General features: G+C 46.3%; 2 protein-coding genes and 1 pseudogene across 3 annotated transcripts; 1 reads left to right on the forward strand and 2 right to left on the reverse strand.

Annotated features, from left to right (window-relative positions):
- Positions 1-642: 642 nt before the first annotated feature.
- Positions 643-56838, reverse strand: USP7 (ubiquitin specific peptidase 7; the record flags this gene model as incomplete). Its single annotated transcript, XM_079719372.1, has 31 exons — positions 643-1226; positions 1539-1629; positions 1757-1828; positions 1980-2099; positions 3528-3627; positions 4401-4501; positions 5223-5300; positions 5395-5503; positions 5989-6056; positions 6676-6829; positions 7684-7784; positions 8115-8182; positions 8272-8364; positions 9146-9251; positions 9432-9533; positions 9913-10047; positions 10957-11087; positions 11373-11517; positions 12297-12453; positions 13775-13884; positions 15759-15841; positions 18105-18195; positions 18296-18376; positions 19400-19454; positions 19914-20044; positions 20888-20996; positions 22836-22924; positions 23581-23719; positions 25915-26113; positions 31168-31272; positions 56760-56838. 31 exons carry the CDS (start codon positions 56836-56838, stop codon positions 1120-1122), a joined length of 3309 nt encoding a protein of 1102 aa, XP_079575498.1. The 3' UTR covers positions 643-1119.
- Positions 56839-71294: 14456 nt separating this feature from the next.
- LOC307063507 (barrier-to-autointegration factor-like) lies at positions 71295-71564 on the forward strand (the record flags this gene model as incomplete). Its single annotated transcript, XM_079719695.1, has 1 exon — positions 71295-71564. One exon carries the CDS (start codon positions 71295-71297, stop codon positions 71562-71564), a length of 270 nt encoding a protein of 89 aa, XP_079575821.1.
- Positions 71565-127998: 56434 nt separating this feature from the next.
- LOC307063955 (small ribosomal subunit protein uS11-like) lies at positions 127999-128454 on the reverse strand (annotated as a pseudogene). Its single transcript has one exon. The product of its transcript is annotated as a small ribosomal subunit protein uS11-like (transcript).
- Between the last annotated feature and the right edge of the window lie 15725 nt (positions 128455-144179).

Below are 144179 nucleotides of genomic sequence, written 5' to 3' on the forward strand. Positions count from 1 at the left end.
TGCTGCTACAGAAACAAACAAAAAATACTGGAAAAGGATGAAAAATAAGTGTGATCTGCTGATTCTATTTTACTGCACTCAAAACTAGACACGCAGCTGGTGTCAGCTCCAAAGGAAAAGGCCGAACTGAAAGAAAACTACACACAATGAATATCAACATCAGTGAAAGTCACTTAGATTCACCCGACAAAATGCCACCTCCTCCCAGTGGTAAATTGTACATGTTCATTCATTAAATATACAATTTCAATTTTCCTTTTTTTTTCTTTTTTATTTAGCTTTTTTATACAAAGTCAACAGCTTCCTAACACCAGTGGGCATGCCCTCGTTGCTAAAAGGCCCTCCTTTCTTGGTTCCGCCTGTTCCGTTTTAAGGAGACAAGTCTATTTATAATTTTTTCACCTGCTCGAATGAACTCTTGAGATCGTTAGGTTTGCCGAGAGGCAGCATAGTACACCTTAATTGTATTGAACAGCGTTTTCAATTTAATAAAAAGACCCCCGAAGTGTCTGTCAGGCCTGTATTCAGTGCATCCACTCTGCAAACGGGGTGCAGGACAGCGGTGGCTGACGGAAGGGAGACGAGTTTATTAAAAAGACCCAGGCAGCTGGGGAGACCGAGGAAGGGGCGACAATACACGAGTGAAGGAAAGAGCGCTATTTATTAGGTTGTGAGTTTCTGTTTCGCCTTTACAGATGCACAAAAGGTCATTGAAAGTATAATTGAGGGAAAGACGTCAGACGAGCCTAAACAGAAGACTTACTAGCTGTGGGGCTGGCGGCCAGGCCCCGGGGCGGGGACAGCCGAGCCTGTCCAGCGCCGCACCGCGCCGCGCCCGCCGGCTGCTCCCCGACACGCTGACAGCGCCTTGCATCGTGGTTACCATAAAATAACTCTCATTGGCATCCAAGCTTTATAAAAACACCTTCATTTTGCTCAAAATGGGCAATCAATAGATACAGAGAAGCCAAACTGAACAGCCTCAACAAAATAAAATTAACACCAGCAGCAAATCCTCTTGCTGAAGACTTGGGACAGTGCTCGCGCACCAGAGTTCTTGGCTGTTGTTAAAGGGCACACCCACCGCGGTCCGCCTCGCCCGCCCGCCAGGGGAGGAAGTCAGTTATGGATTTTAATGGCCTTTTCCAGGTATGTGTAACGACTCCTCTTTGGGGCTTTGTTGAAGTGGTCGAGCCCTAGCCAAGGCCGAGGATGAGACATGTTACCTGGCGGGGAGAGAAAGCAACTGAGACCAGAGCCAGGCTTGGGCCCCCGGCGCGAGCTCACCCGCACCCCCAACCGAGGTCTCGGGGCTCCCAAGGGCGGCACTGTCTCCCCTAGGACCTTAGTTTTTTCGGCCATTGTGTGATGCCTGCCAAGTTCATCAGTTACAGGCTGCTGTTCCTCCCTGTTCTACAGATGAGGAAAACAAGGCCGAATCTCCCAGCTGGAGAAATACAAGGGCCGCCACTCGAACCCAGGGCTGCCGGCCTCCCGGCCACTTACTACTTGCTTCTTCACTGTGGGAGGGCTCTTACCAGGCTGAGGTTCAAAGTCTTTCAAGTTTACTTCATACTCATCTTCATTTATGTACTGGTGTCGGCCCATCATCACAATGGCAAATTTAAACTGAGAGACAAAAATCGAAAATGCCCTTAATTCCAAGTACTAGCAAAACTCACACCTCTGGCAAAAGAAGTCAAGACTTTAGCACCCCGCCCAACAAATTACTCTCAAGTATCCAAGAAGCGCGTACCTTTTCAAACTCCTTTTCCTGGATGTCTAGCAGACTCTGAATCCGCTTCATCACTTCTCTGAAATGCTCGCCCTGCGAACGACAAAGGGCGCACGTGCTCACACAGCTCATGCCCTCCTGTGCCGCCGCCTCGGGGAAGGAGCCCAACTGAGCAACACTAACCCAGAGCGCGAGGGCCCAGGTCCCGACCCGAGACACTCCGTCTCTGAGCAGGACGCCTCACCTGGTGTATCCTCAGCAAGAACGGGATCCCGAACGTCCCAAACACCTCTTTGTGGAAATGTGCCACTGTGATCAGCATCTCATTTTCCTTATCTATGTCTACCTGGTCCAAAGGTATTTCCTGGGGACACACATTTTTAACACAAGGGGTTGAGAAATTCAGTTAATGCAAACACAGCGCCACATTTTAATTCTTAATTCTGACTCGCTCCTCCAACAAGGGAAGCTACGTCAGATTTTTGCCAAAATGTCATGTTTGGGGCTTCTTAGAGTAATTAGAGTTTAGAGCCAGGAGAAATACCTAAGTTTAAAAGAAAACTCTGGGGATTTCCCTGGTGGCACAGTGGTTAAAGAATCCACCTGCCAATGCAGGGGACACCGGTTAGAGCCCTGGCCCGGGAAGATCCCACATGCCACAGAGCAACTAAGCCCGCGTGCCACAACTACTGAAGCCTGCGCGCCTAGAGCCCATGCTCTGCAACAAGAGAAGCCACCGCAATGAGAAGCCCGCGCACCGCAATGAAGAGTAGCCCCCACTCGCTGCAACCAGAGAAAGCCTGCACGCAACAAAGACCCAATGTAGCCAAAATAAATAAATAAATAAATTTATATATTTAAAAAAAAAAAAAAAAAAAAAAAAATCCGCCTGCCCATGCAGGCAGGGGACATGGGTTCTATCCCTGGTCCAGGAAGATCCCACATGCTGTGGAGCAACCAAGCCTGTGAGCCACAACTACTGAGCCTGCACTCTAGAGCCCATGAGCCACAACTACTGAGCCTGAGCGCCCAGAGCCCGTGCTCCACAACAAGAGAAGCCACCGCGCTAAGAAGCCCACACACCGCAACAAGACCCAACGCGGCCAAAAATAAATAAATAAATTTTTTAAAAAAGAAAACTTTTTAAAAAATGTATTTATTTATTTGGCTACATTAGGTTTTTGTTGCATCACGTGGGATCCTTAGTTGCGGCATGTGGGATCTAGTTTCCTGACCAGGGATCGAACCCGGGCCCCCTGCATTGGGAAGGCGCACCCTTAGCCACTGGACCACCAGGAGAGTCCCAAAACTCTGGGTTTTCAGAGACCAGATAATGAGTTGTTCCAGTTACTGTGGAAATCTCAGCAGTTTCAACAGGGACCCAGTTTCCGACTAGATGTGCTTGATGATCCATACTTAAAATTAATTTCTAAGGACAAATAAGTGAGATATCTGGAGCAGTAGAGAGTAGAAGGGTGGCTGCCGGAAGCTGGGGCGAGAGTCTCAGCGGAGCAGATGGGTGGCGGTGAGGACTGTCCAACAACATGAATGTGCTCACACTACTGAACAGGACATTTTAGGTTAGGTCTATTTTATCACAATAAAACATTCAATTTTTCAAAATCTGGCAGAATTAAATTAACCTCAGGGGCCGCTTCATCTACCGGCACACAAACAAAACGATAGCCACCGCCAGGAGCTGCCGTGCTGCCTGAATAAGCTGCGGGTGGCCGCCCCACCTGCCGGGGGGCTCAGGAGACCTCCTCTCTGGTGCAGTCAGAGGGACGCTCACCTCTATTCGAAACGTTCGACTTGTCGCAGGAGATAAACATTCTAGGAGTTCGTCTTCTTGATGCACACCAATAATTTTGTAGCTTACGATTTCTAGCAGCCTGTGCAAAACAAGGAAGAACGTGAACTATATACATTCACGTAAAAAAAACTTTCTAGAAAACTATTCGTCAGTCATTTTGTTACAAAGCTATGAAGATTCGCGTCTTCTTATGAAGATTTGAAATGTCAAAAGCAGGTATCCTTGGGGAGCAGAAAGAACACTGGCCGGGGACCCCCTCGGAGCGTGTGTAAACCTTTCTTGCTGTGGTTCCAAACTGGGCAGGGCTTGTGAAATGTTTCTCACTCTTTAGATAACAAAGGCCTCATTCTTTTATTAATTTTGTAAAGAAAACATTCTGGGAACCAAGTAGCCCCAAAGGCTGTTCCATCCTACGAGCTGACTGTAAGACAAGGTGATAAGATTAGCACCCGACTCTCTGAAATAAAAACTGAACATCAAATCTGGGGCTTCTTTCTGCAGCTTGAACACTTGCGTAAACAGATGAGAAGTGACCAGATTTCTCAGACACAATCAAGGCCCACGTTTTCCAGCTTCAGCTGATCAGTCTGCTTGAATCACTCTTCCTCTGCTTGGCTTTTCTACCTGAATCTCCCTTTTGCACTACTGCTAATTAATATCCGGAGACACAGGGAGGGAAGACGGGCAAAAAAAAAAAAGGATTAAATGTGAAGTATTTATATAAAGTGTTGCAAAGTATGGGCTGAAAGATGAGCATGGCAACTACTGCGGGGGGGCGGGGGGCACTGCGCAAGCACAGGGCTGGGCCAGGGCTGCCCCTGCCTCCACCTTCAGGATTTGGGAAATACTCGCCTAAGTTTCCCTGATGCCTTCTCGCCGAGTTCCACAGCCTTTTTACATTCCTCTAACAGGTCCCGGACACACCCGTGCTTGTCTGGATATAGTGTTATTTCCTAAGAAACAACAAGATAAAGGCTATACAGGAAACAGGACACACGCGGGGCCTGCTCGGGCCCCTCCCCGCCGACCATCACTCAGACCACCTGCCCAAGCCTGGCAGCCACCCCACACCACGGGGAGTCTAAGGAAATGCCATTTTGAGGCAAAAAGCTCGCCATTCACAGGACAGCTTCTCAGGAATTTCTCCCCCCGAAAGGTCACTAAGAGGCTGTCCAATTCTCAGCATGGTGAGACAGAGGACAAGGACCAGGGTGGACTGTGTCATTTCAGCCTGACAGCTGCACACGGGTGACAACATGGATGGCACATGTCCCAGATTTCCTCTCAATACCAGTAGAGCTAGAAAGGTGAACGCCTTGCGTGTCTGAGTAGGTACAGACTTTCCAGAAGAACCACTTAATGCGAGGCTGTGTCGTCTGCAAAGGGCCCAGCGGAGCTGCCACCGGCTCCAAGGCCAAGCAGCAAGGTCCCAATCAGTCGGAAAGGGTCTCCCTGACACTGTCATTCTGCCTGAAGCCTCAGAGGTGGCGGCGAGGGCCGGGTGGACAGAGCTCCTCCCCCCACCGGGGTTCTCAAACTCTCGAGCCGAGCCACTAACACACGCTACCACTTAGGGAGCTTTCTTTGGTGGTTTTAGTTTTCAGGGTCTGGGGAGAGAGATACAATATACAAGATGCAATAAAAATAAACACTCATACCATAGAAAAAACTCACCTCTTCCCTAAATTGGCTGTTTAACCATATACACTTAAAACTTCGCCTGTTCTCAAAGTCTGTGATTTTCATCTTAAGCTATTAAGAAAAGAGAGACTCATTTTAGATATGCTTCCACAGAAACCCGAGCCTTCTCCTTATTACCCACGGTTACATTAATTTGGACTCATACCTGCTGATAGTAAAGTTTCTTAGGTTGTCTAGGCTTGAAGAACTGTAGAAGATCTCTTAAAGTACCTTCATAATTATGTCTAAGAGGATTACCTGGGCCATCCCTATAACTACACAAGAAAACAGCATATAAATAAAAGACTTGTTTATTTGCCTAAAACAAATATCCGTGAGTGAGCATAAAAGCAAACCTCTGGTCTGACACCTAGACTTGAAATTTGGACTCTGACTACTCCTGTCCCCAGGTCCTAAGTCCCTGCGTCTGTCACACCTGAACACTCTCTGCAAGGGTGACATGGCACACAGAAGCCAGGCCGGGCCGGGCCAGGCCCAGCCGGACACACATGGGAGGGAGGTGTGTGGATGAGGTCTCTAAAGTAAGCCTGGCTTTAGATGAGGCTGCCAATTATTTTGACATCTTGGAGTAGCGTGGTCAAGATGTGAGTGGTGACAATTCTATATCTGAAACTAAGCAAGAAATGGCATGTCAGGTGAGGTGGCCGGCTACTTATTACATTAGTTCGGAGATGTGTGGATGAACTATGGAACACATGCAGTCAAGACCAAACACTGGGCATCTGTGAGTGTGGCTCACCCTTGAGACTTGAAGAACTGGAGCAGCATCGGGTCGGTGTTGAGCCTCTGAGCAACTGTCTTTGCCACCTGGGGAGGGAGGGCCAGAGTCAGAGAGCAAGGTTCACATCCGGTGAACAAACTGAAACTTGCTGATACACTTTATCACTGATTATTTGCTTAGTGCTCTTAAAGAAACCTGTTATAAGCAGCCTGAATTTAAATGCCCCGGAAAGTTACCATCTAACAGGAATAAACTATATTCCTTAGTATATCACCACAGGAGCAGCGTATCTGAGGAAGAAAACCTTTTAAAGTGTTTTTCACTTTCACTGGGGAGGTCTGTCTGTAGATTTACTTCCTGAAGACTGTTTTTTTAAATGGTTCACACTTGGCATGTTACAACTGAAGCAAAGTTGCTGTTAAAACTATGATCTCTGAAACCAACTTATGCCAGGGGTCAAGAGGATTTCGAAGGGCAAGAAGACACGGCAGTGGGTGGGGGTAGTGGAGTGAGGGGAAAAGAGCTTCCGATCCCCTGGCAACATCAACACCAACCCACTTGCATCAAGAACTTCCTCAGACAGTGGACTGCAACCCCTCCTCCAGAACCAAATCCATTACACAGCCTCATCCGCAAGCTTTTTAAAAAAAGAACTTGGTCTTTCTGGTGTGGAATCTGAAGGGAAAAGGGCATTTTATCAAATACCTGAAAATAATTCATCCTATTTGATAATGTAACCACAAATCCAGGATCATTGGGGATTGTTTTATCACAGAAAATCACATCGACACGGTGGTAGAGATCTCTGAAATATTCCTTTGCAGTGGGTAATTCACTGTTATCATTTTCAGGGTCATCCCTGCGGGGAAACACACAGACAATCAAAGTCCAGACCAGGGTTCGGGCATCATCGCCCAAGTAACAGTGATGCTGAGCAGTGTGGATCTAACTCAAGCTAGCATTTCCCGATGCTGGGAGCCTGCCCGGCTACCAGGCAAAGGCGATCGTGGACAGAAGGTGTGCGCTGAGCCACGCACAGGGCTGGCTGCTTTCCGTTCCCGATCTTGCTCCTGAAACAGAATAGTGCCCTCTCGTTCCGCAGACAAGGGAAAGGACTCAGGATGCACTGCGGGGCCCACCCTGCTGGCCCTGCTGAGTCTACTCCCCAACCGGGACTTGGCAGGTTATCACTTTCCTGCGAAGGCTGCAGGACCGGGTCGTCACTAAACCTAAAATGTTTACTGCCTGGCCCTTAAACGAGAGGTCTGCCACCCCTGCTCTTGGCCACCGGGCCCTGCAGTGTTCAGGACTGCCCTGCCCTGGCAAGATGGCTTCAAGAGCAAGGAAAAGGCCGAGTGCATCATCAGGCTGCCTTCAGACTGCACACCTGCTGGCTTCCATGCAGACAGATTACAGTGATTACCCAAGGAGGTGCATTCTAAGAATTTCATGTTTTCAAGGAAAGAAAACAATCTTGCTCTTCCCTAAAGACCTCTGCCCTCCTGCTAAAAGCTGTCATGCTCGCTGTAGACATTTTTGGGAAATAAAAGCATTCAATGAGGAAAATGCTTGCCGCCACCCCTAATTCCAAAGCCCAGAGAAGGCCAACTGCTGTCAACGTCAAACAAAACGTGACTCAGGGTCTAGAGAATCATTTCCTGGTTCTAGGGCTTCTGATTTTAGTACAAAGAGATAACTTCAAAAAGTACGTACTTCTGAAACACTATAATGTCACCATCCATTAGCTCATCGAGGGCTTTATCAAGAGACACGTCATAGTCCTGAATTCTCTCTGTTAAATTCGGTTTAACTTCCTACAGTAAAAGAAAGGACATGGTTACAACGCAACATCTGTCCAGTGTTTAATACGGCCACACACTGTATGTATTTTCTCTATACCCAATTCCATCAGCCCTACAATTCTGAATAAATAGTAGGAAATACTAGTAATAAGGATATAATAATCACTAACCCTAAAGAGGGAAACATCAGAAATGTACAGAGAGGATCCTGACTCAAGATCATCCGAGGCCCCATTTAGCTGTGGTCTTGACACAACAAATGCAGGGCTAGCAAAACATGGAGAAGAAGTCCTCCCCAAACCACTAACCACGTGCTGATTACAGAAAAATAAGGATCCAAACCTCATAGAGGATAAGACTAGTATCTTGGATAAATCCTGCTCTGTCACACATAACTGGCAGCAAGTCACCTAGGTTCAAGAAAAATGAAGAATTCAAAGCTGTGACGCACCGAGACTTCGGCAAAATCAACTCAGAAGGTGAGTGCTGCCAGACTTACGTATTTTACAGGATATTGGTGTGTAGATATGCCCACAGTAATTCAAGCTCCGTGTTTTGGGATCGTACATCTTCAAAAATAACATCACATCATCTACAAGGTTAATAAACAGGCTTTGTTAGGATCTTCTGGTCTGTGCAATGTTAACGAATAGCAACTGAAATGACAACTTAGGGCACCTAAAAGTTACTGTGTGCAATGAAGTTTGTTAAGAGGCTGATCCTAGGTCTGAGGCATCATTTCAAACCTCAAACCCGTGGGAAACACTGTATTTGAAGCAGGAAAGATGAGAATGAGTGCACAGAATTTAGGAAACCTAGTTTTAAGAGCTGGTACTTGCTAGCAGAGTGTTTTACCATGGAAGTATCTGTTAAAGGTTGTGTCTGAGTCTTTGCCGGAGAAGTGACCACTTGAAGTAATACAAATAAGCAATCTTGGACCCACCTGTTTTGTAAATAAAGTTGCGCTGGAAGACAGTTCTTTTACCTAATCTCTGTAGCCGCTTAGTAGCTACAATAGCAGACAGGGGCGGTATGGCCCACAAAGCATGAAATATTCACTATCTGGCCCTTGACAGCAACCCCTGCTCTACACCATCTGTCAAGTATATACAAGACCAGCGTGATGAGCAAAATGTGGAACGTGCTGGACTCCACGCGGCTGCCACCTTCTCACCTGCCAGGACGCTACAACCCACAGTCGGTCTGATTTGACTTCATCAAAAAGCCTTGAACACGGTGGATGTTTCACGAGCATTTTGGGGATTAACAAGATTTCTTTGCAAGGGAAGAACACTTAACCCTGTGTGTTTAGAACGACACTCCGGGAATAAAACTCCACTCTCTGGAGGTGCTGGGCTGGGGGAGGCACTCACGATCTTTATCAAACTTGGGTAACGTTGCTCCACTAGCAGCCAGCTCCGGATCAACTGTTTCCAGGAATATTGTCCAAGGGTTTTCATTATCACTGAGTTCAATCATCTATTCCCAAAAGAGATGCTGGGCTTAGAAGGTTTTAATGGCTAAGTGAGAGTGAAAAACTATATTCAAGTACCGAAGACAAGATCCAACTCTATGCAACTGGACCGAGGGGAAGACCGCAGGGCACGCGGTGCCCGCCGTGCACACCCAGACCGGACTGGACCGGACCGCCACACTCACCGTCTTGCTGCCGTCGGCCTCGTTATCCAGCATGGCCGGCCGTTTGGTGCCATTGCTCCTCGCCTGCATGGGCCACAGTCGAATTTGATCTTGAGGAAATCCCTGGAAATAATTACAGTTGAATTAATTGAAGCAAAATTAGCTTATATTTTCATTCAACATCAAGGTAATGATTCTATGATTATAAGGGGAAAAAAATCACGATTACAGCTCTCCCTGCTGGTGTGGGCAATAGTGACCTGGCCTTCGGGATCTCTGGTGTCCCAGAACTTCAAGCCCATCTTACCAAGGGGGAGGCGGGGGGGAGGAGGGGGAGATGAGGGGAGATGCCAGAGGGCACAACCCAGAAGGGAAGGAACTCTGGTCCCAAGCTCACTCTCAGGTGGCGCCTGGACACAGTGCCTGCCTCCAAGGGCAGGATCCTCCAGGGTCCAGTTATGAAAAAGGAGAGAGAACTATCAACAGGAGGACAGGTGCTCACCATGGTCTGAGAGAGGTTCTGGACAAACTCAGCAAGCGAGGAGTTTTTCAACACTTTGAACACAGTGTATTTCACTTTTTCTTCATCGTACATATCATTTCCTTGATGGCCACAAAACTGGTCCTCTGCAACAATCTGCAAATAGGCATGAAAATGCAGTTTACACCACTAACACACAAAGGAGAACCAGGTCAGGCTGATCGAAACCAAGGTTCAAATGCTAAAAATAAAAACAACTAGTCTTGGGCTTCCCTGGTGGCGCAGTGGTTGAGAGTCCTCCTGCTGATGCAGGGGACACGGGTTCGTGCCCCGGTCCGGGAGGATCCCACGTGCCGCGGAGCGGCTGGGCCCGTGAGCCAGGGCCGCTGAGCCTGCGCGTCCGGAGCCTGTGCTCCGCAACGGGAGAGGCCGCAACAGTGAGAGGCCCGCGTACCGCAAAAACAAACAAACAAACAAACAAAAAAAACCCACAACTAGTCTTTTGCTTTGATGAACCTTCTACAGAAGACCCAAGCAGAAAAGCACCAAAATGACCAAGAACTAAATCAGCTACGAATACTTGGAAACCTACCTATTTCCATGCAGCCATTCTAAACTCATCCATAAACATCAACTAGAAATCCATCTGGATGGTGATCCCCAAATATTATAAAGCTAGGATGCACATGGACCTTTTTTTCCAGGTAGTCAGTCAACTTGTTAAAACAAATGCCTGTTTCCTAAGCGCAACTAAATCATGAACCAAAACCACCTGGCAGTTCACCCCCCACGCCTCCAGCTGCCAGAGCTCTCCCTGCCAGGCCTCACCCGGGTTCTGCTTGCCCTTCCTTCTCTGGTACCCTGCATGTTTTATAAACACTAAGACACCGCTGCTCTGGCAGCCTGAGTACCTCTCAGATCTAAGCCCATACCCTGAACTGGAAAGAACATTCCCAATGGTCAGGGAACTGGCCTGCAGTTCCTCAGTCACACGCTCAGGGGGCCGCCCAGACCCGTGGCCGACGCCCTGGCCCGTGGCAGCTTCGCGCCTGCCCGCAGGCTGACCTGCACTTGCATGTAGAGGTGGGCTTCCTGCCGCTCCTTCCGCTTCTGAGCCTCGATCCTTTTCTCTTCTTGTAATCGTTCCACCAACTGCTGAGGGATATCATGGTCGGTGACAGCTTGTAAAACCTCACCTGCAGGACAAACGCATCTTCCTTCACCTCTGTGCGCTACGTCATCACAAATAAAGCCACCCTTTAAAGTAAAATTACTTGGCACCCTGGGTCCTCATCCAAACCCACAAGTCCAATCCGGCTGCTTCTAGACGATGCTGTAAGGCAGCAGAAGCAGGAAAGTGTCTGCACAGGTGGCTCTAGCTTAGGTCCACTGTACGTGGTATAAAATGCCCCAGCGGGCGAGACTCAGGGCCCAGCCGCGAGCTCGGCCCAGCCAGGGCACGACACACCCGCTCCACTCACTGAGCTTCGACTCCCGGATGTAAACCAGCATGTAGGCGTTGGTGCAGTGCCGCACGGAGAGGTCGTCGTCGTGGCCCCCGTAGTTGTGCTCGATGGCCTCCTCTTTCGTACACCTGGACACCACGTCATCGTCAAACTTACACCACTGCAACGGGGAGCAGCAGAGATATGGCGCTTTGAGGAGCACACGAAGTGAAAGGCAGCGTTCTCCGAGAACACACGGCTGCCCCAGGTGACCCTCACAAAACTCGCCAGCATTTCTGCCGCCCTCACCCCACATTCTGGAGAAATTGCTAATATCCGTCCATGGGCAATTTCTGTAATGTACTCAAACATCCTAAGCTTCAGCTTAGGCTCCATCTCTGTCCACTGTGGATGGAGTCGTTTTAGATGGCACTAACCCTACAGTTACAGGTTCCGCATCTGGTGCCATGAGGGTCCCGCCTCCAAATCCCCTCAGCATGAGCTGGGCGGGCTCCACCTTGGCTCTGTTCCTCACTGGCCCTGTGGCCCTGGACACAGACCCCGAGACCCTCATCTGCTCCTCCTGGTGAAGATCACGTGATGGGATCCACGTGAACCAGGCAAAGACCGCGCATTACATCGCGTGTGTAATGGGGCACGTGCAGTAACACGCGACCAATGCGGGCCCATGAGTGCGGGCCACAGATGATTATTCTAAGTGGAAACTAAGTGCCTCATGTTAGATGTAAAGGGATCCTATAAGGTCCAACGTTCAATACTAATAACGAGATGTATATATCAAGTACAATCATAATTTACTATCCACCTTTAAAAGTATCAGGAACATACAGATACAGAGGCCAAGAAGGGATCCTTCACTATCAAGGCCAAGTCTGAAGCTGAGTGTCACTGAATCCCCTACACAGCATCACGTCCACCCTACCTCCTCCCAGCACTTACTTTGCCATCCCCTTTGGGGTTTAGATAAACCACATAATGTCCACCATGATTATCTCCACTATGAACCAGGACTGCATGAAGAATATAATTTGCAGGGTCTTTAGGATCCGTTTTTTGCAAAAATTCATCAAGTGGTAGCTGTTCGGGGAACTCAAACCTATTTAAAATAAAAACATTTTAAGAGAAATCCAGGTTTAATTTACTTGTAAAATATTTCACCTTTAGGCTTTATTCCTTGCTAGACCTTCTAATTCATTGGCTCCTCTTTACTTGGAAAGGGCAGCTCCTACTCATCACAACAAATTATTCACACGTCAACAAAATCTGAAGCTTGATTTGAGAAAAATACCTATAAAGCACTGACACACCTCATGAAATTTTAAATTCCAGGATATTACATAACTGTCAGTCTTGTGACAAAAACACACTGACTTTTCTAGGATATGGATATTTCCAAATGTTGTCATGAACGGGGGTGGGGGGGAACCTTGAGAGGCAGGAAGAGCGGGAGGTGGGTGCACGAGGACCGTGGTGCCGAGCAGAGCACGAGCCTGGGCACAGAGGGGCAGCTGCCACCCGGCACGGCGCTTGGGAACTCAGGCCTGGCACTGCCAAGTGTTCTGAATACCAGATGTCAGAAATCTGGACTTTTATGTGAAATCTCACGATCTGAAAAAACGCTGGCAACTAATTCCAATAAAAACAGAAAGAAAACCAAGGTGAGGACCCAACAAAGCACACCAGCAGGTTGGGCCTAGCTTGCAGGCTGCTGGTCTGTGAGGTCTGCTGTCTCAAGAGACACCACAGAAAAGGGCAAGAACAGATGAGCAGGCCCGGCTGGTGGCAGGTGATATGATCGAGTCACACTCTCCGCCGAGTTTGAGGGGTGACTGACCAACCTCTAGGAGGCTGGTTATTGTCAGGCTGTACCCCCTGGCCACGGAGTACCAAGTTACTGCTCCAACTAATCAGGGGGCAAGTTCTGTCTCCTGAACCAGACAAAGCAGTGTGTGGCAGCAACCTTTTAACTGGTACTTTAAGGATCTAGAAAACACCTGGAATGGGGGACACACCCACCTACGCCAGCATTCCTGAGGATTCTAGCACATTCTATAAGCCTATGCCAACTGAGAGGTAACAACATATTGGAGAATCCTATGTAAACCAAGAGAGTAATAATAGCAAATGCCACTTCTGGGGAAAGCAAAGCCTGTGCAGCAGAAAGCACCCCCTCCCCGCCCACAGACTTCAGTCTGCCACAGTGTAGACAGAGGGGCTCCCTGAGGAGGAGATACGGAGGAAGCAGCCCCTGAAATTATCCCTTTAAAAGCACAGTTCTTGGGACACCTCGGCAGAGAGGAAACCTACATAAATCAGAGATGAGACCGAAAACAGAAAAACTAAACAAAGCACTGAGACTAACCCCCTAAATCAGGATGATGGGTAAATCTTAACTCTCACATCCCACTCTAGATTACCTATCGTTGATCTTGATATTTTGGTCCGTCTGAGGGTCATACATAAATCGCATCAGTTGTAGGTGTAACACTGGTGGCAATGTTAGGAATTTCACACCTTTCTCTGCTTCCTGAACATTGAAAAAGAAGCACAGGTTTAGTTTACCTCTACTTATTTCTCGAAGCAACAAAAGCAACAGCATTTCACAGCAAGGGTGGAACACGGTGGGAACTTCTGGTGGGGAGACGGGCACAGGGTGCCTTTAGATGTTTTGTGTGTGGGATTTCCTCTTAGTTTGCATTACACGCTATCTTGATGTCCAGCGACAGGGGAACAGTGAAGTAAATTACGGCTCAGTCACTTGTTGCCCTATTAACACAGTCATTAAACACTACGAAAATTCTGGAGAAACACGGGAAAATCAAATGGAAAAGCAGAGGATTATGATTATGTGAATGAGGTGTGCCTATGGACACCGGAACAGAATAAGACGAGCACGGTCTGGGTTGGGAGAACTGCCCGTGACCGCCATCCTTCCCCGTGAGCACGGTCAGTGCTGACTGTTCACTCCTGCTTCTGAAGACCCCTCCGACTCGGTATCAGCAAGGCCCTCTGACCACCGCCACAGCCTCTGCCCAGGCGTCACCAGCCTCTGGACCAAAGGACGGCCCCCAGCAAGGCCTCTGGGGGAGAGGCCCAGCCTCACTCCCCCCCCCAACCTCAGCCAGCTGAGTCCTCACTCAGATAAGCCTTCGCCAAAGCCAGTCACTGTCAGGCCATCGGCGGCCCTCAGCACGGCTGTATTTCCTGTCTGGCCCTTCCTTCGGACCTGTAAAACTTATTTCCAACACTGGCTAGAACACACCCACCTGAAGGAACTGGTGTCCTAGGTGGCAATGTTCTCTGTTGTACATTAGCATGGTTAAGGGAACTGGATAGTTGTGGGAAGAAAAACAAAAACCCAGGAACCTACTGCCACACAAAGGAATGGCATGGTTTTAGTACAACTTGAAAGAATAATAGAAGAATCCTGTTTCTTAGCCACTGTCCATTGACAGTCTAATTCTAAAATACATTTTGTTCACCCAGAGCCCAAAATACCCAGTGTGGATAAGGGCAATCCTGTGAGTTGACAAGTGTGTCCTAAGCAAATCCAGTGGCATGTTTGCAAGTAACTTACTGATCTACAAATCAGTGGCCTGACCAAGCAGGAGGACAGCAGGTCTGTGACCCACGGCAAAATGGGCTCACCAGCACCGTGAATTATAAATGTGTGAGCTTGGTAAACCCAGGATGGTCCGAAAAACATCATAAATTAGTTGAGCCAGTGAGTCAAGGTTATGAGGCTGCAACACAGACCTGGAGGGCTGGACCCGTGAGGATGCTGCTGACCCACCAAGCAGCCTGGCCAGGCCACAGTCCGGGCCCCTCTATCTGACCATGCACTGCCGCTTGTTTACAACACTCACTGTTCTGCCAGAGTTCCTGCGGGGCCATGTGGAAAACAAGCAGGGACACCGAGTGTGGAACAAATAACAGAAAATGCACTCCTTGTTCTGGAAGTCAGGATCCTCAGAAAACTAACTGACACTCCACTGGGGCGGCGGGGGAGCAAACCACCACCACCAGCCAAAACCAGAGTCCCAGTGACTAAGCAGTTCTATCTGTGACTAGGAGAAACTGAGGGAAGCTCTGGCACAGACACCAGTGAAGTAAGGGGCAGAGTCATGGATGGAATTGCGGGGGGGCACACGTGTCGGGTGATGGTTCTGCCTCTGGTAGCCAGGAGGCACAACACCTTCCCCACCCCTGCCTGTCTACACCAGCGACACGATCGGAGCTCTCTAACACAACGTCCAGACTGAGAAATAAAATCCTTTTGCGTTCTAAACACCAGTGGCATGTGAAAAGATGCAAGTGAATGTTTCGTTCACAGTTAAGCAAAAGATGTGAAAACAAAGTGGAAAGATACAGCAGGACACTAGCACACAATCTCCAAGTTACCTGCAAGCCATGCTCCCCGGCATCGTATTTATTGTCACCGTCTAGTTGTTCTACTGCCACGTAATCCACAAATGATTCAAATACTTTCAAGAGAGAAAGAGAAAAAAGTTAGCCGAAGTTATCACTAAAGCTTTGATTATAACATAGTCAATCAATCAATTCGGGCACGCCAGGGAGGAATGTAAATAACTGTAGCTGTGAGCACAGGTCTGCAATTTCACTGATCCAGCAAAAGGTGTGAACTCTTAAGGCCACTGAGGGTGTTACATGATAACATGGAGTCAACGTTTTAATAACCTTAAGTAATGTTAAAGTACAAATTTTAACCCAAACACTTATTCTAAAGTCGGTGCAGAAAGAAAGCAGGCATGTGGGAGGCTGGGGTGGGGGAAGAGGGGGAGTTTGGAAGGGGACACGGGCTTCTGCTGTGAGACGGAGTAAGAGCGGAGGCTCCTGTGCACAGCACGGGGACACGGCTGATAACGCTGCCACGTGTAAGTCAAGTTCATTGACCAGAAGGCAGTCATCCTGTCACAACACCTGAGCGTACCAAATAACCATGATGAACACTTTAAACACCTTACGACCCTGTCACTTAAACCACAATAAAGCTGAAAAGGAAGAAGGAAGAATCCATCCAAGGATGATAGCCAACGGACCAGGAGGTAGAGTCTAGAAAGAGGTCTACCCAGATGCGAAGGGCTCACTACTGACAAAGGGGCAGCAGAGCACCTTTGGTCCACTCGGACCATAAGCAGAAAGAAACTATTCTGGGTGGACTGTAAATAAACAGAAAAGAGAAAACAGTAACAGATAAGAGAATTATCTTATGACTTCAGGGCAGGTGTTCTCAGACACAAAAAGCAAAGACTGATACCCTGGATTTCACTACAGTTATGACATTCTGTTAACCAAATGGGCACACTGCAAGAGTGAAAAGGCAAGCCCCACGCTGGCAGAGAGCCCGAAACCCAGGTGAGCAGCAGCGACCACAGCCCGTGAGTTCCGTGCTGTGGCCCTGAGGGAGTAACAGGAAGCGCACTTGTAATGGGCTCCATTACGAGGCCAACAACCGTGTTCACACACGGGACAACAGGCAGGACAGGACGTGGCCGCTGAGAGCCCCGCAAAGTGCCAGCTCACTGCCTGCACCTTCCAGGCCACAGCGCAGGGCAGAGAAACCCCAACGGGCCCCAGAGTCTCCCTGAGACAGGGTGGGGATTTCAGGGGCCCGAGGCAGCAGCCACGCGCAGGACAGAGGGCCCTGGGGAGAGCCGCGCGGGAGAGCCCCGGCGACGTGCAGAGGCTCCTCTTGGTCTCGAAGGAATCAGCTATCTCCAAATACTGAAATGTACCCCGGAACAAAGGTTAAGAATATCCAATACCCAACAGGATAAAAATCACAACAGCTGGCATCCAATAAAAGATGACCAGACAGGCAAAGAAGCTGGAACTCACAGCCAGAGATGGAAAGTGAATCGATGGAAACAGATCCAGAAATCACGGAATTATAGGACCAGAACATCAAGTTATTACGAACTACATTCCATATGTTCAGGAAGACACCCAAATTGCCAATAAGCATTCGAAAAGGTGAAATCTCCCCGACTTCCAGGGCAATGCAAATTGAACTCAAGATAGCACCATTTTCCCACCAAAACGCCAGTCTGACGACTGACGGCTCTGGAGTGGATGTGGAACAACGGCTCGCACCCTACTGGTGGAGCAGGAATGGATAAACTGCTGTATCTGCTAAGCTCGACATATACACGCAGGCCCTACGAGCCAGCATTCCACTCACCGTAAATGCACCAGGGGTGGACACAAGACCGGCCAACAAGCCTCACACCTACCAGCCTCACACTGAAAACAACCCAAACACCCATCAAGGAAAGAATGGTTTCCAAACATTTGTGTTATATTCCTAAAGTGGAATACCTTTTAAAGCAATGAAAATGACCAATTACTGCTCTCAATATAAGGATGAAGTACATGGAGGCAACGCTGAGAAAAAGAAAAGAGAGAACTAGACACATATCCTACATGATCCCATCTATGTAAATATCACAAAACACGCAAAAGTAACCTAGGAAAGAATGTTAGCAGGCCAAACAGTGGTTTCCTGTGAGGAGGGGGAGGCAGTGACCAGGAAGGGCCACCATCTTGCTTTGCAAATGTTCTGTTTCTTGACCTGGGTGGGGTCACCAGACTGTGTTCACTCAGTACCTTCATCATTTGGGCAATTTTCTCTACACTATATTTCAATAAAAACCGCTGTGTCAATGAAGCATTATACCAAAACAAATTATGAAAAGGTGGTGGTGCCATTATGTACACAGAACTTACTATTTTTCTTTCCTTTTATACTTAGCTGGATATCATAATAATCTTCTCTTCTATCAGATCGGTAGTCTACTTCTTTACACTGGATATATGACTACAAATAAGGAAAATAAGATGAGTTAAGCATTAACCGTCAAAATATTAGCATGTTTAAAATCTTTAAAAATCACTCTTTAAAACTGGTTATCACATACCACCATCTTGCCTCTGAATAATTTAGGTATGGTGCCTTCTACACACGTGCCTTTCATCTTATTTTCCACATTATCAAGCAACTGGAAGAGAAAGTTTTGGCTTTCAGGAAAATGTTATGCTTAATTAACATACAGTAATTTGAAACGTGACTAGGAAATTTCAATGGTCAAAGAAATTCTAGACTATAAATATCATGACCTTTAGCATGCAATTATCAAAAACGTACAAAAATCTTCTTCCTTGGTTGGATATTTACAAAAATATCTACATGCAACAGTTGAGATTAACCCTCTATACAGCCTTTGGAATGAATTAGTAATCTGTAGTGCCTTTAGAAGCATTTTTTATATTCATTTTACCTCTGTGGAAAAGCATGTAAATTGAGCACTAAACTTAACTCGTATTGGTCCACACCAAGAGATTAATGAGGTTGAGCCTGTCAACAGGATTGACTGGTTTGTCCATGGATATTTAATGAACTGGATTCAATCCAGCTAGTGCTGCAAAAAAGAAAACACACCTTGCCCAGCCAATCACCTTGAATAGCCATTTCATGTTGTGAGTGTGAGTGTGTGTGTGTGTGTGTGTGTGTGTGCGTGTATTTCTTTCATCACAACTGGAAAAGTGGGCGTCTGCTCGTGACTAGAGATGGTGTGGGGGAAGATCACCCACACAGAGGTCTGCCTCAACCAGAAGTTCTGTGCCAAGGAGGGGTCTGGGGCTTGTGCTACAGAGTAAGAACGGAAGTCACTATTCTAAAGTGAAGTGGGATCATCAGGACAGCTACTCAAGCCAATCTGTTGTTTCTTGGATTAGTAACTCTGGTAATTATGCCAATTTAACAAATTCAAAGTACACTACCTATACTATTCACATTTACATTTTCCCTCACACTTCCCTATCAAATAATTTTTCAGTCTTTCTGGTTTTAAACTAGATACATGTTGTCTTTTCTTTCTAGCCTAGTTCTGGTCCTGAACAAAGATGGGCATAACTGGAATGATAGTGACGGAAGTAGGTCTGAGGTTTTACTTGGTAACCACTTCTGACAGTGCTTCAAAATATGAAATGTAAGTAGTAAACAACTGCGGCTGAGAACTCACCACTCGACAGAGCTCTTGAACATCATGTTGCATGAAGCTATCTAACGTTTCCCACCTTAGAGAGATAAAATGAATTTATATTTAAACTTCCAGATTTCAAACAAGAGTAAATTAACAAGCAACTCAGACTAAAAAACCGAACCATGTAATTAGTCATTATTCTTACATTTTTAAGACGATTATAATTCAAAGACAAACTGAATTTTATCCAGACACCAAAACGTTCACAACTTTATATTGTTCTGAACATCTTACTGCAAGGAGGGGGGATCATGTTTGCAAGTAAATGTACAGAAACTTGGAGACGATATGTATCCTTTCCTTGACAGGTAAACCTAAGTGGTGAACTGCTTCTCAAGCAAAATTCTAAAAGCCTCCATTTCCAAAGAGGTCAAACAAAGGACACTGATAAAATGTCCTGACATAATCAAGTGCCTGAGCTCTGCTCTCAACCCTTCCCCGTCCACTAACTCGGCCCTCGAGCAGCAGAATGGACAGGTCTCCCAACACGTACCCGAACGACTTGGTCAGCTTCTTTGTTCCTACGGGCTTATCGCTGTGCTGTAATTCATAGAACACTCTTTGCAATGCTAAAGGGACGCTTTTGGATGAATCATCGCCCTCTGTTGGCATCATGTACACAGCCTAAAAGAATTGATTCAGAAATAAAAATGGAATTTTATGTGAAAGTATCATTTCTAACACCACAATGACAAAGGCAGTTGGGGAGGGCTTTTAACTATCCCCCCCAAAGGGTCAAAAGGTCTTTCAAAAATCAAGACAGTGAAAAAAGAATTTTAAAAATTACTTGGGGCTCACCATCCAATGAGAACCACTTCTACCTCATACTTCTTAGAGCAGAGCAACGTTTTTTAACGTAACATGACTTTGAACAAAAGCGCTGACGAAACGTCAATGCTACTGCAGTTAACCACACTCAACTATCCCCAAGATATCATCCTATCTTGGTAATGAACGCTGCCTGGAAGAATGGTGTGAAAAGGACACGCCAGCAGACCAGCCAATGGTCCCCCAACACCAGGAGTGTGTGCTGCCTGCGCTGCTCCCCTGCTTGCACGACATTCCTGAAGTGCAAGTAACTATCCTCCGTTAGATTTTACATTTTTTAGAAGTTTTAGCTACAGTAAGTGAAAAATTAAGATTCCTGACCAGGAGTTTTTCAACTAATCAATTTTAATATAAAACTTTTCAAATGTTGCTGCTAATGACTTTCATATTTTTTTAAAAAGCTTTATTATTTCTAGCCCAATAAAGTTAGGTTTGTCGGCTGTGGTAAACTTTTCATCACCTAAGTTAGCTTCACAAGTGTCCGAACACTGAGGAATAGAGCTATGTATAAGCGTAAAGCAGGGGCCTCCCTGGAGACGCGGCAAGAGACAAGTCTGGCGACGGGGCGTTGCTTACCCCCTAATACTTGAGAGAAAAGGGTGGGTGGAAGGTTGAGGGAGAGAAACACCATCCATTTACCTTTCGTAGTTGGTTTGTGAAAAATAAAGTCTGCAGCAGGCTGTTCATGTAACAAGTCGCTCCCTGATTCTTTAAACCGACATAGCCCGTGTGCTTCTTTGAATCCCACCTATAAGATCAGTTTGAGGTTGAGGGAAAACTGCACAGGACACCTCCTTGCTTCTGCAACGTGTGTGGGCGAGGGGACTGGGGGCCGGCACCTCACTGCTCTGCACCACCGCCTCCTTCCCACCATCCTGACACGGGGTGACGACGTCCGAGCACCCGCCTCCAAGTGAATAACTCGTTGCCAGGCTGGCAGTTATCACACGACTCCCTCCGGCAGTCACCAGTTTTGTCTGCTCAAGCACGTGGGCCAGTGCGAACTCAGCCCGGCACCGGAGAGGCAGCCTCCGCGCTGTCTGCTGACAGCAGCAGTGCCATCATTTACCCAGAGCAGCACTGTCAGAGAGGAGTTCAAGTCTACTTCTATCAAACTGAGTCCCAGGGTGGCTCCCTCACACACACGTCGGGTCACACATGTAGTCAGCACAAGGCGGGACGGGAACAGCAGAAACCCCTCTTTTCTGTAGCGTCCCGTACGCAGGGAAGGACAGGCATGCACACCAGCAGGTTCAGACCTCAACTCCAAGAGCCGTCTCCCTTTACTCTGTTATACAGGTGGTTGGTTAGGAGAGAGAACAGTCTGCACCGCCTTGCCCCCAACAGTTAACAGGAAGCAGAACAGCCCTCCCCAGCGCCATCCCCTCCCCCTCTGTGCACGGTGCAAATGTGTGACCAGTGCTAGACATTTACTGTGAGTTCAGGCCAGCAGGACTCTGATGCCGGGGGTAAGAGGTGTTTGTTAAGACTGAACCAAGACACCTGTTTTGATCGGTAAGTCTGAAAAACCCAATCTACTTTCTTAGTCAAAAGATGTATCATAAGCATAGGGGGAATGTTTTCTAAAGGACGGGGAAAAAACCCACAAAAAGTTTAAAGAAATACCATCTTTTTGCCCCCCACTGCTGGTATCTGAATACAATTCAAGGGTATGTTTCAAAAAGGCTACTCAAGAAAAGCCTGACTCCTCTGATATCAGCCCAATGAATATGAAAACTAATAAATCTTACCTGTTTTAAAATTTCCCAGGGCCACATGCAGGCCACCTTAGCCAGGACCTGGACTGAATGACCGCCCTTCTGGGCTGCCGGCCACCCAGCCCACCCGGGTCAGCCTACGCACTCGTGCCAGAGGAGGGCCACGTGGGAAGAGGAGAAACAGGGAGAGACAGGGGCGCCTACCCCCGACTCCTTCCCACCTGGACTGCACTTTATTCCTTCGCTCCTCGGCCTTAAGAGTCCTGCCCGTCTATAACCTGATCCCAAGGCACCATCTCAGCCCTCTTCACACCCTCCGAGTGCCCCGCCCACCCCAAACTTCCCTGCCGGTGTCCTTACTCACGCCCTTCTCCCCAGGTGTCCTTACTCACGCCCTTCTCCCCACCTCCAATTCCCCCGTCATTCCTTATCAATCAAGGACATCCGACACGTTCTTTAAGGCCGACACTGTGCTCTTGCCCACAGACCGCCTGGACCCAGGGACGGAACCCTCTCCTCCCAGCGCCACCCACACCACAAAATCACAAGCACATCTGCGGCTGCAGTTACTGTGGTCAGCTCCTCCGCCCAAGTGGTCTTGGAGGTTCTTTGAGGACAGAAAACCATGGCTGCCTTGTTCAACATAATTATATTCCTAGAGCCCAGCAGAGTGTTCGGCACATAGAAACTGCTCAATAAATCCGCTACACAAAGGCATGAGCGCGCAGCTGGCACACGTCCGTTGATCTGGTCTACGTGCCAAGGGGTGAGCACACAGAGGGGGCGTATCTGCTGTATGTATGCACCTCTGCTCCTTTCACTAGAACTCACAACGTCTCTTAATAGCATCCAATTAAAGGAAAACTTACGCAACTCCATGGGGGGCATCCGCCTGTACAAAGACTTCAAAAGCAACTTTGTCATCATCTATAAATCCTTTCTCAGGATCAGTCACTTCCTATAAAAAAAAATAAGAATATCCAACTTGCATAAGAACCCACAAATGCTCACTTCATTCCAAACAATTACCCTGTACTTAATCGATTAAAATACTACTTTTTCAAAACACCTAAATTGTGCTTCTAGTTTTGCAGTGCTTTGGCTTGTTTTAAACAATGTTCTCTGAATGAAAACAGCAAAAGCTTGGATGCCTCCCGGAGGAACGGGAGGTGTCAAGGGCTCAGCGTCCACTCAGCAGGCAGGGTCTGGGGAGGCTGCCGAGAACCCACACTAGAGAGCTGAGCAGGGTGTTCCTAAGTCCTACTGGCTTCCACCTCTGCAAAAGCAGCCCAAACGAGCTGACTTGAGAATTCACTGGTTACAGGAAACCACCCCACACTATGCCTGCCTCCGTATTATTTCTTTTAAAGGACACCTAGCCTATCAGGAAAGCTATAAACTACCTTACAATGTCTGAACAAAGCACTGAGATGAAGTCCTGTTGGCTGCTAAAAACCTGACGTAGGAAACTGGAGAAAACACGTTTTCAGTTACCTATCCAACTTATAAAGCAAACATTTTGATCCTAAAATGAATAGATGGATGTGAAGAATGGAGAATTAGGGAACAAAGAACAATGCTCAGATTACGCAGTCTGAGTACATTGTTACTTACACTCCAGGCCATGAAATTGGAAAATCCCCAATCGTTCTCTTTATGGAAGAACAAATGACTGATACGCCGGCTGAACGACTTCTCATCATCTCTGTAATTTATGATCTTCAGCACCGCTTGTGCGTGACAGGACCAAGACCTGTTCAGGGAGGACAATCTAAGCCTCAGTAGACAGATTTACCTGTTGACTTTTACACAATTTTTAAAACAGCATACAAAACCTCCCATATTTTCTCCTTCTATTTTTTTAGATGGAATAAGGGGACACACATTATCTTTAATGGAGAAAAAAGTGAAGAGGGTCTGGGGGTGCCCTTGTGTGGTCTGGAGTGATTTAACTCAATGCTTTATGTCTTTTTTTTTAATTTTTAAAATTTTATTTATTTTTGGCTGTGTTGGGTCTTCGTTGCTGCGTGTGGGCTTTCTCTGGTTGCGGTGCGCGGGCTTCTCATTGCGGTGGCTTCTCTTGTTGCTGAGCACAGGCTCTAGGCGTGCGGGCTTCAGTAGTTGTGGCACACGGGCTCTAAGTGTGCGGGTTTCAGTAGTTGCGGCACACGGGCTCTAGAGCTCAGGCTCAGTAGTTGTGGCGCCCGGGCTTAGCTGCTCCGCGGCATGTGGGATCTTCCCAGGCCAGGGATCAAATCTGTGTCCGCTGCATTGGCAGGCGGATTACTATTCACTGTGCCACCAGGGAAGCCCCTATGTCTTTTTTTTTTTTTTTTTTTTTTGCATTACGTGGGCTTCTCACTGCTGTGGCCTCTCCCGTTGCGGAGCACAGGCTCTGGACGCGCAGGCCCAGCAGCCATGGCTCACGGGCCTAGCCGCTCCGCGGCATGTGGGATCTTCCCAGACCGGGGCACGAACCCGTGTCCCCTGCATCGGCAGGCGGACTCTCAACCACTGCGCCACCAGGGAAGCCCCCCTATGTCTTTTTAATTTCTAATTTAATTTCTAAACCTTTAATTTAAAGGTTTCAAGTTTTTTACTGGTATCTATAAAATACAAGTGTTTGAACTTTAAATACTGTTCTTAGATTTTACAAGAGATGATAGCTTTTTGGTCAGATAATAGTTCTAGTACCTAATACGGCTATTACTTGAATAGAAGAATGATGATAAAGCTATTTTTTTAGGTGAACAGACCTAAAGCTGTAGGCTCTACTAATAAGTGTCACTCCTGCCCCCCTCAGGTGCTGTGAGGCTTCCAGGCCGGGCTGTATAGGGGGCTCGGAGCAAGGATGCCACCACCCGAGAATAACTGCAGGTGCGATTGCTTGGGGCAGACCCCAAAAGGGCCCCTGAATCAACGTGTAAGATGTTTAAAAACCAACTTAAAGTGGAGCTTTTATAAAGGAAGGTTTTGACTGAACTCATTCGACTGAGCTTTTTATAAAGGAATGTTTCGACTGCAGACTCATCAGAACAAGGGCAAGGGCAGTGCTGTTCCCGCGGGGATGCCGCTCGCTCGGGATGCCATCGCTGGACGTGGGCTGCTGGATGTTTCCCAAACTACCGTTCAGGCTCAAGTTGTCTGTCAGACTAATAAAACCAATCCAGCCTCAACGCTCATCAGATCAGATCATAATGTGAACTGAACACAAGAAGTAAAAATTTGGCCAAGGCCCTGACTGCCCATAAAACTGGCCTCTTAAACACTCAAGTAAAGAGGAGAATGAAAGCTTTGGCGGAACAGCTGGAACCGGTGCCCTTTGGGGAACATCTTCATCAAGGGCGCCAAGGGCCACAATTGGGGTGGCAGGGAGACGTGGTCAAGGAAGCAGCTTTCCCGTGGGCTCATGGATGTGGAATGAGAAACGGTGACAAAGTGATCTGGGATCCAGCCCTTCAAACAATCTCTCAACTGTGCTTCTGATAAACGTTGAACAGCGACACTTTGCTTTTTAATTTTAACTTTCTGAATAACCCATAGAAATTGGTTAGCATACAGTGAGGATGTCTGCCTGAAGAATTTTCCTTAACTACAATTTTCCCCCCTGGCAGTTACTGGTAGAATAAGAAATACACCTGGTAATCCAGCAGTCAGCTAGTCCAGATAGGCCCTGATTCCATGTTCCACGGGCAGGTAGATTCTAACACACAAAGTTCAGTTTTTTATTTGAAAGAAAAATATACACCTTTTCTAGTTTGGATATAGTACCTACCAGTGAGTTTTAAAGAGGGAATTGTATTTAATATAACTTAAAAATCAAATGACTATGTAAAGGCAGAAAGGAAATTCAAAGAGAAATCCAAAATTCAAAGAGGCCAATTTGGCTTCCAATAACGTACTAGAACCATTTGCGGATTTGTAATTGCATCATTTAAACTGTCTTACGTGGAATCAGATTCAGCATTGCACTGGAGAAAGAATCCTACGCTTTTTTGGTGTGGTCTGTCTGGATAAAAGCGTGGCATCACCATAATCTTCCATGGCAGATTTCGCACAAAACACGGAGGGCTAAGGACCGACTCACTCAGTCTGCTGAAGCGCTCGACAGTGAACTGAAAGGTTGCCTCGGAGCGCCAACTCGTATCTGCAAGAAAACGCTTTGTCAATCACCAAGCCCGGCATTGTCAGAAAACACTGAAAGCAGCACAAGCCTGGGTTAACCATTCTATATTCAACTGCTAAAATCTAACCCTTTGGGGAAAGGGTAGCATCATTTCCAATTCAGTAACAATCTAAAACTGTGAGATGACATTTAGTTTGTGTAAATGAAATCCCGAACGCAGAGGGCTAGCAACACACACCTGCATTCCCCACCAGACGAGCTCAGTGTGATTAAAAATGTCTATTCTACTCTGTCTTAATTCCCAAGTAATCCGCAGTGAGTGGAGAGACTGGAGAATAGGAGTAAAACTTCTCATGTCACATCTGTTCAAAGACAGGACTTGAGAAGGAAAAGAAAAGGGCTTGAGGCTTGGGCTGAGTGTGGAGAAGAAACATGAATTTGCAGGCAAACAAGAACTTCCGAGGAGTGGGCGACAGCCATTCCTGGGAAGCGCAGCACTGTTTAGAGATAAGAAGACTCCTAAGAAGTTAGCTAAAAATAAATGTTAACTTCATTAGTTCACAATTTTGGTGAAATATCACGCTAGATTCTCTAAGGGGAATTATTTGAAAAAAAGAACGAAGAAACTGGCATTCCTTTTGACGTGAACTGTTAAATTTACTCAGCAAGACCAAAGGCCAATTTAAGAAATCAAGATTTCCTCCAGTAAAATGCAAAGCACTTATAAGAATTCAACTAAAAGTCACACTTGGAATTCCAGCTTTTTCTGTTGCTGACTATTCCTTTCACGTGACCCAGGCTGTGGATTAGCTTTGACAAACCCACCAGTGTCCATGCTTCTCCAGCTCTCCCCGTGAGGGGAGCAGCTGTCCCAAGGCCACCCGCCAACCTGTTACCGGCCAGCACTTTTATAAAACATAATAAAACTGCCGCAGGAAGGCCAAATTGCTATACAAGTTTCTAAGGGCTTCCTCTCTCTGTGCTTATCTCGTGGCAGACTGGGGACAGTTCACAGGCACAGGGGCCAAGGGCCACACTTGGTCTATAGAATAACAGGAAGGCCTTCTCTGGCTGAGAAGCAGGTGCTACTTTGACATCCCTGACCCCACGCACAAAGTGGGGTTTGCAAGTCTATGCCCTCAGCCCATCTCTACACTTCACTCAGGTCACTGCGGTGCAGACTTCTCCACACATAGAACTGCCTCCGCTGTGACTGAATTTGTTCTTACGAAAACATGTCCATCAGTCCTCATGAGAGGGTAGTATTCTTTACCAAAGAAATAAAACCCAAAAGGATGTGTTAACAGCACTTTTATCTTCGTTTAAAGGCTCTCCGTCCCCACCTTTTTTTTTTTTTTTATTACCCGTAACCTGGCTCAGCTGTTAGCAGAGAGGCCCTCAAAGGAAGAGCAGCTGGACGGGGGCGTTTTGCATTCGAGCCTCCTCAAGGGGCAGGTATTACCCTCATCCCTTGCACAGATGAGAGTCCACGGAAAAGACAAGAAACTTGTTCCAGAGAATGAGGTCCAGAAAGGCTGAGGAGAAGAGTGGGCCACTCCTCCACAGCCACACAAATCATATTTGAGAAGCATCTAAACCCCACAAGGTAGGCAAGGGCAGGTGTTACTTAATTCCCACTTTACAGATGAAGAAACCGAGGCTTGCTGAGGTTAAGTGGCTTATCTCATCCAAGGTGTTACGAAGTGAGCACAGGGGGTCTTAGTACCCAAGATCTGGACACTGAGCACAGTGACCTACCTCTGGTTTGTAAACTGCCATCCTAGAGTTTAGGTGACCAAACGCAGAGCCCAATAAAACCGGCCTGCTGTACAGTGATGGCAGGACACACTCATGGGACCTAAGGACATCATGTCACAAGGCCCTCCCTCTCTCCTAACTCACCTACTTGACTGTCAGTTACCATTCAGGTCTTTGTAGGATTACCGTTTTATACAGACAAAAAAATGATACACATTATAAATGGCTTTTTGCTCTTCCTCCCAACACTTTAGTCAAATTCCTCAATTAATCTTAAATATTAAATAGGACCACACGATGGTGAGCTCAGCATAGCATGCAACCAGGAGCGGGCCAGCCCTTCAAGGCCAAGGTTCTGGGTCTTGAGCCTGGCGCCACCCTGGCCCCCATGTGCAGTTCACACTTGCTGAATCACACACTAGATGTGAGATTCTGCCTCATGTTCAAGGCACAGGATTATCTTCCAAAGTATGCTAATTAGGAAGTTTAACATGAGATTTCATGTGAATAAAAATGTCACCACCCCATAGCTCCAAGCTCTTCATACTGTGTGGCGTTGGTGGTACAGAGGTGAGCACAGCTGCCTTCCAAACTCTTCATACTAACTGAATAACTGAAAAGCTGTATTAAATACCAGGTCAAGACAGGAGGGTCTACAAAAGAGAAGAAGACATGAAACTCATCTCTGGCAGATAGGGCCGGCCTTGTTACCCTCCCCTAAGGGAGCTACATGAAAAAATGGAAGGAAGGTACGCGGGACTCCATGTACTATTTGTGCAGCTTCCTCTGTATCTATAATTGCTTCAAAACAAAACTTTTTTTTTTTTTGGTAAAAGTAGTATACTTGGGATTATGAAGGATACCCGGTATCCTGCAGGATTAGTGTTTCATCCAAACAGAGACTCTAACCTGCCTGAACACCACAGAGCACTGACTTACCTACTCCAGCATCTTATCGTAAATGACAGGATGGCAAGCTCGTGCTACCTGCTGCCCTCACACATTTTGTCAGAAATCTCGATAACCCACCACTTTAGGTCTTTTAAAAAGAAAGGTGGCCCTGAGGTTTCCCCAAATGGCGCTCTTGCAGTAACTGTATCAAACATCAATTATTCATTCTAATACAAGTCTTTGCAAATCCTAGTTAATTCCCAGAAATAAGTTTTTTTTCCACGGGTACCAACAATCTAGATCTACAACAATCACTCTCTACCTCTACTAAACATTTTTCCAACCTGTGTTGTTAGCCACTCAACTACTGTGTAAGAAACTCCCCCTACTAAGAAGGCCTCTCTGTACAAATCGGATTCTAACCCAGTGTTTCCCATACTGTGTGCCCTCCAGAGATGTTAAAAGGAGATTCAGCAAAAACAGATTCTAACGTTCAGAGGCTTGGGGAATCATTAACAAAAAAAGTCTTTCGGAGAAAGATGTTAGGAGGCTGACGGCTTAGTTGTACTTTAAGAAACATGCTTAAGCCAGCACTCCTCAGACTTCCTAGATTTCTGATCACTTTTCACAATGCACATATCCTGCCATTAAGTGTTTCAAAACACCTATCACTGCTGGGAAAACGCTGCTGTAAACAAAGGCTTCTACTCCTAGAAAGAGAACCACCTCCCTCCCGCCCCCCTTGCCATAGATACGATCTTTCTCTCTCCTGACCCTGGGCCTTTCGAAAGGCCAGGAACAAAGCGTTACTGAAGATCACTTCTACTCTCTCCTGTAATGTGCTTTTCCCGTCTGGTAATTCGCAGTAGAAGCATTTCTACTTTTAGGTTCTATAGCACCATTATTTACTACTAATAATTTAGTAAAATTTGCCTCAAAAGGGATTTTATGTACATTATGATCTCCTTATTGATTCTCATATGAGGCAATCTGGGGCCCCCAGGAGACTTCTAGCCATGTTTAGAGACATTTTCGGTTATCACGACTGCATGGGGGGGATGGGGGGATGGGGGGGTGACGGGTGACACTGCCATCCTACAAGGCACAGGACAGTCCCTTCCAACAAAGAAGGATCCACCAAAAAAGGCATCAGAGGCCAACAGAACCTGCCCTTTTATCCACATCTGTCTCCTCCCAAGCCCTCCCCGTAAAAACACCTGGGGAAAAATGAGAATGAAATTGCTCTGTGGAAACCAGACCGGGAGGGCTCTGATTGGATTGGACCGCTCACTGCTCCAGGAGAGACTACAATCGATTCCTGACTCACGCCTGGTACATCAGACCTGGTCATGCCTTCCCAACTGCACTCTCTGAACCTCTTTTGGCATCTCCGGGGTCTGAAATAAAACCAAGAGCCCAGCAACCAAGAGACCACACCCACACCGTTGCCCTCATCTGCGGTGGAAAGTGCACTCCACAGGTAACAAAGCAGCGGGTCAGACCACGCCTCTTTACCTTCCTCAGATATTGCCTCAGCCAGCTGCCAGGGGTAAACCGCACTGTGAGAGAACTCTCAACTACGGCTGCAGTTTCTCATGGAGGCTGAACTTTTGGCAGGAGGTCTGAACAGCAGTCCTTCTGGTGGTGCAGCCCGTGACTGACGGTTTCTTTCAACTGCCCCGTTACACCCCTGGGAAGGACACAACCCTCATGAGGATTGATGGACATGCTTTTGACAGAACATGGTTTCATATTACACTGCAAGATTCCAGGGGCTGCATAAAGTGATTACTGGCTGCTACCTTCTCATGATTTCGACCTGGCAAATGCACAGGTCACACAGTCTGATAAATTATAGCGAAGAAATAGCCTCGAAAGAAAGGTTTTCCTAGGCACAAAATGTCCATGCATGTACAAATGCATACACTTTACACAGAGAAGATAAAGACCAAAACTCAGCCTGGGGGACAAAGCCCAAAGCTCGATTCTCGTTTCACACCTAACCGGAGTGGGGAGGGATTATTAGCTACAAACAACTGATATACTTGCTACAATAAGAATGCAATGGAAAGCCACGTTCCAGTGTCTAGAAGTATCGTGCTGCAGACGAGAAGGAAAGGACAGTAAGATATACTTGTGTTCTGAATACTAGGAGTGGCTGGAAAATTAACTGCAGGCCTGAGCAAATACCCATCTATTACAAACTCCTGTATTTCAACCTTCTCTCCTAGGCTGGGGAAAATCAACTTACCTTGAAATTTGTAGGCAACCTTGAAATTTGAAACCAAAACAGGCTCCTAAATTTTCCTCAGATACCACCTCCTGAAAACTAGCTACTCTTGAGAAACTCAGAAGTACTCAAGGAAGAAATGTCTGTTTCCGACAGTTTTTTGCCCGATGCGCGTTAACAAAGCCCAGGCACTTACCGTCCTCCATGTCTTCCTCTGTGTTGTTGTGTCCATCACTCATGGCTACATTCCCGTTGATAACAGGGTTTTGAGTAATTCTTGGTGGGTCATCTGTATCTCCAGCTTTAAAGAAAACAAAGAAATTCCATGATTTTTACCTTCATGGCTTAGATTAGATTAAAAATTTGTACTTTGACAATTTCCAGTCACTATTAAGTTCCAATTGTGCCCAAATAATTGCACTTTAACCCAAAAGGTATTTACTAGTATGTTTACTAAATATAAACTTTTGTTTCTTTCAAAATGCTAAATGGGACTTGAAAACACATTACACCTCACAATGATCAGCTCCATTTGCAATGACCTTTATTTTGACATAGGTCCACGGTTTAAAAGAAGAATTTTAAAAAGCCTTTGGCGGGATTTAGGATTTAAACAGCCTCTACTGCCCATACTTCACATTTAAATCCTGTCCTTCCAGCATGTCAGAATAGCTCACTGCAACTAATGCTGTTCTGTTTGCCTGTACAGTCAGCTTTCCTTGGCAAATCAGACACTCCAACAGAAATTAAGTGTCTCAACTACAAACAGGAGATGCGGTTTTTTAAACAGCTGCATAGTTGTGTCCTTGGACTCCAATACTCAGAGCCTTTACACCATTAGGATCAGCAGTCAGTCTGATTCAGCACCATGGAGAGCATCCTCCCCTTTCCCCTCTAGACAAACTCCAAACTCCAATTGTCAGGTTACTTTTCTCAAGTAATTCCTGAATATAAACCATCTATTTTTCCTTCTTAAGCATCTCAAGACACACGTTAGAAATCCTTGGAAGCTAAGAAACAGGTATTACTACTCAAATTTAGACCACTGCCACTCCTGATACTTTTGTTTTACTAAATATCAATATATACACTTAATTAGCAATTGTGCTAAAAGCTGTCTATGAAAACATAAATTTTTAAACTGACCCCTCAACCATGACATCCTGACAGAAAAACTGAGGGAGGGAAGTAGGGAAAGGAGAAATTCCTTTTCCTGTTGCTTAACTAGCTTGAACTCTAAAACTTATATGCTTAAAAAGCAAAATGAAACATTGGGTGCTTTGACAGAATTTCTACATTTACCCTCCTAAATTAACCATTTCAGGGAATTCCCTGGCGATCCAGTGGTTAGGACTCTGCACTTTCACTGCCGAGGGCCCAAGTTCAATCCCCGGTCAGGGAACTAAGATATCCTGCAGGCCTCGCGGTGTGGCACCAAAAATAAATAAATAAATATTAATATATATGTGCACATATATATTAACCACCTCAAACCATCATACAAAATATTTTATGAGGAAAAACCCTATGAAGGCCTTTGAAATAAACAGCACATTCCACCAATGGAATATTATGCAACAGCTTTTTTTTAAGGTTCTCAGTGTACCTATATGAAATGTTCTGAGTATAAAAGTTTTTAAAAATTAAGGTACCAAGCAATATATATCATCATATGCAACGCTTGCTATAAAAGAGAGAGACTACGTTGGAATAAGAGTGTGTACATTCTTATTTCCCTTTATACCAATAAGCAAACACTGGGAGAACACAAACTAGTAAGAGATTCTGTAGAAGCAGCAGTAGAGTGATTCTTCACTGCAGACACACACACACATCACATGAATGCACTATAAATCTTAAAGTAATTTGCTTGACGTATGCCTGTTACTTTTAATTTAGTTCCTCAGTTCAAATCCAGCCTACGGCAAGAGCTTTAAAACAAGGTCTATAACGCACGAATGCAAAAATGACAAAGGTTTCTCTGCAGGTGGCTCCTAAAAGGCAAGGCAGGTAGGGTTCTGCAGCTGAACCAGGTGCTCCTGAGCAATGTCCCATCTTTTACACATGATGGGTACACATTCCTGCTGGGCTGACCAACTTTCCACCCTTCACAGGCCTGGAGACGGTGGTCCAGGCTGGTGGCTGTGAAAATGCAAAAAGCTCCTGGTTGGCCCAGCATGTACATGAGGAACCTGTCCAGCAACAGGCCCTCCCAACCAACTGCCACGGGACCCTTGGAGAAAAGGTTGGCGACTCAAGTCTAGCTCCTAAGGGACTGAATATCCAGTTAAAAAAAGCTTCTCATAAAAATGAGTTAGTTCAACAAGAGGATTAAAAATTTAATTAAGACACGGTAAGTCCCTGGACCAGAATTAAATGATGAAAGCGCCTGATACCACAATCTGTATTAAGCTTCCAGAAATATCCTAAATGATAAGGCTGTCTTTATCATCAAGGAAGAAGTGCAAGATTGGCACGTACATACATTTATCACTTTATATAAAGTGATCCTGTTCCTGAATTTTATATCCTGCTTAGTTGGAATTTTCCCAATGTATTAACTCTCATTTGGCCAAATATGAACTACAACACTAATTTTTTTGACACACAACAGTTGCAAATACCAATGACAATATGATATGCCTCAAACACATAGACAAAAAGGTCCCTGATATACTTAAATGTCAAGGAGGGGAGGAGAGCAATTATCATTCCGAAATATATACACGACACCCAGAAAATACAAAAGGAGATCATTTCCATTACTCATGACTGGTAAGCCTTTTGACAACAACCTTGTGATAAGTACCAGCGGCATATTTTAATATATATGTGGCACAAAATACCTTTTTTAAAAAGTGACTTTAGAAACACAAAAGGCTCCCTTGTTTAGTTACAAAGCCTATATTTCCTCCTCTTTTACTGAGGATGTCTGTGCTTACATCCAGCTTTTCTCCCCACAGACTTCCGTTTGTGATGTCACAACCCAGAGCTACTGACCCCAGAGAACACTGGCCAATTGCTATGGAAATGATGTGGTGCTGATTTAGCACCTGAATCTCACTCCTGGATGAGAAAAATAGAAAATTCCAAATTGTTGGCCTTGACATTTTCTATCACTTCACAAAGATTTCTCAAACCTCTCTCCAAAAGGCTGGGTAGAGGGAACAAAACAACCCCATTAAACCCACCTCACGGTCTTCCAACTAAGAGTCTATACGCTGCCACCAGGAGGTACCTGGGCAACGAAGATCCAGCCATGCCCCAGAGTCACTCTCCACTCAGCCCTCCAGATTTCTCCTCAAAAGTCCCAACTAGTGATACAACCCAGTGAGCAAAACCACGGCTCAGTTAAAAGGGCAGAACACATGGATTACCACAGAGGCCATGGGCCAACACTCAGTCCCTGAATTGGTCAAGCAGAGCCTAACCAGCACATCTTACACCCCAGTCTACCAGTTTACCCTGACTTCCAAGTCAAAACCCCCAGACTTCTGCTTGGTCCTCCTCCTCTCCTCTCTCCTAGCACTGAATCCATTTTAAAGAATATTACATAAAATAGGGGTTATCAAGGTAAATTAGAACACTGATATCTTTCTGCAAGTCCAAATATACTGCAGGACTGTTCAGAAATGGCATATTGGTTCTGAAAATCCATTAGTGGCGTAAGGCCCCCACTCTGAGCTCCTGAGTCACCTTCTGGTCCAAGCCCATGGTTCCCTGCCATGTCTGCATGGCTCTGCAGCAGAATCTTCTGGGGGAGGGGGAGGGTTCTCTCAGCCACATCAGAGTGACTGCACAGAATCTCCAGGAGCTCTCCCTCAGAATTCTTTTTTTTTTTTTTTTTAAAGCTCCCCACAAAATTAGGGCCAGAAGCATATTCAAACAACCTCATCAATTTACACGATCACCTTCAAAACAAAGAGTATCAGTGCGGGGGAAAGAAATCTGGAGTTACTAGTTCCCCCAGGTGTTGATGTAAGTTGCTGGTGGGGGAAACCAGGTGAGGGGTCCATGGGAACACACTCTACTAACTTTCCTGTACATCTAAAATTAACCTAAAATTTCAAGTTTATTTTTAAAAAGAGAACATAAGAAACCCTCAAGCCTAAGAGGTAAGGAATATAGCTGATATTAAACTTATATAGGAAAATTTTCAGCATGAAGCATCCATACAAACATGTCTGAAATTCTCACATAATTAAAGGTAGAGAGAAAGGCAGCTTAGAGCTGCGATACGAAAGAAAGTCTCCCACACAGACACTGGGTGGGTGCACAGAGCATAGCTCTTCAGGAGGGGCCGGCCTGGGAGGGAGGGCTGGTGTCTATGCTGGGGCAGGAGCAGCAGAGGAAACACTGGGCACATGAGAAGGATCTAACGTCTGCTCCAAGGATTTCACAAATAAGTAACTCCCAAGTACTGGTCCCTATTGTGTGCTGGGCGCTGTATAAACATTCTCAGGCAGTGATCATAGCCTGGGATCAGGCAGAGTGGGGTGTTTACAGATGGACCCAGGGTCCCGGCTGGACCGTGAGGGATGTTGCCCTGGGCCTGTAAGCTGTGGAGCGGCTACTCTCTTTGCTTTTCCTCCATGAGACAGGAGTGGCCCTTCCCTAAGGAGGACTGCTCACCCTGAGATAAAGTATGTTAGATGGAGCTCCTGAATGGAGCCAGAGGCACCAGTCAGGAAAAAATAAAGAAGGAAGTCCTGAGCAAAGAGGCACAATGCTGTGAAAAGTTCTTTAGCCACAAATACTTTAAAAATGCCTACTCTCACCATTTTGCAAAATTTTAGTGCAATATCACAACTGGGAGGGCGACAGTATACTGACCCTCCTCCTATTCACTTGCATGCATTTCATGATGTGAGGTCTGTGTGTTCCCCACACTCAAGATACTGAGCAGCCCAGCACAAGGACCCTCAGGTGGTGCTTTTATGGCCACACCCACCTCCGTTCTGTGCCCGCCCCAAACCCCTGGCAATGGCCAATCTTCTCCATATCCACAGTCTGCCATTTCAAGAATGGACACAGGGTGTGTAAGTAAGCTTATGGAGCATCTTCTGACACTCAGCACAATTCCCTTCAGACTCACGCCGACAGTGCATTCCTTTATCCTGCTGAGAGGGTTCTGTGGCAAGGACATGCCACTACCTGCTCACTCAGATAGCGGCAACATCCAGGTTGCTTCCAGTCTGGAGGCATTATGAATAAAGCAGCTGTAAACATTTTTGTACAGGTCCTGAGCAAAGAGACAGGTATTTTTACTTCAGGATTTTACAGAATGAATGAAATGCTCACAGAAGCAAGGCAAGGGGTGCAGCGATGAATAAAGGGAAACAGTGATCTCCTTGCCTCTGAGTCTAAGTAGAAGGAAGGCATTCCCAATGTTCATGTACATACACGTGCACAAGGTACAAGCACTTTTACTATTCACAATACGTGGATCCTAATTCAGGATCCATACAGATATGCATACATGGATTTGATTTTGAATAGCACCATACCATTATGTCACGATCTACTCACCCATTCCCCTACAGATGACTCTTCCCAGCCACCACCACCATCTTTTGGCCATCTGAGTGACACTACAAGCAAACAACTGTACAACGACTTTGTCCTGCGGCACGCCGTGTAACTGTGTGGCCATCCGTCAGGGTCATCCTTCTCACACACTGATGAGCTCCACAAGCAGTGCTCTTTCCCAGTGGCAAAGATCAACACATCCAAAGCCACTACCAAGTGGCCCTGCACAGCCTCCTGCACCAAGTTCTCATGCTGCTCAGGAGAACTCTTCTAGAGCCATCGCTTATTTTCAAGAATTCAGATATAATCGATTTCCCAATGTTCTGATCCTAAAAAAACCTGGCTGTAAGCTCAAAGAAGCAAAGAGACATCTGATAACCTGAAGGTGAGAGACAGAAGATGTACCACTCCTACTAAGCCCAGCTGAGAAGCTGAGCTGATTAGAGGGAGGGGGGGTGGGGGACTGGGAAGGCTTCCACAAAAGCAAGCACCCACAGGTGTCAGCTATCACGCTCCCCAAGAAACCAGAACCTCCCAGGTGCTGGGAAACAGCTCTGGGCGCCCCCAGAAAACCTACAATTCTGTGGGAGAACTCAACGGCTCTGCGTCAACTCCAGTCCCCTGTGGGGGAATTCTCAGGCAAAGCCAGGCCTCGCACAGACTGGGGAACAGATCCAGATCCAGTCCTTGGGCAGAACCTGGAGGTAACCAAGGATACAAAGGTATGGAGCAAAGTCGCAGGTCTGAGCTGTCTCTGCTCTCGCCCAGGTTTAGCAGTCCTGGCAGCCACTGGGTGGAAAGGAGTAGGTGCTGACCAGGTAGCAGGGTCCATTAGCCAACAAGCTCACCCCCGCCCCCCAGCCAGACAAGGACCACAGTGCCCGTGGGCCGTGAGGAAGTGCCCAAGTGCTTTCCAGCCCTCAATCCCTCTGTGAAACCTCTTAGAAGTGGAAAACTGCAACTATGCTTCAAAAACATCATTCCTAATCCACTACTGCATTACAAGGATTTCATTCCCCCACCCCCACCCCGGGCACACCCTATTTGCCTGCAATTACAGTAACGAGGGCGATGTTCTAATGACTGTTTTCCTAACACTGGTCTTCTCCACACACGAGTAACTTGGGAGGTAGAGGCTGAGGCTGGGTGCCCTCTTCTCACAGGAGTCAGTCCCCCTACTTGCCAAGTGTCTTGATGTGTCAAGAGCAGGCTGCGCCCTGGGTTTCAGGAGGGAACAGATAAGCAGCCCTCACACAAGAGGGCTAATGCGACAGAGGGGAAAACAGAGCCACAGGCCTTGGACATCCAGGCCAGGACCAGAGAGTGAAGGGAGCCGGCTGGGCAGAGATCCTGAAGAAGCACCTTCCACACGGTTCCAGAGTGACCAGGAGCAAGGCAATGGGCAAGGGAGGAGGTGGGAGATGAGGCTCAGGTAGAGGGGTGGGCAGGGCCTTGAAAATCTCCGAATGTTCACGTCAAGCCTATGTCCCACCAAATGAAGAGGAAACCACCGGTGGCCCTGAAAGCACTGTGACACTCAAAACCAGGTGGGTCAGAACTGAGATGGTGCCGGTGCTTGGACCCTGGGTGCCAGCCCCAGGCAGCCATCTGATCAAGCCTGTCCTCATCATCACAGGCAGCAGAGCCCCATCAGAAGTGCCTCTGCTGCCCTGTGGAGAATGTGCGTGAGGTGTGGTTTTGGGCTATCTTGCCCCTGCCAAGTTGGCAGGGCTGCCTCCAGTGACTCTCTGAATTCCTTCGGTCATATTAACAATGAAACCGTCCGTGGCTTAATCAATACCACAACGGTGTTCTGGTTTTATTTTGATTTTTATATGAATTGGCTCCGTGCCTGCCCCATGAAGGGAGCTGAAAGCCCACTTGCGGGTGGTGGTCCTGCCCTGCTAAACCAGGACTTCTCGGGTCCTGCCCTGGGGAGAGTCTGAGGATTCAAAGTAGACTCTGTATTGAAACCCGACAGTTAGCTCTATACTCTTAAATAATCCTGATTTAAATTAGTTTTATGAAAATAAAGCCCCAAAGGAGGACACGTATAAGTCTGTGTTCCTTAAATAAAACTATTTGTTTGGGGTCTTCAGTTTGGCTTCATTATGTAAAAATCATCTGTTTTTAGAGGATCATATGCTAACTGCCATCACGTCTGTCCCACAAACCATGACTGATGACTGAGTGGACACTGGCCGGGCATGGAGAGGGGTGTACACCCCGCTCGACTGAGGAGCTTATAATTATGTCCGTGCTGCTCGCTTACACATCTGGTCTTATCTGCTATATTGGGTAGGGCAGTCCACTTGTGGAAAGGGAAAACAAGTCGCAGCAAGCCCAGCACAGACGGAGCTGCACAGAAGCTACAGGATGAAGGCAGAAAGTATCAGCAACCCACAGGAGCCAAAGGATCAATATGCAGAACACGCAGAGATCCTAAAATCAAGAAGAGACAATGCAACTACAAGGAGAAATTCTTAAGAAATACAAATAACAAATCTGCTCAACTTTCCTAATTAACACAATACCACTTTTCATCTACCAGATTAACAGTGAAAAATATCGGAAATGCCCATAGATATTGAGGGTCTCGCATCACAAAATGGGTGGTGTCAAATGGCTAAAGTCTAAATTTATAGTCAAATTATTCTCCCCAAAGGCAGTATTTATTAAAACCAAAGTCAAATATTCTTTCACTCAAAACGCCATTTCTAGATATCCATTCCAAGGAAACTAGCATACATGCCCAAAGATATATACAAGCATATTTCTTACACTGAAGCACCATTTTTTACAGAGAAAAACTTAAAACATAAATGCCCATTAATTCTAAGGGCCATATATTGTATGGCGCCATTTATTCATATAAAGTGTCCAGAACAAGCACACACACAAAGACAAAAGGCAGATCAGTGTTTGCCTAGAGCTGGGAGGGAGAGTGGAAGGGTGATGGCTAAGGAGTGCAGGAGTCTCTTTTTGGCATGATAACTTGACTGTAGTGATGGGTGAATATATTTATTAAAACCCATTGAACTGTATGAGTGAATTGCAGGATATATAAAATCTCAATAAGGCTGTATTGGGGGCGGGGGGAAGACAAGAACTGGACAGAAACGGGCTATTTTGAGTGGGAACAAATAGTTCCACAAATCACAGCTGTTTGAGGGCCCGGCATAGTGAATGATGTGTACACTGAACAACTGAATCAGGTGTAAGTGTTCCATTTTCTGCAGTATTTCTCTAAAAATATTAAACATTTTTGGTGTTTGAAAAACCCCTTTATCTACAAAATTTATTTATGTACATAAATTCACTCTACATTCATGTAGTTTTAAGGAAAGTACAACTATATTACAGGACAATATCCACCAGGAGACGAATCAATCAGCAGGATGTCCTTACAGAATGAAGGAGGATGTACACGTGGACGGGGTGAAAAACAGGACAACGTCCGCCGTACATTAAGTACATATGTTCACCGAGGGATGGAGTCTTTCTTGCCTTCTTGCTTCCATGTTGTTTTAATGTCTCCATGAATATGTACTGCCTTTATAATAAAGGTAAAACCACCCACACACGTGAAGCAAAGCACGATGCAGAAAGGCACAACCAAAGTACTGCCTAAGGCCTGACACCACCTCAAGCAGCCCATAAAGGCTGTACCAGTGGGGACTTCCCTAGCAGTCCAGTGGTTGAGACTTCGCCTTCCAATGCAGGGGGTACAGGTTCCATCCCTGGGGAGCTGGGATCCCACATGCCGAGACCAAAAAACCAAAAGAGAACAGAAGCAATATTTTAACAAATTCAATAAAGACTTAAAAAAAAAAAAAAGGTTATATCAGAGAAAGAAAAGGGTACAGCAGCTGCCCATTTGGGGGCAGGAGGGAGTGGGAACAAAAGGATCCCAGAACAAAGGGATTACCTAGATTATTTGTGACTTTGAAGGTCCTTTTACACCTGGGCAAATGGCAGCATCCTCTCTTAAATGCCTGGATTTTCTTTAGAACTACTTAAAAAGACAAGGAAATTTGGGGGTTGAGGATTGGGGTCAGAAGTAGATGAGAGATTTTAAACATACTGTGATTGTGCTAACTAAAACTTTTAAAAACTAGTCAAGCACAGCCAATTTCAAATGAGTTCCTTTATTTGTATAAAGCCACAAACAGAATAGCCTAGGACAGAGGACCAAGCTGTTTCTGGTTTTTTTTCCCACGTTGGTGTCAGCAGACCACCACTCAGACCTTACCCTCCTTTTGAGGGGACCCACCCGGACTGTCAAGGAACACCTAACTTTCAAGACCTTCTAAAAAACTAGTGGCCAAAGAAAGTGTTTAAAAGTTCCTGGGAGGGGGCTTCCCTGGTGGTGCAGTGGTTGAGAGTCCGCCTGCCGATGCAGGGGACACGGGTTCGTGCCCCGGACCAGGAGGATCCACAAGTCGCGGAGCAGCTGGGCCCGTGAGCCATGGCCGCTGAGCCTGTGCGTCCGGAGCCTGTGCTCCGCAATGCGAGAGGCCACAACAGTGAGAGGCCCGCGTACCGCAAAAAAAAAGTTCCTGGGAGGAAGACTAGTTCCCCAGGTAAAGTCACGGGAGCAGAAGACATATGGTGTTCAAGGGCTGGAAGGCATAGCGAAGGTGTCAGCTTTCCTGAAATTAATCGGTATATTTGAACACAATTCCAATCACAATCCAGCAGAGTGAAACAATTTTGAAAAGAACACAGTTTGAGGAATTACACTACCCGATTTTGAGACTCACTATATAAAGCTTCAGTAATCAAGATGGTGCTGTGTTATGTAGACACAGATCAACGGGACAGGAGAGTCCGCAAATAGGCCCATGTAAACATTACTACTTGATTTGTGACAAAGGTGTAAGTAATTCAATGGAAAGGGACAGCAGTCTTTTCAACAGTTGGACATCCATAGGCAAAAATAAAAACAGAACTCCAACCTCACACCTTATACAAATACTAACTGATAACGGACCATAGATGAACACAGATTTAAACTTTGGAAGTAATCACGTGAGACATGGCAAAGAATTCTTAGACATAACACCAAAAGCAAGATCCATAGAAAAAAAGTTTGATAAGCTGGACTTCTCTGGAAAGACACTGTTAAGAGAATAAACAGACATGCTACAGACTGGGAGAAAATATTTGCAAATCACCTATCTGACAAAGGACTTATATCAAATACATAAAGAGCTCTCCAAACTTGACAGAAAAAACAAAACAAAAAAACCCCAAATACTTGAACAGACACTTTATAGAGGGTATAGGGATGGCAAATAAATACATAAAAAGATGTGTGACTATGAGCTATTAGACATCTCCAAATTAAAACCACTACCCACCTACCGGGATGACTAAAGTGAAAAATGCTGACACTCGAGTGCTGGCGAGGATGAAGATCAATGGGACATGGTGAGAGGGCACGGGCATGGGCACCTGGGAAGCAGGTGGCAGTTTCTCACGAAGCATACCTCACACAACAACTCTACACCTTCCGCTAGAGAAACGAAAACTCACGTTCACACAAAAACCTGAACACGGGTATTTATAATGGCTTCATTTGTAACTGCCAAAAACTGGAGACAACCCAGGTGTCCCTCCATGGAACAGAACGGAAGCAGCAATAAAAAGCACTACTGATTAGGTTACATGCTGTGTGATTCCATTTTCTCGACATCTGCAAAATGACAAACCTGTATGGGATGGGTAGCATGGCTATGGTGGAGACACGACCAGCACAGCGTGAGGGGAGGTTCTGGGTTACGCAGACCTACACCTGTGCTGAAACTCAGAGCCATTCACCCCAAAGGCAAAAGAAAAACAACGAAAGAAAAACAAAGGAAAAAAACACCTGGAAGGCAGGGAGAATAAGAAATGATTTACTGACTCTTTAAATAAGCACTGCCTCGGGATATGGGTTCAGATCTTTAACCATTTGGGAAAAGAGAACTGAGAGAGCATAAAAGATATACAGGTCTGAGTCTTTTTGCCTCAGGACCTTTGTTCGGGTGGTCTTGTACACAAATGTGTGCATCACAGCTCCTGTTCTTTGAGGAGAGAGGGAGTCAAAAACGTCAAAAAGCCAGGAAAATGGGAGGTCAGACACACCCTTTGCTCCAGTAAACTCACATACATAAATAAGGTGTGCTACTTCATAAGCTACGTTTAAATTCAGACCAATTGGGCTTCCCTGGTGGCGCAGTGGTTGAGCATCCGCCTGCCAACGCAAAGGACACGGGTTCGTGCCCCGGTCCGGGAAGATCCCACATGCCGCGGAGCAGCTGGGCCTGTGAGCCATGGCCGCTGAGCCTGCGCGTCCGCAGCCTGTGCTCCGCAGCGGCAGAGGCCACAACAGTGAGAGGCCCGCGTACCGCCAAAAAAAAAAAAAAGCAGACCGATTCCCAAAGAGTTCCAACTGTTTCACACAAGCTACTGGAAAATGGAGAAAATGGGGGGAAAGACGCAAACAATAAACAAGTGGAATGCTGGCCATGATGGAGGAATAGAAAGCAAAATAATCAAAATCACAATTACCTCTGGTTTAAGCACGCTCTCCTTGAATTCTCACAAAATATCTGTTACTCATCTTAACAGGACCATCTTACATACACCTTTAAGTGTGAGGGGGACCAGAGGACAATTTCCCATTGCAGGAGACCACCCAACACTGCCTGCTGCCCGTCCCCACGGCGTCAGCTGCTGCGGACAACTAGGCTGCCACTAGCTAATTATCATCCAACCATCTTCATCCTCTGCCAGACAGTAGTAAGACTCTTACATACAGGACAAAAGTCACTGCTCTCTTTGTGCCAGTGAGGTTTCTGGAGTTATAACTACAGCCCTGTACCTAGTTAGGTAGGCTGTTACACACATGAATGTGGTATTTTAAGGACTTTTTAATGTAACTGTATAATGAAATATGCCAACATTTAAAAGATCTGTATAACTCTGAATCAGTATTTTCCAAATGACCAATGAATGGTATTAGAAATGCTCCATTCAAAGTACAAGACAAACCAATAAATTTTAATGTAATAGAGCACAATAAGTTAATCATAGGGTTTCAAACTGCATGCTGTAATCAACCTTAAGAAGCTACCAAATTTTGATGTAGTATGAAAGAATTGCCACAGTTACCTGAAAAGGCTATACCTCTGTAAGACTGGGTTTGCTTTATATTTCCAGTAAAATTTACATTGCAACTGACAGCACCAGATATATGAGAATCCAGCTGTCTTCTATCAAGCCAGATAATAAAGAAATCTGCAAAACGTATGAACAATGCCATTCCTCATTCAATTTTTGTTTTAGAAAATATTTCCTATAAAAAGCATGTTAGGGATTCCCTGGTGGCGCAGTGGTTGAGAGTCCGCCTGCCGATGCAGGGGACATGGGTTCGTGCCCCGGTCTGGGAAGATCCCACATGCCGCGGAGCGGCTGGGCCCGTGAGCCATGGCCGCTGGGCCTGTGCGTCCGGAGCCTGTGCTCCGCAACGGGAGAGGCCACAACAGTGAGAGGCCCACAAACCGCAAAAAAAAAAAAAGCATGTTAAATGTGGGAATTCCCTGGCGGTCCAGTGGTTAAGACTCAGTGTTTTCACTGCTGGGGACACGGGTTCAATCTTTGGTCGGGAAACTAAGATCCTGCAAGCTGCACAGCGTGGCCAAAAAAAACCCCAAAACAAGCAGTATGTTAAATGTGTTACTATGTACTGGCTTATTATTTTTAAATGAATAACTAAGACTTTTAATTTCTAATTTGGCAAATAATGATAGCTATAACCCACCTACCCAGAAGCTCTTTGGGGTTCTCACCAATTTTAAAACTGTCCCAGGATCCTAACAACCAGAAGTGTAATAGGGGCTTCCCTGGTCACGCAGTGGTTAAGAATCCTCCTGCCAATGCAGGGGACATGGGCTCGATCCCTGGTCCGGGGAGATCCCACATGCCGCGGGGCAACTAAGCCCACGTGCCATAACTACTGAGCCCACATGCCTCAAGGAAAGATCCTGTGTGCCGTGACTAAGACCTGATGCAGCCAAAAATAAACTTTTTTTTAGAAAAAATAAATAATAAATACAAATAAAATTCATGGTGACTACTAACATTTTTCCACAAAGACTTATAGGAGGGCAGGTGCACATCTAACCCTTTATAATGGTTACCAAAGTAGGTAAAATTAAGGTTATTTGGCATTGAACATGGTGGCATGTTCCAGTCCTACTGAAACTAAAATATAAAAATGCAGTGCGTTCAATTATCTGGTAGAAACGGCTGTTCAAGGTATAGAGAATAGAATGCTCCCCGGCCTCCAAGTCTAAAGGGGAAAAGAGCAAAGAAACACAGTACATTACAATCCATGCACATGGGCAGCAATCAGAGAGGGGCCTCCATTTTCATCTACCCAAAGGCCTTACCTCTGCCATTCTCACCTCCAAGCCCCCAGAACTCCAATCCTAACCACCCCCTCCGGCCACGGCCAGTACTACTCAGGAGCCTTCCTGCTCCCCGGCCCCCAGACATAACTGCTCTCCCCCACTTCCAGAGCCCTCTCTCTGCACCTCTCGTGGCATTCATCGCTTTCTATCCTGCATTAATTACATGTTCACGTGACCCATCTATAGCCTGCTAACTCTCCCTCTGCAAAGACACCTATCACCTCTTCATCTCTGTAAACCACCCCCCAGAGCCCAGGGCCTGAAGCAGCGATCTGAGGCGAAGGGCCAAGTATGCGCTGTGCTGAGCCAGTTTGGGGAACCTTCTTCCCAGGTTTTCACAGAAGAAAATGCCTGGTTTTCTGTTCTTCTAAACAATCCTCTCCAGGGCAGTCTTCTAGAAAGGCAAAGCTAAACCCAGTTCACAGGCTGGGTCTGGAGCAGCGACTTGCCGCTAGAACTTTCTGTGATGATGGAGAAGGTCTACAGCTGCGCTGCCCAATACGGAAGCCACGAGCCACAGGTGGCTATGGAGCCCCTGAAATAGCGCTAGTGAGACGTAGGACTTGAGGGTTTACTTAATTTTACTTAAATCACTTCAAGCCCCCAGAGACACGGTTTCTTGGCCCGTGGAGTAGCGGGGTAGAACAGTCGCTTTCTGCTCTAAAACAAAATTATGTGACCAAGAGCTCTCTGATAACATACCCAAAATGAAACCAGTATTTTAAGAACAAAAGGCCTTAAAAAGTATAGGACTTTTAACTTCATCAAAATAGAAATTTCAAATAATAGCCTCTGATTCCCAACGAAATACTGGCTATAACAGAAAACTTTAAGATTTGTAGCACTAATTTTCCCTCTTCCCCGTAGTCCTCAAGGTAATTAATGACCAACTTGAGAATAATTCTGAAGACTTCTGACAGCTCCCAGGGACCATGCCTGTAACATCACAATCCCCACGACCTGGGCATCCTGCAGGAGCCCACAACCATCACAGCCACCACCAGCCGCCTGTCCTTACCGTGCATGGCAGTGTGTGAATCTGTGTGGCTGGCCGCCGCACATCTTGAAGCCGAACCAGTCATCTCTATGGATCATTTGCATTCTGGGTCGTCCCCCCTACTAGGATGCCCAAGAGTTACCTCGCTTATTTGCATCTTCTCCAGACACCCCAAATCCACTGGCTTGAGGGTCTCAATTTCGCCAACCCAGCGATGAATGCATTAGCAGTTTGTTAAAGTTGTATGTATGAATCTATCTCATGTTTTAAAACTCACTGTCAGGGAAAGAGGCCCAGAAGGAAGATATTCTGCATGTGCCACAGAAACACCACCACGCAACTAGCTGGAAGTCAGTGAAGCAAGGAGACTGGCTGGCCTCTTAGGACCTCCTTTCTTTCAACCCCTGCCCAGCTGAGCAATCCCGGGCTCTGGCACCTCCGACCCTGTTTTCCTTCCACCTTGTGAAAGCTGCTGTCTTAAGAAAGAAACAGACGATTTAGGCGACAGGGAGGAGAGGAATGCAGCTGGTCAGGACTTCAAGACACAGCAGGGGGTACAGTCAGGTTGGTGCCATCTGTGTGGCTTGGAGGACTCAGTTTGCTCATGTGCAGATGCAGGGTCATGGGGGTGAGGTGACAGGAGGACCTGAGTGGACAAGGTGCCTTGAGGTCTGACCCTGTAGCTCCACAGAACTTGGGCCTCTGAAATGCAGTACGCTTTCGCCCTGAGCCCTGGCAGATGAGGCTCGAGCCTTCTCAAGTTTAAATCTCTCCATATGCCCAGAGCCCTGAATGGTTTGCTTTAGGGATGATTCATTTCAGCTTAGGATCGCATTACTGAATACCTGATTCTCAAAGAAGGGAGGCATCTACCTTTAAAAACACATCTATTTTGCTTCTGCCACCATATTCCACTTGCTGAAGTGTAAGGTGGCCCCGGCTGATTTCGGCAGTGAGCTACTTTCTATATTCAAAGCATGTGGTGAGCCACACAAAAATCTTCAGACTGAGGAGCCCAACTGCAGCTTTGCCACTTGGGGTGGTGAGATAAGAAACGCGGGAGAAGGCAGCGGTTTAAATTAAAAAGCAGTAACAACGTCTTCAGGACAAACAGTGTCCACTGACTATGATGAGACGCAAATTTCTGTGAAGCCACATGGCTTGGGTTCAAATCCCACCATGGCCACCAACCCTGGGTAGGTTATTTAACTTGCTCAGCGCCTTGTTTCACTCAGCTATAAAATGGGGATGATGCTGCATCTACTTCAGAGTTGTGGTAAGGAGCCAATGAGTTGATACAGACACAGCCCTCACATCCAGGGGCCTGGCCCAGGGAGGGGTAGCTGCCAAGCTCTCCCAGCCTCTACGCAGCTCTCTAAGGTTCAAGGCTAGTTTACTGGACACCCACCTACTGCTTCTTACCCACCTTCTTGAATCCTTATTAGTTTTGTTGGCTGCTGAACAAATTACTACAAACTTACTGGCTTAAACACCACACACTTATTCTTTTATAGTTTTGGAGGTCACAAGTCCAAAATGGGCCTCACTGGGCTAAAATCAATGTGTCAGCACGGCTGGCTCCTTTTGGAGGTTCAAGGGGAGAATCTGCTTCCTGGCCTTTTCCAGCTTCATCTTCAATGCCAGCAATGGCCTTCTCACGTCACGCCACTCCAACCTCCCTCTTTCACGGGTAAAGGAGCCTGAGATTACACTGGGTCCACCTGAGTAACACTGCATAATCTCCCTATCTAGGGATCCTGAATTTAATCACACCTGCCAAGTCCCCTGCCAGGTAAGTAACATAGTCACGGCTTCCAGGGGATCAGGACAGACATCTCTGTGGACCATTACTCTGGGGACCACAGATCCTCTCCCTCTAGATCCCAAGCCCATGGTGCTGTTCTACACCTCCTGCCTCTGAGCACACCACCCCTCCCTCTTTTCAAACTTAGCTGTGTCCCCTCCTCTGTGAAGCCTCCGATGACCCACCCCTTCCCCACCGTAGGTCAGCACCCACCCCCCATGACAGCCCTCCCTGACACATGTTTACCAAGAGCCTTCACTCAAGCGCTGGGGGCAGCCAGCCCTGTACCTGCCAGTCGGGAGGGTTTGCATGAATGTCTATCTCGTGAGCAGAAGCCCTGCACCAGGCTCTGCGAGTGCACAGCAAGTACAGCTCTGCTGCTACAAGGGTACAGTGGAGTCAGAAGCAAGCCATGAGGCCTGGTGCTTGGGGACATCCAGACGAGAAAGCAGGGGGTGGGGGTGGCAAAGCCCAAGGTGCCTGCACACAGCCTGCGAGCAGGTGCCCTCCGCGGACCTCACCGAAACAGAGCAAGCGGGGAGACTTTGCAGCAACCTGACTTCCTGCAACATCCTAGCCTGGGCCAGTGGGTGCGCTGTCAAACTGGAGTGTGGTGTCACGTGTCCCACGGGACCCCATTACAGTTTGTAAGAGTTTAGGGTTAGCTGGTTAACTGCAACCCAAGTCAATAGGACCCAGAACCCATTTCTTTCAATGAAACATAATTTAGATGTTAGTTTATAGGATAGAGTTGGAGCTGTTTATGGATACAGTTTGGAAAACTGCTGGAAGATGGCTCCCAATCTCAGGCGTACACCTCCGCAGCACTGGACTCACTTGCATATTAGTAAAACGAACATTGAAATGACTTGGATCAACATTCTCTATGAGGAGCAGGGATGCCATCCATCCAAGCAGGAAGCGAGATTATTTAAAAACTAGTGTGCAAATAAAGTTTAATACGGAGAATTGCTATTTCACACAAAACTGTTCAGTTACCATGGTGGAATGACAAAGTTACAAGTGCAATAGCACGTTCCCTCATATTAATGGCCTATACACGCTTGCAATGAACACGTACAGTTTCTGCAAATCCTCCCTGCGTGTTTGTTCTAAGCAATAACTGTTGAAATGTGACTTTAATAACAACCTGGGGCTTGCATTGTGTATGTGTATTTTATTTCAAACAATTTGTTTACACTGCATGTCTACAAAATACAGAAAGAAATTGTCCACAACAGACTGGAAATTAAAAAAAAAAAACTGGTTCTTCACCACAAATAACCGAAGAAAGCCTGCTCTGTAGCGTTTGCCCAGGAACTATTTATTCACTCATTTTAATTTAGCTTTTCCAGGACACACTGTATCTTTCCAACATCCAATGTGACACTAATGCTACCAGAAACACCCTCTAGCTAAGGATCCAACCAGACTGTTTCGGTGAACTCTGGCCACTAACACTGTCTGCCCTGTCGGACGTGTGCTGTACCTGCTTGTCCAATGTGGTGGCCACTGGCTACAGGTGGCGACTGAATACTTGAAACGTGGCTAGTCAGTTAAGGAATGTGATTGCCACCATGTGGCTGGTGGCTACCTTACTGCACACTGCAGGGTGAACCCGTATCATCCTCCTACCCCACAGGTCTTCTCCTCTGCCCCCATAAGAAAGAGCTGGCATTCTCAAGCAATCCAGGTCTCAGTAGGAAAACAGACTCAGTTTGTCCTCATGGGTAGCAGCAGGAGACCTGGAGTGCTTTAGAGAAGGGAGGAGTCCCCTGGCTAGCACAGGCAGGATATCACACCGATCAGAAGCCGCCCCTTGGCCACCACTGGGAGCTGGGTTAGGGTTAAAGCTCAGCAACTTCACTCCACCAGCTACTTCTGTGGACTTTCTGCAGGTCAGGCATTCCAGCCCCTATCTGTTCTCCCTCTTGTCCTTACAAGCTAAAGACAGAAGAGGAAAAGGCTGAGACTCTTGGGGGAGTATTCTTCCATGCCCATCTATGACGGTTATAAAACAGCAATAGGGATTGAGGAATGTTTTTAACCAATTCACACACACTGTTTGACTGAATAATTTCTCCTCCTAGCTGACATAAACTACCAACTCTAAGAATCAAGCACTTCAAGATCACCTACCCATCAACTATACTTCAATAAAAAAAAAAATTACCTGCCCTACATTATTTACGAGGAGGAGCTGGACTCTAACCATGCAAACAGGCTAAGGAGCATTACATGTCCTTACTTGAAAACAGCAATTGCACAGGGTCAATTAAGGGCCTTGAAATGTAATTTATTCCCCAAAGTCATATTGACGGAATGCACTTGCAACTCCAGGTGAGTAAGGTTAGTTTTCTCAGCCTGTACCCTAGAGAAAAGCCCCCTCAACTCTTTCTGAAGTACCATGAAGGGGTGGGGGCAGGAGGGAGCCAAGAAGTCAGATCACTACCCAGACACCGGTGGCCACACCCTGGGTGTGATCACACTCTGCATTACAGGTCACCCCAACAATCTCACACAGTCCCTTTCCAAAGCAGAGGCCAGCTCAACAACATATTGCAAGAGCTAGACCTTCCTCTGGTCAATATTCTGGGGGCTGGTACCTCGTACAGGACACTGCCCTCCCAGTATCAGGATGTCAGGGAAACCATTAGTCACTAGCATGGAATCAGAACCCAGGGAGGGCCTGGGTTTCGAACATTCTATGCCAGGCAGGAAAATCACGTGGAACTGTTGTGGTCACAGAAGGGAACCTCCTTCTCTTTATCTTGCAGATTCTCAAATGACCCAAAAAGAAGGGGGGACCACCACCTTGAGACTCTGATACAGCACTCACATTTGTTAAGATAAACCCCAGGTCGATCAGATGACTTGGGCTCCTTGGAAGGACACCTGGGCATCTCTGAGAATACTAACAGCTGTGCCCGCACAACAGTGGTCCCAGCCGAGCTGGTGACAACGCAGCACGTGCTCAGCCCAGTGAGGGCCCAGCCACACAGTCAATGAGCCCTCCAGTCTCGTCACCCCCTGGAGCGCTCTGCTCTGTCCAACACCGAAGACAGTGACACTACTCCCCAAGGCGTACCCCCCCGGAGGCCCCTCCCCCTCCCTGGCTCTTGCTAGCTCACACTAGTGTCATCATTAAGTTCTGGAAGCATTCCCTCTAGTCCAGGTCGGTGTATTTCCCTACACAACAAACTTTCTAATTACCTCCATGTCCAACTTCCAAGTTTAAGTCACCAACGCTCAGAAGTAGGCCTGCTTCTCTTCAAGAGAATTTCAACACATCTGACTTCTCATTGGCCGAGCCATGTGTTAAGTTACTACCAAAATGGCATAACTTGACTTTCTTGCCTACGCAAGACACTTAAAAATCCTGCTTCCTCCAACTTGCCTAAGTCCAAATTAGTTCAGAACAAGAAGTTTCTGAAGCAGGTGACATTTTAACATTTAACCGTCACAGTACATGTCAAGAAATACCCTGTTACAACTCGGTCCCCAGAGTAAAATTCCTTTGCCTTGGAAATCAAGCAGAAGTACCCAGGCTACATACTACCCATGCAAAAAAACAGAAACAATAACAAATTTTAAAATACTCAACAGAAAACTTCAGTAAGGTCCATCAATACCCTTGTCTGGAAAATGAGCTTTTCCTTGCAAAAGGATCAAAAATGCCACTTGAAGCAACTTACGTTAAAGGCAATAAAACTGAATTAGCAGCTATCAAAGCAATATTGGTTTATGGCTTTGGCATTCTCTTTCACACACCACCCTGCCAGCCAGCCATCTCCTGCACTACTGTTTTGCCTTAAAATTGCTGTTTCCTGAATGAGTGTCTCCCACAAACACATTTAACAAAAAAGGAACATAAGATGGGTCTCTTCAGCACAAACAGTCCAGCGGTGAGGAGGATGAGTACACAAGGGCAGCCCCACAAGCAGCTCACGGGGCACGACACGGCTCTTATGCAAGGCAAGTGGCTGAGACGACCAGAAAAGTTGAGGGAAAAGGTGGCATCTGAATCACTTTCCTGGGGTCTCTTGTCCTGTCTGCATTCAAGGAGAGAAGCAGACACTACCTGTGCAAGTACAGGGCCCAAAAGCCAGAGCTGCCCCCCATGCAGTGCAAGTGTGTGTGCACTCAGAGCCTGAAGCACAAAGCAGGCTGACTGAGGATCCCGATGGCAGAGGCCGGGCTGTGCAACTACCCGTCTACCTGCATGAGGAAGGCAGCACACCTGAGCCCTTCTAATAAGCAGGGCAGTGAAAAGGCAGCTGTGTGGGGTCCAGGAAGAGTGGAAGCAAAGACCAGTAAGAAGGCTATTGCAAAGTTCCAGCAAGAGGCAACAGGGGCCGCCTGGTTTAGGGTGGTGGATGGAAAACCAAAAGGGCTCTTGGTAACAGGATGTGGGATTTAGAGACAAGAATTCAGGGCCGAGGTTCGTGTAACCTGGCTTCCCTGCTACAACCTGACTGGCAACCTCATGAAATTCATTACTAGATGCTCTAACACTAGTGCAAGAGCAAGAATACTCTCATCACGAAGGCCACTGAGCTAACCAGGCTTCGGCAGCAGTGTAACAACGCACCAAATCCACTATCAACTCCTCTATCATCCACTACATTTTTCTTTAAATATTATACCATTAACCTTATACATCTATTTAGGCACATCAAGCCTAGGATTTCATAAACAATGCTGCTTAGATTGAGGCTGGTCAGTTTTCTTCCTAATCCACGTCAGGATATAATTACCGTAGAACCACGAAAGTCAACTTGCCCCACCTGTGTGCGCCATGCTTGATTAACCTGTGCCCAGGGACTTCCCTGGTGGCGCAGTGGTTGAGAGTCCGCCTGCCAATGCAGGGGACACGGGTTCGTGCCCCGGTCCGGGAAGATCCCACATGCCGCGGAGCGGCTAGGCCCGTGAGCCATGGCCGCTGAGCCTGCGCATCCGGAGCCTGTGCTCCGCAACAGGAGAGGCCCGCGTACCGCAAAAAAAAAAAAAAAAAACCCTGTGCCCATCCCTGCCTCAGGTGCAACCCTTTTACCATCACAACACCATGAGTGAACACTGATGCTCCTATCTCTATGCCCAGCACATGCAGGATACGACAGACCTCCTTTTCAAGGATGCAGAAACTGAGGCACTGAGAGCTTAAGCAACGTGCATGAGGTCACACAACCATTAAATGGCGAAGTCCACGTTCAGACCCAGGCCTGGCGCTAAGCCTGTACCCTCTCACCACACTGCCCCACTGTGAGTTGTTAACTCAATGGCTTCTTTCCTCCTTTCCACAAAACTGATCCCCCCCCACCCCCCAAAAAACAAGCTGAAGGTATACACTTTTTTCCAATATGTGCTGTTAACAATCTTTTGTTTACAGATAGTCAAAATCAGCAGCCTGGAAGAATCAGGAGGGCGGATGCCTTTGGAAAGTAACTTCCAGTCCCATCAAAACCTGACAGGCTCACATCAGTCAGATGTTTCTAGGTTTGGCCTAATTTCTTCTGTGTGTCTCTATCTTTTCTGGGTTCTCCAAGTTGATGCTCACTTTGTAGAGTTCTTTTATCAACCAAAGCTAATGTGAGAGGAAAATCAATATTCTCATATTATTTGATTTTTGTCTTGTTACGGCGCTATTTGAAAAGCAAACATGTTTTAGATATAATAAAATGCCCGAGTGTAGTTAATTTGGGCACACGTGTACAAGAGAACTCACTTTCCACTCCCAAACCTGCTTTAGCAGAAAAGTAACTTGAAACTCCATCTACCCACACAAGTTGGAAAGAAAAAGAAATCCACCACTGCTGCCCCCCAGACAAAAACCACAAAAGTCAGTGATCAATTCTTTTCAGAAACTGCAGCGGACTCATTGATTTGCTCCCAGCTTGGTGTCCTGATAGCAGTGGTCTGAGTGTTGTACAAAAGTCAACCAAAACTGTCTGTGCCCATTAGTCTCAAAGATTACACTCTGAAACAGAGACTGCTCACACGGGCGGCAGAACCACACCAGGGAACAAACGTGAAGGTATTGACATTTGTGCCAGCCCGCCTATGCAGAAGCCAGGCCTTGGGAAAACTTCCTGTTGATTCGGAGGGGGCGTAACAGACCAGATTATCACCTCTCAAGTACCCGAGAGGGCAGAGGCCACTGCAGGTCCCTCCTGCAGCCCCTCGGCCTGCACAGCCTCTGAGTTAGAGAGTGAATAAACTGTGGAGCACATTCATTCCTGGCCAGGCCGACAAAGGCCACCACCTCCATGGTGCTTTTTGCCTCCCAACCTGAAAACCTGCACGGGCCTCACAGGAAGGAAGCATGTGGTCTCAACCCCACTGAACTGCCACCATACCCCACGCCCCCCCCCCCATCTTTTCCCTCTCTGCCCTTCACCCTTCATAACTTTCCTAACGGCTCAAAACAAGACATTTTTAAAATAACTCATCCTGAGCACTGTTATTCTCCAGCAGATGTGCAAGGGCTGTGCAGGGACCAGTCAAAAGCAAATGTGACCCCTATAAAGCAGAGCAGGAGAGCAAACTAACACCAGACCCGTCGGTAGGAAAAAACCGCCAACCAAACCAGTCTCCCTGGCTCCTTCAAAACTGCCCTGCCCAGGAGGGACGGGCAAATGCTCCGCATCCACAAAGCTTCCCTTCCTCAAGCTGATCAGAGGGAGCCCTGACAGCTTCCAGCTGCTGAGTCCACAGGAACCAAGGCGAACACCAAGCAGGTGCGAGTCACTCACAGAGCCTGGCAGAAGAAGCCAAGCAGAGCTGAGGGTCACTAAATCCCACCCTTCTCGCTTTTTAATAGGAAGGATTTTCAAACTTTCTGGTCCTAAACTACAATGTATAAACCTAACGCCACATTTTCGGAGTGGGAAGGCTAAGAAAGGCTGAAAGAGACTGCCTAAGACACGGGCACCTCTTTAAACTGCACACCTGTGGCTGCTCACAGGGTGCTGACGACCATAAGCCCTACAAAGACAAGGTACCCTCTGGATAATGAATCTGAGGCCCACTCAAAAGAAGACTGAAGTTTACGGAATCAGCAATAATAAACTACAACCTTTGCCATCCAGTTTGAGACGCCAGTAAATTTGCAGCTTAATGATTTTACGGGCGACTTTTCCAACGAAAACTTGGATATGAGAACAAAACTCCTTGAGAAAAAAAAGTAGTCTTGAAAGCACGCATGACTTCTGAAAACTCTTCCTCCACTCAACACTCTCTAGTCTTATAGAAAAGCCCTTGAAACCTGTGGACATGACTATTTCCCCTGACACCCAGTTCTGTACCAGAAATACACTATGCACTGGGGTCCATGCTGATCAGCTCTCACCTGTGTTCAAACCGCTTTAAAAGTGCTAAGACAACATAAGTGGGACACGGATATGCTAGCATTAGTGGATTTTTGTCTCGACTGGGGGATAACTTGAAAAGGAAACTGAACAGCAATCCCTTTTTACGAGGCATTAAAAGGAATATACATAATTCTCTCAGCAATGTATTCCTTCAGCTAATTGTTTAATGACACGTGACAAAAACACTACGAAGTTACTGCCTTTCTGGAGCCAAGTGAGACGGACAGCCTGGTCCTTGGCATGGACTGGGTTCTCCTGACCCCATTATTGGCCACTGAAGTACCAGCAGGAAGTGCCTTCCACAGGCATCTCCACCACTTCGCCTTTTGCCACCTTGCAGGCCATTTTTTTCAGAGCACATCCAATTGTTGGCAGTACGTTACTCACAGGGGAGTACCAGTCATGGTAAGACTTCCCACCAACCAGGGTGCAGCACCCCACAGGTGCAGCCACCCCACAGGACAAATGCTGCTTCACCTGAGCTTCCTTAGCACCCCCATTCATTTCCACACCCCAAGATCTCTGGCTAAAAGCAAAACAAGAACAGAACATTCAATGCCCCGTTCATTCAGGGGCACTCTTTTGACTCCTGCCTGTCCGTCCCCCTCGAAATAGGTAAGGACTCTCTTTTAAGACTCCTTAGACTTTGCCCTTTTAAGTACTTGGGGCCACGAGAAATAAAAGATGCCTTCCAACCACCAAGTCCTCTTGAGGTATGCAAGCCCAAGACCCTTCCGCGTCCAGTGCCTCTGCATCAAACCTCTATTACCATGGCCTTGTATCTCAAAGCAGGATACCCTGGAAAACTGCTGGCACATGGGCAGAAAATTAACTTACCTCTGGAGTCAGGGTGGATTTAGAGATAGGTAGTCGGGCGGGGGTGGGGGGAGGCGGCGGCTTTCACGTAGTTTCAAACACACACCTGGCCGGAGGCTGACTGCACCGCACACAGCCAAACTCCCCGAAATACAGCTAACTCAGAAACGAAGAGAGCCTGACTCCGAACTCTGGGCCCGTCCAAAGGCTGAGAACATCTGCGCCCCTTGCAGGTGTTTCCAAATGAAGCCCGACGCCAGCAAGTGCTGTTATGGAGCGATCTGGGGGTCCGTTCGAAGCCCCGGTGGGCTCTGCCGGGGAGCGCGCGGGAGCAGGTGCGGGCAAGCCCCGAGCCCAAGGAGGTCTCCGGTTCCCCGACATTACCGGCCAGAGCCAGGCCCCCGAGACGCCTCAACGGGGAGACGGTCCCCGGAGCCCGGCTCCCCAACCCGGGCGCGCAGCGGCCACCAGCAGTCCGCAAACGCCCTCATCCCTCCGCGGCCGGAGCGCTCTAATTTACAACTCCGGGCTCCGGGCGCTTTGTGCCGGCGAGGCCGCCCGGGTCCCGCGGGCCGGACAATGCGCCGGGCGGGGGGCCACCGGCCGCCCCCAGCCCGCGGGCCCGGCATGACTGTGCAGCCTCGCCCGGCCCGGGCCGGCCGAGTCGGGCCGGCCAGGCGGAGGCCCGCGGCCGCCCGGGGCCGCCCGGGGCCTGGTTAAAGATGGCGAGCCCCTCGCGTGGCTCCCGCGGCTCCCCCCGGCCACAATGGAAGGCGCCCCCCGGCCCCGCCGCGGCCAGCCCCCGGGCCTCACCTTCCATCTCCATGTCCTCGGGCTCGCTCAGCTGCTGCTCGCCCGCTTTCTGCTGCTGCTGCTGCTGCTGGTGGTTCATGTCGGCCGCGGCCTGGGCCTCGCCTGCGGCCGGGGGCCGGGGCTGCAGGCCCGGCGGGCGGGCGGCGGCGGCAAGCCGGGGCGGCGGCGGCGGCGGCGGCGGCGGGGCGGCCTCCTCCTCCTCCTCCCGCGCGTCGTCGGCGGCGGCGGCCCCGGGGCGGCCCGCGGCGGGCGGCGGCGGCAGGGAGACGCGCACGTACTTGCTCGCGATTCGCCCAATCTCGGCGCCGAGGCGGGCGGGCGGCCGGCGGGCCGGGCCGGGCGGCCTCGTCGCTCGCTGCGGCCGCCGCCGCCGCCGCCGCCGCCGCGGGGCCCGCCTCCCGCCGCCGGGGCCGGGGCTGCGGGGCCGCGGGCCGGCCGGGGGCGGAGGGCGGCCGGGCGGGGGCCGCGGAGTCAGCCCCGCCTCGGGCCGGGCGCGGCGGGCGGGAGGCCTGACCGGCCGCGGCGGGCCTGCAGGGCCTGGGGCCGACGGGAGCGGCGGCGGCGCGGGCGGGCGACGGGCCGGCCGCGCTCCAGGCGCTGCGGCCTCCGCCTCCTCGGCGTCGTCGTCGGGGCTCCGACAGCGGACGCGGCGCCCGGCGGCTCGGCTCAGCTCGCTCTCAAAATGGCGGCGGCGTGAAATGTCACATCCGCATGGGGGGCCCGAGAGCGAGCGAGCAAGCGAGGAGAGCGGGCGGGCGGCGCAGGGAGCGGGCGGGCAGGCGCCGAGCCGGAGGGCGGGGCGGGAGCGGGAGGGCGGAGCCGGGAGGCGGAGCAGGGAGCGCCCCGCCCGCCACCGCCGCCACCACCGCCACCGCCGCCGACGCCGACGCCGACGCCGCCTCCTGGGTCGGTCCGCCCGCCCGCCCGCAGCGCCGCGCCCCTCGTGCCCCTCGCCTGGCCCGCCTCGGCCTCTCGCCGGGTGCCCGTCCTCGGTGCCCGCCCGGAGCCTCGCGGCCGGGCCCGGGGGCGCTCCGATGTGAGCGACTGGGTGCCCCAGCCCTAGGGGGCGAGTGGCCCGGCAAATGCCCCATCCCTGGCATTTGGTCACCCAGAAAGCCCCTGCGGCCGTCGGTGGTAGGGGCAGAAACCCTGCCCGCAGACGGGTGACCTCGGGCCGGTAGCTGATATCGCCCGTGGAATCCGGAGAAGAGGGCCCGGATCGGAGCGAGCGGCCAGCGCGGATCAGCACTTGCTGGCACTGTTATTTACCCCCTTTAATAGATCAGTAATTTATTCACCCAGTACCTCGCGTACGAGAACTTCTTTTCTCACTATAGCCCAAACCAGAAACCAGGTTTTGGTCCCTCAAAACCAACCCAAATAGCTCTTCCTTTGGCATTAATTTATCCCCTTCATATCAGCCCAGTCTGGCTAAGATCCTTCACCCAGGGCCTCCCTCATTCCCGATTCTTGAGAGACCGGTGATTGGGGTCTCAACTTTTTGATGAGAACCAAGGCAATGTGGATAAAGAGAATGGAAGAAAAGGATACACATCTCTACATAGGTGCATCTCTAAGTGACCGTCTCAAGGGAGAATATAATTTTGCCCCCAAATGACCAAGAAATTGTGATTCCTGTCCCACTTTCTATCTCCCTATCTCCTGTCCCTGCATTTTTCTCCAGTTTTCTCCACTTTATTCACTGTCCGTCTCACCACTCAGAAAAGAATGTTTTGTGCACTGTGGTATCCCAAATGCCTGGGACATAGCAAGTACTCAACACATATTTGTCGAATGAATGTATGATTCAAATGTGACTATGATTCCGCTCTCTTCCGCCCCCCCAGCATTTCATACACTTAAATGTTTCCCACCAGTGAATTTCTTGCTGGACCAAAGCAGTGAGCAGACAAGAGAGAAGGAGCTACTTCACCAGGAATCAATCCCAGCCCCTGGGTCACCCCCAGATTCTGAAGAGGTGTTGTTATTCACACAGATTCTCACAAATGCTAATGAACAGTTCTCAGATGCAAAGGAATCCTTCTCTCCAGCTCTCTAGAGACTTGGGGGAGGGCAGAAAGGACTGCTCTGGCAGGGGAAGGGGTGGCAGGGAGTGATAAAGGTGCCTATCGGGTTCCACACTGGCCAACCTCATCTTCATCATTGGGTTCAAAACCAACCAGGGAATTAAAAAGAATAAGAGTAAAAGAATACCTCGCACTATGGATAAACTAAATGTTGTACACCTAATACAATAAAATACTGTTTGGCAATGAAGAATGGATGAGGCTTGAAAACACCGTGCTGAGTGAAAGAAGCCAGACAGAAAAGATCTTATAGTGTATGATTCCAATTACATGAAATGTCCAGAGCAGGAAAATCAACCTATAGAGATGTGAGATAGATTAAGGACTGGACGGTTAGGGTTTGGGAGTGACTGCTAGTAAGTACAGGATTTCTTTTGAGGGTGATGAAAATATCCTAAATCTGATTCTGGTGATGGTTGCACAACTCTGTGAATATACTAAAAACTATTGAACTGTGCACTTTAAATGGGTAAATTATGTGGTATGTGTCAGATCTCAATACAATTAATTTGTTTTGTTTTGCTTTTTTATAAATTATTAATTTATTTATTTTTGGCTGCATTGGGTCTTCATTGTTGTGCGCGGGCTTTCTCTAGTTGTGGCCAGTGGGGGGACTACTCTTCACTGCGGTGGGCAGGGTTCTCATTGCAGTGGCTTCTCTTGTTGTGGAGCAGGGCTCTAGGGGTGCAGGCTTCAGTACTTCTGGCACGCGGGCTCAGCAGTTGTGGCGTGCAGGCCCTGGAGCGCAGGTTCAGTAGTTGTGGTGCAGGGGCTTAGTTGCTCCGTGGCATGTGGGATCTTCCCGGACCAGGGCTCGAACCCGTGTGCCCTGCAATGGCAGGCGGGTTCTTAACCACTGCGCCACCAGGGAAGTCCCCAGCTAATTCTTTTTAAAAGATGAGAATGAGTGAGGAAGACCAGAGTGAAAGCTGTTCATAGTCTAGATGAGAGTTGGAGATGGACTGGGGGTGGGGTTGGGGGTGGAGATGGAGGAAACCGGTTAGTATGTAGGCAGGTCAAATTGCTGAAAGCCTGGAACTGAGTGGGAGGGAAGAGAGAAGAATCAAGCATCGCTCTCAGATTTCTGGCTTGAGCAACTGGGTGAATGATGGTGCCAGTTACTAACATGGGGGAGAAGTCTGGGGAGGCACAGGTTTGGAAGTAAAATGAAGAGAAAGTTTATTTTGGCTTCATTTTGGGGAGTTTGGAGGGGTTTGTTGTTTTTATTTGTATTTTTGCTTTTTTTGGACTGTATTACATTTGAGATGCCTGTTAGACATTATCCATACGGAGGTGGTAAGGAGTTCAACAGGAGTCTGGGCTAGAGGTAAAGATGTGTGGAGATGGTATGAGAGCCTGGAGGCCACCTAGGGAGGTGGGGATAGAGCAGATTTGGGCCATAGTCAGAGGCTGATACAAAGAGGGACCAGCAAAGCAGACTGTCTCAAGTATAGGCCCCTCATCCATCCACCCAGTCACTCCATCCTGGGACCTGGTTTACTTTTTCGTAGTACTTACCAGCATTTTCTTTCCCTTTCGTTTCGTTTCTTTTCTTTCTTTCTTTCTTTCTTCTTTCTCTCTCTCTCTCTCTCTCTTTCTTTCTCTCTCTCTGTGCAGCTTGTGGGATCTCAGTTCCCGGACTAGGGATCAAACCTCGGCCCTCGGCAGTGAAAGTCCCGAGTCCTAACCACTGGACCACATTTTTTTGTTTGTTTGTTTTTGTTTTTGCAGTACGCGGGCCTCTCACTGTTGTGGCCTCTCCTGTTGTGGAGCACAGGCTCCGGATGCGCAGGCTCAGCAGCCATGGCTCACAGGCCCAGCCGCTCCACAGCATGTGGGATCTTCCCGGACTGGGACACAAACCCGTGTCCCCTGCATCGGCAGGCGGACTCTCTATAACTGCGCCACCAGGGAAGCCCTGGACCGCATTTTGAATAACTTTTGAATAACTGTTTACATAGCATAGTATGCAGAGTTCTACAAGGGACCTTCAACCTAGATGCTACTCCTAGGATTGCATCCTGTTACACTGATGAAATTAAGGTTGCTAATCAGTCGAGTTTAAGTAGAGAGACCATCTGGTTTGGCCCAACCTAATCATATTGGTCTTTTAATAGCAGAGTTTTCTCTGGTGGCAGAAGAGGAAGGCAGAGATGTGACAGATGAGAGGAGGTTCTCTGTTATTGAGATGTAGGGAGCCACGTGGAAGGATCTGAGAGTAGCCCCTGCAGGCTAAGGGGGCATCCCCAGCCACCAGCCTGAAAACGGTGGCCTCGAAACTAAATTCTGCCAGTCTGAATGAGGTGGCCCTTCCCCGGAGCTGTCAGAGAGCCCACCTCTTGGCTTTGGCCTGGTGAAGCCCAAGAGGAGAGCCCATTGGAGCTGGCCTGGTCTTCTGATCTACAAAACTATGAGATCATACATGGGTGCTGTTTTCCACCTCTAAGTTTGTGATAACTTATTGCACAGCAATAAAAAATGAATACCCATAACTAATGTGTCCCCTCCTACAAGCATCTTGATGAGAGAAACTGTCTTTCTCACAGTTCCGTCCTCAGCACCTAGCACAGGGCCTGACACATAGCAGGTGCTCAATAAAGGTTGAATGAAGGCTTTCACCTCAGCTGATGCTAACTGCTTGCTAGGAGCTAGGGGCTGTCTGGGATACAAAGGTAGAAAAGAGTGCCTGCATGCTTTAAAGGCTTCTCAGATAGATTTTCATAGGGATTCAATAACAGCACTTATTTTCTCTTTTCCTGCCTTGCCCATCTTTCATGGAGGAGTGGATGACAGGTGGAGAAGTTATTCCTAGGCCACCATGGCTACGAGAAAAGCAAGACCAGGAATCCCCTGGTGGTCCAGTGGTTGTGACTCCGCACTTTCACTGGCGAGGGTCCGGGGTTCAATCCCTGGTGGGGGAACTAGGATCCCTCAAGCCGGGTGGCCAGAAAAAAAGGCAAGACCAGTGTACTTTGAGGCCTACCAAGAAGGCCCAGAATCAATTATTCCAGAGGGCTGGGCTAGCCTGTTTTCTTCTTCCCCTGGTGGAATTATAAAACCCATTTGTGGGCTTCCCTGCTGGCGCAGTGGTTAAGAATCCGCCTGCCAATGCAGGGGACATGGGTTCGAGCCCTGGTCTGGGAAGATCCCACATGCCCCGGAGCAAATAAGCCCGCGCAACACAACTACAGAGCCTGCGCTCTAGAGCCCGCGAGCCACAACTACTGAAGCCTATGCGCCTAGAGCCCATGCTTTGCAACAAGAGAAGCCACTGCAATAAGAAGCCTGTGCACCGCCACAAAGAGTAGCCCACGCTTGACGCAACTAAAAAAAGCCCGTGTGCAGCAACAAAGACCCAATGCTGCCAAAATTAATTAATTAATTTAAAAAAAAATTTGCGCACAGAAGGGGTATTTGGGGAAGAACTCCGCAGAAGTGTATCAGCTGTATAATGCCTACTTCCTGGGAGGTTTAATGCCAAGATGCCTCAAAGGATCTGTTAGAGAACTCCAAAGGGCAAGAGGGTTTAGGGCACTATTTCTTTTTTAATATAAATTTATTTGTTTATTTTGGGCTGCATTGGGTCTTCGTTGCTTTGCGCAGGCTTCTCATTGTGGTGGCTTCTCTTGTTGCGGAGCATGGGCTCTAGGCACGCGGGCTTCAATAGTTGTGGCTCGCAGGCCCTAGAGCACAGGCTCAGTAGTTGTGGTGCACGGGCCTAGTTGCTCCGCAGCATGTGGGATCTTCCCACACCAGGGCTCGAACCCGTGTCCCCTGCATTGGCAGGCAGACTCTCAACCACTGCGCCATCAGGGGAGTCCCTAGGGCACTATTTCTGATCACTGCTAATTTTTAGAAATTTCACAACCCCTACACTGGTTCCAAAACCAGTGACCAGAGGAAGAGACAGAAAACTGGGGAGACGAGAACCGCTGGACCATCTGCCTTGTCATTAGGTAGAGCCAAGTAGGGAGGGGCGCCACCCTATCATTACTCTCTGAGCAAAACATATTTTGCTGCTCCCAGGGCTCATGCCATGACTCGGCATAAACAGCCGGTTCATTTTTCTTCTTGAGACCCAAAATATTTATCTACCTGGAAGCTATGTTTTGGTCAGGGTCTAAAATAACTTAATGGAAATGCGAATCAGAGGCACTTTTTTTTTCCAGTATAACTAAGTTATAATCCATACCTGGAAAGACAACCTAATCCCCCAACCACAAGGTTAGTGAGGTTGTGGGCTTAGAGATAAGGCATTTGGCCAAGGTCATGCCGCTGTAAGCAGTTTGGGAGGGTAAGGGGCTTTAGGATGCAAACCAGATGATCCAGGTTCCATAGAGGGGTCCTGCAAACTCGAACTTGGGAAATCAACTTTTAACCTCTTTGAACTCAACATTCTTATCAGGGAAATGGCGAGGGCAGTTTCTACCTAAAGTGGCTGTTAAGGAACTACTTTCCCATCCAGAAATTGTGAGATGGTTCTTGTAAGAGAGAGAATGAGATGAGACCCCAGCCCTTCCCCATTTCTGACCCACCATCCTTTCACTCAAAATGATTCCTAGGGGCTTCCCTGGTGGCGCAGTGGTTGAGAGTCCGCCTGCCGATGCAGGGGACACGGGTTCGTGCCCCGGACCAGGAAGATCCCACATGCCGCAGAGCGGCTAGGCCCGTGAGCCATGGCCGCTGAGCCTGCGCGTCCGGAGCCTGTGCCCCACAACGGGAGAAGCCACAACAGTGAGAGGCCCGCATACCGCAAAAAAACAAACAAACAAAAACAAAACGATTCCTAGGCTGAGCACCCACTATGTGCCCGGGACAGGGACAGGGCTGCCTGAGGTTAAACAAATGGCAAAAATGACCACAGGGGTGGCTGATTAGGTCGAGTGGCCAACATTCTTCTGGGCTGTGAGCCGGCAAAACCTTAATGCCTTTAAAGCAAGGTCTTTTCTAGAATGACTGCTCATGGTTAGCCAGTGCTGTAGATACTGGGGTCCTGTTTACTTTTTTAAAAAACATCTCAGGGACTTCCCTGGTGGCACAGTGGTTAAGAATCCGCCTGCCATGCAGGGGACACGGGTTCGAGCTCTGGTCTGGGAAGATCCCACATGCCGCAGAGCAACTAAGCCCGTGCGCCACAATTACTGAGCCTGCGCTCTAGAGCCCATGTGCCACAACTACTGAGCCTGCGTGCCACAACTACTGAAACCTGCGCGCCTAGAGCCCGTGCTCCACAACAAAGAGAAGCCACTGCAGTGAGAAGCCCGCGCACCGCAACGAAGAGTAGCCCCTGCTCGCCGCAACTAGAGAAAGCCCACGTGCAGCAATGAAGACCCAACGCAGCCAAAAATAAATAAATACATAAATTTAAAGGGCAATGAACTCTGTGTTTGGCTAATATCAGGCTAGAAGCTTGTCACATAGTGCACATTCTTGACAAAATTTTCTTAGCATGAATTGTAAACCAAATAATAAGCACTCCTCAAAGAGCCAGGTAACATGCTTTATGTTGAGTATCTGAATCCCCACAACCAGGTAAGAGCAGTAGTCATTGCTCGTGTTTACTGAGCGCTTCCCTGTGGCAGGCACGGGGCCAAGGGCGTACAGCAACTCATTTGTTTAATCCTCTCAACTGCCCTGTGATCTAAAACTGTCATGCACCCCTCTTTACAGGGGAGGATACCAAGGCGCAAAGAGGGCAGGTGCACAAAGTCTCAGCGGTAATAAAAACAAGGGAAGGGTTTCTTAATATAGGTTAAGCATAGACTTAGCAGACGAGTGACCCAGCTATGTACCCAACAGAATGGAAAACAGGTTCTCAAAAGCTTGTACACAAATGTTCATAACAGCACAAAGCACAATAGCTAAAAGGTGGAAACAACTCAGATGTCCATGGACAGATGAATAGGTTAACCAAAGGTGGTATATCCTACAATGGAATATTACACAGCCACTAAAAAGGAAGCACTGATACCTGCTATGAAATGAATAAACCTTGAAAACATTAACACTGAGTTAAAGAAGCCAGCCACAAAAGGCCACATGTTGTATGATTCCATTTATATGAAATATGCAGAATGGTCAAACCCAGAGACAGAAAACAGATTAGTGGTTGCCAGGGGCTGGTTATGGGGGTAGAGAGAGTGGCTACTTAATGGATACGGGGTTTTGGGGAGTGGGGTAATGAAAATATTCTGGAAATAGTGGTGATGATTGCATAACATGGTGAATGGATGACATGTCATCAATGTTAAATTTTATTTTATATACTTTACTATAATAAAAAGAATAACAAGGTAAAGATTTGAGCCAGAGTATCCTCTCATCCCATAGCATATGCCTCTAACCACTATGCCATGCTTTACATTCTGTTAGAAGGTATTATTGTTCTCATTTTACAGATGGGGAAACTGAGGCATGGCGAGGAGATGGTGAAAATGGGATTCACACTTTGCTCTGCCTGTCTCAGAAGTCAAGCCTAAGAGCTGCCTCCCAAGGACAGGGAGCTCCTGGCTTTGGATGGGTTCAGCACCCCTGCCATTTAGGGCTGTCCTGTGCACTGTAGGATGTTTAGCTGCATCCCTGGTCTACCCACTGGATTCCTATAGCAACTGTGACAAACAAAAATGCCTCCAGAACTGGCACTGGGTTGCTCAATGACTCAACTTACTTTTATTTATTTATTTATTTATTTGGCACGCGGGCCTCTCACTGCTGTGGCCTCTCCCGCCGCGGAGCACAGGCTCTGGACGTGCAGGCTCAGCGGCCATGGCTCACAGGCCTAGCTGCTCCATGGCATGTGGGATCCTCCCGGACCAGGGCACGAACCCGTGTCCCCTGCATCGGCAGGCGGACTCTCAACCACTGCGCCACCAGGGAAGCCCTCAACTTACTTTTCTACTAATAAGCCTGAAAATAAACTGCTGACTTGGAAAATTATTTTCAAAGACATTTGAAAATGAGGGTGGAGAATATCTATGTGTTAAAAGTAAAATTTATTTAACCTCACACTTAGTCATTCATTCTTTCAACAAATATCGGCCAAACGCCTTTCCTGGCCCCCGTACTCGAGGTCTGGATGGAGGCAGAAAAAATGAAATCTTGCTTTAGGGCAGTAATCTGGGTCCCCTGGCTGATGAGGCTGGCTCATCCTTCCAGCTGGAAATGCCCTTTCTCAGAACCCCTCTCTCTCATCTCTTAGGACACTTAGACACAGAGCACAGCTAAGCTACTGGGCTCTGCGGCCGGTCAGGAAGTAGTTCTTTCCTTCCATAGCCCTTGCTCAGGAAATATTTTTGATTGAATCAACGAATACACATGGCAATAGGCAGATTTCTTGCACCACTGTTAGGAGTGCAGTAACTGTTGCAAGCAGCAACTGGATTTCATCTGCCAGATGGGAACTCAGGGAATTTAAATTAATTAAAATAATGGCATTTGATATCAAGGTTGATAGGGAAAGAGTCTCAGGTTCTGAGGGCAACAAACCAGCTTAAGAACACCAAGGTCCCTTTCGTATTAAAGAAAATTACACACAAAAAAGGGACAACGTTTATTAAGCATTTACTACATGCCAGGCACCCTGGTGAGTGTTCTCTTTTTTTTCTTTAAATAGTCCAGAACCTCCAAAGACTTAATACAGAAAGATATCCTATATTAATAATTACCATATTTCTTTAGAAAGTAGTTTTTATTCACAAATAATCTCTGCTTCTCCCCAGCATGTCTACCAAAGTAAAGCAGAAAGGGAATTCTTTTTTTTAAATAAATTATTTATTTATTTATTTATTTATTTTTGGCTGCGTTGGGTCTTTGTTGCTGTGCATGCGCTTTCTCTAGTTGAGGTGAGTGGGGGCTACTCTTTGTTGCAGTGCAGGGCTTCTCATTGCGGTGGCTTCTCTTGTTGCAGAGCACAGCTCTAGCACGTGAGCTTCAGTAGTTGTGGCACACGGGCTCAGCAGTTGTGGCTTGCGGGCTCTAGAGAGCAGGCTCAGTAGCTGTGGCGCACGGGCTTAGTTGCTCTGTGGCATGTGAGATCTTCCCGGACCAGGGCTCGAATCGTGTCCCCTGCATTGGCAGGCGGATTCTTAACCATACGCCACCAGGGAAGCCCCTGGGAATTCTTGTCTATACTTCAAGTATCTACATTTTGAGAGAGCCTTTTGAATTTCTTTAAACATCAACAATAGTATTTTTAAGTGGCAAAGAACAATGTGTTTCAGGATTTGGTGTTACTGAGATATTTTTTCTCACAATAAGAAAAATCAAGGCCTAGAGAAAAAGTGACCTTTTACCCGAGTCCTAATTTAACCACTTTGTACTTGTTTTGTTTTGTTTTGTTTTTTTGTGGTACGTGGGCCTCTTACTGTTGTGGCCTCTCGCGCAGGCTCAGCAGCCACGGCTCACGGGCCCAGCCACTCTGCAGCATGTGGGATCCTCCCGGACCAGGGTACGAACCCGTGTCCCCTGCATCGGCGGGCAGACTCTCAACCACTGTGCCACCAGGGAAGCCCTGTACTTGTTTTTTATTTATTATTATTCAGAGGTTAATTCTGCTATTGACTTGAAGGAACTTCCCAAGAAAATGAGTGCAGGAGGGCAGTGATAAAATACAACTAAGACAGAATTAAATTCTTAGATACTCTAAGAGTAGAAATTCAAAAGAAGAGGGCAGAGAAAACAAATCTTCAATTAATAAATCTACATGATTGCTATAGCCCTGCTTCAAATGTTGCATTTAATTAACTGGGCCAAATTGAAATTGAACTGCCCTGATTCTCTAGGAGAATGACTGTCATTCCGGAGTTGTGTTTTTTTTTTTTTTTTAATCAAACGATGCCACAAACATTTCTGGAACACCTACTAAGTTGGTCATTACCCTAAACATAGGAGCCATTTATGTTAGATCATTTCTATTGTTACTTATCGATTCTGATTTGCTTTATCAATTCAAAAACAAATATGTTTGTATCTCTGTTACATTCAAGGCATCGAAGAGGGTGGAAAGTGGTCTGGGTTTTTTTGGTTTCACTTAAACTTATGATGTTACCTAGCTTGTTTTATTTCGCCTTCATGTAACAACTTGACTTTTGTGCTTTTAGCCACAATACTGTGCACAAGAAAATTAACAGTGGTTTCCTTGGAGGAAGTGGGGGGGGATTCTGTGTCTACTTTTTACTTTACTTTTCCACAGGAATTAGTAAACTATGGCCCGTGGACCAAATATAGAAGCACTTGTTTGTAAAAATGACTTTTATTGCAGGGGGTAAGGTAGGGGAGGGATAAATTGGGAGATTGGGATTGACATATACACAGTACTGTATATAAAATAGATAACTAGTAAGGACCTACTGTATAGCACAGGGAACTCTACTCAATACTCTGTAATGGCCTATAAGAGAAAAGAATCTAAAAAAGAGTGGATATATGTATATGTGTAACTGATTTACTTTGCTGTCACCTGAAACTAACACAACATTGTAGATCAACTGTATGCCAATAATTTTTTTTAATTTTCCATATTAAAAAAGATAAGTTTTATTGGAACACAGTCATTCATGTATGTATTGTCTATGGCTGCTTTCACCCTACAAAGGCAGGATTAGAAGCTGCAATAAAGACCAGAGGTCATACGGCCCGCAAAGCCGAAAGTACTTACTTTCCGGCCCTTAATGGAAAGTGTGTCGATTCCTGCTGTGCTGTTTGAATTTTTTTTGAATCATGTGCATATAATACTGTAATAATAACATTTGGAGGAAATACACATCAAAACTATATAGCATTTGAGCAGAGCTACAGGGAATCTCTGAGATGAGAAGGCTGAGACCCCAGGGCTCAGGAGCGGGTCGGTGGTAGGGAGTCCAGGTGGCCCTTATCTGAGACTTCCACCCTTGTACCATTTTTCTTGGTTGTTTCATCTGATACAATGGGTTCCCAGGTTCAGCCAGAGCTGGCGCCATGGAACACCTCCTCTGTCCTCTTTCCCCCCGCAGGGTCACCAGAACTTCTCTAGCACTTTCTGATCCACATTATACAAGTCACCCCAAAGCAGTTTCTCAGCGCATGTCCCAGGACCTTCAGCATCACCATCCAGGAAAGGCTTGTTAAACATCTTGCCTGGGACTTCCCTGAGAGTCCAGTGGTTAAGACTCTCCACTTCTACTGCAGGGGGCGCGGGTTCAATCCCTGGTTGGGAACATAAGGTCCCTCATGCCTCGTAGTGTGGCCAAAAAAACATCCTGTACCAGGAAAACTCTTTCAAGTAGGTTTAGGGTGAGACTGGGGCTGGGCGTTTTTACGTGCCCCACCGGCAGTGCTGACTCACACCCCTGGCAGCCTGTTGTGCTTTGCTGGTGTCCAGCATCCCCACCCTCACCCCACAGTGGACAAAGCCCAGTCTGATAGTTACAACAGCTCTGATGTGATGGGCACTCACGTGCCAGGCTCCTGAGTGCCAGGCTCCATCCTGAGTGATTCCCATGCATTCATTTACATGTCCTGACAACCCCAGGAGCGGAGCCATGCTTGTAGTTGTCCAGTGTGTGTATCGTACAAAGCGTGGGGCAGCAGGTCAGTGTCAGGAAGGGGCAGGGAGAAGGAGGAGTCAACTACGGGGCTGGGGGGATGTGGAGGAATTTTTAAGGTGTTCATTTTGATAGTGGGGGAGGGGGATACATGACGCTATGCATCTGCAAAACTGAAAGAACCTCACCAAGAGTGAACTTTATTGGGGCTTCCCTGGTGGTGCAGTGGTTAAGAATCGGCCTGCCAATGCAGGGGACACGGGTTTGAGCCCTGGTCCGGGAAGATCCCACATGCCACGGAGCAGCTAAGCCTGTGCACCACAACTACTAAGCCTGCACTCTAGAGCCCGCGAGCCACAACTACTGAGCTCACGTGCTACAACTACTGAAGCCCGCGCGCCTAGGGCCCGTGCTCCACAACAAGAGAAGCCACCACAATGAGAAGCCTACGCACCTCAACAAAGAGTAGCCCCCGCTCGCTGCAACTAGAGAAAGCCCGCGCGCAGCAACAAAGACCCAAGGCAGCCAAAAATAAATAAATAAAATAAATTTATAAAAAAAGAAAAAAGAGTGAACTCTACTGTACACAAATTTTTTTAAAAATCAAGAGGGATATTGGGGGATCCTAGGATGGAATGCAGACAGTAACAAGTGAATCTATATTGCAAGTGTTTGACATAACCTCATTGAAGGGGGTGGGAGAAAACAGGAGCTGACACATGACTTTGGAAAATGGTATTTTTAATGGAAAATATAAAGCTAAAATCAAAGCACTGGGGACTTCCCTGGTGGCACAGTGGTTAAGAATCCGCCTGCCAATGCAGGGGACACGGGTTTGAGCCCTGGTCTGGGAAGATCCCAAATGCCGTGAAGCAACTAAGCCCGTTCACCACAACTACTGAGCCTGTGCTCTAGAGCCCACAAGCCACAACTACTGAGCCCTCGTGCCTCAACTAACTAAGCCCACGTGCCACAACTACTGAAGCCTGCGCACCTAGAGCCCATGCTCCACAATGAAGAGTAACCCCCACTCGCCACAACTAGAGAAAGTTCCCACACAGCAACAAAGACCCAACACAGCCAAAACTAATAAATAAATAAATAAATAAATAAATTAATTAAAGCACTCTACGTTAAAAAACAAAACAAAACACTGGGCTGAAATCCAGGCTAGGAACCCCTGGCCAAATTTGCTTCTGGCAACAAAGGCTCCCCTGCCCTGGGATGAGACGGGTGTCTGTCAAGAGAGGCAATTCTTAATTCGAGCAAAGGGCCTGTGTAGGCTACTCCTGGCCCTGCCTGTGATTGGGAGCTATTACCCCATTTTACAGATGAGGAGGCCAAGACAGGAGGTTAACTGGCCCAAGAACTAGTCCAATAAAGTGTCATTTCACCTCTGGAAACAACTCAAAATGTCCATCAACTGATGAATGGATAAATAAAAGTGGCATATCCTACCATGGAATATTATTCAGCCATTAAAAGGAGTTACACACTGACACACGCTATCTTAATGAACCTTGAAAACAATATGTTGAGTGAAAGAAGCCAGACACAAAAGGCCACATATTGTCTGATTCCATTTATATGAAATGGCCAGAATAGGTCACTCCATAGAGACAGAAAACAGTTTAGTGGTTGCCAGCAGCTGTGGGGACAGGGAATAGGGACTGTTAGTGGGTATGGGATTTGGGGGGAGAAATGAAAATGTTCAAAATTGGCCATGGTGGTGGCTGCACAACTCTCTACACTACAAACCCCTGAATTAATTATACACCTAGGAGAGTTGTATAGTATGTGAATTCTATCTCACTAAAGCTATTGTTACTTCAACAAAACAAGACAAAACACTAGTGGGTTGAGGGATCGGTGGGAGAAGCCGTTACGGGAACCAGAGCTACAGGATTCCCAGATTAAGCCTGATCAAGATGACAACCTCCCAAAAGCACAGAGACTTCATGGCAGAGCCCATGCGGGAAAAGCCAGCTGGAAGCCTGGCCGGGATTGGCAAAGTCCTGGGCAAGAAGCTGGAGGAAAGGGGCTTTGACAAGGCCTATGTGGTCCTTGGTCAGTTTCTGGTGCTAAAGAAAGATGAAGATCTTTTCTGGGAATGGCTGAAGGACACATGCGGCGCCAACACCAAGCAGTCGCGGGATTGCTTCGGGCGCCTTCGAGAGTGGTGCGACGTGTTCTTGTGATGCTCTCTGGGGAGCCCCCCACCCTGAGCCTCAGCATTAAGTCTCCAGAGTTTGCAGCCAAGTGAGGACTCCTCCCCCGTCCTCTACAAAGGAAAAGATTGCTGTTGTCGTGCGCAGCTCCCATGTACTCCAGGGTCTTTTGGGAGTTCTCTCCCCTCACCATTTCAGCATTTTTGGAATTCTTACCCTTGCATGCATCTCCCTTAGCCTTTTCCTGCCAGTTTCGTGACAGCAGTTACCAGCTTTTCTGAGTGATTCCTGGCACTGTCCCCGCCTGCCCCCTGCTCCCACTTCGGGTCTGTTTTATGCCATTTGGTCCTCTTTCTGGCAGAACAGTCACTGTCCTTGTAAAGTTTTTTTAAATCAATAAAGTCAGTAGCCTTCCAAAAAAAAAAAAAAAAAAACAACCCCAAACAGATTCCCACTCTGGCAGCCTCAGCACCACTCCATAGGAGGTCTTAAGAGTCACACCAGGTTGCCCTCACCCAGGCAGGCGTGTCAATATTTCAAAACCCACATCCAAGAAATTCCTAAATTAATACTCTGCCACTGAACTAATACAAATAGCCATTGTTTTGCCTGATCCACTCCATGCCAGCTACTTTCCTTATTTTAACTCCACTTTTTAGACCAGCCGGGTAGGATGTATTCCACTCTCCCATATTTTCTGAGCGGGTTGTGCTCCTGAAGACTTGGCGACGTTTAAAGCCAATCATTCAATGGCTTCCCTGGTGGCACAGTGGTTAAGAATCCGCCTGCCAGTGCAGGGGACACAGGTCCGAGCCTTGGCCCAGGAAGAACCCACATGCTGCGGAGCAGCTAAGCACATGCGCCACAACTACTGAGCCTGCGCTCTAGAGCCCGCGAGCCACAACTACTGAACCTGCGTGCCACAACTACTGATGCCCACAAGCCTAGAGCCCGTGCAACAAGAGAAGCCACTGCAGTGAGAAGCCTGCGCACCACAACAAAGCATAGCCCCCTCTCGCCATAACTAGAGAAAGCCCTCACGCAGCAACGGGAGCCCAACACAGCAGTCAATCAATCAATCAATCAATCAATTTAAATTTAAAAAAATAAAGCTAATCATTCAAGACTACCCTTGATAATGGAGGGTGGGTATTTCTGTTTACCTACTCACATGGGGTTGCCCTAGTTGTCAGAGCCTAGACACATATAGGTGCCTCAGGCCTCTTGGTCCTTTGTGCCTGGAGATTATTGGAGCCTTAAATTAATGTGGGGGGGGGGTGTCTAAGGAATTTGTATTATTTCACATTCAGACAAAAACTGGGACTTGACTCCTATTTTTATGGCATTGATTCAAATTTGCACTGAAAATGAAACCCTAGATGATGATCTTTTTATGGAGAGGTTGGCAGCTTGTCCAAAGTCACACAACAAATAAGTGACAGGATTCTAAGTCTCTCTACGCTCTGAAGCTGGGGCTCTACTGCCCTCCAATTATCCTGGTTGTTTAAAAATCCCACCCTCTGAGTTTAAAGTGGATAGCACTGATGGGATCCAGTTGGGCAAGGAAAGTGTTGAAATAGCTACACTCAAAGGGACATGGTATTCCTTTTTCAAAGTATTTGGTCTAGGGTGGAATCATTAAAGCTTTAGATTCATTAAAAACTTAAGTTTCTAAAACCTATAACAGTCTGGATTTGAATAAAAGCTTTTGGCTTCCATGGAATTGTTTGCTCTTGCTGGTTTTTCCTTTGAGCATCTGTGTGTGATGGGGCAGGACCCAGCCAGACTATGTGAGCTCCATGCCCTCACCTCCCTGAACCTGCTCCTGCATGTATTGAAAGTGGAGAGTCATGCCTACCTGTCCACCTCACTGAGCTATAGTCAAGCTCAAAAGGGATAAAGCAGGGGTTGGCAAACTATAGCCCGTGGGCCACATTTGTCTGGTCTACTTCCTGTTTTTGCATAGCCCAAGAACTAAGAATGTTTTTTACATTTTTTTCAATGGTTGGGAAAAAAAATTCAGTGAATAGTATTTCATGGCATGTGAAAATTATGAAGTCTCACACTTCAGTATCCATTAATAAGGTTTATTGGAATACAGACACCCCCATTCATTTATTGTCTGTGGCTCTTATAATGGCAGAATGAAGTAGTTGGGACAGAATATATGGTCCAAACTATTTACTATATGAACTTTTACCAAAAAAAAAAAGACTGCTAGCCCCAGGGGATAAAGGATGCTCTAGGTAAAATAGCACTTGCCAGGACTTCCCTGGTGGCGCAGTGGTTAAGAATCCACCCACCAATGCAGGGGACACAGGTTCAAGCCCTGGTCCAGGAAGATCCCACATGCCGCGGAGCAACTAAGCCCGTGCGCCACAACTACTGAGCCTGCACTCTAGAGCCTGCGAGCCACAACTACTGAGCCTGTGTGCTGCAACTACTGAAGCCCGCGCGCCTGGAGCCTGTGCTCCGCAGCAAGAGAAGCCACGGCAATGAGAAGCCCGCACACCACAAGGAAGAGTGGCCCTCGCTCTCTGCAACTAGAAAGTCCGCGCGCAGCAACAAAGACCCAACGCAGCCAAGAAAATAAAAAATAACACTTGCCATATAAATATCAGCTACTATTTATTCTTCTTTATTAACCATGTTCCTAACACACCGATCTTTTTTTTTTTAACATCTTTATTGGAGTATAATTGCTTTACAATGGTGTGTTAGTTTCTGCTTTATAACCAATCTTTTTTTTTTAACCTGTATTTTAAATTAGTTTTATTTGTAAGCATGCATTTTCTTCTAGAAGACATTTTTTAAAATATCCATTGTTGGGAGTCCCCTGGCAGTCCAGTGGTTAGGACTCTGCACTTTCATTGTCGAGGATGCGGGTTCAATACCTGGTTGGGGAACTGAGATCCCACAAGCTGAGCAGTGTGGTCAAATTAAAAAAAAAAAAAATCTATTGTTGTTAACCTAACAAAGGACAACTATGACATAGACAAAGGTTGGAGATCTTTCATGTGGAAAAGAATACTTTTTGATAAAAACAAAGTAAGCTTATAATCATTAATTTGGTCATAAAACCAGATAACAAATAGTGAACAAACAGAAGATGCTCAACCTACTTGTTAACAAAGAAATCCAAATTTAAAACAAGATACTTTTCACCCAGCAAATAGGCCATAGTTAAAAATTAAAAAGATGAATACCCAGTGATGGAGAAGATACAGGAAAATGGACTTATACTGCACGTGGGATGTTGCCCTGAAATATAAATTTTAAGTGTTTTACTTTTTTTCAATTTGAAATTTCTTTAAATTTAAAAAATATATAGATTTGAAACAAAAAAAAGACATAAAATATTTTCCATTATTTGTTCAACAAATATTTCCTGAGCAACTAATGAGTGCCAGGCCATGGGAAAGAATTTACATTTGATATAATTGGAACAGGCCATTGAAGTGTTTTCAACAGGGAATAGCATGATCAGAATTACACTTTTAAAAATATCTCTGGCTGCTGGATGGAGATTTGGCCCTGGAGCAGGGAGACCAGTTAACAGGCTTTGGCAATTATCATCAACAGAGATGATGAAGGTATATAAAGTAAGATATAAAAGTTATAGAAGGGTACCCTCTGCCCAGTATTGCCCTCGCCTCCCCATCACACCCTTTAGTATAAATTCTTTCCAACCTTTCATCACAATGCTTCAGACATTCTAGGCCAGCTGTAGGATAATACGAGCCACATATGCAATTTTAAAATTTCTATGAGTCACATTTCAAAAGGTTCCAAACCAGTTCCTCAAAAAGTTAAACAGTTACTATATGACCCAACTATTCGACTAGATGTACATCCAAGAGAACTGGAAACGTAGGTCCACACAAAAGCTTGTACAGGGTCTTCCCTGGTGGCGCAGTGGTTAAGAATCCACCCGTCAATGCAGGGGACAGGGGTTCGAGCCCTGGTCTGGGAAGATCCCACATGCCGTGGAGCAACTAAGCCCGTGCGCCACAACTACCGAGCCTGTGTGCCACAACTACCGAAGCCCGCGCGCCTAGAGCCCGTGCTCCGCAACTAGAGAAGCCACCGCAATGAGAAGTCCGCGCACCGCAACGAAGACCCAACAGAGCCAAAACTAAATTAAAAAAAAAAAAAAAAAAGTCTGGGACTTCCCCGCCGGTCCACTAGTTAAGACTCCGCGCTTCCACTGCAGGGGGCGCGGGTTCCAATCCCTGGTCGGGGAACTAAGACCCCACACGCCCCTAGTGTGGCCAAAAAATAAATAAATAAGAAAGTCTGCCTCCTCCATTGGAATGGAATGTGTGCTCCGTAGGGTAGTAACTGCCCTTATCTCCTTGAAGTTAGAATCCACTGGAAAAGACTCAAATATCGCCTAAAGGAACAAACCTATTCGTTTGTAAGTTTTGTAGGTTTCTCGGAGCCGGGATGTCGGTGGCAGCTGGGGGAACTAGCAGAGCTTCATAGCCGCCCCACCTACTAAGGTGAAGCCCCGCACCTTTCTCCAAGGTTCCAACCTCACAATCGGCACACGACCCTCTCCCTGTCTGTGGGGTTCCGAAGGTTGAATTCTCTGTGCAGGTAAAGCAAGGAAGGGCATCCAATGTGGGGAACCACAAAAAACATGCAAAAGAAAGCTGAAGACGGTGTTTAAATGTGGGCCTGAACGTCAATTACAAAGGGATGGGAGTAAGGGCTGCGAGCTTCAGATGAAACCAAGGGAGGAAAGGGATCTTACAAGTTTATGGAGATAGAACAAATGCTCAGTATTTTCATGTTCATTTACATGACTTCAGCTCTGGACTGGTGTGATTCTGGATTTGAAGTTGTTTTTTTGTTTGTTTGTTTTATTTTTTTGAAGGGGGGAAATGTTATGACATTTCTAAATACAGCAGTCAATTCAGCTGTACTCAATAAGGTAATCTTGTTCCTTCCTTGGAAGATAATAGGTAACAAAAGTGATTTAAGGGATTTTCAAGGGTAATTAGGACTGCACTTGGGCATCTGTGCCCATCTTGGAGCCTGGGTTCTGTGAAGGAGCCCTTTCAGCCATTATTCTGGTTAGACTGATAAAGCTCTCCACCCTAACCCTAACCTCTGTCCCCGACACCCATCCTTCCACTAGCTGTTCAAAGACCCAACCCTATTTTGGTCGATTCAGTCAACTTCCAAAGGAACAACGCCAAAAGCAAGAGAATGAGACACAGGCTCAACTGCAAAGGAAAAGGTCAAAGGCTTATTTCCAAATCACACGCTCACATACCTAAAACCCCCCAGAGAAGAAACCAACCAGCTACAGAAGGCAATTCAAGATTTCTATAAGTTGGTCCATGGCAAGATCTACCTCCCTGAAATCAACAGCTTTCTTACAAACCGACAATCAAGTTGGAAAACATGATTCTAAGAAACATACCTTGTTTTTGTCTTGTGCCCCTCCAGGCATCCAGAAACCACCTGCAGCCTAAGCTGGTGCCAGGGGTGTTAGGGGGATGTTCCCTCAGGAATTGGGGAACATATGTCCCTTTGGCCCTCCAGCTATACGCAGGCTTCCGTTTCCTTTTCTGAGGTGGCCTTGACTTTGACGGCATGGCGAATCCCAAGAAAGTAAGTTCTCTGGGAGCATAAATAGCGTCTTGCGCTTGGGAGACCCAGCAGTGAAGGGAAAGAGATCTGGTCCTACCCTTCTCAGCCTCCAGCCTGTTGTAGGCTCCCTCCCACCACCACCCCTTCCCCACCCCTAGCTCTTCAGAAGGCTGGGTATGGAATCCTTGCTTATTTGAATAGCTTAAAGGTTTACGCAAGGTGTGGTTCCAGGACAAAAGAAGGACTACTCTAAAGTAATTTTGAAGCCTCTACCTTGTACTGAAGTACATGCAAAACTCCCTCTTATTTGGACTTTCACTCGAATATTCACTCTGACATTTTGCCAGCTAGACAGATATAGATAGGTAGATAAGATGATAGAATCCATTTAATAATGGTCCAAATCAGTGTCTACCATTTAAACACTATGCATTTCACAAATGAACTTATCTACTAAACAGAAACAGACTCACAGACATAGAGAAGAGACCTGTGGTTGCCAAGGGGGAGGGGGGTGAGAGACGGATGGACTGGGAATATGGGATTAGCAGATGCAAATTATTATATATATTGATAGAATGGATAAACAACAAGGTCCTACTGTATAGCACAGGGAATAGCACAGGGAATTCAATATCCTGTGATAAACCATAATGGAAAAGAGTATGAAAAATAATGTATATATATATATAACTGAGTCACTTTGCTGTACGGTAGAAATTAACACAACACTGTGCATCAACTATACTTAAATAAAATAAATTTTAAAAACCCACAACACTGTTCATTTCATCTCACCCATTCTCTCCCTGGAGACTTAGCCCTTCATGGGTCCCAGAGTTAGCTTCTGCTGGGTACCTTTGGGGCTACAGAATCAAGCCCACTTTAGATAATATCCCAATAACCTTAACACATTATTTCATTGTTTAATTACATTACAGTACACCTTCCTTCCATAGTTAAAGGAAACATAATTTTATATAACAGGGCTTCCCTGGTGGTGCAGTGGTTAAGAAGCTGTCTGCCAATACAGGGGACACGGGTTTGAGCCCTGGTCCGGGAAGATACCACATGCCATGGAGCAACTAAGCCCGTGCACCACAATTACTGAGCCTGCACTCTAGAGCCCACATGCCACAACTACTGAGCCTGTGTGCCTAGAGCCTGTGCTCCGCAACAAGAGAAGCCACCATAATGAGAAGCCCGCTCACTGCAACGAAGAGTAGCCCCTGTTCGCCACAACTAGAGAAAGCCTGCGCGCAGCAACAGACCGAACACAGCCAAAAATAAATAAATAAATTAATTTTTTAAAAAAATAGAGTCTGCAACAATACTACAACTATAATTGTTGCAGGCAAAAATCATTTAAAAAGTAATAATTTTATATAACATGATTGCATGCCATACATACTGTACAATATTGACGCATACTTCACAAAGCTCCCGTTAACTAGTTCATTAATGTGAAATAATCAGGTAATTTTAAAAGCTTTATATTTTCCAGAAATCCTTACTAGGTTATCATACAGGTGTTTGGGAATGTTTTAATAATATGTTTGGGAACATATTATTTAGCTGAAAATGCATTATTCTTTTTTTTAAGTAATAGGATATACTAATAACAAGAACAACAACAAAAACCCTAGAAATAACTCAAGTATCCATCAACAGGAGAATGGTTAAATTATTTTTAGTATAATCATACCACGCAATACTCTACAGCAATAAAAAAGAACAAATTATTGAGACGTGACAGCATGAATGACTCTCACAAACATGTATCACTTTATTTACATGAACTAAGAAGGGGCAAAACTAATCGATGGTGCTAGAACTTGGTGTCATGGTTACCACTGGATGGGGAGTGGGGAAAGGGGATGGGAGGACATTTGGGATGCTGGAAATGTTCTATTAGTTGGTGTTGGTCTGCATGGTGGTTGCAGGATGTGTCCATATATAAAAGTCATCAAATAAAAATGATAAAGTCATCAAGCAGTACACTTAAAATTAGGGCACTGTATATAAGTCGATTCTCACTGTTCACAATAGTTATGTTCTATAAAGAGCATCACCACAAACACTGAGTTAGTAAAACTGAACCATTGCTCCTGGGTAGAATTCAGGGCTGGGTTCCTGGGAGTCTCTGGTCACATTTTCATCAACCAATCAATACATAACCTTGTTTTATGTGTGTTTCTGGGTTTTTTTTGTTGTTGTTGTTTTGTTTTGTTCTTTTAAACTTTCAAAACGGGTGCATAGCTTTATTCATCTACTTAGATCTGACCTTTTCATGGAGCTTCGGCCAAATTGTGTGTTTCTGTTTAAAGGCACCTTGTTTAACATACACTGTTGTGTCATGTACATTGAATGCAGGGCCAGTAGCGCTACAGTTTGTGCCTGATGGAGCTTTTCTAACACATGTGTTTTCTCCTTAAAGTACATCAAACCTTCTTGCACTTAGGAACATAGACAGCACCTCAGCACAACGCTTGGGGGCTGCTTTAAACAGTAAAGTCCACAAAAAGTGCAAATGTGCAAAAAACATGGCACTAAATAGACCACGAAAGGACACTGGTGCTCGGTATCAGAGCCAAAACAAAAGTCAGGGTGTTGGTCACCTTGTTTGACTTCAGCTGGGAATGTGCTTGTCGGGAGACTCAGATATTTGTCAAAGACTTCGGAAGTACCGTGAGTGTGCATTTAGGGGTTACAAACATATTTTAGTGAGTAAGTGAATTCACAAATACAGAATCCATGAATGATGAGGACAGGCTATTTTATAACTCAATGAAAAAGTCTTAAGAAAATAGAATGTAGGCTCTCGCCATCAGAAAATTTGCTACCCACTACATTTTAAAAAAATTATTTAGTTATTTTTGGCTGTGTTGGGTCTTCGTTACTGCGCGGGCTTTCTCTAGTTGAGGCGAGCAGGGGCTACTCTCTGTTGCAGTGTGTGGGCTTCTCATTGCGGTGGCTTCTCTTGTTGTGGAGCACGGGCTGTAGACGCACAGCCTTCAGTACTTGTGGCACGTGGGCTCAGTAGTTGTGGCTTGCAGGCCCTAGAGCACAGGCTCAGTAGTTGTGGCGCAGAGGCTTAGTTGCTCTGCGGCATGTGGAATCTTCCCGGACCAGGGCTTGAACCCATGTCCCCTGCATTGGCAGGCGGATTCTTAACCACTGTGCCACCAGGGAAGTCCCCCACTACATTTTCATGACTACACTTAATTGGTTGCCAGCACTGTTCTTAAATCTCTCTGTGTCTCTCCTTTTCTCCCTCTGCTGAGTATACAGTCTGTCTCCATTCACACCACAGACAAATATTGAGTGCCTCCTGAATGCCAAGGCACCGCCTTACAAAATCAATGACAGAAATCTAGGAAATTAACAACAGGCTCTTGGTGCAACTTCTCTACAAAACTGTAGTAGGTTCTTTTCTTAAATAGAAAGAATATGGACACATGGTAAAAAAATCAAAATGCTAATAGTCTAGAAAGGCATTGAAAGAAAAGCAAAAGCTTCCCCCATGATCCCGAGGTTCTTATACTGGTTAACCAAGCTGGCTTGATAGTAGGACTCCCTGACATGCCTCAGTTTCTTCATATGGTACCAATCATAGTATTTAATTCAGAGGCTTGATCCACGTTTGCCCGTACATGAGAAGTCTGTCTTCTTTCCCTCAATAAACAGTTATTGAGCACCTGTTATAGCCCAGGTGCTGTTGCAGGCACTGGGGCTATAGCAGAGATCAAAAAAGACATATACACACACAAATCCCCCCCCCTCGAGGAGCTTACACTCTAGTGCAAGGGGGGAAAAATGAAACAAAACAAGTCCATTATTAAGTCTATTAAAACATAGCAGGTACTATGGAGAAAAAGAAAGGAAATTAGGGGACTAGGGGGTTTGTGGAGGTGGGTAGAGCATTAGAGGGTGTGGCAGCTTTAACCAGAGCAGCTAGGAATGCTAGGAGGTGACTTCACGAAGGGAATTAGCCAGGAGGCTTTGGGGAGAATAGCAAGTACATAGGCCCTGAGGCAGTTCTGGGCAAGGTTTACTGGACAAAAACAGCACGAGGAGGCACAGTGGGTGAGTGGAGAAAGCTAGGAGAAGAGTACATGAGAGCCAGGAAGCAGGGCGTGGGTGTGCTGGCCGCCGGGGGTCAGGACCTTGGCTATTACTCTGGGTGACACGGGGTACCAACAAAGAATTTTTGAGGATGGAAGTGACATTGTCTGGGCCCCTTCAGACAGCATGAATGATTTCTGGTGAGTCCTTTCAGAGGTTTGCATGTGTAGATAAACCAACACACAGGGCTGCCTTCATGGTTGTACAGTGTGTATGGTTGCACATAGGCTGGTGGCCAGAAGGCCTCCACACTGGTTGCCAGCTTGAAACCCTTCGTAATTTTTTTTTTTTTACATCTTTATTGGAGTATAATTACTTTACAATGGTGTGTTAGTTTCTGCTGTATAACAAAGTGAATCAGTTATACATATACATATGTTCCCATATCTCTTCCCTCTTGCGTCTCCCTCCCTCCCACCCTCCCTATCCCACCCCTCCAGGTGGTCACAAAGCACCGAGCTGATCTCCCTGTGCTATGCGGCTGCTTCCCACTAGCTATCTATTTTACGTTTTGTAGTGTATATATGTCCATGCCACTCTCTCACTTTGTCACAGCTTACCCTTCCCCCCTTCATAATTTTTGAACAAGAGGCCTGGCCTGCCCCTCACTGGCCTGAGGGCCCCCCGGAGGCCAGGACAGTACCTGTTCGTGTTTATAGCCAGTGCCTAGCACAATGCCTGATGTGAAGGGTGGCCTCAGCAAAGGTTGACGGTTAATAATACTAGGGGCTAAGTTCCCACACTTTCATGCATACGTTTGCTCCTCCCACAAGCACTGATTCAGTACCTTGTATATACAGGACCCTGAACAATAAGTCTTCTGAATACAAACATGAAAGGTTTTTCATCCCCACCTTTCTTAGCTTCCAGCCTAATTTTACATATACAGGTAACACCCAATGACTATTTGTCATCAATAGTTCTCTTAATACAGGGACAGGTGGTGAACAGAGAGAAAATTTGCCATGATTGCACCATCTTAGTCCAAACTACCGATCTGAAACTGCTTTCTTTAAAAAAAAAAAAATCTACTGATCAAATTATATATTCTATACAAACCATGAAAAATGCTCAAAAATGTTAAATGGCTAATGTTCAGGTTAATCAAAATTTGCACGCATTGAGCTCTTTCCCCCAACTCCAGTTACCTTAATTTTAGTACCAGATGACAAAGGAGGGTTTTGCAAACTTTGGTCATTTCTTTCAACACTTCCTGAGGCTATTTTTTTTTTTTTTTTTTTTTTTTTTGCCGTACGCGGGCCTCTCACTGCTGTGGCCTCTCCCGTTGCGGAGCACAGGCTCCGGACGCGCAGGCTCAGCGGCCATGGCTCACGGGCCCAGCCCCTCCTCGGCATGTGGGATCTTCCCGGACCAGGACACGAACCCATGTCCCCTGAATCAGCAGGCGGATTCTCAACCACTGCGCCACCAGGGAAGCCCCTGAGGCTATTCTTTTTTTTTTTTTTTTTTTTTTTTCGGTATGCGGGCCTCCCACTGCTATGGCCTCTCCCGTTGCGGAGCACAGTCTCCGGAAGCACAGGCTCAGCGGCCATGGCTCACGGGCCCAGCCGCTCCGCGGCACGTGGGATCTTCCCGGACCGGGGCACGAACCCGTGTTCCCTGCATCGGCAGGCGGACTCTCAACCACTGCGCCACCAGGGGAGCCCGTGAGGCTATTCTTTTAGAAGAGAGATTCTGGGGAACTCTACTCAATATTTTGTAATAACCTATAAGGGAAAAGAATCTGAAAAAGAATATATACACATATATAGGTATAACTGAATCACTTTGCTGTACACCTGAAATTAACACAACATTGTAAATCAACTATACTTCAACTAAAAAAAAAATCAAAAGAAAGTAAAAATAAATAAATAAATTAAATAAAATAAAGATTCTGCTTAATGGGGAAAGATTTCATTGCCTGGGATTTTTCCAGAAGGACGTGAGTGAGGGTTGATTTCAAGTTTCTAAATGAACAAAGGGCTTCTGAGACTGAGTGTGTGGTTAAGGACATGCTCTGTACAGGCTGACAGCTTCGTTGCAATCCTGATTCCACTGCCATCTAGCTGGGGGGCCACCATCTATCTGGGGGGCCTTGAGGCCTGGGCAAGACACCCTCTGCATCCTTTTAAAAAGCACTTCACGGGACTTCCCTAGTGGCACAGTGGTTAAGAATCCGCCTGCCAATGCAGGGGACATGGGTTTGATCCCTGGTCTGGGAAGATCCCACATGCTCTGGAGCAACTAAGGCCATGCACCACAACTACTGAGCCTGTGCTCTAGAGCCTGCGAGCCACAACTACTGAGCTCACGTGCCACAACTACGGAAGCCCACGTGCTGCAACTACTGAAGCCCATGCACCTAGAGCCTGTGCTCCGCAACAAGAGAAGCCACCGCAGTGAGAAGCCCGCATACCACAACGAAGAGTAGCCCCCGCTCATTGCAACTAGAGAAAGCCCGCACGCAGCAACAAAGACCAAACACAGCCAAAAATAAATAAATAAATAAAAATTAAAAACCACTTCTAAAACAATACTGGCAGGGTTTTGCTTTTGTTTTTGGCCATGCTGTGCAGCATTCGGGATCTTAGAACCTGTGCCCCCTGCAGTGGAAGTGCAGAATCTTAACCACTGGACCTCCAAGGAAGTCCCTAAAACAGTACTGGCGGTTTTTTAACAAGAATAAATTTCTCATCCATCCTGCCAGTCCACTCTTTGGTATCTACCCAAAAGACATGAAAACATGCGGCCATACAGACCTTTGGGTCAACATTTCTAAGGGCGCTATTCACAATAGCCCAGAACTGGAAGAATTGAATGTCCATCAGCTAAATGGATAAATAAAACATGGTCTAGCCATACCACAGAATATTATTGAGCCATAAAAAGGAAGGAAGCACTGACACAGGCTACAATACGGATGAATCTTGAAAACATGATGCTCGGTGAAAGAAGCCAGATGCAAAAGGCCACAGAGAGTAGGAGTTCCAATTATATGAAATGTCCAGAATGAGCAAATGCATCAAGACAGAAAGTGGATTAGTGGTTGCCTGGGGCTGATGGAGCAAACGGGATTAACTGTAAATGGACCCAAGGGATCCTTTGAGAGTGACGGAAAGATTCTAAAATTAGATTATAGTGAAGGTGGCACAGTCAGGTAAACTTACTAAAAATCATTGGATTGTGCTCTTTAAATGGGTTAATTTTATGATGTGTAAATTATGCCTCAATAAACGTAAAAAATGAAACCCTTCTAATGTTGATGTAAAATCTGCTGCAGATATAACTGCTAGTTAAATATGCAGCTACTTGAGTCATAAGTACTTTAAAAAGGCCTCACTGGCTTGACAAACTGCTACTCCCTACAAAACCCCTCACACTTAGCTACCCTAGGTCCCTGGGGTTCCTCTGATGTCAGCTGCCACTTTACTTTTTTTTTTTGCATTTTATTTTTTTACTATTATTTTTTGAAAACTTTATACAGGGACTTCCCTGGCAATCCAGTTGTTAAGACTCTGTGCTTCCAATGCAGGGGGCGCAGTTTTGATTGCTGGTGGAGGAACAGAGATCCCACATGCCTTGAGGCCAAAAAAATTATTTATTTGTTTGTTTATTTGTTTGTTTGTTTTTTGGTATGCGGGCCTCTCACTGCTGCGGCCTCTCCCGTTGAGGAGCTCAGGCTCCGGACGTGCAGGCTCAGTGGCCATGGCTCACAGGCCCAGCCGCTCCGCGGCATGTGGGATCCTCCCGGACCGGGGCATGAACCCGTGTCCCCTGCATCCGCAGGCGGACTCTCAACCACTGCGCCACCAGGGAAGCCCTCTGTTTCTTTTTTGTTATATTCACCAGTTTTTTGTATTTTTTAGATTCTACGTATAAGTGATATCATAAAATAATTGTCTCTCTCTGCCTCCACACTTTTGTTCCAGCAGTTTCCATGGCCCACAAGAGATGAAATTCTGGACATTTTTCAGAGTCTTCCTCAGACTTCTGCTCTTTCTGAAGCCTTCTCCACTGACCCCGCTCTCTACACTCTACCCCGACCCCACCCCCCAAAGAATGGATTGTTCCCCCTCTAGCTTTGGTCTATCTCCAAGATGAGAAAGTTCCAGAGATTTGCTCGTCAACCTAGGTCCTGTAGTTAACACAGTGGCGTCATGCACTTAAAAACTTGTTGAGGGGTTTCCCTGGTGGCGCAGTGGTTGAGAGTCCGCCTGCCGATGCAGGGGACACGGGTTTGTGCCCCGGTCCGGGAAGATCCCACATGCCGCGGAGCGGCTGGGCCCGTGAGCCATGGCCGCTGAGCCTGCGTGCCCGGAGCCTGTGCTCCGCAACGGGAGAAGCCACAACAGTGAGAGGCCCTCGTACTGCAAAAACAAACAAACAAACAAACAAAAACTTGTTGAGCAGGTACATTTCAGGGTAAGTGTTTGTACTACAAAAGAAGAAAAAGAAAAAGAAAAGCAAGGGACACAGGAATCTTCAAGGGGTGATGGATATGCTTGTTCCCTTGACTGTGGCAATGGCATCACGGGTACCTGCGTACGTCCGAATTCACAAAAATTTATACATTAAAGGTGTGCCATTTTTGTATATTAAGTATACCAAAGCTGAAAAAAATAAGCAAGGGATAGAAAAATAAATTAAATAGTGTTTGGTACATTACATTTTTTTTTTTTTGGCTGCACCGTGTGGCATGTGGGATCCTAGTTCCCCGACCAGGGATCGAACCCAGGCCCCCTTCATTGGAAGCATGGAGTCCTAATCACTGGACCATCAGGGAATTATCTTTTTTTTTTTTTAATTTATTTATTTATTTTTAGCTGTGTTGGATCTTCGTTGCTGTGTGTGGGCTTCTCATTATCGTGGCTTCTCTTGTTGCGGAGCACGGGCTCTAGGCGCGCACGCTTCAGTAGTTGTGGCATGTGGGCCCAGTACTTGTGGCTTGCGGGCTCTAGAGCTCAGGCCCAGTAGTTGTGGTGCACAGGCCCAGTGGCTCCACGGCATGTGGGATCTTCCCGGGCCAGGGCTCGAACCGATGTCCCTTGCATTGGCAGGCAGATTCTTAACCACTGCGCCACCAGGGAAGCCCCAGGGAATTATCTTAAAGGGAATTTAAAAAAATGTGTCTATCGAACCCAGTAGTGTGAGCTTTGTGTCACTTTTAGTTTCTTATCCGAGGCTCTGCATAAGTGCATGACAGCTAGTAGGGACTCAAATGTTGCGGAGAGCAGGAAGGAAGGAGGGAAGGAGAGAGGAGGAAAGGGTGGATAGTGGGGCCATAATTTAGCCGTGATGGAAGGAAAGACCCCAATGATTTCGCTCATCCATTCATTTCCTCAACAGGTCTTTACTGAGCACCTACTATGAGCCTGGCATTGTGCTCGGCCCTGGGAGCAAGAGTGTGAACCAAGCAAGTCTAGCAAGGATTTCTGTCAATAGGAGACCTCCCAGACCTGGTATGATTTTAAAGGGCTAATCAAAGTCAACTGCACTCATTTCTTTCTAAATACAATTATTTTCGGGTGTGTGCACCAGCAGGGGATGAGTCATCAGTATGCTTCCTTTGGTTCTACATTCTCGTGGAGGAGACGGATAAAAAATAGATCCGTCTCTATGTGCCAGGAAGAGAAGCAAGGCAGGGTAAGACGGGGTAGTCCAGGAGTGCCTTCTAAGGAGGGGCCGTAGGAGGTAAGCATTCAACAGCCCAGCTTTCTCTGGCTGCCAGCCCTGCTCTCTGTCAGGGGGAGGCCCCTCTGTGCCTCAGTGTTTGGATTCTGAGCAATGGAGATAGGGATGTTAGCCCCTGGGGTTACTCTGCAGATGGAACAAAGCAATGCACAGAGAACCCGAGTGCTGGCTGTCACTGTCATGAGGACACTGGCCGGGCAGGGAGCCCTGTATTTCCAGGACGTCTCCTTCAGATTCTGATGTCCAGTGAGGTCAGCTCGCCTCTATACAGACTGTTCAAAAGAATAATAATAGTAGTGATCAGAATCATAATAATTTGTTCCAATAGTTAATGTCCATCTCCCCACTTGACTGTCAGCTCCACGAAGCAGAAGAGCTTCCTCAGCCTGCTTTCCGTCTCCCCGAAGCCTTCATATACTTGGGGCTCAAAAGCAGTTTGGTGAATGAATGAGTGAATCCGAAGAACTCCTGTGTTTTGACCTTCTCTCCCTTCCCCTCCACTCCCTCCCATTTCCCCCCTTCCCTACCCTTTTGGGACGACTGGCATTGGAGCTGAGCCTTGAAGCTAGACCAAGAGGGAGGAGAAGGCAGAGGCTCCATCAAGGAGGGAAAGACCAGGAGGGCAAAGACCTGGAGGCTGGCTTTTGGCTTTCTGAGTAGCAGGAAGACAGGAGGGGTCTGGGTGGGAGGGTGCAATCAGATTTGGCCTGCTGGGTGGAGACCGGATTAGGCTTCTAATCTCAGTGCTACTCTCACACCCAGGTTGACCTTGGGCCGTCTCTCCTCTGAGAAGGAAACCTGTCCCCCTCTCCTGGGACAAGATGATCTTCAGAAGCCTTTCTAGGTCTGCTCCCGACCACTCTGGAATGTTCCCGTTTTTCTGCAGACCAAGCACCGCTACCGCCACGCAAACTCCTGCAGCAGATCCCTACCTGGCCCCCCACTCTTGTTCCTGTCCCATCTGCACGTGGCATTCGGACTCCTTTCAATGGTTGGGTGCCTGATTCGTGAGCCCTGTTTGGGTGCTGGGGGCACTATGGAGACAAAAGTCTTTGGCTTGAGGAACCTTCCTTCCTGGGGGGAGAGCCAAGCCGAGAAGTGAAATACACAGGGTCACAGGGGGTCTCTGGAGAGGAATAAAGCCGGGAGGAGGGCAGGCTGGGGGAGGGCACAGGTAGAGGGCTGCAGGGCAGGTAAGGCCCTGTATGGTGTGGAGGATCAGGGTGTGGAGAGGTCTTGCAGGAGCACTGCTTGGATTCCTTGTTGCTGCTGGTGGGATATCGAGGCTAGGGAGAGGTGGGCTTTCCTGGGGGTGGCGAATTAGGTCATGTTTCCTGGCTTCAACCCCTGAAAGGCCCCTATTACTTTTTTTTTTTTTTTTGATTTATTTTTGGCCGCATCGGGTCTTTGTTGCTGCACGCGGGCTTTCTCTAGTTGTGTCGAGCGGGGGCTACTCTTCGTTGCGGTGCATGGGCTTCTCATTGTGGTGGCTTCTCTTGTTGCAGAGCACGGGCTCTAGGTGCGCAGGTTTCAGTAGTTGTAGCGCACGGGCTTAGTTGCTCTGCGGCATGTGGGATCTTCCAGGACCAGGGCTCGAACCCATGTCTCCTGCATTGGCAGGCAGATTCTTAACCACTGCGCGACCAGGGAAGTCCCCCCATTACTCTTAAGACAAAGGCAAAGCTTCCCCAGGGGCAGCCTGTGTGGCCAGACCCCTCTGGTCCTCTCCACCCTTGGCTTCCTCCATCTCTCCCAGCCTCTCCTCACCAGCCACACGAGCCCCAGGGCCTTTGCACGAATGGCTGCTTCCTCTGCCAAGAATGTTCTTCTCCTCCCACCTCCCTTCGAGGACTTCTTTCATCTCTCACTCCTGACTTTGTCACTTCCTCCAAGATGCCATCGCCAAGCTCCCCTGACTGGTTCAAACCAGTTATCATCTTCTCTCCCTGTACTTTCCTTCTCAGCACTAGCTCAGGTGGTAAATGCATGTTCCTTTGGGAGAGTGTTTGAGGACTGTCTCCCTTGCTGTCTGTTGAATCCCCAGCACTTGGTAAAGGACCTGGCACATAGTAGGGGTACAACTCAAGTTTATTGGATGAAAGAATAGAATGAGGAAAGGAGGAAGGGATGAGGGGGCGGAAATGGCACAGCCCATTGGGTCTTTGTGTTCACGACAGTGCCAAACATGCTGGGATAAAATCCAGGCTGAGCCACTCCCAGCTCTGGGACCCCGGGGCGAGCACAGGGGCTCTTTGACTTCAGTTTTTCTCATTTGTAATAAAGGAGTGACCACAATAGCTTCTACCCTAGTGGACTTTGTGTGTGTGTGTGTGTGGTGAAATATATATAACAAAAATTTACCATTTTAACCATTTTAAAGTGCATCGTTCACAATTTGCTGGCACTAAGCACATTCACAATGTTGTGCAACCATCACCACTATCCAATAGTTCCAGAACCTGCTGGGTTTTTATGAAGATTATATCATGCATCTAAAGATTTCACACAGGCTCATGGATTTGGGAAGCGCTTGGAGAACATTATTAATTATTATTAGCAGTAGTATTGACAATGGTACCAAGAAACACTTATTTCTCATTTGCTGTATCACAGGCAGTGAGTGCTCTGGGCCCGGACATACCTTAACTCATTCAATTCTCACCCTGACCCAAGGAGGTGCAGGTTCTGTGATCTCCATTTTACACATGAGGAAACTGAGGGAACAGAGCAGCTCAGTAACTTGCCCAATGTCACACAGCAGAACCAGGGGTTGAACCTGGCTCCAGAATCTACGCTCCTGACCTCCGTGCAATGCCAAGCTCAGGTGAATCCAGAGCAGTCGGTGTTTTCCCAGAAGCAGGGAGGGTCAAGGAAGGAAAGTTTCCCAGGGGAAAACTGGGGCAGGGTTTTCCCTCACTCCAAGTGCCACCTGTAGGTGACACAAGCCTCCTGCTTGCAGGAAAGTAGGGCGGATGCTTGTTCCATCTGCCCGCCTTCTCTTTGATTCTTCTTCTACCATAGCTGTCATCTTTTCAGACTGGTGACAGGTCAGCCTTTTCACCGGGGGCCAGAGGGACCAGCTGTGACTTTGATGGGCTGAACTGCCAGAGTAGAAACCATGAAGCACCCATTTACTCCTGGGAAGGCCAGGAGCTGATTCACACCCAGTCCTCAACTTCTGCTCTGCACACCTGCCATCAGAGGGATGCCAGGCGGCAGCGTTGCCAGAAAGGAAAAAGAGCGGGCATGCCCGTCCCCACCAGCCTGCCTTATGCTGAGATGCTCGTGACATCCAAACAACAGACTGCAATTTTCTTCTCCCTCCAGAGGCTCTGTACAAAGAGAGGGCAGTTTTCAATGTAATAAGCACAAGAATTCCTGGGGTGTTTTTAAAAATGCAGATTCCTAGGTCCCACTTTCAGTCAGACTGGGCTGGGGCCTGAGCATCTGCTGTTTCCACCAGGCCCCTCCCAGCCACACACACACACACACACACACACACACACACACACAACGATTCTGATACAGCGGGGTTTTGGACCACCCCTAGGGAAACCATAGGAATACAATAGGTATTTTTATTTTAAATGGGGATTGGTATAGAATTCCCTGGCTGTCCAGTGGTTAGGACTCCATGCTTCCACTGCAGGGGGCATGGGTTCAATCCCTGGTCAGGGAACTAAGATCCAGCAAGCTGCTCGGTGCATCCAAAAATAAAATAAAATAAAATAAAATAAATGGGGATAGCTAAACTAAGTGTAAATCTCTCTGTCTTTATTCATGTTTGTACCAGCTGATAGGATCACCTGGGTCTAGAAAATGTATGAGCTCTTCATTACCTATCATTTCTATTGAGATAGTAGTAAAAGCAAGAGCACACATTTATTTAGGACCTACTAGGCAAATCTGCATGACATTTGCATCCACATTTGCATGTTTATCCTCCTAACACTCCCAGGAGACAGTACTATAATTATCATCTCCATTTTTCAGAGTAGGAAACAAAATAGCTCATCCACAGTCACACAGGAATAAGAGGCAGAGCTGGGATTTGAACTCAGGCTTGTCTGAGTGCTTCATAGCCATGCTGCCTTCATACACCAGATGCCCTAAATAAACGGCAGGTTCCAGAACGGACCATGAACAGGAAGTCTGTCCCGCTCCCCCCCCCACCCCAGATGTTTCCCAGGCCATGGAGTTGGTATCGAGACCTCTTTTCCTCCAGCTGCAACTGAGACTTCTATCAGGTGTCCCTTCGGTTCCAAGGATGCTGTTGACAGTAGGAAGGGGAACTGGTTGGGAATTTGATGCTTGGGGCTGGGGTGGTCAGGACCACAGTTTGGATCTAATACGCACTATGTTTGTTTTCAGCATGGCACCACCCAGAAGAGGGTAGATTTATTGCTATAAATGTTCAGACACATAGATCCGGTTGGCCTGGGTGGGAAGACGATATGGGCAGCAGCATTGCTACCTGGTGGCCCCTTTCTCCTCTGCAGAGGTCAGAGACGTCTCAGAGAGATCATACTAATCTTGGTCTCTTCCGGTTTGTGACGGCCACGTGCATTGTGTGTGGCGGGGCAGCTCATGGTAGCCAACAGAGACTGGACTCTGTCCGAAACGGATAGAAAGGAGGCGATCTGATGTGTACCTACCCCGGTTAGTGATTTCCTCAGAAGGAAGTGGTGGGCAGGATCATGACCTCTCAACATTGTCCTATCCTGATCCCTGGAATCTGTGAATCTGTTACCTTACATGCCAAAGGGGAGTTGAGGTTGCTAATCAGCTGACTTTAAAATAAGGATTAGGGGGAAGTCCCTGGTGGTTCTGTGGTTAGGACTCGGCGCTTTCTCTGCCGTGGCCCAGGTTCAGTCCCTGACCCGGAAACTAAGATCCCACAAGCCACGCGACCAAAATAAATAAATAAATAAACCTAAAAAAAATTTTTTTTTTAGGGCTTCCCTGGTGGCGCAGTGGTTGAGAATCTGCCTGCTAATGCAGGGGACACGGGTTCGAGCCCTAGTCTGGGAGGATCCCACATGCCTCAGAGCAACTAGGCCCGTGAGCCACAACTACTGAGCCTGCGCGTCTGGAGCCTGTGCTCCGCAACAAGAGAGGCCGCGATAGTGAGAGGCCTGTGCACCACGATGAAGAGTGGCCCCTGCTTGCCACAACTAGAGAAAGCCCTTGCACAGAAACAAAGACCCAACACAGCAAAAAAAATAAATTAATAAATTAATAAACTCCTACCCCCAACGTCTAAAAAAAAATTTTTTTTTAATTAAAATAAAATAGGGATTAGTATCCTGGACTACCCAGGTGGAACCAATGTAATCACAGTCCTTGAAAGAAGGACAAGGGAGGCAGAAGATTCAGAACCGGGGATGTGACATGGTGAGAATTACTGGACCCGCCAACGCTGGCTTTGAAGATGGAAGGGGCCATGAGTCAAGGAATGGGCGGCACCCTCTGAGAGAAGCTGGAAAAGGCAAGAAAACAGATTCTCCTCTAGAGCCCCCCAAAAGGCACATGGCCCTGCTGACAAGTTCATTTTAGCTTTAGAGACCCACGTCAGACTTCTGACCTGCAGAGCTGTAAGATAATAATTTTGTGTTGTTTAAGCCACTAAATTTTTGGTAATTTGTAACAGCAGCCACTGGAAACTAATACTGGCACAGAGGGGCTTCCCTGGTGGCGCAGTGGTTAAGAATCCGCCTGCCAATGCAGGGGACACGGGTTCAAGCCCTGGGCTGGGAAGATCCCACATGCTGCGGAGCAACTAAGCCCATGCGCCACGACTACTGAGCTTGCGCTCTAGAGCCCACGACCACAACTAGTTAGTCTGCATGCCACAACTACTGAAGCCCATGGGCCTAGAGCCCGTGCTCCAAAACAACGAGAGAAGCCACTGCAATGAGAAGTCTGTGCATCACAACAAAGAGTAGCCCCTGTTCGCCACAGCTAGAGAAAGCCCACGTGTAGCAACGAAGACCCAGTGCAGCCAAAAATAATTAATTAAAAAAAAAATACTGGCACAGAGCATTATGCTGAGCATGATGACTAACACTGTTAAGCATCTTTTGAAGGTGACTCCTTGAAGTCAGGATAAGTTGGGCTCTGTTGCAGTAACAAATGACCCCCAGAGCCCAGTGACCCCAGTGGCCTAAGATAACAAAGGTCTGCTTATGCTACACATCCATTGCCAGGTATTGGAGGCTCTGCTCCTGGGACTCAGGGGCCCAGGTTAACATGGCCGGATTCAGTGCCAAAGAGAATGGGGGATGCTAAAAGAACACAGTCATTTCCATTCATTGGCCAGACTAATCACAGAGCCCCACACTTCCACTAGGGGGCAGGAAGTGCCATCTCACTGTATGCCCAGGAAGGGGGGAACAGGGAATACCTGGACAACATCACTAACGACCTTCATGCCACCCTTCTCACCCATAGCAACGAGTCTCTGGCAGCCGTGTGTGCAGCATGCACACACTTATTGGACTAGGGTTGTCTATCTGACTCATCTTGGGCAAAGGGGAATCCTTTCCTTGGGAATTTGGAATTGGGACTAAATAAGAATGTGGATTCTGGAGGCAGGCTGCCTGAATCCAAATCCAAGCTCCACTCCTTAACACCTGGGTAGTGCTGAGCAAGTTATTTCCCCTCCTGGGGCCTCAGTTTTCACATCTGTGAAATGGGAATAATTACAATAGTACCTACCTCATAGGGCTGTTGTAAGGAGAAAATGATTTTACACGTAAGGTGCTTTGCACAGTGCCTGGTACATAGTAAGTGCTCAGTATGTTTGTTCTTGTTATAAATTAGAGTTCTTCTGTTCTAGACAACATACAACTTTACTCTGACTATCTTAAGCAAAAAATAGGCATTTGTTGGAAGGAGAGAGGATAGATCAGAGAACTAAAGGAAAAGCTGAACAACCTAGACCCCAGTAAGGGACAAGAGCAGCCCTGGGACCCAGGAAGCAGGATCCAACAGTCTCTCTAAGCACTGCTGCAGGGTGAGCAGGCTCCAAGATTCAGATTCCAAGACAGGTCTAGTTCCAGCACATTCTTACCCTTTGGTACCTTGATCAACAAACCTAGCCAAGCTGCAAGTGGCTGAGAAAGAGAAGTTCCTTGAAGGGAAATCAAGGGCTGCTGTTGGAGGATGAGCCCAGATAACAGTTTGCTCTAGGCATCACTAATCCATCCAACATCTCTGCAGAATTAGAGGAAGACCTTCCCCGTGGGCGGATGCAGCGCTCAGCCTGGATGAAAGGCTTGATGAGCACAGGGACAGGAGGGACTGGGGTTCACTCTCCAGGTGCTTCATTGCTCAGGGGCCCTTGTTCAGTGAGGAACCTGCCTAACCACCTGTGGCCACACTATCTCCTCTACCAGCCACATAGAGAGATAGAGAGAAAGACGTTGTGTGGCTAGGACTGGGCTCTGAAGCTGCCCCAGTCCTTGGAGTGGTCCAGGAGCAGAGAAAGTCAGGCTGGAGAGAGAAAGAAAGAATGCAACCTGCAGAGAGAAACAGAGCCAAGAGGCTCTTGAAATGCAAATCTGGTCTGCATTTCTGATGGCTTTCCATTTCTGGACCCTCCTGAGGCCTTTAGGTTCTGCGAGGCGCTCCATGTCCTTCTAGCAAGCTCCCCGCCCCCGGCCCCCGCTTTTGCTCAAGCTGGCTGCACTCCTGACCCAGCAGATTCCTGACAGCAGAGGAAGCATTTGGTTACAGCTGTCATTCTCCTGGGTTGACAGGGAGGCCTTTATGCCCAACACCGCTGGGAGGTGAGATTCCGATGACACCCAGTGTACAAAGGGGAGTGGTGTGGTGGTGCTGGAGTCCCTGAAGGTAGTGATGAAAAATGACATCGGATTCTCTGCACTTGATGGATGAGAAGATACCCACCTCCACCCCCTGAACTGTAGCTATTCTAGGAAAGCAGCACTGGCAGCACCCAGAGAAGCTTCCACAAGGCGGAGCCTCTGTGGGTTTATTCAAAGAAATCCCTGGGGCTTCCCTGGTGGCGCAGTGGTTGAGAGTCCGCCTGCCGATGCAGGGGACACGGGTTCGTGCCCCGGTCTGGGAGGATCCCACATGCCGCGGAACGGCTGGTCCCGTGAGCCATGGCCGCTGAGCCTGCGCATCCAGAGCCTGTGCTCCGCAACGGGAGAGGCCACAAGAGTGAGAGGCCCGCGTACCGCAAAAAAAAAAAAAAAAGAAAAAAAAGAAAGAAATCCCTTTGACGAGTCCTGCTAGACAGTCTGACTCCAGGCCTTTCCCATTTCTCTGGGTTATAAGGCCCAAGGTGATGAGTCCATATCCAGCGACATGATAAATGTGGCACTTTCTCCCTCCCTCACCCCAACCACCCCTGGGGCATGTCAGAGGAGGATTATTTTATAGCAGGTCTGTGATTTCATAATACTGATTGATCTGCTATGCAAATACAGGGTAACCTTGTATACACTGAAATATCCCTTCTCTGGGTCACAGTACCCTCAGAGGTAACATGACAGGGATGGAGTGAATGGTCGCAGTTCCTCCGTATAACACTGTGTAGTTAACCATTATATGTTTCTACCTCCCTTTCTCCAAGTTCCTCTGGGAGAACTTCATGAGGTCCTGGGCTGCCCTTCCCTTCTTCTCTCCATGTGGCGCAGGCTGGTCAGAATAGACCATTCCCTTGGCCATTGGATTGGCTCGTGACATAGGCATGTGACCCAAGCTGGGCCAATCAGAATCTTCTCTAGGATGGATTGACAGATGTTGGAGGCAAAAGTTCTCCTAATGGGGCTACTGAACTGGGGGTCTGAAGCCACCAGAGGTCATTGTTTCTGCTACATAGCAAGAATATCCATGCAAAATAAAGCCAGGCAGCAACTCATAGAACAGACAGAGAAGGAGAGAGAGAAAAGGAAAGAGAAAGAGAAAGCTCTTACCCATCTCTGAAGTTCCCAGCGATTTTCACCCATCAACTACCTCCAAGCTGAGCTCTATGAGTTTGGGTTTGTATTCAAAAGAGAAAGTCACATTGGGGCCTCCAATTTATGTGATTTTGGAGTGGCCCTCCTCAAGAAAAAAAAATTAATTATGATTTTTAAATTGTTAGGAAACAAACAGCAGGCCAGATTTGCCTCGAGTGCTATAGTTTGCTAACCCCTGACTTTTTTTTGTTTTTGTTTTGTTTTTTTGGCCACATCATGTGGCATGCAGGATCTTAGTCCCCTAACCAGGGATGGAACCCGTGCCCCCTGCAGTGGAAGTGTGAAGTCTTAACCACCAGACCGCCAGGGATGTCCCTGCTTACCCCTGATCTAATGCACCAAAAAGGCGGACGTATGACTTGTAAACACAGCACCTAAAACACTCTAATGTCATACACTCAGTGCTTAGGAAGAGATAAGTAAGGGCCCCCAAAACTCAAGCTCATTACCCTCACACCCACTTAGCATCAGTCATTTCATTTGTTTGCATCTATTATTTTTTTTTCCAGGATGTTATATCAGATTAAACTCAAGCGTTGCCTCATGACCGCATTAGTCTCTCAGTCTGTCTACAAGGCACCTGACAGCTGGCAAACGGTTAAGAATATTTATACTTTTTTCTTTTAACTGTACCAAAAAAAAAAAAAAAAAATCAGTCCTGCCAGTACTCTCTGTCCTCTCCTTTGGAAACCAATTTAGCAGTTCCCTGCACTCAATTCATCTCCCACTAACACAGATAAGGTTAATAATAGGGGTGAGGCACCGTACTAAGTGCTTTAAAGACATTTTCTTATTTAATCTTCTTGATAACCCTGGGAGGCAGGGTGGGGGGCACCGTGGATTTCCTACTCGGCACATCCAGTCTGGCTTTTCTTGAAATACAGAAATGCATGTGGCCCACGTGACTGAGGGCCAGCCAATCCCATCTCCAGCTCCAGGACTGGGCTCTGATTGGTCTAAACTTGGTAATCCCGTTTTGCTGCCTATGATTGGTTCAGGTATCCAGGCCTAAGCCAGTCATCTTCAGGCGTTCCCCAGGGAATGGGTTCTCAGTCTTAAATTGGACCAACTAGATTGAAAGGAAGGAATTTTATTCTACGATCAGGGGGTGACTCTTTGTCGCTCACTGGATAGGATCAACAAGGCATGTGGCCTCAATTACCACGAGAAGCCAGAAGCCATCCAGTAGCCACAAAAGAAACTCAACCTTAGCCTGAAGCTGAACCCCAGATAAAAAGATGGAAAGTTTCTGGGTCCTTGATACCAGATTCATCTTCCAGATTAACCGTTTCTGAAGACCACCCTACCTCTGGGCTTTTTGCTATGTGAGGTGATACATTTTCTTATGGTTGATATAAATTTCTGTTCCTTACAGCCAAAAACATCTTGCTGATGCATGTAGACATTTACCTTCATTTTACATTTGAGAGAACTGAATTCACAGATGTTATGTAATGTAAATGAGTCACTCAACTAGTAAGTGGCAGATCTGGGTCTGTCTCACTTACATGCTAATGCCTTTAATCACACGGGTGTGAGGATTAGCTGGTGCGCCAATGCCCCACCACCCCCGTTTCTGCAATGCAACTAATGACAACAACAACAATAATAATAGTATATAATACTTGTTGAATATCTAATACTACATGTAAAGTACTGTTCAAATTCACCTGCATTCATTCTCGTAAATAGTTACCATTTTCCCCATTTAACAGATGAAGAAACTGAGGCACGGAGGGTTTAAGCTACTTGTCCAAGGCCACATAACTGATGAAATTCCAAATGTAAATGCTCTTACTCACTCTGCCAAATAGAGAAGATGCACTTTAGTACCGAGTTCAGTTGGCTGAGCCTAGGAACTTGCTGCCATAGACCTCACGGTATTCTATCATCTTATGCTCAGGCTGCTTCACTTATTTGCAAAATCAACCTAGATCCTTTAGGCATTCATTAGGGTTTCCAAACCTTGGGGCATGGCAGGGAGGCAAAAAATAGTGGCCCTTATTTTTCTGTGCCCATTTATTTCCTGGCTTATTTTTCTTGCTGGCTAACTTTTTCCAACTTGCTTCTGTATCTGTACCACCACCCACTTCCTTATGTTATGACTTTAAATGAATTGCATTCTTGGAACATTCACCTCTCCTGTCTGAAGCTCAGGAAACCCAGCTGGCAATAGGTTCATCTCCTACTTGTTTCTTCTTGCACATCATTAACTTAGGAGCTGAAATCCATTCCAAGTCTATAGCCAGTGCCTAAAGGACACACACCACAGGCCCAGCACTGTTCCAAGTACTTAACATACGCCCCTCGCGACAACCTCTGAGGCAAGTTCTATTATTATCATCCGCCCTTTAGGGATGAAAAAAACTGAGGCCCAGAGAGATTAAGTAATGTGCCAAGGTCACACAGCAGTATGAAACAGCAAATATTTGACAATAAAAGTCTGACTCATCACTCATTGTGGTGAATCCTGGCATTACACTTGCTAGGGGGAGAAGGGAAATCTGTCTGGTATCAAGACACTTTCAAGATATTAGTTAATAAAATAGATAACCAACAAGGATCTACTGTATAGCACAGGATTTGTAGCATTTTTCCCACCACAAAGTCAAGGTATTAAAAGAGATAGTTTTCTAGCAGATCATCACTGGGCGGGTGGTTGGGCTGGCAGCACCTCTAACTTCCTTTTAATACTAAACCAGTGTATGACCCAGGTGGACTGTTTCCAGAGAGAATGAATCCTTTGGGTGGCTAGGGTCCTTAACCATCTCAGACACCTCTTCAAATGTTCCCTGGAATTAATATGACAACCCACCTAGACCTCAATATTTTGTAATAACCTATAAGGGAAAAGAAGCTGAAATAGAAAATATCTATCTATCTCTCTGAATCACTGTGCCGTACACCTGGAATTAACATGACATTGTAAATCAACTATACTTCAATAAAATTTTTTAAAAGTGTCAGGGGAAATAAAGCTAAAAAAAGAAAAAAAAAAAAAGATATTAGTTAAAGCATGCCAGCCCCCTACTGGGCCAATCTTGTGTTTGCTGAAGATTCTATCAAGCGAGGACTTATATTTCTCAGATCTGATCTTCCCCACCCTGGTCTCTTGTACTCAGCCTGGTTTTCTTAGCATAAAATGCCCTTTGCAGGCTTCCTCCTTGGCTCTTTCATTTCTCCAGAGCTGGGCTGTCCAACACAGAAGCAGCCAGTCGCACATGGCTACTAAGCACTTGAAATGGTGCTAGTCCAAATTGAGATGTCCCATAAGCATCAAATGCACACTGGATTTTTAAGACTTAGCATTAAAAAAAAAAAAAAGGCAAAATATCTGATCAATAATTTTTTAAATAACTTTATTTATTTATGTATTTTTGGCTGCGTTGCGTCTTCGTTGCTGTGCGTGTGCCTTCTCTAGTTGCGGTGAGCGGGGGCTACTCTTTGTTGCAGTGTGCGGGCTTCTCATTGCAGTGGCTTCTCTTGTGGAGCACGGGCTCTAGGCATGTGGGCTTCAGTAGTTGTGGCTCACGAGCTCTAGAGTGCAGGCTCAGTAGTTGTGAGGCATGGGCTTTGTTGCTCCGTGGCATGCGGGATCTAGTTCCCTGACCAGGGATTGAACCCGGGCCCCCTTCATTGGGAACGTGGTCTTAACCACTGGACCACCAGGGAAGTCCCTGTAAATCTTTTCAGTTCTGCGTCCTGCTATCTGATGGACTACCTGGCACAAACTAGGCATGTAATAAATGTTTGTTTAATAGATCAATGTTTGTTAGAGCCAGATCATTTTGAACAAAGCCATCCTGCAGGTAATAAGTGGGATTTGTAGCATTTTTCCCACCACAAAGTCAAGGTATTAAAAGAGATAGTTTTCTAGCAGATCATCACTGGGCGGGTGGTTGGGCTGGCAGTACCTCTAACTTCCTTTTAATACTAAACCAGTGTATGACCCAGGTGGACTGTTTCCAGAGAGAATGAATCCTTTGGGTGGCTAGGGTCCTTAACCATCTCAGACACCTCTTCAAATGTTCCCTGGAATTAATATGACAACCCACCTAGACCTCAAGCACTGCTGCCAAATCCAGCTCCCTATATGCCATTAGCTCCTTTCCAAAAGCTTCCCAGTGTTGTTAGCTGTTTGATCCACTCCAAATTCCAATGACTGTCATTGGAGGGTTTCTCTCTTTTCTGATTAGTACATAGAGGATATGGCTGTGGCATCCCACAGACCTGGACTCAAATCCTGCCTCCCCTCTAACCAGCTATGTGATCCTAGGCAAATTACTTAACTGCTCTGGCCTCCATTTCCTCATCTGTAGAATGGGGATAATAATACCCACCTGATAGTGATGTTGGGTGGATCACAATGATTGTCTTCAGGACAAAGCAGGGTGTGTAAACTCACCACTCAGCACTCACCACTGTTGGTCCATATTATTACTTTGGCCGTATTTACCCTTCAACCTGGCTAAACTGGTCTGATGACCATGCCCATTCTTGCCAATAATAGCAACGATCATGAGGATGATAAAAACAACTCACATTTATTGAGGCTTACTCTGTGCCAGGCATGGTCAGAGTCACATTTTAACTTTTGTGGGACTTTCCTCCGTTTAAAAAGACTACATTTTGTGACTCTATTGGTACAAAGGCAAATACAGGATTATATTCATTTTTTTCTTCTGATATTAAAATAAATTATTTCCATGGGCCCTTACACAACAGTATCCACAGCAGGAAGGGAGAGTTAGCAGCAAATAGAGCCACTTCCTCCTTATGCTTGTCTTTATATAAGGGTGGGAAAGATTTCCCAGACCCTGGGCCTCCCTGGTGGCGCAGTGGTTGAGAGTCCGCTTGCCGATGCAGGGGACACGGGTTCGTGTCCCGGTCCAGAAGGATCCCACATGCCACGGAGCGGCTGGGCCTGTGAGCCATGGCTGCTGAGCCTGCGCGTCCAGAGCCTGTGCTCCGCAACGGGAGAGGCCACGACAGTGAGAGGCCCGCGTACCGCAAAAAAAAAAAAAAAAAAAAAAAAAAAAAAAAAGATTTCCCAGACCCTGCCACCCACCCACCCCAGTGGACTTCCCATTATGTTTCACTGGCCAGAGTTGGCTCCCATCCCCAAGTCAATTCCTGTTAAAGGAGAACAGAATTGCCATGACTGGCTTAGACAAGCAGTCCTCAATCTTGTTGGGTTGGCCAACATTATGGAAAAACCTGAACGAACTTTTTGGCTAACCCAACAGCTGCCCAATAGAATTGCCTGGGTAGCTTTCAAGAAATACTGATGCCCTGTGGGACTTCCCTGGCGCAGTGGTTAAGAATCCGCCTGCCAGTGCAGGGGACACAGGTTAGAGCCCTGGTCCGGAAAGATCCCACATGCTGCAGAGCAACTAAGCCCGTGCGCCACAACTATTGAGCCTGTGCTCTAGAGTCCACGAGCCACAACTACTGAGCCCGTGTGCCACAACTACTGAAGCTCATGCGCCTAGAGCCCGTGCTCTGAAACAAGAGAAGCCACTGCAATGAGAAGCCCACGCACCACAATGAAGAGTAGCCCCTGCTCGCCACAACTAGAGAAAGCCCACGTGCAGCAACGAAGACCCAACAACGAAGACCCAACGCAGCCAAAAATAAATTTATTAAAAAAAACAACCAGGGGGGCTTCCCTGGTGGCGCAGTGGTAGAGAGTCCGCCTGCTGATGCAGGGGACACGGGTTCGTGCCCCGGTCTGGGAAGATCCCACATGCCGCGGAGCGGCTGGGCCCGTGAGCCATGGCCGCTGAGCCTGCGCGTCCGGAGCCTGTGCTCTGCAACGGGAGAGGCCACAACAGAGAGAGGCCCGCGTACCGCAAAAAAAAAAAAAAAAAAAAAAAAAAAACAACCAGGGCTTCCCTGGTGGCATAGTAGTTGAGAATCTGCCTGCTAATGCAGGGGACATGGGTTCGAGCCCTGGTCTGGGAAGATCCCACATGCCGCGGAACAACTAGGCCTGTGAGCCACAACTACTGAGCCGGCGCGTCTGGAGCCTGTGCTCCGCAACAAGAGAGGCCGCGATAGTGAGAGGCCCACGCACCGCGATGAAGAGTGGCCCCCACTTGCCACAACTAGAGAAAGCCCTCGCACAGAAACTAAGACCCAACGCAGCCAAAAATAAATAAATAAATTAATTAATTAATTAAGGAGCCAGATTTTTAAAAAAAGAAAACCAAACAAGAAATACTGATGCCCTGAGCCCACCCACAGATCAATTAAATGATGAGGTCTTTGAGTGAGGCCCAGGGTTTTGGCACCATTAAAATGATAGCTTCCCCAAATGATTCTAAATGTACAGCCAGGGTTGAGAACCATTGACATAAACTAGGGTCAGCAAACTGTTCTACAAAGGGCCAGACAGTAAATATTTTTGGCTTTGTGGGCCATGGTCTTTCTTGCAACTAGTCAGCTCTGCCACTGTAGTCCAAAAGTAGTCAAAGACAGGGACTTCCCTGGCAGTCCAATGGTTAAGACTCCATGCTTCCACTGCAGGGGCAGTGGGTTTGATCCCTGGTTGGGGAACTAAGATCCTGCAGGCCCTGTGTGGTGCAGCCAAAAACACACACACACACAAAAAAAAAGAGTAACCAAAGACAATCTGAAATAAATGGGTTTGGCCGTGTTCCAATAAAACTTTATTTATAAAGGCAGGTGGCAGGCTGTCATAGAAGAAAGAGGAGATGCGATGGTGGAAGCACGGGTTGGAGTAATGTACTTTGAGGATGGGGAGGAGCCACAGGTCAAGGAATGTGGATGGTGTCTCTAGAAGCTGGACACGGCAAGAAGGATCCTCTCCCAGAGCCTCCAGAGAGGAAGGCAGCCTGGCACAGCCTGATTTTAGCCCTTTAGGGAGACCTATTTGGGACTTCTGATCCCTAGGACTGTAAGATAATAAATGTGTGTTGTTTTAAGTCATTAAGTTTGTGGTAGTTTGCTACAGCAGCAACAGGACACTAATATGCCATCTCACGTCTGGACCCTAGCGAGGGTTCCTTGTGAGCCACCCCTCTGGTTATCTGCTCTCTGGGCAGTTTCCTCCTACACTGAGTCTGTGTGACCTGGGACTTACCAATAGATGATGATCTATGAGATGCTGTGTCAGCTCCATACCCAAGCGTCAGGAGACTGGCCAGCTCCACTTCTGTGCTTTTGGGAGTCCTAAGATGCAGTAGATAAAGCTCGGCAGTCCTGCTGGAGGAGGGGCACATGGAGAAGACAGACCCTGAGGCGGCTTGGAGTGGAGCAGGTCCCAGACTTCCCAAGTCCCACTGAAGCCTCCAAGATGACTCCATCCATCAGACTGCAATAGCCTGAGAGACCCCGAGCAAGACCAGCTCTTGGAATAGCCCAGCAAGCCCATCCGCAGAGCTGGGGGGATAATGACATGGTTGTCTCAAGCCACTGTCCGATTTTATCTAATACAAGATGAGGTCCTACTATGACGGGTACTAGGGAATCATTATCTCATACCACTGTCCTGAATATCACCTCCACTTTCAAAATGAAGAAACTGACTCTGGAGCCCCAGACCCTTTGCACTGCCCAGGGCCACCTGTCCTCAAGGCTCCTTAGATTTTTTTTTTTTTACTGTCTTTTTTTTTTCTGCGGTACGCGGGCCTCTCACTGCTGTGGCCTCTCCCGTTGCGGAGCACAGGCTCCGGACGCGCAGGCTCAGCGGCCATGGCTCACGGGCCCAGCCGCTCCACGGCATGTGGGATCTTCCCAGACCGGGCACGAGCCCATGTCCCCTGCATCGGCAGGCGGACTCTCAACCACTGCGCCACCAGGGAAGCCCTCAAGGCTCCTTAGATTATACTCAGAGGCCTGGGTTTGTCCATCTTGCTGCCGTGGCCGCCATTGGAGGCCGCCATGTTGGTTGAAGCAAACTCATGGCTACGCTCCTGCCCTTTTCCTCCTCTTGCTCTCAAGTATCATCGGAGAAGCAGTATTACTTACAGTAAATGAAAACCAAGACTTGTACAGGAAGCGCAGCCTGATCCATTACAGGGTTATTCTAGCCTGTAATGTACCTGTGTGCGCTCAGACACAGCCAGACTGGAGAGGGGCTGAGAGGGTTTCAAGCTGCCCTGTGGCTGCTTCGTGGGGTCAAGTCTCAGGAATGCAGAACTGAGGGAGGGAGAGCAAAGACCCCTGAGGGTGTTCCTCTAGGTCTCCAGGCACTACCACCCCAGACTGCCATCAGCATGGCTGGATCGGACCCCAACAGAACCTCTGACGCTGACGGCGGGGTGTGTGTGTGGGGCTACCTGCAGCCCTGGGGCTTTGGAGAGCCTGCTGTTCGTGCCCGTTGGGGGCAGGGAGGGCCTCCAGTGCTGAATCACTAGACACAGCCCTGACCCCAGCTGCCTGAGTTGTGCCAAGGTTCAGCAGCTGCTCCGGGTTCTTGCACCCTCTAGTGGCCACGGCGAGAAAACAGCTGCTTAGCAGCTCAGCAGAGATTTGGGAGCTGGATCCCAGCTGGTGCGGAAAACACACACTCTCCTGTCCTTGCACTACCAGGTAAATAACAGAGACAACTCAGAAGAACGGATCCCAGTCAGACATCTCTTTTAAAATAATGATGGTGGGGGGAGGGATAAATTGGGAGATTGGGATTGATATATACACACTATTATATATAAAGTAGATAACTAGTAAGGACCTACTGTATAGCACAGGGAACTCTACTCAATACTCTGTAATGGCCTATATGGGAAAAGAATCTAAAAAAGAGTGGGTACATGTATATGTATAACGGATTCACCTTGCCGTACAGCAGAAACTAACAGAACATTGTAAATCAACTCTACTTCAATAAAAATTAATTTAAAAAAATAAAAGAATGATAGTGCTAAATAAACACACATGTCCATGGCCTTATCAAATAAATGTGCCCCAGCCATGTTGGTTATAAAAGGAATCTTGTTTTCTCATTAAAAATAAAAGACTTTATTGTGTCTTAAAGCCATTTAAAGTTCACAGGGAAAAAAAAAAAGGTTCACAGCAAAATTGAGGGGAAGGTATGTAGATTTCTCATATCCCCCCTGTTCATATGCATGACCTGCTGGATATGTGGAGGCCTGTTGCATATGCATGGCCTCTCCCACTATCAAGACCCCCCCGCCCCTGCCCGTGGTAGATTTGAACTGACATGAACACATTATCATCACCCAAAGTCCATCCTTTACATTATAGTTCATTCTTTTTTTAAAAAAATATTATTTATTTAGGCTGTGCCAGGTCCCAGTTGCAACACGAGGGATCTTCGCTGTGGCATGTGTAGTTGTGGCATGTGGACTCTTAGTCGTGGCATGCGTGTAGGATCTAGTTCTCCAACCAGGGATCGAACCCAGGCCCCAGCATTGGGAGTTTAGAGTCCTACCCACTGGACCACCAGGGAAGTCCCCATTATGGTTCACTGTTGTCCTTTCTATGGGTCTGGACAAATGTTTCACGACATGTATCCATATTATACTATCATACAAAGTATTTTCACTGCCTTAAACATCCTCTATGCTCCACCTACTCATCCCTCTCCAGTCCCTGGCAACCACGCATCTTCTTGGTCCTCATAGTTTTGCCTTTTCCGAACGTCATATAGTTGGAACCATACAGTATGTAGCCTTTTCATAGGCTTCTTTCACTTAATAATATGCATTTAAGTTTCCTCCATGTCTTTAAAAAATTTTTCTTTTTATTATTTTTTATTGAAGTATAGTTGATTTACAATATTATATGTTTCAGGGGTACAACATAGTGATTCAGTAATTGTATAGATTTTTAAATTATTTATTTATTTATTTTTGGCTGCATTGGGTCTTTGTTGCTGTGCACAGGTTTTCTCTAGTTGCGGTGAGCGGGGGCTACTCTTCGCTGCGGTGCGAGGGCTTCTCATTGTGGTGGCTTCTCCTGTTGCACGGGCTCTAGGGCACATAGGCTTCAGTAGTTGTGGCTCGCGGACTCTAGAGCGCAGGCTCAGTAGTTGTGGTGCTCGGGCTTAGTTGCTCTGTGGCATGTGGGATCTTCCTGGACCAGGGATCAAACCCATGTCCCCTGCATTGGTAAGCGGATTCTTAACCACTGTGCCACCAGGGAAGTCCAATTGTATAGATTATACTCCACTTAAATTTATTATAGATACTTCCCTGGTGGGGCAGTGGATAAGCCTCCACACTCCCAACACAGTGGACCCAGGTTCGATCCCTGGTCAGGGAACTAGATCTCACATGCATGCTGCAGCTAAGAGTTCGCATGCCACAACTAAGGAGCCCACATGCTGCAACTAAGGAGCCTGAGAGCCACAACTAACACCCAGGGCAACCAAATAAATAAATAAATATTTTTAAAAATAAACTTTTTTTTTTAAGATTCCATATATATGTGTTAGCATACGGTATTTGTTTTTCTCTTTCTGACTTACTTCACTCTGTATGACAGACTCTAGTCCGTCCACCTCACTACAAATAACTCAATTTTGTTTCTTTTTATGGCTGGGTAATATTCCATTGTATATATGTACCACATCTTCTTTATCCATTCATTTGTCGATGGACACTTAGGTTGCTTCAATGTCCTGGCTATTGTAGAGCTGCAATGAACACTGTGGTACATGACTTTTTGAATTATGGTTTTCTCAGGGTATATGCCCAGTAGTGGGATTGCTGGGTCATACGGTAGTGCTATTTGTATTGTTTTAAGGAACCTCCATACTGTTCTCCATAGTGGCTGTATCAATTTACATTCCCATCAACAGTGCAAGAGGGTTCCCTTTTCTCCACACCCTCTCCCACATAGCACAGGGAGATCAGCTCAGTGCTTTGTGACCACCTAGAGGGGTGGGATAGGGAGGGTGGGAGGGAGTTGCAAGAGGGAGGAGATATGGTGATATATGTATGTGTATAGCTGATTCACCTTGTTATAAAGCAGAAACTAACACACCATTGTAAAGCAATTATACTCCAATAAAGATGTTTAAAAAATTAAAAAATAAAGCTTATCATGCTGGTAAGAAAGAAAGAAAGAAAGAAACATAAATTATTGGATCTATTCCCTGTGCTGTACAATATATCCTTGCAGCTTATTTATTTTCCTCCATGGTTTTTCATGGCTTGATAGCTCATTTCCTTTTAGTGCTGAATAATATTTCATTGTCTGGAATATTATTGATCCAGTCACCTATTGAAGGACAGACGTCTTGGTTGCTTCCAAGTGTTGGCACTCATGAATAAAGCTGCTATAAAAATCTTTGTGCAAGTGGTTAAGAATCTGCCTGCCAATGCAGGGGACACGGGTTAGAGTCCTGGTCCGGGAAGATCCCACATGCCGCGGAGCAACTAAGCCTGTGTGCCACAACTAATGAGCCTGTACTCTAGAGCCCACGAGCCACAACTACTGAGCCCACGTGCCACAACTACTGAAGCCCACGTGCCTAGAGCCTGTGCTCTGTAAGAAGAGAAGCCACTGCAATGAGAAGCCCGCACACTGCAACGAAGAGTAGTCCCCGCTCGCCGCAACTAGAGAAAGCCTGTGTGCAGCAATGAAGATTCAACACAGCCAAAAAAACATTTTTTTAACAAAAATAAAAATCTGTGTGCAGGTGTTTGTGTAGACTTAAGTTTTCAGGTTTTTTGGGTAAGTACCACGGAGTGAGATTGTTGGATCATATAGTAAGAATATGTTCAGTTTTGTAAGAAACTACCAAACTGTCTTCCAAAGTGGCTGTACCATTTTGCATTCCCACCAGAACTGAATGAGAGTTCCTGTTGCTCCACATCCTTGCCAGCATTTGGTGTTGTTAGTGTTCTAGATTTTGGCAATTCTGATAGGTGGGTAGTGGTATCTCATTGTTGTTGTATTGTTGTTTTTCACACAGAATTGAAGATGGACTCTCATGAGTAAGAAATAAAACTCTTAGTTGACTACCAGAAATACTTTTCTTTTTTTTTTTTTTTTTTTGGCTGCACCGTCATGGCTTGTGGGCTTTTATTTCCCTGACCAGGGATTGAACTGGGACCTTCGGCGGTGAGAGCGCAGAGTCCTAACCACTGGACTGCCAGGGAATTCCCAATGACTTTCTTTTTTTTAAAGTGGTTCCCCATCATCTGAAGGATTTCTTAACCTGGAACCCACGGACCACTTGAGTCTCCACATATAGGCCTCAGAAATAGAATCTCTTCAATTGTTTGTGTGTATTTGGGAAGAAAGAGGGTCTATAACTTTCATCGGCTACTAAGGGTGTCTCTGACTCCAAACCCTCCAAAAACTTATGAATCACTGAAAATTCTTGTTCCTTAGCATGGCCTCAGCCACCCTCATGATCCTACATCTGTTCACCTTCCAAAAATAAAACAAAAATGAACAAAAGCTCACCCTCCCTTTTGTCTGCTGTCTTAATGGGGATAGTCCAACTGCTGTAAATCAACCCCACAGCTCAGGGGCTTAACACAACAGAACTTTATTTGTGGGAGCTCCTGGCTAGTGAGCCAGCCCGTCGGTCAGGGACCCAGGCTCGGCCTGTCCTACGGCTCTGGTTTCCTCAATGTCCTCTCCATTTGGTTGGTGAACAGGGAAAAAGCAAGAGGATCAGACATTGGAGGTTTCTGTAGGTCAGTCTTGCAAATGGTGCCAAAGGCATCTCTTCAAGTTCCACCGGCCAGAAGCCGGTCACGTGGCCACCCGGAAGTGTAAGGAGCTGGAATGCGGTCCAGCCCGAAGGGAAGAAGCGGGTTTGGAGAACAGCCAGCCAATCTCTGTCACACCTGGCTGACTTCTACTCATTGGTCCAGCTCCCGTGTCGTCTCCTCCAGGCAGCCTTCTCTGACCCCCACCTACGCCTCAGCCTGCCTCCCCACTGATTCGGTTAGATTAATGCTTCCCAAACTTTAATGCGCATTCAAATCGCTGTGGGCCTTTGTTAAAATGCAGATTCTGATTCTGTAGGTCTGGGGTGGGACTCGGGATTCTACATTTCTATCACCTGCCAAGGTGATGCCTATGTTGCTGGTCCATGGAGCACACTTGGAGCAGCAAAGAGTTAGATGCCCCTCATCTCACTTTCACAGCGCTCTGTGCTTTCCTCCATCAAATCGCTGTGCAGCTGAGATGGCTCATTTCTGGGGCTTTCTCCTTGGCTCCGTGAGACCAGGGGGCTGCATTTGTTCACCATCAGACCCCTCCAGTGCCCGGGATTGGGAAGCCTGGTGAATGTCAGGGAATGATTGAATGGGTCTCTCTTCCTTTGTAATTGGGATGCCCCCTCCCTGCCCCATGGCTGAGCCACACTGAGTTGGGGGGGGCAACTTGAAACTGACAAATTGATCAGGGTCAGAGCTGGCCCCTTGGGCAAGAATATGGCATCAGAGGGACTAGGCAAAGCCCCTCCTCTCAGGATCCGTGGTGGCTTTGCAGCACTCCCCCTCCTGCCTCACCCCAGGATTCCACATCTTGGGGCATCCTCTGGCCCCCAATGCAGTTTCTAGCTTCTGTTGATACATCAGTGACTCTGACCCCTAAAGGGATACCCCCTCCTCTTGATGGTTAGAATATTTATGCTCAGGAGAAAGCCTTTTAGCCTCATGCTGTCTTAGGTTCCATTATCCAGAAGCAGAAGCCGTTACAAAGTTTCGTGTATAAGTATTTTATTCAAGAAGGGCTCCTAGGAGAAATTGGTAAGGGTGTCCCGTGGGGAGCACCTGCCTTCGGCATGTAATTCTGGCCTCAGATTCCCTGGGTTCAAATCCCAACTCTACTCATTGTCTGTCCTTGGGCAAATCCAAACTCTCTAAGGCTCAGGATTAAATTAATGTGTGAGAAGTATTTAGCTCATGGTGAGCGATAATGAAGATCAGCTGTAATATGTATGGCAGGGACACTGTTTGGGGATAAGAGTAGAAAGAGAATGAACTTGGAAGCCAGACAGACCTATTAGCTGCGTGGGCGTGGGCAGTCCCTTCAGTTTCCCGGGCCTCAGTCTTTCTATCTGTAAAGTGGAGCTGCAGTAGGAGGTAATCGAGATAGTGTGTATAAAGCAATGAGAACAGTGCTTCATGAACATTGAAAAAATGGTAGTTGTCTCACTATAGCTTTTTTGAAGGATAATTGACATATAATAAATGGCACTTTTTTTTTTTTTTTTTTTTTTTTTGGTATGTGGGCCTCTCACTGATGTGGCCTCTCCCGCTGCGGAGCACAGGCTCCAGGTGCGCAGGCTCAGCGGCCATGGCTCACGGGACCAGCCGCTCCGCAGCATGTGGGATCTTCCTGGACCGGGGCACAAACCCGTGTCCCCTGCATCGGCAGGCAGACTCTCAACCACTGCGCCACCAGGGAAGCCCGGCACATATTTTAAGAGTCCATTTTGATGAGTCTGATGTACATATACACCTGTAACACCATCACGGCCAGCAAGACAGTGAACCTCTCTATCACCCCCAAATGTTTCCTGGTGGCTTTTGTAACCCTCCCTCCCTCCCTTTCTCTTCTTCTGCTTTACCCCCCACCCCCCATCTCCAGGTGACCACTGATCTGCTTTCTGTCATTGTAGATTCATCTGCATTTTTAAAAAGTTTTCTGTAAGAGGAATCATGTGCTCGATCTTTGGGTGGCCTGGCTGCTTTCATTCAGCATAATAATTTTGAGATTCAGCCAAGCTGTCGCATGTCTCAGTAGTTCATTCATTTTTATTACTGAGTAGTATTCCTTTGTATGGGTGTGCCACGATTTATTTATCCATTCTCCCAATGATGAACATTTGGGTTGTTTCCAGTTTGAGGTTATTAAAAAATCATTTTCTCATTGTGGTAAAAACACACAATATTAAATTTACCATCTTAACTTTTTTTTTTTTTTTTTTTTTTTGCGGTACGCGGGCCTCTCACTGCTGTGGTCTCTCCCGTCGCGGAGCACAGTCTCCGGACGCGCAGGCTCAGCGGCCATGGCTCACGGGCCCAGCCACTCCGCGGCATGTGGGATCTTACTGGACCGGGGCACGAACCCGTGTGCCCTGCGTCGGCAGGCAGATTCTTAATCACTGTGCCATCAGGGAAGCCCCTTGGGAACCATTTCTAACCTAATGACACTCCTGACCATCTGTGCCCCGAATCTGGGTGCATTGTTCCTTCTGTGGCTTTTCCAGGGTCCCATAAATACTAAATTGTAGGATATGAAGTTGTTGATATTCAGCTATTTTTGAGCCACAAAACGTCGATTTCATATGATTCAGCTTAAAATCCAACAATTCATGTGTTTACTTATTCATTTCCCCAATGGGATCTACAGAGATTCCTTCCTGAAATATTATGACCCAGAGCAAGCAAAAATGTTAAAATAAAGAAAAAAGACTCACCTCTAACCACTTAAAAGGAAGACAGGTTAATTGCATCAGGAACCAGGGAGGAAGCAGTCAATGAACTTGATAGTCATTGTACTGTACTTAAGTTTAGCTGTTTCCAGGAATCTGGGGTGAAAAGCGAAACACAGAGTGTAAGCTTTTTGCTGTCAGATAAAAGGAACTAAGTTCAGAAGGGAAGCCAGATGTCATTCTCAGCCCAGATCTGGGAAGAAAAAGGTCAAGTCTGGGTGAGTCGTCATCTCCTAAACCTCATTTCTGAGAAAATCACATTTTTCTTTAAGTTGGAGGAGTTAACAGTGGCTTTTGGTTTCAGCTGGGAGGCATCACCATAGTAAAAGGCAATTATTAGATCAAAGCGACAATTTAATGCATCTTTAAAGGCCACTAATTTGATGCAGAGGTGGCAATCAAACCCTGCTCTCATGACTGGTTTGCTTGACCTTAAAATAAACTTGTCAGTTCTGCTCCATGCTTTACATTTTCAAATAAATAACTCTTTTATTCTCACATCATTAAAACATAAACAAACAATGACATAGACGCAGAAAGCTTCAGGGACTGATAAGAGGGGATTTCATGCAGGCTCTCCCCAAATCAGCTAAAGACATGGCAATGGGAATCTTATCTTCAGAAAAAACCAGATTCAGGACCCACCGGCTCCATTTCCCCACTGCTCCAGCCCATAATTATCTCACAGCTAAAGGTTTCTTCCTTTAGGCCAGTGGTTCTCAAATGAGGCAGGAGAGGGGTGATGCACACATTTTGGCAATGTTTAGATACATTTTGGGTTGTCACAAGTGCTGTGTGTGTGCGTGCTATTGGTTTCTAGTGGGTAGAGGAGGTGATGGGGGAGGGAGGAGGGAGAGAGAGATGGAGAGGAGGAGGAGGAGGGTAACTGTAGCTGGAAAAGAGATGAGAGGGAACACAAAATGAGACAGGAGAAGAGGGAAGAGACGGGACAGGAAAGGCACCAAGCCTCACACAGGTGCTGGATCCAGCCGACCTGACATCTCCCCCTGGACTTTCCAGTGATGTGAATCAATCGCTTCCCTATTAGCTTAAGCTCCTTTCAGATGGGTTTCACTCATTTGTATCCAAAAGGCTCCTAGGGACTTCCCTGGTGGTCCAGTCGGTGAGACTCCGAGCTCCCAATGCAGGGGGCCTGTGTTTGACACCTAGTCGGGGAACTACATCCCGCATGCATGCCACAACTGAGAAGTTCGCATGCTGCAACTAAAAAGATCCCACGTGCTGCAACTAAGACCCGGAGCAGCCAAAAACAAAACAAAAACAAAAGAAAAAACAAAAAACAAAAGGTTCCTAGCTAACACAGAAGGGCATTACTGCTTCAGGGTGCTTGCTCACATTGAATAGGAAGTTACCTGCCGTGGGTTGCTGTTACCTCAGAGCACTCTCAAAGCCTGTGTAACATTCTGCTCCACACCATCATCTTGGGTTTATGGGGTGATGTGGGAAGGAAAAGAGAGAGACGGGGTCCCTGGGTACATGAGAAGGGGCATCAGGCACAGGAACCCCCAGCTCCTGAAGAAGCAGGCTGCAGCTTGCCAAACCTTAAATCTGAGATGGGAGCCCCACACTGCCTGAGATGGGGACATCCTTATTCGGATGTTAAAAGGAAAGGGTGAGTCCAGAAGAGGAGAGCCCTTGGGGCCACCTGCGCTCCCTGGGATGCGGAACTGACACATGCGCACACGGCAGCTGGGAGCCAGTTTGTTGGTTCTCCCTCTCGCCCCTTCCCCTCACCCCTCCCAGGGGCACGTGGTGGGCTGGGGGCGGGGTGCGGAGGAGGTGAGGGGGCGGTGCTCGGGCGCGAGGAGGCAGCTGCAGCAGCTGCCTGCCCTCCTGCCCAGCCAAGCCGGACTGTTGTTTCTCACCTGATGGGAGTCGAGGTGGGAAAAACAAAAGACCAACGACAACAAAAAGCAAACAACAGGAGGGAGAATGCTCTCAGCTCCTTTTCTTGCATATGGGATGCAGAGATGTGGGAATAAGTCTCCCAGGCCTCCTGCTGCTGAGGAACTAGCAGAACTGATCTGCTTTGGCTTCTGCATCACCACCACTCCCCACCTTCCAGAAACTTCTTTTTTTTTTTTTTGACCCTGCCATGCAGCATGAGGAATCTAAGTTCCCCCACCAGGGATCAAACCCATGCCCCCTGCAGTGGAATCGCAGAGTCCAGGGAAGTCCCCTTAGAGAAACTTCTGATGCTCGCAATTAAGTAGGTATGATGAAATCCCATCCACCTGGACAGGAGGAATAAGGAATTCAGAGTCACCGGAAAGTGTGCTGGGATATAGGAGGATCACCCGCCACCCCCGCACCCGCAGTTGTTCTCAATCCTGACTGCATGTTGGAATTACCTGGAAGCTTTAAAAACAAAAACAAAAACAAAAACTGATGCCTGGATTCCATGCTCAGGATTTAATGCAGAGAAGAAAACAAACAAAAATCCTACTGAGCAAATGGAAACTTTAAGCCTGGAAGCATCCTATAAACCTGGGTTTGAGTTGTCACTTCACAGACTCTGACCCTGACCAAGTTTCCTAACCTCCCTGATCTTTAATTCCACATAACACAGGGAGGGTGGGGCAGCTGCCTCCTTTCCTGATACTTCTCTTTTTTTTTTTTTTTTTAAATCCCCAACTTTATTTCTTTTTTTTTTTTTCTTTTTTTTTTGCGGTACGCGGGCCTCTCACTGTTGTGGCCTCTCCCGTTGCGGAGCACAGGCTCCAGATGCGCAGGCTCAGCGGCCATGGCTCACGGGCCCAGCCGCTCCGCAGCATGTGGGATCTTCCCAGACCGGGGCACGAACCCGCGTCCCCTGCATCGGCAGGCGGACTCTCAACCACTGCGCCACCAGGGAAGCCCCCCTGATACTTCTCTTGCTCTTAATTCTCCAGCCACCCTAGACTTCATGTACCCCATGGCTGACATCTTTCAGGGCTCCATGCTTCTACCCAGGCTGTCCTCTTTGATAGGCCCACACCTACTCAGTCTTTAATACCCAACTCAAGTATCAATCACTCTGAAAGCCTTTGTATCCACATCCAGTTCCCTCTGCCTGCAACGCTCTTCCTGTTGCTTGTGGCACAGACCACTAACTGTCCCCTAATACCCATTCTCCTCTTATTCCTTTAGTATCAGATTCCATTTTTGGCAAGACTACTTCATCAGGGTGGTGTGTGTATTTATATTGGGAGGCACACAATCTCAGGTTGTCTCTCTTTTTGTTGTGTTGGAGGTGAGTAATGCTCATTGCCTTGACTATTAACTTATTAAAAGGTGCAAAGTGGCAACGTTCTGATTCTATCTATTCTTTCTTCCTGTATTAGGTGGAATCTTCCCTCAATCAACTCTCTGGTTATCCTGAGGTACCATTTGGAGAAGGAAGGAAGAACAAATGCTTGTTTCTTTCCCTTTGTTTACTAGATTTCAAAACAATGAGTTGGTTCATTAGCATCCTCCAAGGCGAGGCTTTCTAAAAAAAGTATGATTGAGTTTATGGATTTAAATATATTTATTATATTTCAACCCATTTCAGTTATCTTTATTAACACTCAAATTATCCCCTCTTTGGCCTATGAGACACTCTTGAACTTGACACCTGATACCATTTGATATGACCCTGGTAGTCTTTGATAGCTGCCATGCTCACCTCCTACATTTCCTGCTCAAGATCTAAAATCAGCCATTTCTCTCAGGAGCCCTCTTGGCACTACGGTTACACAGCTTTCTTTCCTTCTTTCTTTCTTTCTTTCTTACATACTTACTTTCTTTTTCTTTCTTTCTTTCTTACTTTCTTTCTCTTTCTTTCTTTCTTTCTTTCTTCCTTTCCTTTTCTTTCTTTCTTTCTTTTTTCCCAGCACAAACTTTGGCAAATGAGTCAAGGCATTCTGTATCTTCTGCACATCACAGTATATCTTGGATGTTATTCCATATAATGTGCTTTCAATTTTTGAAAACAAAAGCCTCGAAGATTATTTCTATTGGGTGGGCCAAAAGGTTCATTCAGTTTTTTCCGTAAGATGGCTCTAGTAGCACTTAGTTGTCTTTAATTTCATTTGAAACAATTTTGTTAGATTGTATGTGATAGCTGTCATATCAGCGTGCATTTAAAAAAAGACATCAAAATTGGTGAATTTTTGTGTAGCCATTTTAATATTGAAGATGGAAGAAAAAAGCAACATTTTCAGCATATCATGCTTTATTATTTCAAGAAAGGTAAAAATGCAACTGAAACGCACAAAAAGATTTGTGCAGTGACTGATCTAACATGTCAAAAGTGGTTTGTGAAGTTTCGTGCTGGAGATTTCTTGCTGGATGATGCTCCACGGTCGGGTAGACCAGTTGAAGTGGATAGCGATCAAATCGAAACAATAATTGAGAACAATCAATGTTATACCATGCAGGAGATAGCCGACATACTCAAAATAACCAAACCAAGCATTGAAAATCATTTGCACCAGCTTGGTTATATGAATCGCTTTGATGTTTGGGTTCCACATAAGTTAAGCAAAAAAACCTTCTTGACCATATTTCCGCATGTGATTCTCTACTGAAACGTGATTAAAACGTTCTGTTTTTAAAACAAGTTGTGATGGGTGATGAAAAGTGGATACCGTACAACAATGTGGAACGGAAGAGATTGTGGGGCAAGTGAAATGGACCACCACCAACCACACCAAAGGCCGGTCTTCATCCGAAGAAGGTGACGTTGTGTATATGGTGGGATTGGAAGGGAGTCCTCTATTGTGAGCTCCTTCCGGAAAACCAAACGATTAATTCCAACAAGTACTGCTCCCAACTAGACCAACTGAAAGCAGCACTCGATGAAAAGCATCCAGAATTTGTCAATAGAAAACACATAATCTTCCATCAGGATAATGGAAGACTGCATGTTTCTGTGACAACCAGGCAAAAACTGTTACAGCTTGGCTGGGAAGTTCTGATTCATCTGCCGTATTCACCAGACATTGCACCTTTGGATCTCCATTTACTTCGGTCTTTACAAAATTCTCTTAATGGAAGAAATTTCAATTCCCTGGAAGACTGTAAAAGGCACCTGGAACAGTTCTTTGCTCAAAAAGATAAAATGTTTTGGGAAGATGGAATTATGAAGTTGCCTGAAAAAAGGCAGAAGGTAGTGGAACAAAAGGGTGAATATGTTGTTCAATAAAGTTCTTGGTGAAAATGAAAAATGTGTCTTTTATTTTTATTTAAAAAACCAAAGGCACTTTTTGGCCCACCCAATACTTTATCCCCTGCTACGTCTCTCCCCTGAGACAATGAGTACTAGGCTGACTTCAGTGTGAATTCGGGGAAAAGGAAGGGAAAGACATGGGGAGAAAACTCAGAGTACGTAAAAGCTCTTGGCACATTAGGTGATCAGATAAATGATTAACCTCATCCTTCTTATTCGTTCTTTCCTCATATCTTTAAAAATATACCTTTCAATCCAATAATTCTTAGGAGTATTAACACAACAACTTCTTATTGGTGAGGGGGAAATGCACTGAATCAAGTCTGTAGTTAGATTTTAATGCATATTGCTGAGAAATTCCTTCTCTAGTCTCATACAATTCAGTGCATGCCAAGAATGCTGGCTGTTTGCGGATTTGAAGAAAACAGCAGTTTGTCCATCTCCTGTTTTTAAGAGCCTCCCAGAGCTCTCTTTCATTCCCTAACATTTGCGATTTTAGCGATGATGCAATCTGAGTCCTAGAATCTCCTGTGTTCTCCATCCCCCGCCCACCACACCCGACCCCCTCCCTCCTCGGCTTGTCAGCTTCTGACAAGTGCTAGCAAGAATCTAAAGTTCAAAAGGGTAAGTTCATGCAACTAAATGCCAGGGAGAGTTGAGTAATCTTTCTTTGCATGATACAGTACTTAGGTTTATTTTTCAAATGCCAAAAATTCTTCTCTCTAACTTTCCCATTTTTGATAGAGAAGTGGGTACTGAGAAATGTAGCTCTGCTGGAAGAAAAACAGTAACTCAAATGCTCAAATGATAAGTGTGTTTGGATTTCATCCTCAGCACTGGAGGGCAATAAGGAGGAGTAGAGACCGTGGCAAACTGGAATCCCAACCCTTCCCTTTTTAAAGGGGCAGCTACTGCTGAATTCCAGTTGCTTGTTGCCAGGGTAAGTGTAGGCACAGTGTTGCCATAGCTTAGGAATTTTCAAGAGAAACTGGAAATGTGGAATTTGATGTTAAAACAATTTTTGGAGTTTTATATAGTAACTTGATTTTTTTTTTATAAAGCATTTTTTTCAGCCCACATTCCTGGGCTAAATCCTGATTTCAGGCCACCACTTTGCAATCCTCTTTCCTTAAGTTTCCTGAGCAATCTCTCTAGACGTTGAGCAATAACCACTGTACTTTTCTCTCCTCAAGACATTCTGATGACCTCTATCCCTCTGCTGCTGTCCCAGGGATCTCTATCAGTCTGTAATCTCTGTGCATGTGTGTGTATCATTTTTTTTTACACACATTAACAAGCACTTATATAAGGTACTATATAAGCCCTTACATACATTATTAAATTTAATCTTTACAAAATTGTGAGGTAGACACATATATTAGTTGCTTATGGCTACATAACAAATAACCCTATTACCTTATGATTATAAGGGGTATATAGGAACTCTTTGGGCTATTTTTACAACTTTTCTATAAATCTAAAATAATCTCAAAATTAAAAGTTTTAAAAAATTACTGATGCTTGTTCCCTATCCTAATAGATTCTGATTTGATTGGTCTAAATTAGAGCCTGGATGTAGGAATTTTTTACTTTTTTATATATTTTTTGGCCACACCCCATGGCTTGTGGGAACTTAGCTTCTCGACCAGGAATTGAAGCCAGGCCCTCGGTAGTGAAAACGCAGAGTCCTAACCACTGGACCACCAAGGAGCTCCCCTTGTCTTTTTTTTTTTAATTACTTTTTAAATTGAAGTATAGTTGATTTACAATGTTGTGTTAATTACTGCTATACAGCACATTTTTTTAATATAAATTTATTTATTTATATTTGGCTGCGTTGGGTCTTTGTTGCTGAGCACGGGCTTTCTCTAGTTGTGGCGACGGGGGGCTACTCTTCGTTGCGGTGCGCGGGCTTCTCATTGTGGTGGCTTTTCTCGTTGTGGAGCATGGGCTCTAGGCGCGCGGGTTTCAGTAGTTGTGGCACGCGGGCTCAGTAGTTGTGGCTCACGGGCTCTAGAGCACAGGCTCAGTAGTTGTGGCTCACGGGCTTAGTTGCTCCGCGGCATGTGGGATCTTCCCGGACCAGGGCTCGAACCCGTGTCCCCTGCGTTGGCAGACGGATTCTTAACCTCTGCGCCACCAGGGAAGTCCCTATACAGCAAATTGATTCAGTTATACATATATATATATATTCTTTTTAAAAAATATTCTTTCCATTATGGTTTATCATAGGAAGTTGAATATACTTCTCTGCTCTACAGCAGGACCTTGTTGTTTATCCATTCTGTATATAAAAGCTTCCATCTGCTAACCCCAACCTCCCACTCCATCCCTCCCCCAACACCATCCCCCTTGGCAACCACCAGTCTGTTCTCTGTGTCCGTAAGAATCTTTTTAGTCTTGTGTTTCTAATTTGCAGTCAAGATTGAGATTCACTGTCTAGATACTGAATCATTATTAAAATTATTTCACAAATTATTCTTAAGATTCCTTTAAAAAAAAGATACAGCAAAGAGGATATGTCATGCCATCCCACGTGTTTTGGTTTCTAGTTTGAGGTCCTTTGACAAAGATAAAAAACGTTGATGAAACAACGTGATATGACTGAGCAGTTATGGAACGTTAGCTACCTAAAATGTGGAAACAATACTTCTAACCCTAAAAACTACATTGATCAATTTCATGGTCAAAAGGAAATAAAAAGGGAAGTGTCCTGTCATTTTTTCCCCTTCCTTGTTTGTATAATCTATACAATGATCCACTGTGAATACTTACCAAATAATGCAAAATTACCTTCACATTAGTAAAGTACACAGTTGTTAAACACACACTGTAGCGTTGGGACCTTTTTGTATCCTGTTGTGGTGGTGGTTACACGAATCTAGACACATATAATAAAATTTCATAGTATTACACACACACACACACACTCACACCCAGTGCCTGTAAAAACTGGTGAAAGTGAATAGGGCTTAGAGTTTAGCGAATAGCACTATACCAATGTTAATTTCCCGATTTTGATAATGGGTTCTATTTATTTATGTAAAATGTCACTAGGGGAAGCCGGGTGAAAGGTGGATGAGAGCTCTCTATACTATGTCTGCAAACTCTTGGAACTCTAAAATTATTTCAAGATGAAGGCTTTATTAAATATGTGGGAAAAATTGAAGAGCTACTTTGGGCGTGGAAGTTTTGAAATAAAACAAAGAACAAATAGCCACCATTCGCTGGCTTCCTTTGCCTTTAGGATTAAGTTCAAAGCCCTTAGGATGGCATTTAAGGCCCTTCTTGACCTGGTTCTGGCTACTTTTCCCAGATCCTTTAGGGTTTGGGACACACAATCAAAGTGTGTCATCAGGAGATGCCCTAGAAACGCCAGGTGGTGAAAAGACAGTTCAGTCCCTCAAAGCAACATGAGAGCTGGGCTGGGTCAGGGCCTGGGTCCTGCAGACAAACCATTACACCCAAAGCTCCCTTTTAATACAAAAATTTCATGACCTCACTTTACTGAAAGAAAATTCATGGACAATGTAGCCTCTTTCCGCACATAATTTACAAAAATGAATACCATGCCCCAACTGTATTTTATTTTATTCTTCTTCTTTTTTATTTTTTGGCTGCACTGTGTGACATGCAGGATATTAGTTCCCCAACAAAGGGTCGAACCTGTGCCACTTGCAGTGGAAGCTCGAAGTCTTAACCACTGGCCCACCAGGGAAGATCCCCCCTCTCCAACTGTATTTTAAAGAGGAAAAATATAAAGAAAGTCATTTATAATAAAATAACATCCATTTCTATAAGTAAATGCTTAGGCACAAGTACTCTGGGAGACGTTAGTAGGCAGATGCTAAAAATGCAAATTGATATGGTTGTGTTGTGTAGCCACACAGATATCACATTTGAGGATGTGAATTTCCCAGATGGTACATGACGCTTGGTAAAATTCCGAACCAAGCAAATTATGATCTTCCTAGGATTTACAGGGTAGCTAACTTCTTGGAATATTCAGTGTATAACAAAATAGTACAAAAGGCACTTTGTGATTATACATAAAACAGAGAGGTAGGTTCAGAGCCTACAAGTTTTTGTTTGTTTGTTTTACCACCTTTGTGAATGTTCAGTGGAAGATTCAAAAGTCACAGCGGGGACACGGGACAATTCTTCTTTTGACAGCACTGTCCCATGCATTGCAGGAGAGTTAGCATGCTTGTCTGTTGCCCACTCAATTCCAGGAGCTCCCCAATAATTGTGGAAACAAAAAGAGCTCCTTAAATTTCCCAAATGTTTCCCTGGGAGGGGGGTAACATCATGTTGAGAACTAATATGGGAGCGATCAGTCACATGTGGTTAATATAGTGCTGTAAAATGTGTTTGGCGGGGGGGGGGGGGGCTTCCCTGGTGGCGCAGTGGTTGAGGGTCCGCCTGCCGATGCAGGGGACGCGGGTTCGTGCCCCGGTCCGGGAGGATCCCACATGCCATGGAGCGGCTAGGCCCATGAGCCATGGCCGCTGAGCCTGCACGTCCGGAGCCTGTGCTCTGCAACGGGAGAGGCCACAACAGTGAGAGGGCCGCATACAGCAAAAAAAAAAAAAAAAAAAAAAAGTGTGTGTGTGTGTGACTTCCCTGGTTGGTCCAGTGGTTAAGACTCCGCGCTTCCACGGCAGGGAGAGTGGAGTTCGATCCCTAGTTGGGGACCTAAGGTCCCATGTGCTGCACAGTCCAGCCAAAAAAAAAAAAAAAAAAAAAATTAAAACAAACAAGTAAATAAATAATGAAATATGTGGGGTCCCCGAATTGAGATGTAAAACTGACAGTGTAAAATACTCATAGCATTTCAAGACTTGATATGAAAAAAAGAACATAAAATATCTCATTAATAACTTTTAAAAAACCAAGTATTTGTTGAAATGATATACACACACAAAAACCTGTTCTTTAATTAATTAATTAATTTTCTTTTTCGTTTTGGCCATGCCACATGGCTAGTGGGATCTTAGCTCCCCAACCAGGCTTGAACTTGCGTCCTTGGCAGTGAAATCCTCAAGTCCTAACCACTGGACCACCAGGGAATTCCCTAAACATTTTTTATTATAGCCATCCTAGTGGGTGTGAAGTGGCATCTCATTGTGCTTTGGGGTTGCAGTTCCCTGATGTCTGATGATGTGGAGCATCTGACTATAGCTTTTTTTTTTTTTTTGCGGTACACCAGCCTCCCACTGTTGTGGCCTCTCCCGTTGCAGAGCACAGGTTCCGGACGCACAGGCTCAGTGACCATGGCTCACAGGCCCAGCCGCTCCGTGGCATGTGGGATCTTCCCGGACCGGGGCACGAACCCGTGTCCCCTGCATCGGCAGGCGGACTCTCAACCACTGAGCCACCAGGGAAGCCCTGACTATATCTTTTTGATGACAAAGTTTAACAAGTCCCTTCAGGAAACAGGCCTTTATCTTCCACAAAGAGACAAGAGATTCTCCAAGGTGCCTGGTAGGGACTGAATGTTTGTGCCCAACCACTCCACCCTCGCAGATTAATATGTTGAAATTCTCCCCCACAATGTGATGGTATTTGGAGATGGGGCATTTGGGAGGTGATTAGGTCATGTGGGTGGAGCCCTCACAGAGTGGGATTAGTGTCCTTATTAAAGAAGCCCAAGGACTTCCCTGCTGGTGCAGTGGTTAGGACTCCGTGCTCCCAATGCAGGGGGCCTGGGTTTGATCCCTGGTCAGGGAACTAGATCCCACACGCATGCCTCAACTAGGAGTTTGCATGCCACGACTAAGGAGCCTGCGTGCTGCAACTAAGGAACCAGTGAGCTGCAACTAAGGAGCCCGCCTGTAGCAACTAAGACCCAGCGCAACCAAATAAGTAAATATTTTTTAAAAAAAGAGAGAGACCCCAGAGTGTTCACTATTCCTGCCCATGTGAGGACACAGTGAGAAGACAGCCATCTGCAAACCAGGAAGCAGGGCCTCACGAGATAGCAGATCTGCTAACACCTTGACCTTGGACTTCCAGCCTCCAGTACTGTGAGAAATAAATGATTGTTGTTTAAACCCCCAGTCTATGGTATTTTTGTTACAAGAACCCAGACAGATTAAGACGGTGCATGTAGTTCCAATGCTGTCCTGCTTGTTTTCTTGCTTAGGTAGGGATAGGTCTGCTATTTGCTGTGGTTCTCTCCACCTTGGACTTGGGCTCAGCTCTTCACAGCCATGCTGCAGGCCCTAGACGACAGCCTGAGGTCTCCAAGGATTGGTTTTCTAGAGACAGGCTGGGAGACACTTTTGCAAGGGGGAGAAGAAAGGAAGGATGGGAGACTGGAGTCTCCAGAGTCCTGAGGCACCCCCAGTTCCTCCAGGGAACTGATTCAACAAAGTAAGCAAAGCTGTGTTTCAGAGCCTCCTGGGGAATGATTTGTAGCTCTGGGAAGGCATCTGCAGAGTAATGTCCTACCACTATTGATGCGGATGGTGAGGATGACGAAAGATCCTCAGTGTGATGAGCAGGAGGCCTGCCAGGAGCCGCAGAGAGCAGCCCTCCTTCCTGTGGAGCATGCCTCCCTCTCAGGAGACAGGCTGACCCGAAGAGGAAGGGGGTGCCTACAGCCGCTTGTCATGGCCACGCTGTAAAGTGCAGGTTATCAGAGCAAAAATGGGAACTGGGGTGGTCAGCAGGGTCCATGCACAAAGAGGGGACTGGAAGCCAGGTGGGGGGCATCGAGAAGCATTCACCACACCCCAAGGACGGTGGGCTGCCTCAAAGGGGCATCCAAGGAGGGTCAGATACGCATTTGTTAGAGGATGCTGGCTGTAGTATGGAAAGCAGACAGCAGGGGGCGGGAGGAAGACAGCAGAAGTCCTGTCTGGGAAGTAAAGCAGCAAGCCCTAGGGGCACCTCTGAACAAGTTCAGGTCCTGCTCTAGACACTTCCACAGACACAAAGGCAATACAAGACGTGGCCGTGGCCCTCTGGAACATTACAGCCACGTCTGGCCGGCCAGGAGACACACGTTTGCTGTTCTCGTGTGCAGTAAGTAGGTGAATGAGATTTAGCAGCACCTCCTTATTTTGGCGTGAATAAATAAACAGCCCAACAGCAAGGCACACCCTCTCTGAGCATGTGCTTTACCCCCCAAGGCCAGTTAGCTGAAAGTCATACCCAGCCACAGGCTTTTGCCACCCAAACACCACTTCTAGAGGTTTTCCCTGTGCATTTGTAAGGTCATGACCATGCACTCCTGTCAGTTCATCTTTCTGGGCTTCAGCATCTTCATCTGTAAAACAGGATCATATGATTATCTCCATCACAGTGTGGTGATGAGGATTAACTGGGATAACGCAAGCAAAGTGCTTAGCACAGGGCGCTCAGTGAATTTTTTTTTTTTTTTTTGGCTGTTTTGGGTCTTCACTGCTGCGTGCGGGCTTCCTTTAGTTGTGGCGAGCGGGGGCTACTCTTTGTTGCAGTGCGCGGGCTTCTCATTGCGGTGGCTTCTCTTGTTGTGGAGTACGGGCACGCAGCCTTATTAGTTGTGGCTAGAGGGCTCTAGAGCTCAGGCTCCGTAGTTGTGGCGCTTGGGCTTAGTTGCTCCGCGGCACGTGGGATCTTCCCGGACCAGGGATCGAACCCGTGTCCCCTGCACTGGCAGGCAGATTCTTAACCACTGCGCCACCAGGGAAGTCCTCAGTGAATGTTAATGATAATTGTTATTTCTGTTTTATCTTGATATGTCAGTATTAAGTTATTATTCAACCGCAAGGCTGACTCTCCCATAGGACTGTGAATAGCCTGATGTCAATGTCTTAGTCATCTTTGCATCTACCATAAACCTAAATGCTTACTACCAGGGGTGGAGGGGAGAGCTGTGCCCCTGTCCACAGTGCTGAAGCTTCACGGCCTGGGCATTCCTTGTGATGCTTCCTCTCCAACCCATTCACACTGTCCTCTATGAAGATGCCCTCTGGAGTTGCACATGATAGCGGTCTTGGCATCAGCCCTCATCTCATCTCCCAGCTATGTTAACTGAATATGGCAGGTAGTAAAAGGGTTCATACCACATGAACTCACTGTTGGAAAACACACCCTGTCCATGCATTCATTTTTGTAGAGCATATATTGTGTACAAATTATCAAACATGTATAGAAGAAGAATATATACCAAACAGTTAATGGTCTTATCACATTATGGTGGGATTGGTCACTGCAAGGGGATTGCTTTTTTTTAACTTATTCTCTTTGGTATTTTTGTTTGTTTTAACAATAACCCCTACTTTATCTTTGTCAAATTAATTTGAAAATAATGTTTAACCAGAAAACCAGTTAGGTGCTCGCTTAAGCAGCACATACAGTAAAATTGGAATGACATGGAGAAGATTAGCATGGCCTCTGAGCAAGGATAACTCGCAAATTCATGAAACGTTCCATATTTTTCAGACTTACAGATATTGAAAACAAACTTATGGTTACCAAAGGGAAAACATATGGGGGAGGGATAAATCAGGAGCTTGGGATAACACACTACTATATAGAAGATAGATAACCAACAAGGACCTACTGTATAGCACAGGGAACTCCACTCAATATTCTGTAATAACCTATATGAGAGAAGAATCTGAAAAAGAATGGATATATGTATAACTGAGTCAATTTGCTGTACACCAGAAACTAACACAACATTGTAAATAAACTATACTCTAAAAAAATTTTTTTAAAGAAAACACCGTTAGTTGGGAGAAACTGCACAAAGAAGGTTTGGGAACCACCTTCAGGGTCCAAAGGCAAAAAGATCAGTTTCATAATTAAGTATCATATGTTTATATCAGCATCACAGTCCCAGAACATTCAGAAGACAATGGATTTTGACGTTTTCTTATGTGTATGTATCAAAGCATCACGAGAGAGAAAGGAGGTTAGAAACCAGCAAATCCAGCCCCCTCATTTTACAGATGACAAAACAAACTCAGGGAGTGGAAGGGAAGAAGCCAACAACACTTGCTAATCAGAGGCAGCTCTGGGATTAGAACTCACATCCTCCTGGCTTCCTTCCCATGTATCAATTTCCTCGGGCTGCCATAATAAGGTACCACATACTGAGCAGCTTAAAACAATAGAAATTTATTCTCTCATGGTTCTGGGGGACTGAAGTCTGAAATCAAGGCATCCACAGGGCCATGCTGCCTCTGAAAGCTCTTGGGAAGGATCCTTCTTTACTGCTTCCTGGCTTCTGGGGGTGGCCAGCGATACTTGGAGTCCTTCGGCTTGCAGACACTTCACTCGAATTCCTGCCTGTTGTCACATGGCCTTCTCCCTGGGTGTGTCTGTACCTTTTTCGTTTTCGTTAATTAATGTATTTATTTATTTTTGGCTGCGTTGGGTCTTCGTTGCTGTGCGCGGGCTTTCTCTAGTTGCGGCGAGCAGGGGCTACTCTTCGTTGCGGTGCGCAGGCTTTTTATTGTGGTGGCTTCTCTTGTTGTGGAGCACGGGCTGTAGGCACGCAGACTTCTGTAGATGTGGGGTGTCGGCTCAGTAGTTGTGGCTCACGGGCTCTAGAGCGCAGGCTCAGTAGTTACGGCGCACGGGCTTAGTTGCTCCGTGGCATGTGGGATCTTCCTGGACCAGGGACTGTACCGTGCGGGACTGTACCGTGTCCCCTGCATTGGCAGGTGGATTCTTAACCACTACGCTACCAGGGAAGTCCTGCCTTTTTTTTTTTTTTTTTTAATAAGAATCCCCATGATTGGATTTAGGGCCCACCCTAATCTAGTATGACCTCATCTTAATCTACATCTTAATCACATCTGCAAAAATCTAATTTCCAAGTAAAGTCACATTCACAGGTATCACGGGTCAACACTTGAATATATATCTTTTGGAGGGGACACAGTTCAACCCATAACACCCCATTTCAGACATACCAAGATGCCTCAATGTTCAATCATAACCGTTCTTAGCAATACCTTCTCATTCTCACTGACCACTTGCCATGCAGCAGGCACTGTGCTGAGTACTTTATAGACATTATTTCATGTGTCTACACTGTAGACACTATTATTATCCCCATTTTACTGATGAGGAAACTGAAGCCCAGAGAGGTGAAGCAACTTGCCTGGTATCTCATGCAGTTAGTGAGGCTGATTGTAATTGCCAAAAGGGGTCACAGAAATATTTCCAGCCCCATGTGCCTCTCCAGAATGGTGTTGTTCCCCATCGAGAAGCAGAATCTATTTCTCCTCTACCTGAATTTGGGCAGGACCTTGTGACTGCCTCAATGAATAGGATATGGGGGAAGTGACTCTAGGTAACTCCCAAAACTAGGTCATGAATGGTGATACAACTTCCAGCTGCCTCTGTCTTTGAGGATGCTTGGTCCTGGAACCCAGCGGCCATGCTGTGAGGAAGCCCAAGCCAAGCACTTGGAGAGGCCCAGCCTACAAGCAGCATGAACCTCCCCATGTGTGAGGGAGGGAGCCTTCAGATGATCCAGCTTCTGACATTTGGATCTTCCAGATGAGGCCCCAGATAAGGATGAGCAGAGACAAGCCATCCTGACTGATGTGCTCTGCCTGAATTCCTGATCCATGGCATCTGTAAGCAAAATAAATGGTTGTTTTATGGCACTAAGTTTGGGGAGTACTTTGTGTTGCAGTCATAGCAACCAGAGCAGCTGGTAAGTGGGAGAGTCAGGGTTTGACATTGGGAGTCCCAACCTCTTTTCACTCGCCCTCCACCCTTCCCCGCTCTCGCTCTCTGGTGAAACTCCAGCGTTACCAGTGGCTAGCAGCCTCTTCTCTCCCAGTCTGGGGACCTCTGACTAATCTCAAGAGCAGTTATTTTTATATGGAAAATAAAAATTAGAATTCAAAGGCAATTGTTCACAGAGTGTGTAAAAACCTCTCTCGATGACAGCTGTGGTTCTTTCCACAAAGGAGAGCCACCAGCCCACTTATCACCCTGCCTGCGCGCCTCCCCATGCAAGAAAACCTGAGTCAAACAAAAAGTAATGAGACCGTCTGTTCCTTCCTGCCGCCCATGCCGTTTGCTCAGATCACAAAGCTTCCTCCTCCTCCTTCTTCTTTTAAAATAAAGTCTCTGGGCTTCCCTGGTGGCGCAGTGGTCGAGAGTCCGCCTGCCGATGCAGGGAACACGGGTTCGTGCCCCGGTCCAGGAAGATCCCACATGCCGCGGAGCGGCTGGGCCCGTGAGCCATGGCCGCTGAGCCTGCGCGTCCGGAGCCTGTGCTCTGCAACGGGATAGGCCACAACAGTGAGAGGCCCGCGTACCGCAAAAAAATTAAAAAATAAAAGTCTCCAAGGACCTGAGAGCCAGGCATTGTCTTTTCTGTGCCTACCTTGCTTCCTTCCAAAACAGTGGGACTTATGCCTTGCATTTTCTTTTTTGGAGCTTACATCAAGGCAATTTATTAACAGAAAACAATAATTTGAGGAGTCCTTCTCACAAAGAGTGACCACGGCGACCCCCCTTCCTGCGGGTGCTGTCGGAGGGGATGGGGGTGACATCTTCAATCTGCCCAATCTTTGTTCCTGAGCGGGCGAGGGCTCTGAGGGCTGACTGGGCCCCGGGTCCAGGACTCTTGGCCCTATTTCCTCCTGTGGCCCAGAGTCTGATGTGGAGGGCAGTGATGCCCAGCTCCTTGCACCTCTGGGCTACATCCTGGGCAGCCAACATGGCAGCGTATGGAGATGACTCATCTCAGTCAGCCTTCACCTTCATCCCACCAGTTACACGGCAGAAAGTTTCCTTGCCAGAAAGGTCGGTGACATGGACAAAAGGGTCATTGAAGGATGCAAAAATGTGGCACACACCAAATACATTTCCTCCCTTAGCCACCTGAGGGCCGAGGCTGATGACCTGTTCTTCCTTGTTTTCTTTCCCCTTGCAAGGTGCCATTTCTGTGCATCTTCTCCAGAATCCACCACCAGAAACAGAGAGAGGGAGAGGGCGGAGCGACGGCTCAAGCTCGTCTGCTTTAGCATTAAAAAAAAAATCATACTTAACACATGGGCAGTTCTAGAAGCACATCTATGGGCCTTGAGGCTTGAGAGCCAAGTCTGGCTGAATATTGTAACCAAACGTGGGGTCAGGCTGCTCGTCGCCCAAAAGCCAGTAAAAAGGCAAGGGTGGTGGAAAGGAAACTTTGCTTTATTTTGAATGCCGGCAACTGGGGGTGGGGGCAGTGGATGCCTGTCCAAAGGCCGACTCCTCCCCCATCCCTCCCCTGTGACAATCTGGGGGTAAGAGCTTTTATAGGTGAAGGGAGGCGGCTACATGCAGAAACAGCACAGTCAGCTCTGACAGTCATCTTGAAATTGGTCATTGGTGGTCTGACCAGTGTCATCTTGACTGTTAAAAGTACAGTTAATCTTCAGTTCCAGGGTTGGTTTGTTTCCATTTCTTTATTTTTTTCTGAATTTTTGAATTTTATTTATTTTTTATACAGCAGGTTCTTATTAGTTATCTATTTTATACATATTAGTGTATATATGTCAATCCCAATCTCCCAATTCATCCCACACACCTCCCCGCCCCTGCCACTTTCCCCCCTTGGTGTCCATATGTTTGTTCTCTACATCTGTGTCTCTATTTCTGCCCTGCAAACCGGTTCATCTGTAGCATTTTTCTAGGTTCCACATATATGCGTTAATACACGATATTTGTTTTTCTCTTTCTGACTTACTTCACTCTGTGTGACAGACTCTAGGTCCATCCACGTCTCTACAAATGACCCAAATTCATTCCTTTTTATGGCTGAGTAATATTCCATTGTATATATGTGCCACATCTTCTTTATCCATTCATCTGTTGATGGGCATTTAGGTTGCTTCCATGACCTGGCTATTGTAAATAGTGTTGCAGTGAACATTGGGGTGCATGTGTCTTTTTTTTTTTTTTTTTGTGGTACGCGGGCCTCTCACTGTTGGCGGCCTCTCCCGTTGGGGAGCACAGGCTCCGGATGCGCAGGCTCAGCGGCCATGGCTCACGGGCCCAGCCGCTCCGCGGCATGTGGGATCTTACCGGACAGGGGCATGAACCCGTGTCCCCTGCATCGGCAGGCGGACTCTTAACCACTGCGCCACCAGGGAAGCCCCATGTGTCTTTTTGAATTATGGTTTTCTCTGGGTATATGCCCAGTAGTGGGATTGCTGAGTCACATAGTAGTTCTATTTTTAGTTTTTTAAGGAACCTCCATACTGTTCTCCATAGTGGCTGTATCAATTTACATTCCCACCAACAGTGCAGGTGGCTCCCTTTTCTCCACACCCTCCCTAGCATTTGTTGTTTGTAGATTTTCTGATGATGCCCATTCTAACTGGTGTGAGGTGATACCTCATTGTAGTTTTGATTTGCATTTCTCTAATAATTAGTGATGTTGAGCAGCTTTTCATGTGCTTCTTGGCCATCTGTATGTCTTCTTTGGAGAAATGTCTATTTAGGTCTTCTTTGAACTGGGTTGTTTGTTTTTTTGATATTGAGCTGCATGAGCTGTTTATATATTTTGGAGATTAGTCCTTTGTCCATTGATTCGTTTGCAAATATTTTCTCCCATTCTGAGGGTTGTCTTTTTGTTTTGTTTGTAGTTTCCTTTGCTTTGCAAAAGCTTTTAAGTTTCATTAGGTCCCATTTGTTTATTTTTATTTTTATTTCCATTACTCTAGGAGGTGGATCAAAAAAAATCTTGATGTGATTTATGTCAAAGAGTGTTTTTCCTATGTTTCCCCTAAGAGTTTTATAGTGTCCAGTCTTACATTTAGGTCTCTAATCCATTTTGGGTTTATTTTTGTGTATGGTGTTAGGGAGTGTTCTGACTTCATTCTTTTTTTTTTTTTTTTTGTGGTATGTGGGCCTCTCACTGTTGTGGCCTCTCCCGTTGTGGAGCACAGGCTCCGGATGCGCAGGCTCAGCGGCCATGGCTCACGGGCCCAGCCGCTCCGCGGCACGTGGGATCTTCCCAGACCGGGGCACGAACCCGTGTCCCCTGCATCAGCAGGTGGACTCTCAACCACTGCGCCACCAGGGAAGCCTAACTTCATTCTTTTACATGTAGCTGTCCAGTTTTCCCAGTACCACTTATTGAAGAGACTGTCTTTTCTCCATTGTATATCCTTGCCTCCCTTGTCACAGATTAGTTGACCATAGGTGCGTGGGTTTATCTCTGGTTTTTCTATCCTATTCCATTGATCTATGTTTCTGTTTTTGTACCAGTACCATATTGTCTTGATTACTGTAGCTTTGTAGTATAGTCTGAAGTCAGGGAGTCGATTACTCCAGCTCTGTTTTTCTCCCTCAAGACTGCTTTGGCTATTCAGGGTCTTTTGTGTCTCCATACAAATTTTAAGATCTTTTGTTCTAGTTCTGTAAAAAATGCCACTGGTAATTTGATAGGGATTGCATTGAATCTGTAGATTGCTTTGGGTGGTATAGTCATTTTCACAATATTGATTCTTCCAATCCAAGAACGTGGTATATCTCTCCGTCTGTTTGTGTCATCTTTGATTTCTTTCATCAGTGTCTTATAGTTTTCTGAGTATAGGTCTTTTACCTCCTTAGGTAGGTTTATTCCTAGATATTTTATTCTTTTTGTTGCAATGGTGAATGGGATTGTTTCCTTAATGACTGTTTCTGATCTTTCATTGTTAGTGTATAGGAATGCAAGAGATATCTGTGCATTAATTTTGTATCCTGGAACTTTACCAAATTCATTAATTAGATCTAGCAGTTTTCTGGTGGCATCTTTAGGATTCCCTATGTATAGTATCATGTCATCTGCAAAGAGTGACAGTTTTACTTCTTCTTTTCCAATTTGTATTCCTTTTATTTCTTTTTCTTCTCTGATTGCCATGGCTAGGACTTCCAAAACTATGTTGAATAATAGTGGCGAGAGTGGACATCCTTGCCTTGTTCCTGATCTTAGAGGAAATGCTTTCAGTTTTTCACCATTGAGAATGATGTTTGCTGTGGGTTTGTCATATATGGCCTTTATTATGTTGAGGTAGGTTCCCTCTATGCCCACTTTCTGGAGAGTTTTTGTCATAAATCGGTATTGAATTTTGTCAAAAGATTTTCTGCATCTATTGAGATGATCATATGGTTTTTATTCTTCAATTTGTTAATATGGTGTATCACATGGATTGATTTGTGTATATTGAAGAATCCTTGCATCCCTGGGATAAATCCCACTTGACTGTGGTGTATGATCCTTTTAATGTGTTGTTGGATTCTGTTTGCTAGTATTTTGTTGAGGATTTTTGCATCTATATTCATCAGTGATATTAATCTGTAATTTTCTTTTTTTTGTAGTGTCTTTCGTTTTGGTATCAGGGTGATGGTGGCCTCATAGAATGAGCTTGGGAGTGTTCCTTCCTCTGCAAATTTTTGGAATAGTTTGAGAAGGATGGGTATTAGCTCTTCTCTAAATGTTTGATAGAATTCACCTGTGAAGCCATCTGGTCCTGGACTTTTGTTTGTTGGAAGATTTTTAATCACAGTTTCAATTTCATTACTTGTGATCAGTCTGTTCATATTTTCTATTTCTTCCTGGTTCAGTCTCAGAGGGTTGTGCTTTTCTAAGAATTTGTCCATTTCTTCCAGGTTGTCCACTTTATTGGCATAGAGTTGCTTGTAGTAATCTCTCATGATCGTTTGTATTTCTGCAGTGTCACTTGTTACTTCTCCTTTTTCATTTCTAATTCTATTGATTTGAGTCTTCTCCCTTTTTTTCTTGATGAGTCTGGCTAATGGTTTATCAATTTTGTTTATCTTCTCAAAGAACAAGCTTTTAGTTTTATTGATCTTTGCTACTGTTTCCTTCATTTCTTTTTCATTTATTTCTGATCTGATGTTTATGATTTCTTTCCTTCTGCTAACTTTGGGGGGTTTTTTGTTCTTCTTTCTCTAATTGCTTTAGGTGTAAGGTTAGATTGTTTATTTGAGATTTTTCTTTTTTTTTGAGGTAGGCTTGTATTGCTATAAAACTGCACCCCATAGGTTTTGGATCGTCGTGTGTCTAGGTGTAATATGTGTCTAGGTATTTTTTTATTTCCTCTTTGATTTCTTCAGTGATATCTTGGTTATTTAGTAACATATTGTGTAGCCTCCATGTGCTTGTGTTTTTTACATTTTTTTCTCTGTAATTGATTTCTTATCTCATAGCGTTGTGGTTGGAAAACACGCTTGATATGATTTCAATTTTCTTAAATTTACCAAGGCTTGATTTGTCACCCAAGATGTGATCTATCCTGGAGAATGTTCCATGTGCACTTGAGAAGGGACTGTAATCTGCTGTTTTTGGATGGAATGTCCTATAAATATCAATTAAATCTATCTGGTCTATTGTGTCATTTGAAGCTTGTGTTTCCTTATTAATTTTCTGTCTGGATAATCTGTCCATTGGTGTAAGTGAGGTGTTAAAGTCCCCCACTATTATTGTGTTACTGTCAATTTCCTCTTTTATAGCTGTTAGCAGTTGCCTTATGTATTGAGGTGCTCCTGTGTTGGGTGCATATATGTTTATAATTGTTATATCTTCTTCTTGGATTGATCCCTTGATCATTATGTAGTTCCTTGTTTCTTGTAACATTCTTTATTTTAAATTCGATTTTATCGGGTATGAGTATTGCTACTCCAGTTTTCTTTTGCTTTCCATTTGCATGGAATATCTTTTTCCAACCCCTCACTTTCAGTTTCTATGTATCCCTAGGTCTGAAGTGGGTCTCTTGTAGACAGCATATATATGGGTCTTGTTTTTGTATCTGTTCAGCAAGCCTGTGTCTTTTGTTTGGAGCATTTAATCCATTCACGTTTAAGGTAATTATCAATATGTATGTTCCTATTACCATTTTCTTAATTGTTATAGGTTTGTTTTTGTAGGTCCTTTTCTTCTCTTGTGTTTCCCACTTAGAGAAGTTCCTTTAGCATTTGTTGTAGAGCTGGTTTGGTGGTGCTGAATTCTCTTAGCTTTTGCTTGTCTGAAAAGCTTTTGATTTCTCCATCAAATCTGAATGAGATCCTTGCCAGGTAGAGTAATCTTGGTTGTAGGTTCTTCCCTTTCATCACTTTAAGTATATCATGCCACTCCCTTCTGGCTTGTACAGTTTCTGCTGAGAAATCATCTGTTAACCTTATGGGAGTTCCCTTGTATGTTACCTGCCATTTTTCCCTCCTTGCTTTCAATAATTTTTCTTTGTCTTTAATTTTTGTCCGTTTGATTACTATGTGTCTCGGCATGTTTCTCCTTGGGTTTATCCTGCCTGGGACTCTCTGCACTTCCTGGACTTGGGTGGCTATTTCCTTTCCCATGTTAGGGAAGTTTTTTACTATAATCTCTTCAAATATTTTCTCGGGTCCTTTCTCTCTCTCTTCTCCTTCTGGGACCCCTATAATGCGAATGTTGTTGTGTTTAATGTTGTCCCAGAGGTCTCTTAGGCTGTCTTCATTTCTTTTCATTCTTTTTTCTTTATTCTGTTCCACAGCAGTGAATTCCACCATTCTGCCTTCCAGGTCACTTATCTGTTCTTCTGCCTCAGTTATTCTGCTATTGATTCCTTCTAGTGTAGTTTTCATTTCAGTTATTGTATTGTTCATCTCTGTTTGTTTATTTTTTAATTCTTCTAGGTATTTGTTAAACATTTCTTGCATCTTCTAGATCTTTGCCTCCATTATTTTTCTGAGGTCATGGATCATCTTCATTATCATTATTCTGAATTCTTTTTGTGGAAGGTTGCCTATCTCCACTTCATTTAGTTGTTTTTCTGGAGGTTTATCTTGTTCCTTCATCTGGTACAAAGTCCTCTGCCTTTTCATTTTGTCTGTCTTTCTGTTAATGTGGTTTTCCTTCCACAGGCTACAGAATTGTAGTTCTTCTTGCTTCTGCTGTCTGCCCTCTGGTGGATGAGGCTATCTCTGTATCCATTTCTTGAGGCCAGTTTTCAGAATTGTGGCAGCTTATGTCATGGGTGGTCATCATGTAGTTAACTTCTCCACCTGGTGGGGGTTTCAGTATCTGTAAGACAGCTCACAGGATATGGCTCAGAATATTATCTATAGCTCTTGAGAAGGAACTAAAGGTCCTTGACTATGCTTAATGACTCAACTATTATTATTTAGTCTTGTTGGACTGTCTTCCTTTGTGTCTACGTTTTCTCACTTCTCTAATTAAACTTATTCTTTGGCTAAAGTTTTTCCACAGACAAAAGGCAGGCTGAGGACATGGGGCCAGGGGGAAGGACAATAGGGTCCTGCTCCATTTCAATACAAATCTGTGTTTTCTTTCTTCTGGACATGGGGATCAGTTAGCAGTCACTGCAGGGTGAAAATGAAAAAAACCAAAACCAAAAAACCCAACAATCTCAACCTAAGCTGTTTTAAAAAATAATAATAATTAAAACAAAGAAATCCATTCCCTTACATAATGGGGAAGTTCGGGCATGGCTTGACTTCGGATGAAGCTGGATCCAGGGGCTCAGATAATAATACCATCCAGACTCAGAATCTCTGCCTTCCTTCACTTTGCGTTCTCTGTAGTTTCTTCATTTTCCTGCTTCTCTTGGGGTTCCCTGGCAACTTTGGATTCTTCATGTCACTGATCCAAATGCAGAGGAAGACAGAGTTTCTCTGTCTAAGAGCTGGAAAAGAAGTCAAGGTTGGAGCCTTGTTTTCTCTGGTTGGCCCTTCTTGGGTCGTGAGCTCTGCCCTGAACCAATCATCATGACCTGGAGATGGACCTGTTGGCTCCCTTTGGGTCAAAGGCTGTGAATTTGACCACACAGGAGATTGGTGAAAAGGGGGACACAGGGACTGTTATCACAGGAAAGAGGAGGATTTGGATAGCCATAAACGGCGACTACAGGGTGGAGTTGGGTTACACAGAGAAAGAAACGTTAGATATCCACAGCCCTATTAACTCTGTCAGGACATTCACAGAAGGTAATACAGAAATGGTCATTATACACATTTGGAAAGATGCTGAAAACAACAAGGTCCTACTGTATGGTGCAGGGAACTATATCCAATCTCCTGGGATAAACCATAATGGAAAAGAATATATATATATATATACACATATGTGTGTGTGTGTGTGTGTGTGTGTGTGTATAACTGAGTCACTTTGCTGTACAGCAGAAATTAACAGAACATTGTAAATCAACTATACTTCAATCAAAAAAAAAATGCAAGAAAAGATGCTGAGCTCACCGGTAATCTGGGAAATGCTAAGGAAAACATCCAGCGAGACATGACTTTCCCATCTCCCCCATCCAGTGACAAAATAAATGAAAGCTATATCCACCCAGTGTTGGCAAGAGTGTGGGGATCAGGGACTTATACACTGATGATGGGGTGCAAACTGGGGCTTCCTTTTGGGAAGACAATCTAACAATATTTTCTGAAAATTTAAATCCTCACTTCTAGAAATCTCTAGAAATAGCTATGAGTTCCCAAAGATCCAAAGATACATGTTCAAGTGATGATGGTGAAAGGGTTGTTTGTAAAAATGAGAGTGTGGAAACGCACTAACAGTCCATCAACAAGGAATCAACAAATATATTATAGCATCTTTGTCTGTGGAATACCATGCAGTTCTGTGCCACCATTAAAGTGAGAGGAGCAGTCCTATGAGAACTGACATGGGATGTTCTCTAAAATATATCAAATGTAAAAAACAAGATGCAAAAGATGCACAAGGTATGACCCCGTTTATGGAAAAAGAAAATATATGAGAGACAACAGAATGCCATGGTTACATGTATAGACTCTGGGGCCAGGCTGCCTGAGTTTGAATCCCAACTCCTCCTCTCCAAAGCTGCATGACTTTGGGGAAGTTACTACACTTCTCTGGGTCTGAGTTTCCCCCTCTGTAAAAGAGAGATGATAAAAGAATTTGCCTCATGTGGCTGTTGTGAAGATTAAATACATTACGCTATGTAGATTGCTTGGGGCAGTGCCTGATATGTGGTAAATGCCCAGTTAGTGTTAGCTATTAGCCCTGTGCACATTATCTACATAAATGCAAAGAAAAAAGACAGTAAGAGTGTGCTCCAAACTGTTGATAGTGGAAGCGGATGAAGAGAGACTTCATAGTTTGCTCTATATAGATCTGGAGTGTTAGAATCTTTCACAACGAAATTACATTCAAGGATTACCAGGGTAATAGTTTTAATATCCCTCACCCTGAAATCCCCAGCCATGAGTTTGATTAACATTCTTCCTTTTGTGGGATGTTCTCATTCTGTGTGAACTCGTATTCTAATTCTGTGTGGCACAGGGCACGGCTTAGCATGATATATCCCCCACTCTTGTATAGTTGGAGAAGGGGAAGTTGCCAGGGATTAAGCCACTTGGCCAGTCTCAACCTTTGACTAACTGGTCATCCTGGGGCCCACACCCAGAACCCTGATCACCTCCAACCCTACCCCACTCCTGTCCCTACCGTGGGGTTCAGTCTTCAGCACCTTTTCCTCCTTCTTTAGGCTGTACAAATCACCCCCACTCAAAAAAGTCCTGTTCCATCCTCCTGCCAATACTTGGAAGCAGATACTATTATTACCTCATTTTCCAGGTGAGAAAATTGAAGAACAGAGTGGTTAAGTAGGGAGCCCTAGGTCACACAGCTAATAAATGACAGATCTGGGCTTCAAACCCATCTCTTTCTGATGTTAAGGCTTCTTTTGTTTTTTAACAGTTAGATTAAATACGTGTTTTAAATAAGTCAGGTATGGAAGGGGTTACAGCTGGTGCCGTCCATCCAAGAAAACCTCATAGCAGGAATGTCTTCAAGGTTTCATCACTGCCAGCGTTCAGAGCTTGCCATAGCTGTATAGGGACTGCTGGCCTGGGCCCTCATCTGTGGTTTCATCTGGGTCAGACGGTCCCAGGCAAGAGGGCAGAGGCAAGATGAGAATGGAGGCCCAGGCTATGTTCAGTCCCTGGCCTCATCCCCACAAAGAGCTTAGGGCGGCCAAGAACTGGAGGTTTGAGCAAGTCAGCACAAAGGGAAGCGGAAACAGTGACTCAGCTCCGGGTCACCATTCCCCGCTTCTTTGCCTAAGAGATGAGTCATCACCTTGATGCCTTTAATTTTCAGACTTCTAACTCATCCCAGCCATGCATAGAAAGCTGATGAAGGACCGACTGCTCCCTGCCACATGGGCTGTGCCCCCAGATGGCCTTGAGTTCAAATTCAATCTCTGATACTTACTAGTCATGGGATTTTGACAAATCACTGAGCCTGCATTTCCCCACCTGTAACCTGGAGATGCTAATGCCTATCTTGCTAGGTTCCTTCACCTGATCAGCATTTATTGAGCACCTACTATGTGCCAGGTGAGAGGGATATGGTAATAAACAAGACAGACAAACTTCTGGCACCTGTGAAACTTACGTCCTAGTGGGAGAAAACATGTATATATAATGTAATGTCAGTTGGTGTTAAGAAAAATTAAATGGATGAGGCAAGAGAGGGTCAAGAGGGTTGAAGGAGTACTTCCCTGGTGGTCCAGTAGGTAAGAATCCGCCTTCCAATGCAGGGGACGCGGGTTGGATCCCTGGTCGGGGAACTAGGATCCCACATGCCATGGGGCAACTAAGCCCTCGTGCTGCAACTACTGAGCCCGCACGCCACAACTAGAGAGAAGTCCGTATGCCGCAGTGAAGGATCCCGCATGCTGCAACAAGGATCCCACGTGTCACAACTAGGACCCGATGCAGCCAAATTGAAGAAAAAAAAAAAAAAGAGGGTTGAAGGAAACAGTTTCCAGTGTCCAGCACGGGGCCTGCACATAGTAGAGCCTCAGTGAAGAAATATGAATTCCCTTTCTTGCAGGTTTAGGAAGGAAGGACCACATGGTTTTCAGCCCTGAAGAGGCTTCCCCTCCCTGGAGGAGATGCCAGGTGACAATTCCCACACAGGGTCCCAGGACTGGCTGAGGATTCCCCGCCTCGGAGCAGTGGAGGGGAAAGCTGTTCAGGGTGTGCGTGTGTGTGCGTTTAATATATTTTTTAATTGAGGTGAAGTTCATACAACATAAAGTTACCATTAACCATTTAAAAGTGAACAGTTCAGGGAATTCCCTGGCGGTCCAGTGGCTAGGAATCTGCGCTTCCATTGCAGGGGACATGGAACTTAAGATCCAGCATGCATCTCAGCCAATTAAAAAAAAGAAAAAGTGAAAAATTCAGTGACTTTTTTTTAATAGAAAGTAACTCTTTTAAAAAAAAATATTTATTTATTATTATTTATTATTATTTATTTTGGCTTTGCTGGGTCTTAGTTGTGTCAGGCAGGCGGGATCTAGTTGCCCCCTGCATTGGGAGAGCAGAGTCTTACCCACTGGAGCACCAGCGAAGTCCCAACAATTCAGTGACTTTTTTTTCTTAATATTTATTTTATTTATTATTTATTTAATTTATTTATTTGGTTGCGCCGGGTCATAGTTGCGGCAGGCAGGCGCCTTAGTTGCGGCTCGCTGGCTCCTTAGTTGTGGCATGTGAACTCTTAGTTTCGGCATGCATGTGGGATCTAGTTCCCCCACCAGGGATTGAACCTGGGCCCCCTGCATCGGGAGCGTGGAGTCCCAACCACTGCACCACCAGGGAAGTCCCAATTCAGTGACGTTTAATACATTCACAGTGTTGTACAACCATCACCTCTATCTAGTTTCAAGACATTTTCAGCACCCCAAAAAATTCCTGTACCCACTAAGCACTCACTCCTCATTCCTCCTCCTCCCAAACCCCTGAAAACCACTAGTCTGCCTTCTGTGTATAGATTTACCTCTTCCAGACATTTCATATAAATGGAAGCATACAATATGTGACCTTTTGTGTCTGGCTTCTTTCACTTATTGTGATGTTTTTGAGGTTCATCCACATTGTGGCATGTATCAGAACTTCATTCCTTTTTATGGCAGAATATTATTCCATCATAGGGATAGACCAAATGTGTTTATCCCTTCATCAGTTGAACTGCATTCTTATGCTTTACCCTCTAGACACATCGCATGCCCCATCCCAGCCCTGGGAGCTGATTCCAGGAAGCACCGAGAGGGAGAGAAGCTGATTCCGGGAAGCACCGAGAGGGAGAGAACCAATAAAGAGTGCGTTAATGGGCAGGGTGCCATGTTGGACAACAGGGCCTGTTTCCCTGGGGGTCCCCTGAGAGTCTGTGTGGGGTGCAGGTCACTGTGACTCCAATGGAGGGCAGAGAGCCTGAGGCATTTATTCACCGTCTGTCCTTCCTGGTTGAGGGAAGCCCTCAGGACTTTAACTCCCCCCACGTTTCCAGGGTGAGCCTGTGTTGGGTTGAGTTGGAGAGCGCCCTCAGGTAGAGAAGAGGAGAGGTGCAGGTTAGAGCTCAGGTGAAGGAGAGGATGTAACAAGAGTCAACAGCCTCTGGGACGCTTACGTGCGTGATGCTTGATTCAGGTTGGGCAAACATGCACGTGCCTTATAAATATCAATTCATGGATTCCTCATGACAGCCCCATGAAGCAAGTGTTGCTGTCACCCCCATTTTACAGATGGAGAAACTGAGGCATGGGAGAACGGCAAACAGCTTGCACAAGACGACACAGCAAGTCCTAGCAGTGCAGGATTCAAACCCAGAAAGTCTATGCTTGTCACGACCACTTACTACTCTTGCCCACTCTGTTTTGCTTCCTTTCGTGCCTTCCATACTTACTGAGTACCAACTCAACCTGGCTGGTCTCAGCTTGGGGATCACCTCCCCTAAGAAACCTTCCATGACCATCCATCAAAAGTAGACACCTCCTGCTGCTATGTATGGCAGAATTCTATTAGCTTTCCTCATAGCACTTAACAGTTTGCAATTATTTTATTTGTTGCTTTACTGATTTATCATCTGTCTCCACCACTAGACTCTCAGCTTCATGAGGACAGCAGTCCATCTGTCTTGTTCACTATTGCACTCCCAGTTCCTACCTCAGGGCATGGCTCAGGATAGGAGGCTAATAAGAGCTGTGTAATTAAATAAATGAACCCACCGTACAAAACATACTGATGTCATATTTCTATACTCCTGACATATACAAATTATACTGTTTCCAAATATTAATTAACAAAGCCTTTGGAATTTCCGTGAGGGGCTGGCCAAGAGTGCTTCCATGTGGATGATCCAAGACGCAAATAGAGTGAAATGATTTATTCTGGGTCACTGATGACAATGTCTGGAAATAGAAATGTATTCCAAAACCTTTGTTCTAATTAGTCAAGGTAATTGTTAGGCACAATTATCTAGGCATAAATGTCCTCAGCCAGGCCGTTTTATAACCCTTGGAATTTAATATCTTTACTAATTTTGCTTTAATGACAGGATTAGCTGTGGCTTGCCACCCCCAAAACATTTTTGCTTTTTCTGAGCGATCAAAATGTTTCTCTTGGGCTCCCTGGTGGCGCAGTGGTTGAGAATCTGCCTGCCAATGCAGGGGACATGGGTTCGAGCCCTGGTCTGGGAAGATCCCACATGCCGCGGAGCAACTGGGCCCATGAGCCACAACTACTGAGCCTGCGCACCTGGAGCCTGTGCTCTTCAACAGGAGAGGCCACGACAGTGAGAGTCCCGCGCACTGCGATGAAGAGTGGCCCCCCCCCCAAAAAAAAAAGAGTGGCCCCCACTCGCCGCAACTAGAGAAAGCCCTCGCACAGAAATGAAAACCCAACTCAGCCAAATAAATAAATAAATAAATAAAATTTATTAAAAAGAAAAATGTTTCTCTCAAAATACAAACTTTTCAATAATAGGTGCTTTGACTCACTCACTGTCACATTCTGGAATTGTCCCTCAAATTACTTCCCTCTAATATAGTTTTTGTTTTTCTCTTTTTGTTTTTGGATTAAAAAATTTTTTTTTAAATTGAAGTCTGATTTATTTGCCATGTTTCAGGTGTACAGCAAAGTGATTCTGTTATACACACACATATGTGTGTGTGTATATATATATTCTTTTTCAGATTCTTTTCCATTATAGGTTATTACAAGATATTGAATATAGTTCTCTGTGCAGTTTTGGGTTATTTTTAGAGGTCAATTCTGATCCCCTTACAAACTCCGCTCCTGGCTCATTTATTGATTGAATCAGTATTTACTGCACCCCCTACCAGGAGCAGGTCTCTGTGACCACACCAGGGAAGATGGGGAAGGAAACTGAGTTCCCACCCTGAAAGAAAACACTGAGTATTTCTGGAAGTGTGAGGAGGGTTTGCAGCATTTAACTTACTTCTTTATCTTCCTCTTGACCTCTATCATAGCCAACATTTCCCGAGGTCTTACTCTCTGTGAAGCATGGCATTAGCATTGCTAATTTAATCCTCAAAACAGACCTCTGAGCAAAATACTATTATTAGTGCTATTTTTATCATCCCCATTTTACAGATGAGGAAACTGAGGCCCAGGGCTTAAGTGATTTGTCCTAAATCATGCTGCTGGTGGGTAAATAATGGTATCAGGATCTGAACCCAGGGAGTTGATATCAGAACCTATGCTCTTACCCACTATAGGAGACTCACTATACTGGAATTTTTGATTGCCCAGAAAGCCCCCCAGGTTCTCTGACATTGCATGTCCTTCTATATATTCACTCAGTAAACATTTGCCAGGGACTCTCTGTCTGTTGACAAGGCCCCAGTGAGGCCATGAGCAGGGTATGGAGATGAACCAGTGTAAACTCTTGCCATAGAATCTGGGTAGTTTGGGGGAAGGACCAGGATTTTGAAGCCAGATCCTGGACTCAAATCTTGGCTTGGTCAGTAATTAAGTAATTAAGATTTAGCAAATAAAAATATAGGTCACCCAGTTACATTTAAATTTCAGATAAACAGTGAATAATTTTTTTAGTATCACCGTGTTCCATGCCAGGTTTTGTTGTATTTTATCTGGCAACCTTACAGGTAATTGCTTTGTGACCATGAGTACTCACTCAATCTGTCTGATCTCAGATTTCCTGTGTTCAAAATGAGGATAATGATCCCCATTTCACAAGATTGCTCAGAGGAGTGAAAGAGCACCTTTATGTAAAGTACTCAGAATGCTTCAGCTTTTCATAACTGGTCCATTTCCACAGACAGCCCACTCCAAACTGCTCCATGCAGTAGCTGAGGTTGAGGGACTTTTAAAATCAGCTCAGGCCACAGCCTACTGAAGACCCTTTGAGGTTCCCACGGCTCCTAGACTAAAGCCCACAGGCATCTGGATGTTTTCTAAAGTCCCGCAGGCTGTAGATGGTGTCTAGGACAGAGACCCTTCTCAGGAACCCAGCCCAGGGGCTAACCCCATCCATATCGTTTTTCTCGCAACCCATCTTCTCTCCCCAAAGTCAAGTGCTTGGGACAGTAAGCTTTCAACATGAAGGAGGAGGGAAAATGCACGGGGGATTTAGGGCGTGAGATGTTGCAATAATCCAGTGTGACCCCACCAGATATATTTTGAATCCAAACGCCTCTCTCCAGCCTCTTTTCTCCTCTCTATCACGGCTGCCCTATCCAGGCACCACCACCTCTTGCCTGTATTATTTACTTATTTGTTTGTTTGTTTGTTTATTTTTGGCTGCATTGGGTCTTCATTGCTGTGCACGGGTTTTTCTCTAGTTGCAAGAGAACGCGGCTTACTCTTCATTGCGGTGCACGGACTTCTCATTGCGGTGGCTTCTCTTGTTGCAGAGCACAGGCTCTAGGCGCATGGGCTTCAGTAGTTGTGGCATGTCGGCTCAGTAGCTGTGGCTCGTGATCTCTAGAGCGCAGGCTCAGTAGTTGTGGCGCACAGGCTTAGTTGCTCCGAGGCATGTGGGATCTTCCCCGCCCAGGGCTCAAACCCACGTGCCCTGCATTGGCAGGCGCATTCTTAACCACTGAGCCACTAAGGAAGCCCTGCCTACATAATTTAAATAAACTTTTTCTTTTTTTAAATTTAATTTATTTTAATTAAAAAAAAATTTGGGGGCTGCACCAGGCAGCATGTGGGATCTTAATTCCCCAACTTGGATCAAACCCATGCCCACTGCAGTGGAAGCGCCCAGTGTTAACCACTGGACCGCCAGGGAAGTCCCTCTTTTTTAAAAAAAATTACATAATTAATTTTTTTATTTTAAATTGTTTTTATTTTATATTGGAGTATAGTTGATTAACAGTGTTGTGTTAGTTTCAGGTGTATCAGTAAACTGCTGGCTGGTCTCCCAGCTTCCACATTAAAACTCATAAGAGCAAAATTTTTATTGTGGAAAAATTTCAAAAAATAGACAAAAGTAGAGAGAAGAAAATAATGAACATAATTTCAACAACAATCAGCTAATCAGCTTATGGCCAATCCAGTTTTACCCACTCCCCGGACCCCTGGGATTTTTAATTCCTCCACTCCAGGATTTCTTTTCTTTTTTTTTTTGTTGAAGAATTTCAACCTCAAGGACAGGATAATCTGACTTTTCATCAATTCCCCTGCAAACATATTGTTTGTTATGGCATAAACTTTATTCCAAAATTTCATCAGGGATTTGCTTTTGAATCTAAAGTTTTGATACTCAAAACGAAAGTTTAGAGACCTTTAAAAAAAAAAGGCCTCTCTTTTACAAATCCTGCAAATCAAAAGCCTTGGCTTTCAAGATTATTGTCTCTGCC

Source organism: Hyperoodon ampullatus (assembly GCF_949752795.1).
Source record: "Hyperoodon ampullatus genome assembly, chromosome: 14".
NCBI classification, from domain to species: domain Eukaryota; kingdom Metazoa; phylum Chordata; class Mammalia; order Artiodactyla; family Ziphiidae; genus Hyperoodon; species Hyperoodon ampullatus.